This window comes from Camelina sativa, chromosome 14, assembly GCF_030686135.1.
Source record: "Camelina sativa cultivar CO46 ecotype springtype chromosome 14, ASM3068613v1".
In the NCBI taxonomy this organism is placed as follows: domain Eukaryota; kingdom Viridiplantae; phylum Streptophyta; class Magnoliopsida; order Brassicales; family Brassicaceae; genus Camelina; species Camelina sativa.
The window spans coordinates 18,920,763-19,042,658 of NC_141893.1; the positions used below are offsets into that span (position 1 = coordinate 18,920,763).

General features: G+C 37.3%; 9 protein-coding genes, 4 non-coding genes and 1 pseudogene across 15 annotated transcripts; 4 read left to right on the forward strand and 10 right to left on the reverse strand.

Moving 5' to 3' along the window:
- Positions 1-7,103: 7,103 nt before the first annotated feature.
- Positions 7,104-7,618, reverse strand: LOC104743824 (uncharacterized). The gene is made up of 2 exons (XM_010464865.2): positions 7,475-7,618; positions 7,104-7,382 (listed from the first exon to the last, which is right to left on the reverse strand). The coding sequence occupies exons 1-2, from the start codon at positions 7,616-7,618 to the stop codon at positions 7,104-7,106; spliced, it is 423 nt and encodes a 140-aa protein (XP_010463167.2).
- Positions 7,619-13,946: 6,328 nt separating this feature from the next.
- On the reverse strand, positions 13,947-15,403 carry LOC147928409 (uncharacterized). Its single transcript, XM_087486129.1, has 5 exons — positions 15,257-15,403; positions 14,922-15,186; positions 14,741-14,834; positions 14,528-14,652; positions 13,947-14,044 (listed from the first exon to the last, which is right to left on the reverse strand). The coding sequence occupies exons 1-5, from the start codon at positions 15,401-15,403 to the stop codon at positions 13,947-13,949; spliced, it is 729 nt and encodes a 242-aa protein (XP_087342255.1).
- A 9,585-nt stretch (positions 15,404-24,988) lies between these two features.
- Positions 24,989-27,069, reverse strand: LOC104742077 (putative trehalose-phosphate phosphatase D). Its single transcript, XM_010463039.2, has 7 exons — positions 26,519-27,069; positions 26,372-26,443; positions 26,141-26,233; positions 25,995-26,051; positions 25,556-25,876; positions 25,372-25,464; positions 24,989-25,266 (listed from the first exon to the last, which is right to left on the reverse strand). The coding sequence occupies exons 1-7, from the start codon at positions 26,927-26,929 to the stop codon at positions 25,204-25,206; spliced, it is 1,110 nt and encodes a 369-aa protein (XP_010461341.2). The 5' UTR covers positions 26,930-27,069; the 3' UTR covers positions 24,989-25,203.
- Positions 27,070-36,421: 9,352 nt separating this feature from the next.
- On the reverse strand, positions 36,422-36,528 carry LOC147928410 (small nucleolar RNA R71). Its single transcript, XR_015581110.1, has one exon. It is a non-coding gene; the product is annotated as a small nucleolar RNA R71 (small nucleolar RNA).
- Positions 36,529-47,489: 10,961 nt separating this feature from the next.
- On the reverse strand, positions 47,490-48,810 carry LOC147928411 (molybdenum cofactor sulfurase-like). Its single transcript, XM_087483045.1, has 4 exons — positions 48,583-48,810; positions 48,153-48,317; positions 48,009-48,052; positions 47,490-47,718 (listed from the first exon to the last, which is right to left on the reverse strand). The coding sequence occupies exons 1-4, from the start codon at positions 48,660-48,662 to the stop codon at positions 47,681-47,683; spliced, it is 327 nt and encodes a 108-aa protein (XP_087339171.1). The 5' UTR covers positions 48,663-48,810; the 3' UTR covers positions 47,490-47,680.
- Positions 48,811-69,408: 20,598 nt separating this feature from the next.
- On the reverse strand, positions 69,409-69,515 carry LOC147928412 (small nucleolar RNA R71). The gene has a single exon (XR_015581048.1). It is a non-coding gene; the product is annotated as a small nucleolar RNA R71 (small nucleolar RNA).
- A 10,300-nt stretch (positions 69,516-79,815) lies between these two features.
- Positions 79,816-83,718, reverse strand: LOC147928413 (uncharacterized). The gene is made up of 5 exons (XM_087486130.1): positions 83,642-83,718; positions 82,406-83,050; positions 81,549-82,009; positions 81,082-81,506; positions 79,816-80,322 (listed from the first exon to the last, which is right to left on the reverse strand). Exons 1-5 carry the CDS (start codon positions 83,716-83,718, stop codon positions 79,816-79,818), a joined length of 2,115 nt encoding a protein of 704 aa, XP_087342256.1.
- Positions 83,719-84,856: 1,138 nt separating this feature from the next.
- LOC147928414 (small nucleolar RNA R71) lies at positions 84,857-84,963 on the forward strand. Its single transcript, XR_015581079.1, has one exon. It is a non-coding gene; the product is annotated as a small nucleolar RNA R71 (small nucleolar RNA).
- A 7,934-nt stretch (positions 84,964-92,897) lies between these two features.
- LOC104742078 (uncharacterized) lies at positions 92,898-95,952 on the forward strand. Of its 3 annotated transcripts, none has more exons than XM_010463040.3 (13): positions 92,898-93,239; positions 93,339-93,412; positions 93,497-93,580; positions 93,675-93,755; positions 93,976-94,056; positions 94,294-94,386; positions 94,661-94,840; positions 94,926-94,993; positions 95,069-95,120; positions 95,210-95,263; positions 95,348-95,440; positions 95,531-95,597; positions 95,668-95,952. In XM_010463040.3, the coding sequence occupies exons 1-13, from the start codon at positions 93,098-93,100 to the stop codon at positions 95,757-95,759; spliced, it is 1,161 nt and encodes a 386-aa protein (XP_010461342.2). In that variant the 5' UTR covers positions 92,898-93,097; the 3' UTR covers positions 95,760-95,952. The 3 variants fall into 3 exon arrangements, with proteins under 3 accessions (XP_010461342.2, XP_010461343.2, XP_010461344.2); XM_010463041.3 differs by having other exon boundaries at positions 92,983-93,239; positions 95,348-95,405; XM_010463042.3 differs by lacking the exon at positions 95,531-95,597 and having other exon boundaries at positions 92,983-93,239.
- A 992-nt stretch (positions 95,953-96,944) lies between these two features.
- Positions 96,945-98,778, reverse strand: LOC104742079 (ethylene-responsive transcription factor ERF055). The gene has a single exon (XM_010463043.3). It carries the CDS (start codon positions 98,059-98,061, stop codon positions 97,111-97,113), a length of 951 nt encoding a protein of 316 aa, XP_010461345.1. The 5' UTR covers positions 98,062-98,778; the 3' UTR covers positions 96,945-97,110.
- A 1,232-nt stretch (positions 98,779-100,010) lies between these two features.
- Positions 100,011-101,601, reverse strand: LOC147928415 (uncharacterized; annotated as a pseudogene).
- A 5,446-nt stretch (positions 101,602-107,047) lies between these two features.
- On the forward strand, positions 107,048-108,352 carry LOC147928416 (uncharacterized). The gene is made up of 2 exons (XM_087486131.1): positions 107,048-107,860; positions 107,966-108,352. Exons 1-2 carry the CDS (start codon positions 107,063-107,065, stop codon positions 108,350-108,352), a joined length of 1,185 nt encoding a protein of 394 aa, XP_087342257.1. The 5' UTR covers positions 107,048-107,062.
- A 4,144-nt stretch (positions 108,353-112,496) lies between these two features.
- On the reverse strand, positions 112,497-112,603 carry LOC147928417 (small nucleolar RNA R71). The gene has a single exon (XR_015581023.1). It is a non-coding gene; the product is annotated as a small nucleolar RNA R71 (small nucleolar RNA).
- Positions 112,604-113,071: 468 nt separating this feature from the next.
- Positions 113,072-117,918, forward strand: LOC147928418 (uncharacterized). Its single transcript, XM_087486132.1, has 9 exons — positions 113,072-113,444; positions 113,541-114,840; positions 114,903-115,028; positions 115,134-116,176; positions 116,251-116,500; positions 116,589-116,876; positions 116,991-117,080; positions 117,167-117,496; positions 117,699-117,918. Exons 1-9 carry the CDS (start codon positions 113,072-113,074, stop codon positions 117,916-117,918), a joined length of 4,020 nt encoding a protein of 1,339 aa, XP_087342258.1.
- The last annotated feature ends 3,978 nt before the right edge of the window (positions 117,919-121,896 follow it).

The following is a 121,896-nucleotide window of genomic DNA, read 5'->3' on the forward strand; positions in this document are numbered from 1 at the left end:
GCGTAAGACAAAACGATGCCCTACCAACCACATATCCCCTCACTGGGATACCTCATGACCACACAAGTATCATCTCACTGCCCAACGGGCCGCCACAAAGGCCAAACAAATGTCCTAACCAGGACCGCCACCAAGGCCAAACAAATGTCCTAAACAGGACCGCCACCAAGGCCAAACAAATGTCCTAAAAAGGACCGCCACCAAGGCCACTCGTCCCGAAGGACCGTCACAAAGACCATCTGTCCCGAAGGACTGCCTCAACAGGTACTCTGGCTAAATAGCCTGCCACAAAGGCCACACTCTGGCTAAACAGCCTGCCACAAAGGCCACACAATGGCTAAACAGTCCGCCACCAAGGCCACACAATGTCTCGAAAGACTGCCACTAAGGCCACACAATGACTAAAAAGTCCGCCACTAAGGCCATACAAGCCCCTCCACGGCTCCACCCACTAAAATAGACAAATTTTAACTCACATAAAACTTTCCACTTTTACCACTTTCAACTTTTGGAAACTTTCCATTTCAGGAAATTTTCCTCCAAAAACCCCGCCTCACGGAAACTTTGTACCTTGAGGACCACCTCATCTTGTTACTTAGTCGCACAACCAAGCGACCAAGTAAACAAGAGAGATGGGCTGGAATACTCCATTCCCGCTCCAGCCACGGATTACAGATGGGACCAGGCTAGACAAGGTCAAGTCGTGGCTTGATTCTCATACCACTTCTTAAACCTTGCCTTCATCCTCGCCTCAGGCTCCCAAGTCTGCTCCTCAACACCATCACAGTCCCAAAGGACTCTCATCAAAGGAATCTTCTTCTTCCGAAGTTCCTTAATCCTCCTCTCGAGAACCCTTACTGGTCTCGCCTCCAAAGTCATGTTAGGTTGAAGATCCTCAGGAATCTTAGCCAACAACTGGTCATCCTCGTAGAGACACTTCTGCAACATAGACACATGGAAAACCTTATGGAATGCACGCATAACCTCGGGTAGCTCCAATCTATATGCCACTGGTCCAACTCGCTCAATCACTCTGACCGGACCCATACACCTCGGACTCAACTTAGTCTCAATCAATGACCTGTTCAGACCCCGCAACATGGCCATCTTGAGGTACACTCTATCTCTAACCTGAAACTCAAGATCTCTCCTCCTCCTATCAGCATAACTCCTCTGACGATCCTGAGCTTCCTTCATGTTCAGCTTGAGAACCCAAATCTTCTCCAAGGTCTCCTGAACAAAATCTGCCCCGTACATGCTCCACTCCCCCACTTGAGTCCAGCATAACGGTGTACGACACGACCTCCCATACAAAGCCTCATAAGGAGCCATGCCAATACTCGCCTGGTAACTGTTTTTATAAGCAAACTCTACCAAGCTCAAATGATCTGCCCAATGGCCACCCCAATCCAGCACACACATCCTCAGCAAATCCTCTAACGTCTGGATCGTCCTCTCTGACTGTCCATCGGTCTGGGGATGATAAGCTGTACTTGTATGCACCTTAGTGCCCATCTCTGACTAAAACGCTCTCCAGAACACCGAAGTGAACATGGAATGCCTATCAGACACAATGCTCGCTGGTACCCCATGCAACCTGACTATCTCCTTCACATACTTCTTAGCCAAGACCGCTGCTCCATCAGTCTTCTTAATGGCCAGAAAATGTGCCGACTAAGTCAACCGGTCCACAATGACCCAAATAGCATCAAACGTCCTGGACACTGGCAAACCTACCACGAAGTCCAGAGTAATCATATCGCACTTCCACTCTGGAATGGGAAGACTCTTCAGCAAACCACCTGGTACCTGATGCTCAGCCTTCACTAGTTGACACACATCGCACCTCGCAACCCAACTAGCCACGTCCTTCTTCATCCCGACCTAGTGATAGTACCTCTTGAGATCTTGGTACATCTTAGTCGCTCCGGGATGAATAGAGAACATGCTAGCATGAGCCTCCCTCAGAATCTCGTGCCTCAACTCTTCATCCTTGGGCACACAGATCCGCCCATGCACCCGAATAGTACGATTAGCCGAAACCTGATACTCTGAATCAACATCCTTTGAGGCATTCACCAGCCTCAAATCCTTCTCTTGTGCCAACCGCATTCTGCTCAACAAATCTGCTCTATCAGCTGCAACCAAGCCCAACGGCTCCTGAGAAACCGCACACAAGCTCAACGCACTGATCTCTCCTACCAGAGACTCCATATCCTGCTCCTGAGCCGAAGTCGCCCGATTCCGACTCAAGGCATCTGCAACCAAGTTAGCCTTACCAGGATGATAGGCTATCTCCAGATCATAATCCGCCACCAGCTCCATCCACCGCATCTGCCTCAAGTTCAGCTTGGGCTGAGTGAATATGTACTTCAGGCTCTTATGATCTGTAAACACTTGTACCTTTGCACCATAAAGATAAGATCTCTAAATCTTCTGGGCAAAAACTACAGCACCCATCTCTAAGTAATGAGTAGGATAGTTGTCCTCATGCTTCCGCAACTGCCGCGAAGCATAGGCAATCACCTTCCCATGCTGCATCAACACACAACCCAACCCAACTCTGGATGCATATGTATACACCACATAGGGTTCTCCCTGCTCAGGCAAAGCCAACACCAGAGCAGTAGTCAACATCTCCTTCAGCCTTGCAAAGCCCTCCTCCCACTCCTGTGACCAGACAAATGGAACATCCTTCCCCGTCAACTTAGTCATAGGACGTGCTCTGCTCGCAAACCCCTGCACGAATCTCCTGTAATACCCTGCCAACCCGAGAAAACTCCTGATCTCCGTGGCATTCTGCGGTCTAGGCCAATCCCTGATAGCCTGAATCTTCTCTGAATCTACAGAAACCCCATCTGCAGACACAATATGACCCATAAAACCCATCTCACGCTGCCAGAAACTACACTTGCTCAACTTAGCAAACAACTTCTGCTCCCGCAGCTTCTCCAGAACTGCTCTCAAATGCACTGCATGCTCCTCAGGACTCTTAGAATAAACCAGGATGTCGTCGATGAAAATGATGACTGACACGTCCAGAAACTCCTGAAACACGCTGTTCATCAATCTCATAATCGCAGCTGGTGCGTTAGTCAACCCAAATGGCATCACCACAAATTCATAATGCCCATACCTTGTCCTGAAAGCAGCCTTCCTCACATCCGCCTCATCTATCGGGATCTGATGATAACCCGACGCCAGATCTATCTTGGAGAACCAAGTAGCACCCCTCAACTGATCCAACAACTCATCGATCCTCGGCAAAGGGTACTTGTTCTTCACAGTGACCCGATTGAGACCCCTGTAATCAATACACAAGCAAAAACTCCCATCCTTCTTCTTAACGAATAACACCGGCGCTCCCCACGGTGATACACTAGGACGGATGAATCCCTTGCTCAACAAATCGTCTAGCTGCTTCTTCAGCTCTGCCATCTCTACTGGAGCCATCCTGTAAGGAGTTTTGGATAACGGAGTCGTCCCTGGTTCCAGTTCAATCGTAAAAGGATCAGACCGAGAAGGTGGTAATCCCTACAATGACTGGAACACGTCTTCAAACTCCTCTACAACCTGAATACCGCTAACCGTAGAGTTCCCCACTGACTCAGGCATAGATATAGTAACCAAATAAGCCTCACAGCCCTTCTCGATCATCTTCCCAGCCTGAAAGGCCGAGATCACGAGACTCCCTGAAGTTGGTCTAATCCCCTGATAAACCAACTTCCCTCCTGAGCGCTCAAACTCCACTCTACCCCGATGACAATCCAGATGAACCATATGCCGATGCAACCAGTCCATCCCCAAGATAACGTTATACAGCTCCACTGGGCTGATAAGCAAATCCGCAGGCCACGACTCCCCTGTAATCTGAATATCAATTCATATGGCTCGTCCAATAACCCTCAGGAACTTGCCTCCCGCAACTTTGACAACTCCTGTACGCTCCCCGGAATCCCCTCTGATTCCCGCGCTCTCTGCACACTCCGGAGTAATGAAGCTATGCGAAGATCCAGAATCGAACATAACATGGGACTTAAAACCTCCCACCAACAGGATCCCTACACAAACCTCATGTGTTGAGAACCTAACACTTTATCACAGGACAACATAAAATCTGAACTTACTAAGAATTCACAAAGATTAGGTACCAGAAATTATACATGTGATCACCCCAGCACTGGTTGCACCAGTCTCTACAGTCGTGTAAACCCGTGGCGCCTGCTCAATCCGTGCTACCTGCTGCCCTCCCGGCTGCACCTGCTGCAACGCTGCCACTGCTACCGGCTTCAACTTGGGACAATAGGGCCTGATGTGCCTTGGCTCCCTGCAATGATAGCACACACGATCTGCTGCCGTCAGAGCACTCCTCTTGGGACAGCTAGCAACCTTGTGATACTTGCCTCCACAACCGAAGCAAGTCGGACCACCCGACCTCTGCGTAGCCTCCCATCTCCTCTTGGTTCGCTTTGAAGGCTTGCCGCCCCTGCTAGAACCTCCCTGATGCTGAGCCTTGCTAGGCTGGACTGCTGGGCTAGCCACCACTGACTGTGCTCGGATGTCCTCCTCAATCCCTGCTGCAGCCTCAACCAGCTCTGTACGCGTAGCATAACTCCACCCTCTACAGTGAACCCTCAAATCGTCAGGTAGGGCCCTCAAAAACCTCCTGATCTTAGCCTCCTCAGACTCCATATCCCGACCCCCATACCTCAGAAGTCGACTGAACTCCAAGTCAAGCTCCCGCACTGACCGAGTTCCGTGAGCTAGCTGAAGGAACTGCACCTCCAACCCTGAAGTCAGCCAAGACATCTCCCTCTGTACCCTCCTGGCTGCCACAGAACTCCACCACAACTGAGCATCACCAGTCAAATGGTGGACCCCAATGTCCACCCAAAACTCCTCAGGACATCTCAGAGTATGGAAGTTACGTTCCACACTTGTCCTCCATGCCTCCGCAGCGGTAGGATCAGTACCTCTCGAAAACCGCTCGGTACGAATACGACCCATCTCTGTCAGCATATTGATATAACGAGAATGTACCCCCACATCCGCAGCGACTGGCTACCGCTCCTCCGCCACCACTGGTGGCACTACCTGAGCCTGAGCCGGTGCCACTGGCGGCAACCGCTCTAACAACTGTGCCAGCATACCCGCAAGGTCGACACCCGGGACTCCAACCACTGGGACACCCACACCTGGGGCCCTATCATCACCGGCTACTGGAGCATCAACAGCGCCCCCTCCAGCCACACTCACGGAATCTCCCTGGACACCCTTCGACTCGCCCACACCCTCTACTGTCACACTCTGGTCCTCGGTCTCACTAACCATTGGGGCTCTCCCCCTACCACGACAACGTCCGCGTCCATGACCACGTCCGCATCCACGACCACGACCACAACCAGCAACAGCATCCTCTCTAACCATCTGCATTACCATGAACAGAAGGCTAAGCACGCAATTAACATAACACAAAAACATATACTCACCGTGGAATCACACTATAGGCTCGAAGAGGATGTTCTAGGACTCCATGCCACACACAATTGACTAACTCACATAATCAATCAAGACATGCAATCCCAAACATCACAACAGAAACCTAGTGAACCCAAACCTAGAACCGTAAGGGTTCTGATACCAAACTGAAACGACCTGACCCGTTTTTTTACAACTAGTCGTCCCATACCAACTACCCACCTAACCACAAGCACAACCAACAGTGAAAATAACATATACCAATATCCAAACAATAATCCAATAACTAATAACCAATAATCAAATATAACAATACTCCAATATCAAACAACAGGAAACAAGGAACCAGCAACCTAGCAAGTTCTAAAGACCCAAATCTAGCAACCTAGAAATGCCAGACAACATCCAATCGAGTCACTAGAACATCCTCCTCTTCATCGCCTTGATTCCACGATCACACTTTGCCTTTACCTGCACCACAAACACATATTGAAATGCATGAGTATTTGATAAACACTCATTGAGGCCATCCTCCCATCTACCGGTTTATACACACAAGCATCAATGATATCAATGTTCCAAACAATCAACAAACAAGACATACAAGGCGATGAAGAGGAGGATGTTCTAGTGGGAGTGAAGATCCAGGGCTATGAACGTGTTAGAAGGTTGCTGGGAGTGTAGGATTTGTTGATGTTGGTCCTAATCTTCCTGCAAAGAAGTGAGTTCATGACCATGGCTAATCTAAGCCTTTGATGTCCTTGTTCTTGCTTGTTTATTGTTGTTTTGTGTGATTTTCTTGTTGGGATTGGTTGCTACAGGTTCCTAAGGACGTATTTGGCCTGAGTTTTGAGTATTCGACGATTTAGAAGAGGTTGGGGAGCGAGATTCGACTCTCGGCTTCGAGCGGATCGTGAGTGCAGAGGGAGTGTCGATCGACACCACTTGGTGTCGGTCGACACCAGAAAATTGGGCATCGATCGACACTGTGGGGTAGTATGTCTTGTTTGTTGATTGTTTGGAACATTGATATCATTGATGCTTGTGTGTATAGCCCAGTAGATGGAAGGATTGCCTTACTGAGTGTTTATAAAATACTCATGCATTGCAATTTGTGTTTGTGATGCAGATAAAGGCAAAGTGTGATCGTGGAATCAAGGCAATGAAGAGGTGGATGTTCTAGGGACTCGATTGGATGTTGTCTGGCATTGCTAGGTTGCTAGAGCTGGGTCTTTAGAACTTGCTAGGTTGTTGGTTCCTTGTTCCCTGTTGTTTGATATTGGAGTATTGTTATATTTGATTATTGGTTATTAGTTATTGGATTATTGTTTGGATATTGGTATATGTTATTTCCGCTGTTGGTTGTGCTCGTGGTTAGGTGGCTAGTGGGTATGGGACCACTAGATGTAGTTTATTATTATTATTATTATTTTATTATTTAATTTTTATAAAAAAAACGGGTCAGGTCGTTTCAAATCTTGTAAGTCAAAACTTATCTTCACATTGTCCTTTCCCTTAGTTTTTACATTATCAAGAGAACCAGCACCAGCAATTTGACCAACCACATCTAAAACCATAACAATATTAGTTACTAATCAACAACCGAGTATATATATACATGAGTTTCACAACTTACCAAACAATACTTGTTTATCTATTTTTCCAGCCAAGATAGTTGAAAATTCTTGAAAGTATTTTTCAGGAACTCGTGCCGGAAAATCATCACATGGTTTAACTGTGGTGGTTCTATAGAACACTAACTTAAATCCCAAAGCACTTGTCATGTAATCACCGTCATAATCCACCAAACTGAAAGTATCGATTATTTTCGAATCACCAACTTGGATCTGGTTTTGAAATTTCTTCACCAATGCATCCTCAATAGACGCGTGAATTCTTGTTCCCTTAAATTTAAAGCAGTCGTCAATACGTTTGAATCAAAATCGATATTAAGGTGTAGAAAAGCTTTAATAAACTTGAATTAATCGTAACAAACCTCCTCATCGACTAAAACCATCTGCAGTGATTTGAATGCTTTCCAAAGTCTTATCACACGAACCCTGATCTTGTAGTGATCCAGAGCAGGATTGATCTCGTTAATGTTAACATAGGGAGAGATATTGACTTGTTTGGAGGCCATAATGAATATTTTGATTATTAAAAAGAATCGCTGAATTGTACACAATGTTTCAATATGTATCACTATATATAGAGTATCCAATTGTTAATTTTTACATATATAATTAATATGATAATATTGAAATTTGAGTTTATCTTCCTTTTTAGAATCATTATAGTAATTATCATATTAAAATTATGTCAATATAACATTTTCAGACGATAAGCATATAAGTTTCAAGGATATTTTACTTTTAAGATAATTGTAATATTTCATTAACATTTTTGTAAGTATATTATGATGATAATGAATCATTTTCTTCCAAATTATCTTTCCATTTTTCTATAATAATCGTGTAAATATAATATAACTAAATTCGATCAAGAAATATATAAAATATTTTATTAATTTAATAAGTATATATTCTATATTTATATTATGGAATTTAGTTAGACGTGAATTGAAATAAATTTTTGATCATCCTTTCATTATGAATAATATCTTTGAATATCTATTTATAACTATATAATATCTATTTATGAATAATATAATTAAATGTCTATAGTACAATTTGTAAATTTGGAATTTTATATGTATGAATAAATATATGATATTTTAAATGTCTAAAAAATATTTGTAAACCCTAGTCCAAACCGAACACCATAAAGCTTACAATTATTGAATAATTGTACATCAAATATAAAAGGTAAAAAAACTTCAAAATTATAAAAAAATCAAGATTTCATGTCAATTAAAAGCCAATAAACTTCAAAACTATAAAAAATCAGGATTCCAAATCATCAAAGGCATCCCTCAACTGTGTGACCTGCGGACATGGTGGATTTATCATCACTCTCGTACAATTATGCACCGTGGTCACCATGATTGAATCTATAAAAAGCAAACTGTAAATTTTTATATTAAACCATTTATCGAAACATATAGATATAAAATTACGCTAAACCTTGATTACAATGTATCCACTCATTAAAGAAATCGTTCGCATAAGGTTTTGGTAATCGGCATGACAATCGATCACCCCTACATTAAAAATTTTAGGATTTAGTCAAAGTGTCACAACATAATCTTAGTTTAATGAATTTTAAAAACATACTCGATATTTTCCAAATCAACGAACAACTCATTCCATTCTTTGTCGGGAGGACCTTCCTCAAAGCGATTTCCAACCCGCAATACTCTTCCGATGATATCTACATCATTTATAAATTTACAATCAATTATTTTTTTCCAAATTTAAAATCTATATAATATTATCGCTTCCCTCACCAACACAATAAGCATAGTCTAAATAACCACTTTTGATATCATTAAATGATACAAAAGAGAAGAATTGATTTGTAGACAAAGCAGCAATCTTTCTAAACCATGTTATGGTTCTCCAATGTATCATAAAACGATGATCAGTTGGTCTAAAATTCCCCGTAACTCTGCATAGTGAGAAACTTGCCAACATGATCCACTCTCCTTCTTTTAAATTGTTTACAAAAACGTCGCGAAATCTAGGACCCATCAAAGCGTGTATTTTTTTACCTTGCGAGAAAGTTTTATTACTATATGTAAAGAACAGCTTAACTTATGAAAAATCTATCGTATAAAAATACCTTTTTATCAACCAAAATCAAATCAGACGAATTGTAGAGAGGATGAACACACTCAAATTTTCTTAGAATCTTTACTCTAATTTTCCACTCATGAATGAAAGGATTCAAGTCGTTCAAATCAACAAAATAGTCTTTTTCCCCGTTTCTATTCTTGATAGCATTGGAAAGTAGGTTAGCCATGATAGCATAAACTGGATTGAAACGAAAAGTAAAAATCTAAGTTTTTAAAGCAATTATTTTTATGTATAGAGTTTTGCATGTATTTAAAGGTTTATAAATACATAGGTTTATCTTTCCTTTTTCTTTGAATTTTTTTATCAATAGATAATGTCAATAAGTATAACAATTATATCAGCGAGAATACTTTAATGGTATTTTTGCAATTATTTTTAATTCGATTATTATAGTTTTCCGTTTATATGTGTATTAACATTTTTTTGATATTCAATAATCACAGTTTACTCTTTATACATTTTTTTCTTTTGATATTGAGTTATTTTCAGTATCTTTTTGATTTTATCGGTTTGATTCTACAATTCTACTATGATCAAATATATTTTAAATCAAAGCTAAAATTTCATATTTTTCAACTTTACTAAATAGCGGAATACTGCATATTCTTTTTCATAATACATATTGGTAGTAGTGTAATATATGTCAAAACCAATGACATACATAAACTATTACAAATACTTTGATTAAAGTTTAAGTTTTAAATTAAGTTCAAATTCATGATATAATAAAATACAAATAGACATGTCCAAATTAACAACATCATAATATTGAAAATTTAAAATCAACCATAGACGACAGAAAACAATAGAAAACATCGGGATCTTCTCACTTTCGGTTGCTTGAACAGCATGCTTCCTCTGAACAGTCTTCATCAGATGATTCATCGTCAGGCCAGTGACTGAAATATATAATAGAATAAGGTTTTAGAATTCATTTATCGATTACACTAAATTACTATAATATAATAGGTTAATAACATTACAGTAGATCGCATGTCTTCATTCCAGCAATTTTATCTTCAAGTATAACCTTCGAACATCGTATTTGAGACATCAGACATTCAATTCCTAGCAAAGAATAAGTTAAGTTATTAATAAAATGATAATTTTGTGAGATTAAAAGTGTAATTATTAGTAAGTTAGTATACAATACCTTCGAAAACAGAGATCCTCTAGAACAAAAGCGTACACATTACTGGTTCATTACGATAGGTTGGAGAGAAAGTAATTTTCTCCCATTCCTAATAAATTCAACAGAAGTCCCGCCAACTGCAACACGTTCGATCTCTTCCCCACTTTAAGTTTTTTTTAAGAAAAAAAGAAAAAAAAAACAATAATGTAGTTGTTAGACAACACTTAAATAAAATAAGAAAGAATACTATAAGTACTCTTGATAGTTTAACATATTATCTTACATTATGTCAAGAACGGTAAATGTCACAACTTGATTACTGGACGTGTAGCCATTTTGACGATCGAGGAAATCGATCGTCCGAGGCTCATTTACATGCAACGCCATTCCACATAAATCTAACATAAAAAGGGATAATTTTAAAAAATAGAATGTTAATCCCTAAATTATCTAAAATTTAGAATCTAATTATATACTGAAGACTTATAAAAGATTTCTTGCATATAAGAACTTACCAACACAACAGTTCTTCTCATCAGGTGAAAAATTCTGGATCATTGATGAACCAATAAGATGGTAAAAATTGTCAGTTCTTCTCGGAGGTATTGGAATCATATCTGTTTGGTCTATGAACTTGATTTAAAACGGATTGTTAGAGTTTCTAAGTGATCGTCGGCCTTTAATTACTCTAAATCCTGAAAGCACGTACCAGCCTCCTTCTTTAATCTTATCACAAAACTTTTCTAGATATAGAGCAACTTCTATTTTGGCATCAATCCTTTCTCCCTAAAATAAAAATCAACATTATTTCATGTTATCGTTTAATTATTGTTATATGAAAAGAGTTAGAAAACATACCTTCTCGTCTACCAGAATTAAACATTCATGAAAACGTTGCCCATCATTTAAATGCGGTGGCCATTGTCTAAGAATTTTGACAGCAACTCTCGAATTACGTACTGTAGGATTCAAATCTCTTACGTACACGACCATTGTTTCTTGTTCTTATTAAGTAGATAGAATAAATAAAGTTACAACAGAGAAAAAAATGGAAATGGTAAGGAAATTTTCATATTTCATATATTTATTCAAAAACAAAGATACGCTGACAGAATTAAATTTTAAAATTTGTGTGGCTTGTATTAAATCTCGTGTATTACACAGGGAAAGCTGCATGTGTTACTGATTGATAAGAATGAACAATAATTTGTTTGTTTTCAAGATTTCTGTAATTGGTTTGTTGAAAATCTGATGTTTGAATCGAAACACTATGTTTGCAAGTTTCTACTTGGATGCTGAACTTTATTAGTGTCATGCATTGGCTATATAGTATTGTTTTTTTTTAAAACTGTTTCTCCTTATTTGAAGACTACATAAACTTTTATAATCAAAATTTCTTAAAATTCTATATGTCGACATTTGCAATCAACATTAAAATAATAACAAAATGCTGAAATTATATTTATAAAACAAATATTTAAGCTCATGTTTATTGACCATAAAAAAAATCATGTCTTTGTGGAAAAGCAAATAACAATAGTTTTTCTAAAAGTTAAAACCAGCACATATTAATCAAACGAGATTCGATGCTTGTCAAAAGAATCTTCAACAGCAGGATGAATATAGGATCCAAATGTATCACTGTAGACAATAAAGAGTTCCGATCAGTTCTATTCAACAACTAACTACTAAAATTAATAAGTAAGATTTGTTATTTACCTCAAGTCCATAACGAAACGACAGTCGGTATCATCCAAATCCTGAATTTTTGACTCTCCATGATCAATGAAATTGTACCTAAACGTTATTAAAATTTTAAATATAACTTTATATATGTCCACATACTATTTTTTTTTTATTGAAAATGATTCGATGCTAGAATTTAACTTACATGTACATGTACTCTAGATATTCTCCACCCTTTGGATCCTCAATTATGTCCGAACATCCATCACCGTTGGTTCGGAGAACATTATCATCTAACGTTATCAATTATAGTAAAACTAATAGAAATCGTTAATAATTTCTTAATCACAATTAACAGCTTTAAGTTTAAACGAACAATAAATTCAAATATGTCATTACCTCCACATTTGATTCCTTTCCACATTTTGAACAGACAAAGTCTCTTCCTGTTACCCACCTTGAACCGTTTGAATATATGATTGGCATAACATCCTGTTGTGAAGCAGTCAAGTACATATCCCTTTGAAAAAAATAAAAAGTCATTCATCGTATTGTGCCAAGTACATATTTCTATATTTCTTCTATATTAAAGATACATGTGCATGCAATGATATTTGAACTTACTCAATTGACATGATTTTGAACCTAATGTAGCGTTCCATCAGACTCCAACGATCAGCAATGTCTTCTTGTTTAAAACTCTTGATTTCCCCCATATTAGTGATGTATCCAATCAAATCAACTGCATAAAAACTCTTAATATGTATTATAAGAAACAAATTAAAGTTTACTTTAACAATCCATTATAAACTAAAACTTACAGTAAGGCCAACGTCCATGAAACTCATTATCATAAATACGTTTAAAACTAACGTTATTGAAAGGTTTGCAAATCATATGATCGCTTGCAAGACTTATTATAGTCTTGTCAGTGAAAAATATCCGATAACCAAGATTAGTTTTCTGGATCTGCTCTTTATCTTCTTTGACTTTGAACCCCTCAATAACATAACTTTGATTCTCTGACATTACAAAATACGGAAGACCATAGAGTGACGCCGAAATCATAGCATGTCCAAATGACCCCTAATTCACAGTATAAGTGTAATTAAAATTTTGGAGACGTCAGGATCTTATGCCAATCCGTATATAGGTAGAAACAAAAATTAAAATATATTTTTTTTAAACGCATAACAATACCTCTTCGTCAACCAAGATTAGTTCTCTCGAAACATCATCCAAACAATTTTTCACTTGCCACGAACGAAACACCTTGACACAAATCGTCCATTGCATGGTTGAAGGATTCAACTTCGTAAGAAACACAAATCTCGCCATTTTTTATAAAAATAGAAGACAGATGGCAAAGAGATAATTTTGTAAAAGGGAAGGATGAAGAAGTTGTAAAGGTAATTTTTTAGTTTTAAGTTATATATTTCGTCTTTTTAAATATTTGGGTGTGTTTAAAGGGTGCATTTAAAGATTCAACTCGAATCGTTGTTACCATTCACATCTATTAAGTAAAGGATTGAAAATACATAAAAATAGATACATTGAATGTAGAATTAAAGTTTTTTTTAAAATATTAGTTAGGTGATTTCGCAATTATAAAGAAAAAAATAAGACATAAAACCATAAACCTAAAACCATAAACTAATCTTCCAAGCTTTGGAAGTGATTTTGCATATTATAAATTTCAAGACATGGATAGTTGAATATAAACCGTTTAATAGTTACATGCGTTAATGATCATTGTATGATCCTAGAATAATAATATAAGTGGAGGTAATGACAACGCATATAACAATGTCATCTTCGATTTCACTTGAACACGAAGACGAATTACATTTTTCAAAATAAGGGAACAATAAATATTATAGTATTGTATACAAAATTCATTCTTCGTTTTCAATCTCAAAATAAAGTTGATGTTGGTCATTGCTGTCTGAAACGTAAGCAGAGCTTTCAACATGCACAAGACAGCCAATAAAATCTAAAAATCAAAATAAATATCTTTTGATCAAAAACAAAAATTTGATACAATGACACATATTCAGATCTAAAGAGTACGAAAGGACATCTATGAAAAATACTAAAGAAATCAATCTTTTTCATTGAAAGAAGGTATCAGTTGTGCCAAAGTCATGATGTTTGATAGAATTATGAATTTATGTGTAGTAAGCCTTATAATTCAAAGAGGTGGTCTTATCTCAAAATTAACTATTATCATCCAAGAAAACAAAAATGCGTAAATAAAAGAAGAAACCAAAAACACAAAACCATAAAGCAAAACCATAAACTAATCTTACGATTCTTCAAAGTGATTTTGCATATTCGAAACTTCAAGACATGGTTAGTTGAATAGAATCTGTGTACAACTGCATGCGGTAGTAATCATTGTACGACCTAAAAACATAACATAACATTAGTATTTATTCTCATAAAGTTATCATAATAGTTTATATTAAACACTCACCTTCAACATTATCAATTTGACCGAATCTGATTATGCATATAATGATGCCTTCATCAATTTTACGGAAGCTGTCGTAAAAATACTCCAAATATCCTCTTCTCAGATGACATCTCAAACATATACCACTTTAACAGGAATACGAAATTAGTAAAAAATAAAAAAGAAAACCAAAGAATTAAGTATTGTTTGTATAAAATAAATAAGAAATCTTACTCTTCGTTTTCGATTTCAAAAAAAAGTCTGGTGTGCACGTTGTTAGCCAAAAGGTATTCAGATCTTTCCACATGCACGAGACGTCCAATTAAATCTAAAACAGGATAAATATTGTTTAATCAGTTTCAAATATTTAATATAAAATATATAAGACAGATAAAATAATCGATACACTACTTACCAATACACATATTCGGATTTAGAGAGCCAGAAAGGACATCTATGAAAGATACGAATGAAAAATAATCTTTTTCATTCAAAGAAGGTATCAGCTGCGCTGAAGTCATGTTGCTTGAGAGTAGTTTGAATTGATGGGTAGTAGGCCTAAAAGTTCCAACAACTAGTGTTATAGCAAAATTAGATAAGATCAACCAATTCCCTTCGTTAAAAAATGGTTTGAAGCGTTGGACCAAACTACTTTCAAAAGTTCCAAATATCTTTGAACCCTAGAGTGAAAAATATATCAAATATTATTCAAAGTCGCTTATCATTCGGAGTAGATGTTTGTATTATTACCTTATCATCCGCTAGCACAAACTCGATCACGTCCTTCAACGCAGCACTGCAAACAAATCTTCTGATAATTTTAACTTTGATCCTTCTTTGAATGAGTAAAGGATGCAAGTCGGCAACATAAACACAAGAATTAGAATCAGTGGTCATGTTTCTGATTTTCTAAATAAATTATAATACACTCAATGCATCTAATGAATATAGATATATATACAAAATCAACACACATAAATAATATCGGGAGATTATCATTATTAACAAATTTAAGAATTTTAACATTATCGTGTGAGAACGTTATAGAATATATTATGAAGTGTGTAAAATATATTTTTTGGTTTGCTGTTTAGAAATCACATCTTATTGTATATTTGTTATACATATCTTTGTTAATTTTTTATTCATTTACCTAATTTCGTTTTGATTTCTATTTCTAAACATGTTCTCTTTATTTCAAACTTTTCCATTTCCCATAAAGCTCAATATCTTTTTATATAATGAATTTTAGTAAAATATATTAGGTTTGTAAGATTTGTATTAAAAATTTATGGTAATTTTTTTTTGAAAAGGATAATTATTTTATTCAAATTATTAAAATGTTAAAACTGAAATTACAAATATTGTTAACCAATAAATGAAATACGAAGTTTATCCCAATCAATATCAGGCACAACACAATCTTTTACATCTTTCTCAATAACAACCCTAACGTCTTCCAGCCTCTTACACTCTTCAATCAAATCGATGCGTCTTTCCAAGATATCATTCATTAGTGTGAGTTGAGCATCGATTATTTCAAGTTGACACATGAGTTCGGTTGATTCTTCTTTCTTCTTCATATGCTCTTTCACCATATCGATAATCGCGGTGAATCATTCTGACGTTTCCTTTTGAGACACATCTCTAGATTTCTGAAACGCCTTCTTAACTTTGTCGACTGCTTCGTCCTCCCATCCAAAATCGGACATGGGTTCTTTGCGTTTTCTAGAACTTTCACCATCCATCACGAAATTTGAGACTATAAAGTTTAAAAATAGAGTTTTTTTTACGTAAGTAGAACTTTGAATAAACGAAAGACTTTAAAAAAAAATTTGATAACTTACCTGAAAGATACGGATGATAATAGGTAGTTCTCACAATACAGGAGAGACGAATAGTGCTTAAATATCTGTCCAAAGAGTCGCAAAGTCTTTCCATGTTGGCGTCTCATGATCTCAGGCCCATTTAAGTTTATTAAGACACAATGTGTGATGACCTTATGAAGTATCAAATAAAGAAAATTTAATCTTTATGAAGTCATATACATAAATAATAGTCGAATTTAATTTATTTAATACTATATAATATAATAGATTATATTGGAAATTATACTAGTATCAAACATAAAAAGATGAATATACTTGTCCAAAGTAACAATAACCCAGTATTAAAATTTTAAGATTCGATAGTAAATGTAAATAATTTAAAACATAGAGATGTAGCCGTATAAAAAACACATGTTCATGATTTTTTTTTTTGATGCGAGGTCACTTCCATGTGTTCCTACAACACTTCAATCATTTTTTTGTGTGTGCTCTCTTTCTGGTGTTCCTACAACACAAATTATAAATTATAAATATATCTTTGAAACATTAGTATAAGAAACTAATTAACAATAGAGGGTACGATCGTCTAAATGTTTTAACTTCTGGAATCTCCGGGTTAAGCCTAATTTGGGTACATATAGTGTTGGATACAGACCTCCTTCCTACAATACATTTGATATAGAATTCAGAATAGTTAGGTATTATCAAAACTAATTTTAAAACATTTTAAACGAAGGAATAGAGTATGTACCTTGGAAGACATCAATTACACCCCATAGAACAACACAGATGAGGCTTTCACCTATGGAATCTTTGTAAGTGTTGTAGAAATCGTCAGCCGCTTTTCCGGTTAACTAACACGGCAAAAGCATGCCACTAAATTAAAAAAAATTAAAAAAAAATGTTTATATATTTAAGCAGTATCAATTAGATAATATGTTTAAAACCAAATACTTGGAGTCACGAAGGTCAAAGGAAATTCTATGGTACATGGAGTACTCTTGTGTTGCGTTCCCTTCCGGAGAAGAAACTTGCTTCTCATTATCTTCTTCTTCAGACTTAGAATCATATTCGTCGTTTTCAGTATCATCAGTGTCATCCCCATCATCGCCTTCACTATCTTCTTCGTCTACATACACTATTTCATAAAAGCCTTCATCTTCTTTATCTTCTTCTTCTTCACAATAATCCTCATCAGAACTGTTTCCATCATCGTCTTCATTTTCGAACACATCAGAGTCGATATCATCCAAGTCAGTGTCATTAGAATCATCCACCTTCGTCGCCAAAGAATTCCGGCAGCACATCTTTAGCAACTTATGAATATTATCACTTTGTGATCTAAGCTCATACTTGTTGCCGTTATTCGGACCCATCGAGTCTTTTTTATCATTCCAAGTATTCATTTTTCCAACATTGGTTACTTCTCCAATGACATCTTAAAATATAAGATGCAAACTCACATCAAAATAATGTATAATATATTAGAATTCAATTATGGGAGATTCAAAAATAGACGAATAAGGTAACTTACCGACCAAGTAATCATCACAGTAAGAACCGTTTTATATTCGATTATAATTGATGAATTCAAAATATTCTTCACCTCCAACGATCGAAATCTTACTAATTTTGGTCTTATACAAAATAATAATCTTGTATCGATGAGTGGTAGCTCTGCATGACCCATATTGATCGACAACTTTAAAATGTTCAAGCTCAATCCAATCGCCAACATGAAATTCGGACACAAATTTGTCATAAACATCACCATGGAAATTACACTGAATCTTCTTACCCTATTAAATAAAACAAATATAATTAGATTTCTATGGTTATGGAAAATTCAGAAGACTAAGTAATTAATTAACAATTTAAACATTTAGCAAACCTGATTATCAGTTAGAACCATCTCTAGGGTTGAACCAAGAAGAAGAGTTTTTTCTTCCCATAAATACAAAATCCTAACACGGATTTTCCATTCGTATTTTGAAGGATTCAAACGTGAAACACGATTAGTCAGAGAATTCATGACCATAATCTAACCTTCACTAAACGAATTCAGTAATTATAAGCAAATTAAGATTCCCAAATGTAATAAAAGAATTGTGTGTCGAATGTTTTAAAGAACCTTGGAATATTCTCGAGATTTGGATATTGAACTTAAGATATATGAGACGTCTCTATATATATAACCTTAGAGATTAGTATATTTTCCTAAATATAAATAATAAAATATTATAATATTATTGTATTTATAATTAATAATAGATATGTGCAAATATATAACATATATATCTCTTATATATATTTATTTACTTATTTAAACAATATTTTCTTGCATCATAATCTATAAATTATGTAAAATCTAATAAACATCTTTTATTCCAAAATAAATTTATTACTATCTTTATCACTTTAAGTTTACAATAAATATTTTCATTCAGAAAATCATCCGTTCAAATAATTATATATAATATGTTATATATATATATATATATTTGTATATTTTATTATTCAAACAATGGTAATTGCCATCTTTATCATTTCAATTTTGTAAATTTTATAAAAATCATAATTTTATCCTTTTGTGAGTATTATAACTTTTAGGAATAATCTTTATCATATCAAATTTGTAAATTTCATAAAAATCGTAAATTTAATTATTTTGTGAGTATTATAAATTTTAGGAATAAAGATATATAACAATATTTTATTACTTAAATTTATGAAATTACACCATTTTGAAGATGTATGCTAGTTTTGTATAATTAATAATTGAATACTTCTCAGAAATGTTTATAATCAAATATCCCGTAAAGGTATAATTTCTAAAAACTAAACACTACGTTTGAAATATCAGTATATTAATTAATAGGTTATTACTATATTAAATAAATTTTATATTGTGTTAAAGAAACAAATATTATAAGAACATTGTATGGTTATGGAAATTGTCTTCTGTTTAATTTTGTCTTCCATTTCATCTCTTTATGACACCAGACTGTTGATTTTGGAATTTCAGCATTAATAATTTCTTTGTCTTGAGCAGACTATATATTATACAAAACTCATTAGAGTGAAATAATTTTTAAAAATGTAACAATAATATTTCAAATTAAATATACATCTAAAAAATAGATTATTATTACATTTAAATAAATTTCAAATTAATTTAACGAAACAAATATTATAGGAATATTGTATGGCGATTGAAATTGTCTTCTTTTTGACTTTCTCTTCCATATCATCTCTTCACGACACCAACGTAATGGATATGGAATTTCAGAATAAGTGATTTATTTGGCTTGAGCAGCTTGTGTACTGAATATAATCCAATCCGAGAATTTAGTTGTCGTAGTCGTCGAACGAATCATAACATCATTCTCAGGACCATCTTCATTGTAGCATTCTTTAGGGGTAATCTGTTCAATATTTTATTTAAAAAATAATTATTATCAAACATGTAATTATTATCAATTTCGGAATAATTATATAACATGATTATTTAAAACAGTTTCGTGATGAAATACCCGTAAATCGAATCCATGGGTAACTACGATCATAGTATTTCTGCAAATATGGCAATCCAAGTTTAGACAAAACTATCATCTATTATAAATTATAAATCAATTTAAAAAGGAACTACAATCGTTATAAGCATTCTAATTATAAGAAATAATACCTGATATTATTTAGAATCAAATTCTTGTATCTTTAATCTGCTCCATAATACCTACATCAAATAATAATGATTATTTTATTATTATTATATTGTTATATATGAAACCACAATACATACAGGTAAATACAATTAATCTGTCGATCAACCAAAAAAGTAAAATATTATACCTTTTTAAAAAAGTGAACCAACAATATCCAAAGCTAGATGAGTTTCGAATCTTCCTTCCCAAGAAACAACTACACAAACAGGAAAACATATAGCATTAGTCGATCAGGAAAGATCAGAAAATTTGCTTTCCATGTAACAACTACACGATCAAGAAAATAAAAAGGTTCAGTCGGTGAATCATAAGAAACAGTAAAATCAGAATACAAATTGAAAATTGAGAATATGAACCTTAAAAAGCATGATATTATACCTTTATTAGAAGATGAACCAACAACAACCAAAGCTTTATGATTTGTGGATCTTGCTTTCCAAGAAACCACTATACGAACAGGAAAATAAGAAGGATCAGTCAATGAATCATTAAAAACAGCAAGATCGGAATATAAATATAAATTTGAGAACATGATAAAAGAATTATAAAAATTCAAGAGAAGAGTTTTTTTTTTTTTTTGTGTTATGGTGAAAGCATACGATATCATTGTATTTATAGATGTAAAGGACCTATCTTTTTAGGGTTTCTAGGTTTTTCGGCTTTCCAGTTAGAAGATGTTTTGACATCGGGCTTTCTTCATGCATAAACCCATAAATTTAAATTTACGTCGATCTTAAAACAATCTAATCTAAGCCCATTAATTACCCAATCTTCGTTTTATGTGTGTTATATTATGGTCATGTATTCTCAAATTAAATGTCAAAGAGTATTTTTTCATAAAAATTCAGGATTAATTTAGCAAATTCTAGTTTTGCAAATAACTTTTTTTGCAATTAGATTATTTCTGTCGATTTTTTTGAATTATTTTTAATGCAAAAAATAGGTAAAATTACGTTCAAGGGCAAGATATTTCAACGTCAGGGTCAATTTCATTAATGGTAAAAGGTAAAATTTTGCTGAGATTGAATGTGGGACGTTTTCAATTCGCGTTTAATATAATAGATACCAGTATATATATTTCATATAAAAAATGTTGAGTTTTAAAATAGAAAATAGAAACAGTTATTTTCTTTATTCAAAAGTTTGTGTTCGTATAAAAAAAATATTAGGTAATTATTTGGAACCTCTGATTAGTTCCACTAATCTCAATAAATTACTAGTGATTATTTTATAACAAAGGATTAAGAATCCCAACCACACTTGAGTTTGTTGGAATCAACTCCAAACCATTTTAAAAGAAAGATATTATACACATATGACACATGAATATTTCGTATAAGTCTCAATTTTATTGGCTGGTGATTCAACTATCACTAGTTAATTATGCAACTTATAGCTTCGAGGTCGTGGAGCTTACTAGATATTGATATGTCCAATTTATACTTTCTAGATTAAATGTAAACTATTCGGCTTGTTAGCACCAATATCATGAACTATATTCAAAATATATATTATAGACGAGTGTTAAACACAGTATAACCATATAATAAAATGATATTTTGGAAACAAACAACATCTAAATACGTAGTTTAATTTGGATGTTGCATGTCGATGTCGCATTTGAATGCTGAATCTTGATGCATCATCTAAATACATAATCGACGAGAGTTAAGCGTCACAAAACATATATATAAATTTGTAACATGAATTTTCATAAATCTTTCAATAAAATCTTAAGTATTATAACTTTACTTACGTTAACTCGTGGCGTTATGCAAATGATAAGTGCACCAGCAAGTTAATTATTAAGGATTAAAATCAGAACAAAATATGCAGTCATATGTATAATGATTCCTGAGAACCTAGCTAATGTTTAATGTATAGGCATCCTCTTAGCATTTAGAATGTGAGGCCAAGAAACAACACGAAATAATCTCGAAATGGCTAATAGATTTGGGAAAGATCATGAAAATGTGAATAAATCTACTTTACTTTTCCAATATAATTATTGTTAGATTACGATCCTTTGATTAGTGTAGGTACTTTAATAAGATGCTGGTAACTTGGATACATGTTTCTCGAATGAATGATTTGTGAAATTAGTGCATAGCCTTAGGAATTAGAATCAACTTTTTCGTACATGTGATTAATTGATGGACCACCAATATAATATAAGAAAGCAGACTTAGGACCATCATCCAATCAAGATCAACTAAACGGTAAGTACATATCAACAACAATATCTGTATTTATGTGTGTATTTGCAACTACTTAATAACATGTGCATTCCTAGAGAACCTATATATGTTATATATATATATACATAGTGTAAAGGCAGATTTTGGTAGGGTTTAGTGAGGGAATGGAACAAAGTGAACACATGAAATGACTTGGAAAGGTAAAAGTGAGTAGTTTCCCTTTGAGAAAATTAAGTGGGGTTCTCACATTAGCTAGAGAGTGAAACAGATTGAGAGGGAAAAGTGACAAGGAGAGAATTTTACTCAACTAAAGTGGTCAATCATATTGAACTGTATAGGAAATATTATTGGAAATATACAGATGAGCTCACTGTTGGGATACAAACAATGTCCCACATCTGAAGATTAGAAAATAAGTTTCTAATATATAAGCCAAGACCAACTCCAATTAGTATGAGATCTTTTCGGAAGGAGCCCAATAAGAAATCTGTGTGGGCTTTGCCACCTGGACCCAAAGCGGACAATATCATACTAATAGAGGAGTTGGCTTGGGCTTGGAAAGCCCAATAATTGGTATCAGAGCCTAGGTCGAAAAGTGGACCTAGGGGAGTGGGTGTGGGCTCTGTGTTCGGTGTGGGAGGATCTCTCAAAAAGATGACATGATTAAGGGTGCCTCAAGAATACTTCAGGATAAAGGGGTACCGGAGCCTAGGTATCTAGGTTTCGCTGAAGGGGAGGTTTGTTGATACAAACAATGTCTCACATCTGAAGATTCGAAAATAAATTTCTAATAGATAAGCCAATACCAACTCCAATTAGTATGCGGCCTTTTGGGAAGGAGTCAAATAAAAAATCCGTGGGACCTTTGCTACATGAACCCAAAACGGACAATATCACACTAATAGAGAGGAGTTAGGCTTGGGCTAACACTCACATGGTCTCTACTCTACTTGTAATTTTCTTACATTCAAATGGGAGCATCCCCAAATCCCAACTGTTCAAATTTCGATAGCCTTGTACTTTCATGGCTTTACATAGGGATTTTCATCACACATTGGCTACGTAATTCAATAGTTTAGATAATTAGAGATCGAGTTATATATGGCTTATAACTCTTTATTTGTTTTCTCTATTAAATTCCACTTGTTGATGCATGCCACCTGAAGCAAAGCATACCATTTGATCTCACTATAATAATTCCAGTTATATATATATATATATATATATATATATATATATATATATATATATATATTTATATATATATTTAAAGAAAGGTAATTCAAGTTTAAAAAGTTGGTGACATGGATGCTTGCAAGCTAAGGCTTGAGCAAGAGTCCAAACTTTTTTGACAAAGACCCTATTTTTCACGGCCTGCAAAATTTATTTTTAAAAAGTATGTGTCAGTTTTATATCAAAAAGCAATTTAGATACAATGCAATTTGTTTTATCTTATTCACTTGCTATGTTGGTTGAAATAAAAAATTTCTTAAGAAAGCTGCGTTCCTTTAGGTTCGAAAGTGTACCTCGACATGATAATGTGTATTTGGTAGGGTACAATTTCATCAATTTTCAGTAGGACTATTTTAGTGTTGTCAAGTCCAAATTCGAATAAAATGTTAGTTCAAGTATAGATGATTTACTTTATGAGGAATTACCATTGAATTGTTGACAAAGAAGGAAGAATCGCCATTGAATTAGTGGATCACCAATTCTTTTTTTGTTACATGATAATAACTTTTCTAACGTACATCCACGATACTAAAACTAGAAAGTAACAATAGGAGAAATCATTAGAATACATTTATTTTGGTCATTCGTTATCTATTTAAAGTAATTTATAAGCTATATATACGTCATTTAAAACTAGATATAGTTAAGAAAAATATATCACGACTATTTTGCTTTTCGAATAGATAATAATGTATATGTATAGTTTGAATCCCTGTTTTAAAAATCTCCGCCTAGCATTGATTATATCCCGCAAAATCGCTAGACTCACCCTCTACGCCTCGATTAATGATTAATCTCTACTTAACATCGATTATACAATTATATCTGACTAATTTGATTATAATCCGTCTAATCCAATTACTTCCCTCTTAATTTTGTATATAATGCTTATTTTTAGAACCAAATATAAATCAATATGTACTTTTTTTGGTTATTTAGATATTTAAATTAAGAGTTTATGATGTTTACAATAATTAATGTACAAACTTTTAATGAATCATAAAAAAAAATTAAAAATTATGTTTTATTGTGTTTATCATAATTTTAAAGACAATACTATAGTTTTATATTTTATTTGATCTTATTATTTTAACATAAACATAATTATATATATATATATATATATATATATATTTAATACTGCATATTTTTATTTTATTATTAATATAATAAAATAACCCTAAAACTAGTTCCCGGCTAAACCCGTTTAATTTCTGATTTTTTTGCTAAGTGCTAAGCCCATTCCGAGTGCCTAACGATTTCTAAATCAGCGGTTCCAATATATACATCATAGAATAGAACAATTATGGAAAACATTTTTTTTTACATAGGGGATTCGTGTCAATGTGATGGAGAGAAGCATCGTGTAGTTTTACATCATTTTTTTTTGTTTTCTCGTTTATTTCAAATATATTATTGATGATGGTTTTTTTGTATTGTGATTGCTTTGTGTATTTGCTACGTACTCTTGGTTTTAAAATTAATAAAGATAGACGGTTAAAAAGAGAATGATGGAAATAATATAGCAAACTTACACTTTTTTTTTTTGGGTTAAGAAAGTTCCTATAAACTTACAGTTCTTCATAAAGCGTAAAATCATGAAAACATACATAAAATGAAAAAACAAAAAAAAAGGAACAAAAAAACATCGATCCTACAACAATTTTTGTTGCAGGTGAAAGCTAATTAATTTATTATCGTCAGGAAACTGGCTATCTTCTTCCTCTTAGTGACATTTGTTTCCATTCCACGAGTCGTCTCAAAAATTCTCCTACCTATTCAGAAAACATTATTTAAAAGAATAAAAGTTGTTATTCCTCAGGAAAAAATAAGAGAATAATGTAAATTAAAACTCATAGAACAAATAACTAATATTATACCTCGGAAGGTTCTTGTAGAGAATACGTAGCACTCGTTTCCTTGGGAACTTTGGAAACAAGTATACCAAAGCCTTCTCCTCTCTTTCTCAGTACCTGAACCCAACAAATATTTTAATTAATTTATCTGTAAAATTAATCAAGAAAATATTTTAAATAGTGTCGAAGATTGGTAAATATATATTACCTGAAAAGCATCCTCGTCCGTATGATCATCGCCGATGTAGATGGGCAAAACATTCTTAGAATTGGCAAATCCTAAAGATTCGAGCAACAAATCGAGAGCTTTGCCTTTATCCCATTTGATGGTTGGTCGAATCTCTAAAACTTTTCTTCCTTGGGTTAACCTCAGCTTTGGATACTCACTCAATATCGACGTCACGTGTTCCGCTACTAATCCCCAATCATTTTGATCGACACAACGGTAATGTACGGATACGCAGAACTTATTGTTTTCGACGCTTGCTCCTTCTACGTCTCTGATTTTCTCAACTAGACACTTTGAGACCTGTTCAAACAGAGTTTTTTTTTTTTTTCTTTAGTTAGAGACCAAATATGTCGTTATGTTAAGTAGCTTGAATTTGACGCATATATAAAATAGAAAAACTAGGAAAATGTTAGTAGACCTGGTCAATCATAGGCAAGAACTCATTCGCCGCTTGGAAAAGAACACCTTTGTTGTTCTGTATTGTTCCAAAAAAACATCAAGCCCTTGTTAGTCTCTTTATACATATATGTTACATATAATATACGAGTGTTTATGATAAAGTACCTTGTTATGTTTGGTTTTTTTGGAAGGTCCTTTGATGTCCATTCCATGGCTACCGGCATAGTAAAGTCCAGGAAGTTTCACAAATCTACGAACCTACCAAATATAGAAACGAAGAAACACGTGAGTTAATTTTTTTTTATATAACCAAAGGATCCTAAACCAAAACTACACTAATCAAAACATGTTAACTTTTTTCCTATGCTAGTTTGAGAAATAAATTTTAAAACGTACCTTATCACGGCATCTTCCAGTGACGATTGCGGTCGGAAAATATTTAGCCACGCCTTTTACCGCATCTCTCATCTGAGAATCAAAAGTTGTTAAGAAATGGTAAAAACTTTAAAAGCAGAGGAATAACAAGTAAAAAGAGAGGCAAACCTCGTCAGACATGTAAGCTCGTTCCGGGTCTTCTACAATGGGAGATAATGTACCGTCATAATCAAGAAACATGACAATTTGTTTCCCTTTCGAAGCTTCAGCGATTTCTTCAAACATGCTTAAAGCTGACGGGTGTTGAGCCATCCAAGAAGAGTGGTCATCCTCCTTGGACTCCGGTAGGGAAGATATGTTCCCTGGTCGGGTCCTGGTAGGGGAAGAAGCCCTCATGGCTTCGATCCAAGTATTGATCCTGGTTTGACTTGGGTCGGCCTCAAGTTTTTGCACAAGTTTCTTACGGGGAATGCTGATGTAAAGGCCACCGCCGGGAGAAAAGAGAGATTGGTTTGGAACTCTAACCGCTACACCGATGCTGGCTTTTGCATCGGAGATTAAGGCATTATGGTTAGTCATTAGGGGCTTAGGGAGAAAAAAAAGACAGAGAAGAAGTTAAAAAACAGAGGAGAGGGGGTTTGGTGTGAGAAAGACAAGTTGTCAATGTCTTAATACAACATGTAATGAGAATAGACTTAATGTGTGGTCAATTTATAAACTTCCTCTCAAAGAGTGAAAGAGCTTCCTTCTTGTACTTCTCCTGCCACATCATTTCTATATGCTAGTTATTATTATTATTATTTTATTCCTTAGGAAAAAAAAAACTATATCCCTATTTTTTTTCTTTGTCGCATATTCCTAGTTTTTACGTTGATGTTGATACAAATTTGATAAAGTAGGAGCTAATACCTAATTATTTTTGATATTTATTTCATGACTAGAAAATTAGAGGATTTTGGTCCACAAGTGTGGATCATTTTGCTAACAACATATCGTATTTAAATTAAAATTCGACAGCACTTAATACATCTTTTTAGCATATAATATCTCAAAATGTTACATATAATATCAATATTATTCATCACGTGTTTATAGTTAAATACAGAAATTTTATGAAAATAGATTTCATGGTAATGAAAAATATCATTTTAGTCTAACAAATTATGGGTGTCCCTAAACCGGTAGTTTTTGTGTTATTTAGTTTTTGTGATATATTAATAGCTCTGATTGGTTACACTAATTAAGCTTGTTTGCAAACGAACTAATTAAGCTTGTTTGCAAACGAACCGCTCTCATGTTCACCAATCAACAAAGTGTTTGGAGAGAGTGGTTCATAAGAGTGGTTAGATTTGGTGGTTATAATGAGCGTTCAAAATAGATTTTAGGTGGGTTGAAGAGTGATTGCAAACTCTCTTTTTTACATGGTACGTTTGTTTTAGGTGGTTGTACAGTAACCTCTTTTGTGTTATTTTATTATTTGTTCTTTTAATTATTATATCATTAGATATTTAATCTGTTTATAAAAATTAATTTTACATGTGCATTACAATAGATTTAACCTGGTAATTTTTTAACATATATATAAATATTTCATTTTCCATATTTTTATTTTTTAATTAGATTTATTTTCATTTTTTGATAATTTAATATAATTTATACTATTCAACCGCTATGCTATAATGTTACCAATCAATCTAAATATTCAATCGCTCTCTTTTATCACACCATCTTTTCTATCTGTTATCTTTAACCGATTTTTTTTAACCGCCTCTTTTATAACTGCTGATAATTTTTTAACCGTCTCGTTTAGACGTGGTCACCAATGAGATCCAATGTGTTGTTTTGAGGTGTTATATAGTATAATAAATGAGTGTTACTAAAGTGGTAGCTTTTGGTGCAAGTTGCGTTCTCTTTGTATTCTCTTCTTTTCTTCGCTCAAGTATTTTTTTAATCGTTATGGTTAGAAGAACTTAAAGAGAATAATACTTTTAAAACCCCGAGCTTGGTCCGATATAGTGCATAAAAAATTACTAAACCAAATACAATACACATGAAAGTGGAGGTTTTCTAGATCTCTGTATTTATCGTTAAATAAAGAAATCTCATTATACGTATGCCACAACGTTGGTAGTTATAAGTCGAATCTTAAGCTTGGATAGTAAGTCGAAAATTAGATTTAGAATCCCAAAGATACATATGCCACAACATTTCTCCTGTACCTATGTATGGCAGTCTACGTCTTCTCCAGTTAGCCATATATCCATTATCCATACATTGTTGCGTTCATTAATTTATAACAATTAGGTCGGTTGATCTGGTTATTCAGAAATAAGATATTTGATCAACCGTTTATACCATGTTTAAAATATCAAAGAAGCGAAGAAGAACATTCAAGACTGTGAGTAATATTAATGCTATATTCTTCACAAACTTTATACAATGTTATATATAATCAAAGAGATACAACAACCTTTTTATAAAATAGGAGATCACAAAGAGATATTGAGAAAGTACGGAGGAAATATCAATGTTGAAAGATTGGTTTGTTGTTAGAACAGTGAGATATGAATTGTAACATACCAACAAGAACAAAAATATACGACTAATTGTCAAAAATGAGTTGGTCTATCGTAACGTATTAAGTGTAACTAAAAGCTGCAAAGAAGTATACTCTCTAGCGTTGAAGTAAAAAAGTACTCTAGCTAAAGCGTTCAGTTCCAACGAAACGAAACTGTTTGAATCATCTACGCGGCTACGCCTATGATTGCATAGATTATAACGTCTCTTGGAACTGTATTAGTGCTGTCATATCGTTATACAACTGTTTTTATACAGTATTGTTCTGCGGCGATCTATATGCACTAAATCAAATTTTCTCTTTTCGTATCCACGAAGGGCACTACAAGTTATAAACAGCTTATACTTTATTTAACTTTCTTTAGTTTGTGGACCATCTAGTTATTGGTTTATAACTCTCTTTTTTGTCATTATTTATAACTTTTTGTATGAGAAATTAAAGAGGAAACTAAGTGTAAATGAGTCAGCACGTTTTGGCTTACTATGAAATATCACGAAAACTATTCGTTTATAAATCACATTTTAAAACTATATAATAAATTTTTATTTATTTCTCTTTCGGCCAAACATTAATTTTTCTTTTTGATAGAAAGCACACGGTTACAGTTTGTCGTTAACGAAATATTTAAGGATATCAATTTATACAGCGGTAAATGAAACGAAGCTTCCTCACATTTATATTTTTAAATGCAATACATTTCTTGTTTACTTATTTTTAATAATGCTTTTTGTTAAAGTGCTTAGTTTTAATAATGTTTTCGTGGAAACTTCGACTTGCTTTTTAATTATCATTGAAATAGTAAAATCTAGGTTGAATGTAAAAACATTGACATATAAGGTAAAAGAAGAAGAACAAAAAGGTTATGAGGCTTGCGTGTACATATACTTGTGTATGTAAACTTTGGTATATGGTGAGAGATAGATCAAGTCTTTAGTCTATACGCATATGATATCGAAATCCGGGTTCTATGTACATTTTTGTCAAAAGTGTGAAAAAGGCGTTAGGCAAAGATTTTATATAAAGTAACTATTTCGATATTAAGAGGCATTGTTGCCGTATGTATTTGTACTAGGTTTGACGGGCAATTTTTTTTTAAAAATTTTTAAATATATTATAAATAGATCAAGTTTTTTTGAGTTTTAATATAAACGTTACATTGTTATATGTATGTGTGTGTTCTCACAGTAATTAATAAAAATGTTAAGATAGATATTCATTATATATTAAAATAACTCAAATGTGAAATAATCTATATCCGAATATACTTGTTTAGTTACAAAAATTCTAAAACAATTTTTAAAATATATATTCGGTTATAAAAATTCAAATCACATCATATACTAAAAAATATAAAATTTTATTAACTTAATATATTAAATAGTAATTTAAATAATTAAATATAAAATTAAATAAAAGTGAAAGGAGAATTATATTTTAATCTAATATATTGCTTTAAATTTGGTAGATAGATTTTAAAAAATTAATATTATCAAATAAAGAAATCATTTGGTTGTAAAGATTATAGAAAATTTAGTTAGGACTTGTTTGGATACAGAGATATAAGAGAGGATGACACAAAAATGTACTAAAAAAATGTTAAGATAGATATAATATGTACATGTGCACAAGTGTAGTTTCCTAGTGACTTCATAAAAGAAGACTTTTGAGTTTTGACGTCGGCCGGTCACGGTACACGAATTTTAGTTTCTCTTATTGGTCGCAATAGTTTCGTAAACGGTCATAATATTCTTAGTTCTTTCGGTCTAAGATTCTTTTCTTAGACAAAGGAATAATGTTAGTACAATAATCATGGGAAAAGCTGTCGTCTACATACAAAGAATGGGAAGAAATGCCTCCGTGAAAGTATATATATTTGTTACGTCATATCGTATAGCATGCATGGAGCCACGTTAGCATCGCCTTGATTTGAATTTGTATGACAAATGAACTGATTCTAATTATGTACATATACCTAAACTATTTGGAAAACTAAATAGGAATCAACCTTAAAGAGAGAATTTATTAGAGAAAAAGATGCCAAATGAGACGGTATATAATTGGCCTTCTTCGGCTACTTGTCGTAAAGCAATTCTAAACTGTAGAATCCACGTGCGTTTAATTTACTATATTTATAGTACTGTAATATAAGGTTATTTTTTGTATTTATTGTGTCTTGAGTAAGACCAATAAGATGACCATTGACCATTAATAGTTTCTTTTTACGTATAGATTCATTAATTGACTTCTCTATAGGAAGTGTATGCTCGACGGTCTTGAGTTTGCTATTTGTAGTAGGTAACGAAGGAGCACAAGTGTCGTTTTGTGAGACGTGCTCGTCTCGGGTTACATACCTAAACCTCTCTAGTCTCTTTCGCGACTTTCTTTCTCCAAACACTTTTGCTCACACATCCCTAACTTAAACGAATTGAAAAAGTATTATAGTTAAAGACCGTTTAAGGTCGTTTCATATGTAAGAGAAAATGATTCATTGCAAATTTCATTATGAGTTTTTTTTCCTTCTTTTGAGAGAGTTAAAACAAATAGTAAAATTATTGTGATGCTTCTTAATGAAGTATAAAAAGATTTATAAAATCTTAAGTGTTTTATTGTTAAGTTTGAAATAGTCAAATTGTACGAATGTGTCTTCCGTTGTTATCGGAGTACTTAAATAAGTTACAGATTTTTTAGTAAGTAGTGCTAAGTTGTTATTCTACTATATAATTATTTTCCTGTAATTCTTTATCAATTGACACAAATCTTTCAATTTTTGATTCTGAGCAAACTTTCTTATTCACAAAGATAACAAAGTGGTATCAGCGCCATAGATACTAACTTGAGAGAAAATGAGTGACAAGGACACGATGGTGTTACCAAAGTTTGATGGGGATTAAGAGCATTAGGCAATGCTCATGAAGAACCTGATCAGATCCAAGGAGTGGTGGGATCTGGTTAAAACCGGAATACCTAGTCAATAAAGAGGAATGATTCTGTCAGGAGCACAGAGAACTGAGCTATAGGAGAGAATAGCAGAGAAGACAGTCACTAACCACAAGGTGAAGAACTACCTCTTCTCCTCAATTGACAAGACGATTCTGAAATCAATTCTCAAGAAGGACACGTTGAAGGAGTTGTGGGACTCAATGAAGAAAGAATACCAAGGAAACAATAGGGTGCAGAGTGCACAAATACAGAGGCGAAGGAGAATCTTTGAAGTTCTTGAGATGAGTTGTGGAGAAACAATACTTCTCAAGAGTAATGGAGGTAACAAATGACATGCGTAATCTTGGAGAAGATATGCCTGACTCCAAGATTGTTGAGAAGATTTTCAAAACGTTAGCTGAAAAATTCACATACATAGTATATGCGATTGAGGAGTCCAAACATGATGGAGAACATGGTCTGCACAGTATGACCGTCGATGTTCTGCATAGCTCCACAGTATGACCGTCGATGGTCTGCATAGCTCTCTGAGGGTTCATGAGCAGAACATGGTCAGACATGATGGAGAGGAGAAAGCTCTGAAGGTTGAAGGGCAATAGAGACTAAGCAATGCCAGAGGCCGGGGAGGATATCCATCTAGAGGAAGAGGAAGAAGTGGATATCAACAAAGAGGTCGTGGCAATGCCAATAAGGATCATGTGGAGTGCTTCAAATGTCACATGATGGGGCACTACAAGTCAGAATGTCCAGAGTGGGACAAAGAAGCGAATTATGTAGAGCTGGAGGAAGATCTACTGTTGATGGCGCATATTGAAGAATTCAAGAATGAGGAGGAGCAGGCCTGGTTCCTCGACTCGGGTTGCAGTAATCACATGTGTGGTTGGGAGTGTTTCATTGAGTTGGATGACACCTTTAAGATAACATTGAAGCTGGGAGATGGTAGGAAGATGTTTGTAGACGGAAGAGGAAAGTTGCGACTTGAAATCAATGGGAGGACTCAAGTAATCTCTGACGTCTACTTTTTACCTGGGCTGAAGAATAATCTTCTCAGTGTGGGGCAGTTGCAGGAGAAAGGGTTAAGAGTCATAATTAAAGATGGAGAATGTGAAGTGTGGCACAAAGAAGAGAAAACGATGATAATGCACTCAACAATGTCAAAAAACAGGATGTTCATATATTCACCATTGTTAGAGAAGCTAAGGGAGAAGAAGAGAGTCAATGTCTACAAGAGATGGAGAAGAGAAATGACCTGTGGCACAGAAGATATGGTCATCTCAACAATGGAATCTTGGGAACACTAGCAGAGAGGGATATGGTGATTGGGATACCAAAGCTGAGCAAAGAAGTTGAAGGAGCTGTTTGTGATGTCTACATGAGAGGAAAGCAAAACTGAGAAAGCATTCCAAAGAAGAGTGTGTGGAGATCAACTCGGGGGCTTCAATTGTTTCACACCGATATATGTGGACCAATTACTCCATCATTTGCAAGTGGAAAAAGGTACATCATCAATTTCATAGATGATTACAATAGAAAGTGCTGGACTTACTTCTTGACAGAGAAATCAAAAGCGTTTAGAGAGGAGTTTATAGTTGGAGTAGAAAGAGAATTGGGGCAACTGTTGGTGTGTCTACGCTCTGACAGGAGAGGAGAGTTTAACTCTAAGGAGTTTAACGAGTATTGCAGAGAGTTTGGTATCAAACGTCAACTCACAGCTGCATATACACTTCAACAGAACGAAATCGCAGAGAGGATGAACAAAACTATCATGAACATGACAAGATGCATGATGCTGGAAACGGGTGTTCCAAGACGTTTTTGGCCATAAGCAATTCAATATGTTGTATACAAATTGAACATGAGTCCATCAAAGACTTTAAACGATGTCACACTAGAGGAGAAGTGGAGCAACCTGAAACCGTCAGTAACACATCTCATAGTGTTTGGGAGCATTGTGTATTGATGTTCATATATTTTACCTTGTTTTCCCTTAGGTTATTCACAAGTTTTGCGTCTTTTGCTATCCATTTAGGCCATTATTGTGTAGCTTTAGGACTAATCATGCATTAGAGTATAGTTGCATTGCATTTGCATCTTTTCATGCATAAACAGGTGATTTTGGAGCTTAAGGAGCATGGAAGCAATGCTAAGGAGAAGTGAAGCAATCCTGAGGAGAAAACAAGAAAGTTAAGGCTGAAGAATCAAGGTCCGGAGTCCCACTCGACCGCACACTCAACCAGACACTTGACCGTGTGCTGAGAAGGACTCGACCGAGTGGAGAATGCACGAGAGAAGCCAGCTCGACCAGCCACTCGACCGAGCACTGGTCGAGTTGACCGAGCCGTTGACTGCTTTGACTTTTTGTATTTTTAGGGCTTCCACCTCACCTTCTATATAAAGCCCTTGTACCTGCAGCCACCAAAGAGTCCAGCTTTTTAGAGAGTCTAAAACCTAGTTTTTACCTTTTTTAGATTTTATTCATTTTGCACTTTCTTTTATTTTTTTAGATTTTGTACTTGTTTAAGAAAGAAAGACTAGATTCTTGTATTTTGTTGGTTTCATAACTTTCAAGATATTAAGATTTCGAGTTTTATTTCTTTATCAATATTGTAGATCTCTGTTTCATCTTTCTAATGATGCAAGTTTCAATATTTTCTGGGTTTTTGACTTATTTCACCATGTGTTCTTGTGAGTAGTTTGCTTAGGACCTTGAGGATGGGTTAGGCTGGGTTGATCTTGTGGTTTATTTGATTTGGTCAAGCTTGATTGTTGTAAATCTCTTCTAGGCTAGATGTTCTTAATGCTGATCCTATATCTGAGAAGGTAGGGTTTGATTTCAAGCATCTTAGCATCACACCAATGTTTAAGGAGCATAGATAAAGCTAGATCTAGAGCTTACCATTAGGCTTGCTAAGAGATTAGAAGTCTTGTTTGGTTTGAAATGTATTGCTTAATGCCTGCTTGTGTAGATTCTTTACTTTGTGAGAACAAGTCTAGAAATGCATAGGTTTGATTGTTTCTTGCCATAAGAGTGGATTAAACATGTCTTAGAATAGTATGTCTAGAGATCAGCTCAAAGTTGGCTTGAGATTTGTTGACCAAGTTAGATAACCACAATGATTAGCTCAGCCCATGAATCCCTCCTCAAGGCCTTATTTGTTTATTAATATCTTAGTCTAAATATCATTGCCTGCTTGTTGTTTGATTAGTTTTTGCATTGCTCTGTTTTTCTTGTGTTGCTCTGTTTTCACGTTTAGTCTAGCTCGACCCTGTACTCGACCTACACTTGGTCGAGTGCTGCTCGAGTTCATCCCCAGAACTTGTGTTTATGATTTGTGATTGTCTTGTTTCATTCATGTTTCATTTCTAATGCATTCACTTAGTTTTCTATTCATTACTTGTCTTGCATTAGTTCATTAGCATAGTATCTATTTCTGTTCTAGTTTCATTATAGCTTTAATTTGTCTGTTCTTTTTGCATTTAGTATCTTGTTCTAGTTGTTTTTACTTTCTGCATTTCATATCTCATTATAGGGTTGTTAGTGACAAACAACCTTTACATCTGGCTTGACTTAGATTCATATGCACATCTTGATTGTTCACAAACACTCAGATTGGATTGACACCTCTTATACTACAATTGCATAAGGGGAATTGAAACACCCTGACATCCATTCATTCATAACTCATCATTCCATACATCATTCATTCACCACACCACACAAATAGTCAGTTTCAATTTGGCGTCGTTGCCCATTTGAGTTTGTTTTGTGACATTTAGGATCATTATTAGTCTAAGATTAAGTTCGTTTAAACACTTGTGAAGTTACTGAACTCGAATCTTCCTTTGCTTGGCTGTTTTGAGTTTCAGGTACCCACTCGACCACCTACTCGACCACCACTCGACCGAGCTGGGATCGAGCACTTGATCGAGCCAGAAGTCGGATCCAAATAGCCATTACTTCCCAGTCGACTCGACCACCCACTCGAGCCTGCGCTCGACCGTGTACCTGTTCGAGTCTGTAGTAGAGTTTGTTGATGCACACAAGGTCAAAAGGCAAAGACAGTCTTCAACAGCCTATTGACAACATCCACAGGCTACAAAAGGGTTTGAGACATAAGCAATGGAGAGTAGTTCAACAACAACAAGGTCAAGACATCATGGAGCAACCAGCTATCCATGAGCAGAGACCAAGGCACATTGGTGCAGGAGATGCACCCAATACCCACAACCAAAGGGCTGGAATTGTGCCACCTTCAGTAGCAAACAATAACTTTGAGATCAAGAGTGGATTGATCTCAATGATACAAGCCAACAAGTTTCATGGGTTGCGAATGGAGGATCCACTAGATCACCTTGATGAGTTTGACAGAATATGTGGACTCACAAAGATCAATGGAGTGAGTGAAGATGGATTCAAATTAAGGCTCTTCCCATTTTCTCTTGGAGACAAAGCTCACCTTTGGGAAAAAACTCTTCCTACTGGAGCTATCACCACATGGGATGCATGCAAGAAAGCTTTTCTGGCCAAGTTCTTCTCCAATGCAAGGACTGCTAGGTTGAGGAATGAAGTTTCAGGGTTTGCTCAAAGGAATAATGAGAGCTTTTGTGAAGTTTGGGAGAGGTTTAAAGGATTCCAGACTCAGTGTCCTCACCATGGCTTCAACAATGAGTCACTTCTAAGCACTTTGTATAGAGGAGTACTTCCCAAGATCAGGATGCTTCTTGATACAGCCTCTAATGGAAACTTCCTCAACAAGAATGTGGAAGAAAGATGGGAATTAGTTGAGAATCTTGCTCAATCTGATGGCAATTATAATGAGGATTATGATAGGACCATAAAGGGCTCCTCCACTGATCAAGAGGATAAGTATAAGAAGGATTTGAAGATGGTCAATGAGAAGCTTGACAAGATACTCCTAAGCCAGTCCAAGTCCATTCACTTCATTGGTGAAGAAGAAGCTCCAGTTCAAGAGGGGGAGCCTGAATTTGTTGTGCTATGCTACATGCAAAACCAGGGAGGATACAAAGGCTACAACCAAGGAGGTTTCAAACAGAACAACCTCTCTTATAGGAGCACCAATGTGGCCAACCCTCAAGACCAAGTCTATCCACCTCCCCAGCCTCAACAACAGCAACAAAACTACATCCCAAAGCAACAACATCAGGTGTTCCAGCCCCAATTGTGTCCCCCACCAGGGTTTCAGACTAACCAAGGCCAGGAACAAGACTTAAGAGCAATGATGCAACAGTTGTTGATTGGGCAAACACAAGGCAAGATTGAGGAAGCCAAACAGTTTGCTGAATTGAATCAAAGGCTCACATCACAGTACAATGATCTGAACATGAAGTTTGAAGGTCTCAACTCCAGAGTAAAGTATATGGAGAGTAACATTGCCTCTACTTCAGCTCCTAAACCCAACCAACTCCCTGGAAAAGCTGTTCAAAATCCAAGGGAGTTCACTGCAAAAGCCATTCATATCTCTGATGAGGAAGTCACTGAGGACAGTGAAGTCCAAGTTTGGGGGAATTCATTAGTTACTGAAGCCCCAAGTGACGTTTGTGCAAAGCAACTGGAGTCCGCCATTGCACTCGACCAGGTACTCGAACAGCCACTCGACCGAGTGCATGCTCGAGTGGTCGATCGAGTTGTAGACTCAGAAGCTGCCAAGCCTGCTAAGTACATTCCTCCTGCTTACAAGCCACCTCTTCCATTCCCAGGACGTTTCAAAGCACAAAAGATTAGGAGCTTAGGGAAATCATTGAGAGAAAGGAGATGATGGCTAAGCAACAAGAGGAAGAGAAGGCTTTGAAGGAAGTGGTTATGATTGAGAAAGAAGAAGAAGTGATGGCCATACAAGAGATCACCATTGCTTACCAAGAAGAAGAGAGAGGACCTGCCTTGGAACAGTATGATCCATATCCTCTCTACAAAGATTTTTTGCTTGATTTGTCAAAGAAGAAGGCTGAAGCTCAAGATGAGGAGGAGCTTGAGGACCTTGGAGGAGTTATCATTCCAATCAAGCTTAAGGATCCAGGTCCATTCTATCTGCCTTGCACACTTAGCTATCTTCACTACAAACAATGCCTTTGTGATTTGGGAGCTTCAACAAGTGTGATGCCATACTCCATAACACAAAAGCTTGGGAGAACTGATTTCAAATCCACCAACCTTCATATATGTCTAGCTGATGGGTCAAATAAAGAGATAGTTGGAAGGTTAGAGAATGTCCCAGTCAAGATAGGGAAGGCAAGGGTTCACACTGATTTTGTGGTGTTGGAGATGGAAAAGGAACCTGAAGATCCAATCATTCTTGGAAGGCCATTCTTAGCCACTGTTGGAGCAGTTATTGATGTCAAAGAGGGTCTTGTGACCTTGAACATTGCTGAAGATATAGCCATGAAGTTTAACATCTATAACCCAACCAACCTTCCTACCATTGATGATCAACCTTTTACTATCAAGGACAAAGGAGGTCAAGAAGGCTTAAGTGGTGAAGCAATTCCAAAGGCTAAGCTCTCCTTTCAAGATGATTCTGTGGAAAAGCTTAAGAGGTCAGTTCAAGAGTTGACTAGTATGGTTGAGGATTTCCAAGTTAAGCTGAACAAGAGGTCTTTAAGGAAAGCAAGACCAAGGCTCAAAATCAAGAAGAAATATGGTTTGTGTGTTAAGGGTGAGGAGATCAAGGATCAACTTCACAGTGATCAAGAGGTTCCAGGGAGGATTTCATCACCTCCTTGGTATCTAAACAAAGCCTAAGAAGGCAGCCAAAGTCAAGCTTAGTGACTTTAAACAAGCTCATTAGGGAGGAAGTCCCTAAGGTATCCTTTGTAAATATGGTTTATTTTCCTTGTAGTTTTGATGTGTTTTCTTTTATGTTTGTGTTGGACAGGCCTTTAGGTGAAAATGTAGTTGGGTAAGGAGAGATTTAAACTTGGAGAAGGAGACTCGCAGGCCCACTCGACCTGCCCACGAGAGGTACTCGACCGAGCTAGAAAGGAATTAAGGCCCATTTGATCTTCAAATCGCTAGAACGATCAAGTGGAGGGAAGAACAAGAAGAAAAATTTTGAAATTTCAAAATTTGGTCAAGGTGCTCGACCGTGTACAGTCGAGTGTGGGGTCGAGTGGCAGCAAAAAGCAGGTCAAAGATTCCCATTTCAAATTTGAATGGTATGGACGCTCCACCCTTGTCTCTTTGTCCCCTTAGCTTCTTTATATAGACCTAGCATGAGATTATACCTCTCACATTCTCTCATTTGCTCAAAACAATTAAATTCAAGTTTTAAAGTCTCTCTCATAGCTTATCTTTTGCTCAAGCTTAGTTCTTTCAAGTTTTTGGGTCACTAACCTATTAACTTTGAGCTTTGAGTCTATTCCCTTCAGTTCTTTTTGAAAAATGTCTTCAAGAATCACTAGGAAGTCTCAACAAACCGCTGCAACCACCATGGAACGTCATGATGCTAGCCTTGAATCAAGAGGAGAAGCTGGAAGAGCCACTCGATGCCCCACTCGATCATGCACTCGACCGAGTGACCGTTCGAGCAGCCGGTCGAGCCAGATGTCGTGTCCAAGGAGAGAGTTAGTTGAGGAAGATCCTGAGAGGACTGAAAGTGAAGAAGAAAGGGAGCCAACTCTTAGTGATTTCATGAGGATAAACAAGACCAAAGGGAAGAGGCCAGCAGTTGAGATTGAACAAGAGAAGGTTGAGAGTGAGAGTGAAGAAGAAAGTGAAGAAGAAGAGGGAGAGGATGATGGAGAAGCAGAATCTTGTGGATTGACAAAGAGGCAACTTTATGAAGCCTTCATGAGAATGGAGTTCCTGGGAACCAGGTATCCACAAAAGGAGACCATGGAGAAGCTAGCCATTGACAAAGATGTGGAGTACCTTTTTGAGAAGAGCAGCCTAACCAAGTTCATGGGGCTTTGCATGGAGGGCTACAAAGAAGAGAGTTGTGAGTTTCTAGCCACAGTCAAGCTGCACACATATGCAAGAAAGGATGCTGGGTTAGGAGCTGGTCACATTGCTTTCACAATCAAGGGGAAGAAGTATGATCTTTCAATGAAGAAGATAGCCAATGTGTTTGGTTTTGAGGTTGGGAGCAATAGGAGTCTGATGATTCCAAGAGAAGAGCTCTATGCTGTGTGGGAAACCATTGGGGACAACAAATTCTATTCATCCTCCAATTCCAAGAGCTCAAGGGTAAGGAGCCCAGTCCTAAGGTACTTCCACAAAGCTCTTGCCAACACCTTCTTTGCTAGGAAGGAAACTGGGAACATTAATGAGGGGAGCTAAAGATGATTGATTTGGCTCTCAATGGAATCATCTTTCAAGCAAGAAATGGTACCATCATTCTTGGGAGCACTGTGGAGACTGACCTAGCAATGGTGCTCATTGATCACATGATTCAATTGAGAAGTTGGGTAGGCAAGTTGGAAAACAAAGGATCAAGAGGAGCACTAACCATTGGAGGCATCATTACTCCAATCCTACAAGCTGCTAAGGTTCCACTTAGAGGAGAAAGGGTTTCACCAAGATGGATTGACTCTAGCTACCTCACCTCTACTCTCATCCTAGCCAAGGAGATGCATCAAGGGAATCACATTTTCAACTTTGAGCTTCCAACACTTGGGAAAAAGCAACTGATTTTGCCTAACCAAGAGCTCACCACCATTCAAGAAGGAGCCAACATTGACTTTTGGCCAGCTGAGGAGCATTTGTTTGATGGTATAGTTCAACCTAGAGTTGATGAAGCTGGAGATGTGCAAATGGCTGATGAAGAGGAGCAATTTTACTTTGAGGATTATGAGCTCAACCCAAGAGATAGTAGAGGAGTGAGGGAGGCTATCAAGAGGTTAACTCTTTTGCAAAATTGGAACAAATGGCATGGGAAGAGGTTTGATAAGCTGAAGAAGAAGGTGACCAACATGGCTAAGTCTATCAAGGGCTTAAAGAAGGAGATTGCTGAGTTAAAGAGTGGAAATTCTTCACCTACACCATCAAGCCCTTTGAGGAGGAGTAGCTCAACTAGAGCACTTTCTAGAGTTGCGAACCCTGTAGAACCAGATAGAGCTTCAATGTATGAGCCAAATCAGAGGAAGAGGAGCTCAAGTACCCGAGAACAACCATTTTCAAGGTACTCGACCGGGTCACTCGAGCACCCACTCGACCGAGCACCTCCAATGCACTCGGCCGAGTTCCAGCCCAGATCACCCTATGGCTTCTCACCTCCAGCTGCTTATCCAGGATATCCAGGTTACCCTCCCATCCCACCCCAGTACTTCATGGATCCAGTACTCTACCAGCAGTTCTACCAGCAACAAGGTCAGAATTTTGACACTCGTGGTCCAGCTCGACCCCCCCACTCGAGCACGTACTCGACCGAGTCCCGGTCGATTCCCATCGTCGAGCTGCCCCAATCTCCACCTCCAAGTCATCAACAAGACACCAACTACTCCTATGACAGCATGCAGATGGATGTGGACAACTACTTCCACAATCCCTAAGGTACCACTATCACCTTCACTTGTACATATCATTGCATTTCATGTTGTGTTTTGTTTTTTGTTTTTCATCTTGAATCCTTACTCAAAAATTTCTTTCACACAGGGACTGTGTGATTTAAGTTTGGGGGAGGGTTTGAGATAGCATTTGACATTGTGTTTTGTGATTCTTATTTCAAATTTTTAGCATCATCATGTTAATACTTGCATAGCATCTAAGGCATAGAAAAACCCTAAAAATTTAAAATTTTTTTGCAAAATTCTTTATAAGAAAAAGAGTGTTCATGTAGTTTGCATTGCATATTAGGATCTTGTTTAGCATGTTTCATGTAGGATTGTATAGTATTTGCATTAGGGATCTATGATGAGTATTCCCTTGTTAGCTTGTTTATTCACTAGACTAGGATCAATGCCCAAGTTAATAGTACTTTGATGCTAGTTGAGTGGTTAGAAGCATGAGATTGAACCAAGCCTTGAATTCCTACATTGCATTTGGTCCAAATTGAAGCATGTTGAGATTTGAAACCATTTCCTATTTATAAGAACCTAATATTGACTTTCAATTATCAATGTGTACATTGCTTTAAACTCATGGATACCATATACATATTTGGATCATCTTCTTCCTTTTTACCACTCTTGTTGATCCAAGTAGCTGATTTCCTCATTAAGAATCAGTTCCCCTACCCCTAAACCAAACCTTCTTTCAAGCCATGTTTATTCTTGTGAGAGTGAGGCCTATTTTTCGGATTGAGCTTGGTAGAAAGTGTTAGGTTTGAACTGACAAGAGTAAAGCCTTGTGTAGTTCTAGTTTGCATTTTTCAAACTAGATAGGACTAGGTGGTTCACTTATTGGGTTTGAGACTTGGCTGTTAAGAAAAGAAAAGAGGAAAAAGAGAAAGAAAAGAGGGAAAGGTAAAAAAAAGTTAAGAATGGTTCTAATTAAAGAAAAGAAAAGAAAGAAAAGGAAAGTCTAGCAAAGTGCTTATATGTCTTAAGAATAAGAAGAAAAGAGAACCATAGCAAATAAGTAAAGATCCCCCATCCCACTAGAAAGATCAAATAAGAAACATCTCCTAAGACTTGAAAACCAAAAGAGAAAAGGGTGAAAAAGAAAAGAAGAAGTTAAAGGGTAGAACTAGGATCATTTGGGTTTAGATTGCTAGGATAAAACACTTTGGGAGCCTTTGGATAGACAAGGTTTTATTCTTGTATGTGTCTAGGTGCTCTTACCTTTAGCATTCTTCTAAAGCTCAATCCATTTTCATGAGAGAACCTTGATTTTGATAAGCCCTACTCTAAAAAGAGACCATCATTGTCTCTAAACCTTTTACTGCCAAGCCAAATGAGTTTAAGCATTGCATAGAATTGATTCATGTTCTTGATTAATGAATGTTAAAGGAAATGGTTGATTTGAATGCATGTGGATGTCTAAGGCTCAAATCAATAAAGGTTGTGATATGCTTGTCTAAAGTCTTTAAGTATAGCTCATTCAACTTGCATCATAGTACTAGTAACTTGGACATTGATTCTAGATAGTCTATTTGCAAGCTTTAGGAGCTGAGATCCCACTTTCAAACCTCACCTACCTTTTTTGTCTTGATTATTTGCTTGAGGGCAAGCAAAGACTAAGTTTGGGGGTGTTGATGTTCATATATTTTACCTTGTTTTCCCTTAGGTTATTCACAAGTTTTGCATCTTTTGCTATCCATTTAGGCCATTATTGTGTAGCTTTAGGACTAATCATGCATTAGAGTATAGTTGCATTGCATTTGCATCTTTTCATGCATAAACAGGTGATTTTGGAGCTTAAGGAGCATGGAAGCAATGCTAAGGAGAAGTGAAGCAATCCTGAGGAGAAAACAAGAAAGTTAAGGCTGAAGAATCAAGGTCCGGAGTCCAACTCGACCGCACACTCGACCAGACACTCGACCGTGTGCTGAGAAGGACTCGACCGAGTGGAGAATGCACGAGAGAAGCCAGCTCGACCAGCCACTCGACCGAGCACTGGTCGAGTTGACCGAGCCGTCGACTGCTTTGACTTTTTGTATTTTTAGGGCTTCCACCTCACCTCCTATATAAAGCCCTTGTACCTGCAGCCACCAAAGAGTCCAGCTTTTTAGAGAGTCTAAAACCTAGTTTTTACCTTTTTTAGATTTTATTCCTTTTGCACTTTCTTTTATTTTTTTAGATTTTGTACTTGTTTAAGAAAGAAAGACTAGATTCTTGTATTTTGTTGGTTTCATAACTTTCAAGATATTAAGATTTCGAGTTTTATTTCTTCTTCAATATTGTAGATCTCTGTTTCATCTTTCTAATGATGCAAGTTTCAATATTTTCTGGGTTTTTGACTTATTTCACCATGTGTTCTTGTGAGTAGTTTGGTTAGGACCTTGAGGATGGGTTAGGCTGGGTTGATCTTGTGGTTTATTTGATTTGGTCAAGATTGATTGTTGTAGATCTCTTCTAGGCTAGATGTTCTTAATGCTGATCCTATATCTGAGAAGGTAGGGTTTGATTTCAAGCATCTTAGCATCACACCAATGTTTAAGGAGCATAGATAAGGCTAGATCTAGAGCTTACCATTAGGCTTGCTAAGAGGTTAGAAGTCTTGTTTGGTTTGAGATGTATTGCTTAATGCCTGCTTGTGTAGATTCTTTACTTTGTGAGAACAAGTCTAGAAATGCATAGGTTTGATTGTTTCTTGCCATGAGAGTGGATTAAACATGTCTTAGAATAGTATGTCTAGAGATCAGCTCAAAGTTTGCTTGAGATTTGTTGACCAAGTTAGATAACCACAATGATTAGCTCAGCCCATGAATCCCTCCTCAAGGCCTTCTTTGTTTATTAATATCTTAGTCTAAATATCATTGCTTGCTTGTTGTTTGATTAGTTTTTGCATTGCTCTGTTTTTCTTGTATTGCTCTGTTTTCACGTTTAGTCTAGCTCGACCCTGTACTCGACCTACACTCGGTCGAGTGCTGCTCGAGTTCATCCCCAGAACTTGTGTTTATGATTTGTGATTGTCTTGTTTCATTCCTGTTTCATTTCTAATGCATTCACTTAGTTTTCTATTCATTACTTGTCTTGCATTAGTTCATTAGCATAGTGTCTATTTCTGTTCTAGTTTCATTATAGATTTAATTTGTCTGTTCTGTTTGCATTTAGTATCTTGTTCTAGTTGTTTTTACTTTCTGCATTTCATATCTCATTATAGGATTGTTAGTGACAAACAACCTTTACATCTGGCTTGACTTAGATTCATATGCACATCTTGATTGTTCACAAACACTCAGATTGGATTGACACCTCTTATACTACAATTTCATAAGGGGAATTGAAACACCCTGACATCCATTCATTCATAACTCATCATTCCATACATCATTCATTCACCACACCACACAAATAGTCAGTTTCACGTATGCACTTGTACCGTATGAAAAAAGAATTAAACTTGACGAGAAGAGCGTCAAGTGTGTGTTTTTTGGAGTGAGCAAGGAGTTAAAGGCATATCGTTTATACAATCCAACAACAAAGAAGATAGTAACAAGTAGAGATGTCTAGTTTTATGAAAATAAAGGCTGGAACTGGGAAGAAAAATAGAAGGAGAAAGGCTTCAATGGGATGATTCAGACGTTGAGCCTACAGAAAAACATACGGTTGTAGAAGAAGAAAATCAAGTAGTAAAGGAAGAAACTGTTGTAGTAGAGGAAGCTCAAACCGGTTCAGAAACTCAAACTCCTATTGGAGTAGCTCAGACTCCTGTAAGAGAAGGATCCAAGAGGACGATAAAGAGAGCAGTATGGTTCAAAGACTTTGACACGAGAGATGCATGATTTCTAGTAGAAGAAGAAGAAAGAGAGATCTGTGCAATGTTAATAGCAACAGAAGATCCTACTTCGTTTGATGATGCAAAACAAAAAGAAGTGTGGAGAGAAGCAATGTAAAAGGAGATTGCTTCCATTGAAGAGAATAACACTTGGGAGCTTGTTGTTCTTCCTGAATGAGCAAAAAAGTTTTGAGTGAAGTGGGTGTTCAAAACAAAGCTCAACGAGAATGGTGAAATTGACAAGTTTAAAGCAAGATTAGTGGCAAAGGGATATCATCAGAAAGAAGGAACAAATTTTCATGAAGTCCTTGCACCAGTTGCTAGGTGGGATACCTTAAGGGTGATATTAATAGTGGCTACAGAAAAGAGGTTGTTTGTCTACCAATTAGATGTCAAAAGTGCATTCCTACACGGAGAATTGTAGGAGGAAGTCTTTGTGGAGCAACCACGAGAGTTTAAGGTCATTAATGAAGTTGATAAAAATGTACAGATTGAGAAAAGCGTTGTATGGTTTGAAACAAACCCCACGAGCGTTGTATATTCGTATTGGAGTATATTTTCTGCGAGAAGACTTTGAGAAATGCTACTATAAGCATACATTGTTCGTAAAGAACGAAGAGGGACGCTGCCTGGTCATGAGTCTTTAGGTTGATGATCTCATCTACACAGGACACTCAATAGAGATGCTAGAAGAGTTTAAAGCCTCCATGATGAGTGAGTTCTCTATGACTGATTTAGGCAAGATGAAATACTTTCTGGGAGTGGAGGTTGTTCAGGATGAGAAAGAAATCTTCATAACTCAGAAAAATATGCAGAAGAAACTCTGAAGAAGTATGGTATGGAGGAGTGTAATGCTGTTAAAACTCCAATGGTACCGGGTAACAAACTCACAAGAGAAGGAGCTGGAGAAGAAGTGAATCCAACAATGTTTAAGAAACTTGTTGGTAGTTTGAGGTACCTAACTGCTACTAGACCTGATTTTGTCTATTCGGTGAACCTAGTCAGCAGATATATTGAGAGACCAAATGAACAACATATGGCGGCAGCAAAGAGGATCTTGATATATATTCAGGAAACTCGAGATTTTGGAATTCAGCACTAGTATGGTGGTGAGAAAAATCTAGTCGAATATGTGGAGAGTGGCTATGCAGGGGATGCTGATGATTTCAAAAGCACCTCTGGATTTGTTTTTATGTTGGGTGGAGGTGCAGTGTCATGGGTCTCAAAGAAGCAGCCGATTGTCACTTTGTCTACGACTGAAGCATAGTTTTTTTCTGCAGTTTATGGATCTTGTCAAGCATTGTGGCTCAGGAACATTATGGCTGAGATCGATATTGAGCACAAGGAAGGTACTATCATGTTCTGCAATACAAGTTTTGCAATCAAGTTGTCTAAGAATTCGGTGTTACATGGGAGGAGCAAGCATATTCATGTCAGGTTTCATTACTTGAGAGAATTGGTGAATGATAGAGTAATTCAGCTCGACTACTGAAGTACACATGATCAGATATCTGACATAATGAAAAAGGTGGTGAGCCTGAAGTGTTTGAGAAGCTCACGAGTAGGATGGGTGTTGGCTTAAAGGAAGTATAAACTGAAAAGAGAGTTTCAGTTTAGGGGAGAAAATGAAGTATAAAAAGATTTATCAAATCTTATTGTTAAGTTTGAAGTAGTCAAGTCGTAGGAATGTGTATTTCGTTGTTATCGGAGTAGTTGAATAAGTTGCAGGTTTTTTAGAAAGTAGTGTTGAGTTGTTGTTCTACTATATAATTCTTTTCCTGTAACTCTTTATCAATTAACACAAATCTTTCAGTTTTTGGTTCTGAGCAAACTTTCTTATTCACAAAGATAACACTTAACGATGGACCAACTTGATATGGACAACCCAAAAGGACCAAAACTCCGGCCGTAGAACATTATCTGCCTATGCATGATGAATCACAGCTTATATGTTAACTATGTGAGGTTGTTCACGGGCTCAAGATAATTTCCATCATCTTAATTAGTGTCACAACGATAATAAAGACAATAGACTTGGTTATCTCGGTTATGTTGGGTTTAATTGGTAACCATGTACTGTTTTGGTATGTGATGTACCGCTTTGACAATTTCTAAACACAAAAGCGATATCAAAAACGTTACCAAATACATTATTCAGTTTTTTTATACAGCTTTCATGTATTATTATTAGTTTTGAGTGCGTTAGGGCATCTCCATCAAAGAATGTAAACAAAGTTGCTTAAAACATATTTTATTATTAATTTTGAAAAAAAACTGAAATTTAGAACTTCTTCAGAAACTTTAAAATTTCATTGGTCCATTGATGGATGTTAAATTTGGGGTTCTTCAACAAATATTTGAGACTTTATACAACTATAACAAGGGATCCACAGTACAAGCCTCACTTTATCAGTATTTAACCGGCTAACATATTCAGTTAACCCTCCAACATAGAAGTATTCACTATACAAGTCCCTTTCTAGATCATCATCCTCTTTTTTAAAGAGAAATTGTAACCTGTATTCAATATAGACCTTTAGATTATGACAAAGGAACAATAGAACATTAGCTTCTGCTAAATAAGAACTGATAAACGCGCAGGTTAAAATACTTCATGAACATGAGGCACACAAATCAGATATATACGTTTTAATTAGATTATCATGGCTGCCTATACCTTTGGATATAGAAAAGCAAGCTCCCTAATTCAACCAGAAACAGTGTATGGTCGAATTGAATTGCAGTTGTGAATACTGATTATAATGTGATTTAAAAAATTTGGTGATGCAAGTATTCATTCACTTTACCTTCAGAATCAGGAGCTTGCGAATCTGCAGGAGAATTGGTCGGACTGAAAGACGTAGGATCTTTGTTAATAACATATTAAAGTGTATACAATTGTAAAGAGCTAGTAAATAAACTTAATATAATTGTCCAAAACAAATGTATACCTGGAGCAGAGAGAGAAGCTGCTGTAGTTGCAAAGGTTCACAAATAATCCAGGAGCTACCTTGTAGAATGACACAGCAACAAAATCTGCAGGATGCTCCGATAAATCAGGTGGTAGTGTAGCACAACCTTTTGCAGCATCAATCAAGATTAACCACCGCTTGCTCCTTATAAAAAGTATATAAAAGCCATGATGAGAGAAAAATAATAGAAACCAATACGAACAACCCTCGTAAGTCCTATACACAGTTAGAATCAACAAAGAAAGAAGAATCAATTGTTATAGTTCATCAAAATGTACACAGATCATTTCTCTATTTTTTAACATTAACAGCAAAAAAATATATGGCCGATTCCTATAATAATTCTCCTGTTCAAAGGCTGTATCCAAGCAGATGAAGATATGAATAGAGAATGTAAAGTGACAATTACTTGCTAAAGGGAGAACCTTGTAGCGTGGTTTCAGTACTTGTAAGCCCAAATAAGAGCAATGATAAACTAGAGCAACACATAGAGGAAAGACTGTTCGATTAAGATTAAACCTCAAGCAGTATATATATATATATATATGTAGCTACACCGCAACATACAACTGAGAGAGCCACACATAATCCTGACTATAACTTGGAAAATTTGATAGATAATCTTCCAATTCAACACACAAGCACAAGGAAAACAAGAAGTGACCACTGATGACATTTAAGTTCTTTAACTTGAGAAACCCCATATAATTTCAAAAAAAAAAATCAAGTCTTTAAAAAACAATCGAGAAATAATCAAACAACTTCTCTATCGATGATACCGATAGGAGGATATAAGTTAGACTCAAAAGTTAAATTAAAAATTATAATATAATTGAAAACTAATAGAAAAGTGACAGCTAAGACTGAAGAATCTAAAATAGTGTCTGTAAATGATTTGCAGAAGACATTTTCTTCTTCTCTCCCCGAACATGTTTTACATTTATATTAAAAAAAAAAAACAAATACACCGGTAATATATGCAATGGGAGTGCTTTTAGTAATCCTTAAATCTCTAGCACAAAGATCTAGCACAAAGATCGATCAATAAGTAAATTTTTTTTTAATTAATGTTATTTATTTTTAAACATAAACAACTTTTAAGATATTGCCAATATCGTTATGGAGATTTGATGGAGATGACCTTATCAGTTGAACTCGTTATCGATTATTCTTCCACGTTTTGTCATCTAATGTAGTTATTCTTTTTTTAAAAAATTTGCCATTAGCAATGTCTTTTTAGTTTATCTTTCCTCCTTTATATACTTTATACTAGTTATATTAGTGAATTGTGAGATTTTGTTGGCGTGTGATGATGTGATGTTACGTATCGTGCTAGTTTATGATTGGGCCCACAAATTTACTTTTCTTGAACATCCAAATTCGCACCTTTGATGTTATACTTCGCATATCCACCAATTTGTTTTTCTCATTTCATCCTCTTGTTTCGTACAATATATTAATATCAATGATTGCAACTGGAGTTATAACATGTTTCCTACGTTAACCTTAAACTAGTTAAAGAGTTCGATGTTTAGAAAAAAAAAAAAAGCGAAATTATTAGTACAAGAGTTTGCTGAATATCTTTCGCACAACGACCACAATTTTTTTTTGTTTTTCTTGTTAATATATATGACTGTAAAAACGTACTCGATCTCGTTAATAAAACTGTTTAGAATGTTGTGTCCAAAGGACTTATATAATGCTAAGTTTCTAAATGATATACACAAAACTTGAATACAAAAAAATATAATATACACAAACTACGGTAAAATCTTGATATATAATCTAATATAATGATTGTGATAGCATGATATAAAAAAAAATTGAAAAAAGTTATTGTGTATATGAGAATAGATAATTAAAATGTTCATTGTTCTATGTCATTTTTCAAAAATACCTTTCCATGTTGTCTATTTTTTTAAATACAATTTTTTATATATAAAATAACAAAATTATAAGTTCTAAATTCTAAATATTAAATTATATCTCTTGAAAACAATATCCTAAATGTAAAATAGAGAACGCAAATCTAAACAAAAAATTCTAAAAATTAATTTAACATCTTGTAATTATGTAAAAAAGGCAACAATGAAAATGTTCGAAAAAGAGATATTTTTGAGAAGGAATATCTCAAAATTCTAACAAATTCTCTAATTACAAACATTCAATAAGCTCAAACCAATGCCATTGTAGGTAAAAAGCTCATTTCTGTGAAGAATTAAATTAGAGAACAAAATAGCATATTGCCACAAGGGATGATATATATACTATTATTATGCAAAATATGGTTCTTCTAATTTTAACATCCGCGAACCAAATTGTTGGTTTTAGAAGTGGGTGTTGGTCGACAATAACAATTTCCGGTTCGATCGGTTTGTTTAAACCGAGGTATTTAAAGAAGAAGTCGACCTTGAGGGTTTCAGTGGCCGCTCATTTGTCGTTCTAGAGAGTTTAGAAGAGAGAAAAAGTGTTCTTGAGAGTTTTTGGGAGGATTATCTCATTAAGTGTTTATGACAATACTCATGCATCTCAACTGTTGTTTGTGGTAAAGGTAAAGATAAAGTGTGATCGTGGAATCAAGACGATGAAGAAGAAGATATTCTAGTGGCTCGATTGGTTATTATATGGTTACTGTTAGGTTGCTAGAGTTGAGTTTTTAGAATGTTGTCTAGGATTGTTGGTTCCTTATTTTATGTTGGAATGATTATTGAACTAGTTGTTATGGATTTATTTCTAATTATTAGTTATTGGATAGTTGCTGGTTCGATGTTATTGGTTTATTATTGATTTATTTCTTCTATTATGTTTTTTTTTAAATTAAGACGTGAGTGTAAGTACGAGATCATTAGTTATTTATTATATTAAAAAAATGGGTTGGTCGTTTTACTAATATCGACCATTGCCTTAGACCATAAGTAATTCATCATCTTTTCGTGAAGGAGGCAGATGAGCATAGAATTTTGGTAAAGTCGACAAAATATAACATTATTTCAAACTTCAAATAAATCGTGACCAAACAACGCTGTTGAATGGATGTAGTAGAAATGACTCTGCGTTTTAGCAAATGCGACGGTAATTTAGGTATCCGAAGTAGATGGATTTGATATGTAATTTATACTTAGTCAATAGTGTAAAGCATTTTTTAAGTTATACCGCATTCTTGATTTATCCATATTGACACGAAAGTGAAGGTTCCAATTAACACAAAATTTTGCGAAATATCCATATGTGAAGCTTTAGATCTTATTTACGTAATGCAAAATTTGCATGCTTTATTTGATCGATAGAAATTTTGTCGGTTATAAAGTGGAGGTTGAGATCTTAGGCCAGATAGGGACATTATTTGTTATGCTCTAAGATCTTTTCATTATTTTTAATTTCTTTTCGAAGCAGATTTTTGTGGCTCTTGAAATTAGAAAACCTTTGATGATCACCAAATTCCATTGTTTTTGTTTTGTGTGTGGCATAAATGTATTTAATTAAGAAGAAAAGCCTTTTAGTTTGTCTTTGTCGCTTGGTAAGGGTTTCATAATGTTAATATATATGTTACTGGAAAACTCTCTTATATACTTTACAAAATAAGAGAAATATTTTTTGTAGAGGAATTTCAAAAATTTGGTGTGGACGGTTGATTATAACGTTGAATGGATATATATATATATATATATACATGATTTTTTTTTTTTAGTGTTATATGAAATCTAAATTAAACTTGATTATATATCGTATTTATTAAAATAAACCTATAAAACAGAGCTCGTGTTCATGAATAATCGAATTGAGCTAAGCAAAAGACGTATATTTTACTGAATATTGCACTGAGTACTCTAGCTTATCTCCTGGTGGCCAGACCTATCCTATATTACTGGATTATTTCCAAGCACACGATCTTCATGACTAACAAAGTTAACCGTCCAAAATATCTTGATAATCTTGGCTGAAGAGTTTTATGTTCAAAATATGAAATTAAATTATTATTAATAATTAATGATACATATTGTAAGCTAGATATAGAATTTTATGTAAGCTAGAGTATGATTTACAAATATGTAATAGTTTTCTAAAGTATACACCATATGACCATAATGCATACAAAGAGACTGATTAGTTTAGCTTAGCATGTGACTGCAGATTGTTAATTTAAAATGTTGGATGAAGATACAATTTTTTTACACATTTTTTTTAAATAAAATTTTGTCATCAAAAATAAACTTCAAATTATTATTGACTTTAACAAATGTAAGGTTAGCAAGGTGTCAAGATAAAAAAAAGAAAATCTATGACAAACTGTAATAAAGTTTTTATAAATTTTAAAGTAGTAAAGTGTGGCTTTAGAGACTTTACCAAAACAAAAAAGAGAGAATATTTTCATTGTTCTCAATTTAGACCAAAAACGTTGTTCTCAGTTTATAACTAAGTGTAAGTTTGTGACCAATGTTTTCATTTATTGTTTTCTTAATGAAATAGAATATATTCAAATCTTACGTATTGTTCTTGTGCATGATATATATGCAAAAAGCAAACAAGAGTGGACAGGAATCTTTTGTTCATATTGTAACCATATATTTTATTCTTAAGCCTATAAATTAACATGGGTACATTTATTCTAGAGAAAAATTAACTAGGAATAATTCTATTTTGATTTAGCAAAATGCGTATATATATTAATGTTATGACAAATTAAATTAACCTGAATATCAGGTTTATGAAAATTGACCCAACAAAAATTATTTAAATTGAAAACAAATTAAACTTTGCTGCCAATAAATGAAATAATATCAAATAAACCGATCAAAACCCTAATTTAGCAATTAAACTAGAATGAAAGAAATAAAAAGGAATTTACTAAAACTAAAATTATACATATATATATATACATATTTTTCTCAGGTTTTGTTTACATGTCGTTTAAGGTTTTTTTTTTTTTTTTTTTTTTTTTTTTTTTTTTTTTGTTTTGTTTTGTTTTGTTTTAAATTGCTTGTCATTCTCACTTTTTAAGGTAACTTTTACAATGAAATTTCCAAACTAGCCTTATTCCAAACTAACACAATTTGTAAATATATTAGAGAGTCACGTAGCTTAGTCACGTTGGAAAATACTACGAGGAGTCATTTTTTTTTTCAAATTGTAAACATAATACGATGAGTTATTTTATTCTACTTATAAACATACTCACTTTTCTTTACTGTCAATCATCTAGAGAAAAATGGCAAATTAAAGTAATTTAATTAATTCAACAATTTTTTGAAGGTGGAGGAAAATCATGATGTTGGTGTAATGGTGCATAGTTTTGATCTCAACAAAATCCCTTTTGAGGAAGAACTTCACTTGAACGAAGAGAATGCTGATGTCGATCCCATCGTGGTGCATGATTTTGATCTCAACAAAATCTCTTTGGAGGAAGAAGAAGAGCTTCAATTAGGTGTAGAGGTTGCTCATGTCAATCCCAACGTAGTGCATGATTTTGATCTCAACAAACACTATTACGACGACGGAGAACTTCATCCTCAAAAAGAGATTCAAGATTTGATACTGCAGATTCGAAGATCAATTGCCCAATAGCTTTCTAGATTTGAGATCCATTATAAGATGATTTCATTGATGTTCAATTTCTTCTATATCCTCCAATTATTCATGGCGTAATACAAATTGTCTATTATGTCTTCCAGTTATTCATCACGATGTATCTAACAAAAATATAAATCTAAAGATGAATAGAAATCTGAAATACCTAAGATACTACGTAGATATACCTCAGTCACTAGTTCGCTAATATCCAGCAGGACAAAGTTCGTTACGGTCAAGACAAGCCCCAACTGTTTTTCCATCACTCTGTGACGTTTTCAAGTAGTTGATAACAGGATTTTCACCCAGGGTATCAATTCCTTATGCAGTTGTAGTACAAAGGGTTATCAATCCAAATGGTTGTTATGCTAGCAGATAAGATGTGATCAGAACAATGCAAGTCAAGCCAAGCAATAATGGGAGTTTTATCTAACAACCTAAAGAAACAAAAAGTAAATAAAACAAGAACAACTCAACCTAAACACACAATGCAAGCATTCAGGTACCAGATCAGGTGAGTAATCGGATAACAGAAGAAATCAATAACACAAAGATCAACAACTCGAGGGTATACACGAGGCTGGTGATCGAGTACCAGTTCGGGTAATGGGTCGAGTTATAGGTAAAAGGCTAAACAATCAAGTATGAAAGCTCCTAAGGATGGGGTAATCGACTCATAAGTGCTCCTAATCAATTTGGGATATCTCACATGCCTCAAGCAAATATTCCCTAGACAATGAATCTTTAAACCTTGCAAAAAGACTCTCGTGATAGAAACAATCAACCTTAGTCACTCCCCTACCCAACTCTCGTAGGATAAATATGACTAAGCAGGCATTAAAATCTGATTCATTATTGTCAATAAACTTCTTACACATCTAATCTCTTAGGCTAAGTGAGTACGTCTCTAGCATTGGTTTGTTCAAGCATTTCAACAACATCTGTCGATGGCAAAACACCCTAGATCTTGTAACATCCGCGAACAAGAAATTTGATTTCTGGTAGGGGTGTCGATCGACACTCCTAGTGGTGTTGGTCGACACCATTCGTGGTTGGTCAAATCGGTTCAATTTTAATCGTCCGGTTTGCGTGGTTGGTTTTGGGAAGCCCTAAACTTGACTATTAAAAGGAAAAGTCGACTTCGTCTTTCTTCTTTACCGTTTCGTTGCAAGGAGAAGAAGAAAGGGAGAGAGAAGCTTTCCAGTGAGTTTTGTGAGTTTCCTTGCTTGTTTTTGAGAGATTTGTGCTTGGGGAGTGAGATCTAAGGCTAAGAACGTGGAAGGAGCTTGCTGTGGAGGTTTCTGGTTATGGGTTGGTCGTTTTCCTCATTGATTGGCAAAGATGAGTGCATGACCATGGCTTATCTAAGTCTGAGAATCCTTTGTTTTGCTTGATTGTTGTGTTTTGTGGTGTATTCTTGTATGTGTGTGGTTGGTTGTTAGTTTCCTTGAGTTTCCAGGAGTTTTGGTGAGTTTTAGACAATTTGGGAGATTCGGGGAGCGGATCTTTGACTTTCGGCTTCATGCAGAACGAGTTGCAGAGTCGGTGTCGATTGAAACTAAGAAAGTAGTGTCGATCGACACTGAGGTAGTGTCGGTCGACACCCATTTCGGTCAGCAGCGGCCGATGTTTGTTTTTCCTGGTTTGTTTGTGTTTGGTTGTTATTGGTTAAACATTGGTTTCTCAGTTGCTTGTGTGTATAGCCCAATAGATGGGAGGATTGCCTCACTAAGTATTTGTGATAATACTTACGCATCTCAATTGTTGTTTGTGGTGTGCAGGTATGTGACATGGAATCATGGCGATGAAAAGGAGGATGATCTAGGGTCTCGTTTGTGTGTTGGTGGTTTGTTATATGGTATATGTTGGAACCTTGGTTAGTGTGGTGTTAGGTTGTTGGATAGAATAGTTAGGAATGTCATGGTATTGATGATATGTTGGTTATGTAATGTTGGTATGTTTCCACTGTGCATATTGGTTGTGGTTGGTTTATTGTTGAATTGTGGTTTGGTTGGTTTAATTAAGTAAAATGGGATACTTAATTATATATTATTATTATAATAAAAAAACGGGTCGGGTTGTTTTAGTTTGGTATTAGAGCCCTTACGGTTCTAGGATGGTTAAGTGGATGTTTAGAGTGATTTAGGGATTTAATTGGTTGAATTGATCTCTATGTTGGTTGATGCATGATGTTGTGTGATAGAATTGATCATGAGTAGTTTAGTCAATTTGCATGTGGTATGGAATCCTAGTATCATCCTCTTCGAGCCTACTTTGTGATTCCACAGTGAGTTGTGTTCTTTGTGTAGTTAGGGTCGTTTTGTTTGCTTAGCTTTTGTTCTTGGTGATAAAGATGGTTAGAGGTGTGGGACCTGCTGGTCGTGGACGTGGTCGTAGTCGTGGCCGTGGCCGTAGCTGTGAGCGGGGACGGGTTCCCGAGGTTAGTGAGAGTGTGACCCAGAGCATGGCTACTGAGGAAGGCAGAGTCGCAGTTTGATCCTAGTGTGTCTGGAGACGTAGCTGGTGGTGGTATTGGTAGGGCGGATGGGCCCGGTGTCGACCACGGTGTTGCCCCGGGAGTGGGGGTTACAGCAGAGGGTGTTCCAGGTAGAGAGGAAGTCTTGGCAGGCTTGCTAGCTCAGGTTTTGGCGCGACTTCCAGCAGTTGAGCCGCCAGTGGATGGTGGGCAGGTTCCAGTTGTGCCGCCAGTGGATGGTGGGCAGGTTCCAGTTGTGCCGCCAGTGGTTGGTGGAAGAGGTCCAGTGGTGCAACCTGTAGCTGGAGTGCATGCGGGTGTGCAGCCAGGGGCCAAGGTAGTGGATGCTCAGTATGTTCAGATGCTGGTGCAGTTACGGCTTGTGGGTGCAGGATTTTACCCAGGAGGCACAGATCGAGTGCAACGGATGAATGGAGAGAGCGGACGGAGGATATTTTCCAGTCGCTCCGGTGTCCCGACCACTATCGGGTGGACTTGGCAGCGCACTACCTTTTGGAGGATGCGAGGGTTTGGTGGAGGTCGGTGACGGCACAGAGGGTACATGAGATGACTTGGATGGACTTTGTGAGAGAGTTCAATGCTAAGTACTTTCCACAGAAAGCACTTGATCGCATAAAGGCGCGGTTCTTGGGGTTGTCTCAGGGTAACTGTACTGCGCGGGAGCTAGACGCGGAGTTTAGTCGGCTTGTGGTGTATGCAGGTCGGGCTTTGGAACCAGAAGCGGCTCAGGTGCGGAGGTTTTTGTTGGCTCTGCGTGAAGATCTGAGGACTCGGTGCAGGGTGAGGAGTTACTACTAGAGTGGAGCTGGTAGTGTTTGCAGGTGGGATAGAGGATGACCTGAGGTCACAGGTAGAGATGGTTAGCCCTACTGTGCAGACATAAGAGATATTGGGGCAAAGCATTTCAAGCAAGGGTAGCAAGTCGGAGCAAGGGCATAAGAGGAAGCGGGAGGACATGTCAGTAACAAACCAAGGTGGGCAGGGATGCTATGGGTGCGAGAGCATGGATCACAGGTTGGCAGGCTGTCCTAAGAGGAGCGGGACGCAAGATGACATTCAAGTGTGCTTTTACTGCAAGGAGGTGGGACATATCAGACCACAGTGTCCAAGGTTGCAGCAGTTGACAGTGGGAGAGGTGCAGCCGAAGGAAGGGTCGGGCACCAATCCCAGAGTTTAATTTCATTCTGTTTTGTTTGGTTTTGTTAAGTTTTTCTTTCGTTTCGGAGTTGTTAGCGTTTATTGCACTTGAGGATTTAATAAGATGAGTATTTCTTTATTTTGGCTGGTGTTGTCATGGAAAAGAGAAATAGCTCGAGTTTCTATAATTGGAAGTTTCCATAAAAAAAGGTTTTCATAATTAGAAAGTTTTTAAAAATTGGAAAGTTTTATGGAAAGTGTGGCGATCTTTGTGATGATCCTGCGGGATGTGTGCCTAGGTGGCATTCTTTGTGACGTTTAGTATCATGGTATAGAGTGGTCTTGGTGACCCTTGTGCCTTGATAGGGTCTTAGTGACGGTTTATACCCTGACAGTGGTCTCGGTGTCAGAGTTCTTGGTGACACTTGTCAGCTGTAGCATTCTTGATGATGTGGTGGTACCATGGTAGTGGTCTTGCTGGCAGAGATCTTGGTGACGCTTGCTAGTGGTAGTGTTTCTTTGGGACGTTTCCTGCCCTGACAGTGGTCTTGGTGACAGAGATCTTGGTGACGCTTGTCAGTGGTAGGGCTTTCCTTGCGATGTTGTGGTACCCTGCCAGTGGTCTTGGTGACAAAGATCTTGATGACGCTTGCCAGTAGTGGTAGTGTTCTTTGTGACGTTTTGTGCCCTGATAGTGGTCTTGGTGACATAGATCTTGGTGACGCTTGTCAGTGGTAGGGCGTTCTTTGTGATGTTTGGTGCCCTAACGGTGGTCTTGGTGACAGAGTTCTTGGTGATGCCGGTCAGTGTTAGTGGTTTTGGTGACGCCAGATAGCTTGGTGGTTGTCTTAGTGATGCCGGACACCATGGTGGCGGTCCCGGTGACGTTTGTGGTCTTTGTGGCGGTCCTTTTGGATATTTTTGTGGCCTTAATGGCGGTCTTGTGGGACGTTTGTGTGGTCTTCGTGACGTGTTTGGATTCTTTGTGACGTGTTAAGGGTCTTTGTGACGTTTTAGTAGCCTTAGTGGTGAGTGTTGGCTGTGGGACATTGTGATGTTCCTGTGAGAGCCATAGAGGTAGTTCTGGTCAGCGTTATTGCTCTAGAGATATGAGATCTCGAACAACTCATGAGGGGACGGTTAAGTTCCTGAGTACCGTTATATCGAAGGACTTTGTGGCCTGAGGGTATAACTGGTATATCAACTTTGGGTGATGATCCGAAGGCGTGCTGTAGGGTGATAGCCCGTGAGCTAGATTCGACTTCCTGATACCGTAGCTAGAGGGCTGAGGCCCGATGGCATGCCGGTAAGAATCGAAGGTTGAGACCTGAGAGCGAGGGAGATGCATGAGTTGAGAGCGTATAATGTCAGTGACGCGGTTATTGGCCAGATTGATTCCTCATAGTTAGTCGGACAATGTGCGGGCCATAGTGTTGGTTGCACGGGAGATCCTTGACTGTTGGCTTGGTGCTAGATTCTAGGACGAATCTATGCTGGTGGGGGAGAATTGTAACATCCGCGAACCAGAAGAAATTCGATTTCTGGTAGGGGTGTCGATTGACACTCCTAGTGGTGTCGGTCGACACCATTCGTGCTTGGTCAAATCGGTTCAATTTTAATCGTCTGGTTTGCGTGGTTGGTTTGGGGAAGCCATAAACTCGACTATTAAAAGGAAAAGTTGACTTCTTCTTTCTTCTTTTGTCGTTTCGTTGCAAAGAGAAGAAGAAAGAGATAGAGAAGCTTTCCAGTGAGTTTTGTGAGTTTCCTTGCTTGTTTTTGAGAGATCTGTGCTTGGGGAGTGAGATCGAAGGCTAAGAACGTGGGTTGGTCGTTTTCCTCATTGATTGGCAAAGATGAGTGCATAACCATGGCTTATCTAAGTCTGAGAATCCTTTGTTTTGCTTGATTGTTGTGTTTTGGGGCATATTCTTGTATGTGTGTGGTTGATTGTTAGTTTCCTTGAGTTTCCAGGAGTTTTGGTGAGTTTCAGACGATTTGGGAGATTCGGGAAGCGGATCTTTGGATTTCAGCTTCATGCAGAAAGAGTTGCAGAGTCGGTGTCGATCGACACCAAGTAGGTGTCGGTCGACACCAAGGAAGTAGTGTCGATCGACACTGAGGTAGTGTCGGTCGACACCCATTTCGGTCAACAGCGATGTATGTTTTTCTTGGTTTGTTTGTGTTTGGTTGTTATTGGTTAAACATTGGTTTCTCAGTTGCTTGTGTGTATATCCCAGTAGATGGGAGGATTGACTCACTAAGTATTTGTGATAATACTTACGCATATCAATTATTGTTTGTGGTGTGCAGGTATGTGACGTGGAATCATGGTGATGAAGAGGAGGATGATCTAGGGTCTCGTTTGTGTGTTGGTGGTTTGTTATATGGTCTATGTTGGAACTTTGGTTAGTGTGGTGTTAGGTTGTTGGATAGAATAGTTAGGAATGTTATCGTATTGATGATATGTTGGCTTTGTAATGTTGGTATGTTTCCGATGTGCATATTGGTTGTGGTTGGTTTATTGATGAATTGTAGTTTGGTTGGTTTAATTAAGTAATATGAGATGCTTAATTATATATTATTATTATAAATAAAAAAACGGGTCGGGTTGTTTTAGATCTAATCTCAACCTCTCGGTGTGAAAATAACATTAAGTATACCAATCTAGAAAGGAGTTTTTATAAAAAAAAACAATCAAGCTAAGATATCCTAATCGATCCAGAACACATACTCGCCTATCTTATCCTTAGAAACTTTGATTCACTACTCTGATATCATGGTGAATAGCATAAAAACACAAACAAATGAAAGTTGCATTGAATTGAAAATAAGATAAAAGTAATAGAATACAGAATAAAAACTGAAAAAGTAGCAAAAGAAGTAAAGATCGAATCCTAACAAAGTAAGAAAATGTGTAAATCTCTCTCTCTCTCTCTCTCTCTCTCTCAGAAGCTCTCTCTCTCTGGTACGTGAGTGTCTGCTGCCCTTTTGGCGAGAAAATAAGGAGGTGGTTTATATATGGAAACCCCTTTGACCTAGCTTCCCAGCTCCGCCCGAAGGTCTGCATGAGGTTTTGCATGAGGTTTTGCACGAGGTTTTGCACGAGGTTCGAGTCGTGTGGATGCTCGGGTATGTCTTCGGGTTGTTCGTCCTGCTCTGAGATCCTCTTTGGTTGGGTTAAGGTTGGGACTGTTCTTCTCGCACGAACACTCCATCAGGTACATGTTCGGGTTTTACCTCATTCTTCCCGTTTTTGGGTTCCCAAGCACCTGTTTTATCCAAAATGCACAAATGCAACAATGCAATACCCTAAACAACCTAAATGCAAATTCCTAAGGTTACGGACCTAAAAATGCTAAGATCAAGGTATTTATAATGCAAAAAATGGATGAAAAATGTGTCTAAAACATGTAAATTAGAGTTATCAGTAGCAAACCTCAGATAAAACTGAGGAGAAGCCAAAAAGAAAATGGAGAAGGGAACAGAGAAGCCTGAGCTTCAGACACAATAGTCAAACAACAAGAATGCAGCTGGACAAGAATTTCCCTTCACTCATTCCATGGAACAATAACGTGATTACATGACCTTGTTTTAAAATGTGATCTAGTAAGATGGTGCAATACGCAGTCAGTACTCAAAGAGATTTACCTAAATAAAAGTAACACTGGACCATCTCCATTTGTCCTTTCTAGTAGTCATAGAAATCTACAACCTGCAATTAAATAAGAAGCAGAGAGAGATATAATGATTGCTAGTTTCATCAGCATACATTTTGATGTTTGGCTTCTTGCATAAAGGCATCCTCTTGAGGAAGAAACCCATACCCGAATCATTGTCAGCTCCATGACCTCGACATTGTTATCAACGTTTGCTATAAAACCCAACTCTACAAGCTCCTCTCTGGACAATATATATTCCAAATTAGCAACCTGATTTTAAATAGATCAATCAAAAAAAAAACCAAAAAAAAAAAGATGAAGGAAACAAACCTGAGATTTTAAATCAGAAGGAGAAGAGAGATCTTTGTCAGAGACACGTTCAAGGTCGAGAACAGCACAAAGAAAAAGCTAAACAACAAGTAAAACATGAAACTTAACCTAAAACTAATAACTGAAGATAAATCATGTAAATAAAAAGTTAAGTAGAACCGTAAACTAAAACCGTACCAAAATTATTCATAAACTCTTTTTATTAAGGAAATTTGAAGAATGAGATAGACTAAACAAACCTCACACTCCTAGCTGGCTTATTACATTTTCTATTATAGTAGAATTACATATTATTTGTGAATGAAGAAGACCCTCTCGCTCCAACGCTTCTTTCTTCATATGTGGGATTTTATAGTTATTAGATCCTCTAATTCTCATTGTTTCTTTCATGCACAGTTACAGAGTTAAAAAATGTGGTTTATCTTTCTTGGCAGATATGCTTCGAAAGACGTATACACCGCGTGAATAAGCTCTTCAATGTTCTTCGGACATACCTTATGTTGTAATGCTTGGATAGCACTAAAAAATCTAAAATACAGAACATTTAGATATGGAGAATTTGGCGGTTGACACATCAATCGAATGTTAAAACAATTTTGTGAAGCTGCAGCTTGAAATTCTACATCGCGTGGAGCCACATGCATTCTTGCGTTATCTTGTTGAATAAAGATAACTTTTCTGACATCCTCACTAGGCAATTTCTCACGAATCTGGGAAAGAACTTCTTCAAGCAAACATCTTCTTATGTCGTCTCTTTTAACTGATGTGATGGGTTTTGTTTCCATAGTTCCAGCTTCTTTGTTTCTACTTCGTCTTTGTGCAGCCTGAATAGTGGCAAAAGGAAAAAACCCCAATCTTTCCAGAATTTTTTTTTGATTCCTTCATCATCGAATCTCGGACGAGCCATTGCGACTAACATCATAACTTTTCCAATGAAGTTCTTTACTTTGACATGTCCGTATGGGGTCTTCTTCTTCTGGAAGCAAATAGTAGTTCTCTTTTCTTTTGGTCATATAGACCACTTTTCATCAATATGCACAATGTTGTACATATCAATAAATTTTGGTTCATGATTCAAACTGTTACGATCCAACATTGATAGAAAATATCGTAACCTAGCTACCTTGTTTTCATCTTTTAGATGTGGTTTCAGAGCATTAGAATGACGTCGTATAAGACCTTCTTTCACACATTTATATAGTGTTGAGTGACTTTTCCCAAGGGCTTCAGCCAACGTACTCAAAGTTGTCCGTCGATGTAGAGGTGTATCAATGATTCATTGTATGTCAATAGGAATTTTCTTGCGCCCACATCCATTTTTCCTTCTTTAAGACACATCAACAAATACACCAGCGTGAGTGCCTTTAGCTTGTTTCAATATTCTTTGAACCGTTCGAGTATGCATCCTCAGTAAACTTGATGCCTCTCTTTTGGTACTTTTACCCAGTTTTCCATTCACACTCCTTTCAAGTAAAGCGTTATAGACTGCCCACCTACGAGCATTATTGTAATCCCTTTTCTTTATAGTTGTGATGTCACCATTTGCGTTAAGACCTGCTCCAAACCATCAATTTTTTATAAATCAGCACACATACCATCAAATATCAATGCATACTTACATTATACTTGAAATATAAATACAAGTTATATATCAAGTTAACAAGTAAACTTACCTTGGTCTCCAACTAAGTGATCTTGATTCTCTTCATTTTCGTTTGGTCCTAGTCCAAATGGAGAAAAAATGAATCCACATCAATAATACTATATGTTTCCCAAAAAAAAAAAAAAATAGACATATAATGATTCAATTTACCTTGGTCTCTAACCATGTGATCTTCAGTTTCATCGTATAGTTGCTCGACATCTAACTCTATTATTTCAGAATCCTCTTCCGTCAGACTCACGTTGAGGTCGATTATAATGATACTTTTAGAAGATACTATAATCCTTACAGTAGGATCGCCACTTTCAATATATGTTTCCTCAACCACAGGAACAGTGTCACCTTCCTCTCTAAAATCTCCATTTTCAGAATCATGATCTTCACTATTCGCTGGAATGGTATTCAAATCAAAGGAATGATTTTTATTTTTTTAAGGTGAAAAGTTTAGATCAAATTTAGCCATAGAGAATGATTAGTAACATGGCATGTTACAAGTACTATATAGACGCATCAAAAAATTTGAATTTGTAGTGGTGGGAGTGTCACGCCCCCGAACCGTCCCTACCGGCCAGACAAACCGCAGACCGGCCCGCGGTCCGACCGAGGTTCAACCAATGAATTAGGTTCCCCAGCCAATGCACCGGCAGCCGCCTGCCTGCTACGTACGCCCCTTAGGCTTTTCAACCCTTGGAACGCATGTGAAACATATGTTTTTGTATGGTGATGATGGAGATGGATGAAGATAGGGATGGATGCATAAAGGATGTCAAACCATAATGAGTGTGATGCAAGCAATCATGATGTGAACACTTATCTAAGTTAAGCCAAATATGAAGGATGTTTGTCACTAACAACCTAATGATGATTATGAAATACAGAATGTAAAGCTACTAAAACAGGATACTAAATGCAAAGTAAACAGAATGATCAAAGCAGTAATGAAATGAAACAGGAACATGAACTATAGTAAAGCAAAACAAGTAGTGACACAGGATTAACAGGAACTAAATGTAATGCAACAGGACATGCAACTAGAATGAAACAGGGAATGAAACAGAAATATGCAGAACATGAAACAGGAACACTAGAATGAGCTCGAGCAAGCACTCGATCGGATGCTCGAGTTGATGAATGAATGTCAGAAACAGAGCAAATATTGAAACAGAGCAAACAACAATCAATTAACAGGATTTAAAACAGGGAAATCAATAATCAAAGAAAAGTCTTAAGGATGGATTCATGGGATGGACTCAAGCTATGATTATCTAAATTGGTCAACAAACCTCAATCAACAATGAGCTATCTCTAGACAATGATCTTCTAATACATGTTAATCCATTCTCATGACAATAACAATCAAGCCAAGATACTTCTTAGACCTAGCTCTCACTAGCTATTACATATCAAAGCAGGCATTAAACAACCAGATCATCAATGTCAAAAATCATAGTAAACATCTAATCTCTTAGCATGCTTCATGATAATCTCTAGTATTAGCCTTATCTAACAACTTAGACATTGGTATGATGCTAAGAAGCTTAAGATCTACCCTTACCCTCTCAGTATAAGAATAGCATAGAGCATATCTAACCCAGAAGAGATATTAAGCAATCAATCTTGACCAATCCAAACAACCATAACCTTTATCCACCCTAATCCATCCTCAAGATCCTAAGCCACTACTCACAATCACAAAACATGATGAACAAAGTCATAAACCCAGAAATCAATGAAATTTGCATTATTAGATAGATGAGATGAAGATCTACAATATTGAAGAAGAAATCAAATTCAAATTCTCAATACTTAGAAAGTTATGAAACCAACAAGTATCAAAGATTTCTTTGTTTTTCTACAAAGAAGTGCAAAAAAGTAAACAATTCCCAAAAGGGTAAATACTAGGTCTAGAATTGTAATTTAAAAAGTCTCTCCCTTGGTGGCTGCAGGGTACAAGGCCTTTTATAAGAAAAGGAAGGGAAGCCCTAAAAATGCTAAAAGACAATATAGGTGGGCGGCTCGGTCAACTCGACCAGGTGCTCGGTGATGTTCATATATTTTACCTTGTTTTCCCTTAGTTTATTCACAACTTTTGCATCTTTTGCTATCCATTTAGGCCATTATTGTGTAGCTTTAGGACTAATCATGCATTAGAGTATAGTTGCATTGCATTTGCATCTTTTCATGCATAAACAGAGGATTTTGGAGCTTAAGGAGCATGGAAGCAATGCTGAGGAGAAGTGAAGCAATCATGAGGAGAAAACAAGAGAGCTAAGGCTGAAGAATCAAGGTCCAGAGTCCAACTCGACCAGACACTCGACCAGACACTCGACCAGACACTCGACCGTGTGCTGAGAAGGACTCGACCGAGTGGAGAATGCACGAGAGAAGCCAGCACGACCAGCCACTCGACCGAGCACTGGTCGAGTTGACCGAGCCGTTGACTGCTTTGACTTTTTGTATTTTTAGGATTTCCATCTCATCTCCTATATAAGGCCCTTGTACCTGCAGCCACCAGGGGAGCAGCTTTTTAGAGAGTCTAAAACCTAGTTTTTACCTTTTTTAGATTTATTCCTTTTGCACTTTCTTTTATTTTTAGATTTTGTACTTGTTTAAGAAAGAAAGACTAGATTCTTGTATTTTGTTGGTTACATAACTTTCAAGATATTAAGATTTCGAGTTTCATTTCTTCATCAATATTGTAGATCTCTGTTTCATCTTTCTAATAATGCAAGTTTCAATATTTTCTGGGTTTTTGACTTATTTCACCATGTGTTCTTGTGAGTAGTTTGCTTAGGACCTTGAGGATGGGTTAGGCTGGGTTGATCTTGTGGTTTATTTGATTTGGTCAAGCTTGATTGTTGTAGATCTCTTCTAGGCTAGATGTTCTTAATGCTGATCCTATATCTGAGAAGGTAGGGTTTGATTTCAAACATCTTAGCATCACACCAATGTTTAAGGAGCATAGATAAGGCTAGATCTAGAGCTTACCATTAGGCTTGCTAAGAGATTAGAGGTCTTGTTTGGTTTGAGATGTATTGCTTAATGCCTGCTTGTGTAGATTCTTTACTTTGTGAGAACAAGTCTAGAAATGCATAGGTTTGATTGTTTCTTGTCATGAGAGTGGATTAAACATGTCTTAGAATAGTATGTCTAGAGATTAGCTCAAAGTTTGCTTGAGATTTGTTGACCAAGTTAGATAACCACAATGATTAGTTCAGCCCATGAATCCCTCCTCAAGGCCTTCTTTGTTTATTAATACCTTAGTCTAAATATCATTGCTTGCTTGTTGTTTGATTCGTTTTTGCATTGCTCTGTTTTTATTGTGTTGCTCTGTTTTCACGTTTAGTCTAGCTCGACCCTGTACTCGACCTACACTCGGTCGAGTGCTTGCTCGAGTTCGTCCCCAGAACTTGTGTTTATGATTTGTGATTGTCCTGTTTAATTCCTGTTTTATTTCTCTTGCATTCATTTAGCTTTCCGTTCATTACTTATCTTGCATTAGTTCTTCATCAACATAGTTTCTGTTTCTGTTCTTGCTATTATAATCACTCTGTTCCATTTGCATTTATCCCCTAGTTCTTGTAGTTTTACTTTCTGCACTTTCCATTTCATAATAGGATTGTTAGTGACAAACAACCTTTACATCTGGCTTGACTTAGACTCATATGCACATCTTAATTGTTCACAAACACTTAGATTGGATTGACACCTCTTATACTACAATTGCATAAGGGGAATTGAAACACCCTGACATCCATTCATTCATAAGTCATGATGTTCATATATTTTACCTTGTTTTCCCTTAGTTTATTCACAACTTTTGCATCTTTTGCTATCCATTTAGGCCATTATTGTGTAGCTTTAGGACTAATCATGCATTAGAGTAAAGTTGCATTGCATTTGCATCTTTTCATGCATAAACAGGTGATTTTGGAGCTTAAGGAGCATGGAAGCAATGCTGAGGAGAAGTGAAGCAATCCTGAGGAGAAAACAAGAAAGTTAAGGCTGTAGAATCAAGGTCCGGAGTCCAACTCGACCGCACACTCGACCACCACTCGACCGTGTGCTGAGAAGGACTCGACCGAGTGGAGAATGCACGAGAGAAGCCAGCTCGACCAGCCACTCGACCGAGCATTGGTCGAGTTGACCGAGCCGTCGACTGCTTTGAATTTTTGTATTTTTAGGGCTTCCACCTCACCTCCTATATAAGGCCCTTGTACCTGCAGCCACCAAGGAGTCCAGCTTTTTAGAGAGTCAAAAACCTAGTTTTTACCTTTTTTAGATTTTATTCCTTTTGCACTTTCTTTTATTTTAGATTTTGTACTTGTTTAAGAAAGAAAGACTAGATTCTTGTATTTTGTTTGTTTTATAACTTTCAAAATATTAAGATTTCGAGTTTTATTTCTTCATCAATATTGTAGATCTCTGTCTCATCTTTCTAATGATGCAAGTTTCAATATTTTCTGGGTTTTTGACATATTTCACCATGTGTTCTTGTGAGTAGTTTGCTTAGGACCTTGAGGATGGGTTAGGCTGGGTTGATCTTGTGGTTTATTTGATTTGGTCAAGCTTGATTGTTGTAGATCTCTTCTAGGCTAGATGTTCTTAATGCTGATCCTATATCTGAGAAGGTAGGGTTTGATTTCAAGCATCTTAGCATCACACCAATGTCTAAGGAGCATAGATAAGGCTAGATCTAGAGCTTACCATTAGGCTTGCTAAGAGATTAGAAGTCTTGTTTGGTTTGAGATGTATTGCTTAATGCCTGCTTGTGTAGATTCTTTACTTTGTGAGAACAAGTCTAGAAATGCATAGGTTTGATTGTTTCTTGCCATGAGAGTGGATTAAACATGTCTTAGAATAGTATGTCTAGAGATCAGCTCAAAGTTTGCTTGAGATTTGTTGACCAAGTTAGATAACCACAATGATTAGCTCAGCCCATGAATCCCTCCTCAAGGCCTTCTTTGTTTATTAATATCTTAGTCTAAATATCATTGCTTGCTTGTTGTTTGATTAGTTTTTGCATTGCTCTGTTTTTCTTGTGTTGCTCTGTTTTCACGTTTAGTCTAGCTCGACCCTGTACTCGACCTACACTCGGTCGAGTGCTGCTCGAGTTCATCCCCAGAACTTGTGTTTATGATTTGTGATTGTCTTGTTTCATTCCTGTTTCATTTCCATTGCATTCACTTAGTTTTCTGTTCATTACTTGTCTTGCATTAGTTCATCAGCATAGTGTCTACTTCTGTTCTAGTTTCATTATAGCTTTAATTTGTCTGTTCTGTTTGCATTTAGTATCTTGTTCTAGTTGTTTTTACTTTCTGCATTTCATGTCTCATTATAGGATTGTTAGTGACAAACAATCTTTACAATTGGTTTGACTTAGACTCATATGCACATCTTGATTGTTCACAAACACTCAGATTGGATGGACACCTCTTATACTACAATTGCATAAGGGGAATTGAAACACCCTGACTTCTATTCATTCCATACATCATCATTCCATACATCATTCATTCACCACACCATAAAGAAAGTCAGTTTCAAGTCATCATTCTATTCATCATTCACTACACCACAAGAATAGTCAGTTTCAATTTGGCGTTGTTGCCCATTTGAGTTTGTTTTGTGACATTTAGGATCATTATTAGTCTAAGATTAAGTTCGTTTAAACTCGAATCTTCCTTTGCTTGGCTGTCTTGAGTTTCAGGTACCCACTCGACCACCACTCGACCGAGCCGTGATCGAGCAACTGATCGAGTCAGAAGCCGGATCCAAATAGCCATTACTTCCCAGTTGACTCGACCACCCACTCGAGCATGCGCTCGACCGTGTACCTGTTCGAGTCTGTAGTCGAGTTTGTTGATGCACACAAGGTCAAAAGGCAAAGACAGTCTTCCAAGGCCTATTGACAACATCCACATGCTACAAAAGGGTTTGAGACATAAGCAAAGAAGAGTAGTTCAACAACAAGAAGAACAAGTAGTTATGGAGCAGCAAGATCACCATGATCATAGACCTAGACACATTGGTGCTGGGGATGCACCTAACACACACAACCAAAGAGCTGGTATTGTGCCTCCTGCTGTAGCCAATAATAATTATGAAATCAAGAGTGGATTAATCTCCATGATACAAGCCAACAAATTTCATGGGTTGCCAATGGAGGATCCTCTAGATCACCTTGATGAGTTTGACAGAATATGTGGACTCACAAAAATCAATGGAGTAAGTGAAGATGGCTTCAAGTTAAGGCTATTCCCATTTTCTCTTGGAGACAAAGCTCATTTATGGGAGAAGACTCTTCCTACTGGAGCTATAACCACATGGGATGTATGCAAGAAAGCTTTTCTAGCCAAGTTCTTCTCCAATGCAAGGACTGTTAGGTTGAGGAATGAAATTTCTGGGTTTGCTCAAAGGAATAATGAGAGCTTTTGTGAAGCTTGGGAGAGGTTTAAAGGATTCCAGACTCAGTGTCCTCACCATGGCTTCAGCAATGAGTCACTCCTTAGGACCTTGTATAGAGGAGTAATTCCCAAGATCAGGATGCTTCTTGATACAGCCTCTAATAGAAACTTCCTCAACAAGAATGTGGAAGAAGGATGGGAATTAGTTGAGAATCTTGCTCAATCTGATGGCAATTATAATGAGGATTATGATAGGACCATAAGGGGCTCCTCCACTGATCAGGAGGACAAATACAAGCAGGATTTAAAGATGGTCAATGAGAAGCTTGACAAGATTCTCCTAAGCCAGTCAAAGACCATTCACTTCATTCGTGAAGAAGAAGCTCCAGTCCATGAAGGAGATAGGGAGTTTGCTGAGTTGTGTTATATGCAAAACCAAGGAGGAGGATACAAAGGCTACAACCAAGGTGGAGGTTTCAAGCAGAACAACCTCTCTTACAGGAGCACCAATGTAGCCAACCCTCAAGACCAAGTCTATCCACCTCCTAAGCCTCAACAACAGCACAACTATGCACCCAAGCAGCAGCAACAAGTGTTCCAGCCCCAATTGTGCCCCCACCAGGGTTTCAGACTAACCAAGGCCAGGAACAAGACCTAAGAGCAATGATACAACAGTTGTTGATTGGGCAAACAAATGGGAAAATTGAGGAAGCCAAACAGTTTGCTGAGCTGAATCAACGGTTAACATCACAATATAATGATCTGAATATGAAGTTTGAGGGACTTAACTCAAGAGTGAAGTATATGGAGAGCAATGTAGCATCCACTTCAGCTCCAAAACCCACCCAACTCCCTGGAAAAGCAGTTCAAAACCCAAGGGAGTTTACTGCCAAAGCCATTTATCTCTTTGAAGAGGAAGTCAGTGAGGACAGTGAAGTCCAAGTTTGGGGGAATTCATTAGTTACTGAAGCCCCAAGTGACGTTAGTCCAAAGCAACTGGAGTCCGCTATTGCACTCGACCAGGTACTCAAACAGCCACTCGACCGAGTGCATGCTCGAGTGGTCGATCGAGTTGCAGACTCAGAAGCTGTCAAGTCTGCTAAGTACATTCCTCCTGCTTACAAGCCACCTCTTCTATTCCCAGGACGTTTCAAAGCACAAAAGATTAAGGAGCTTAGGGAAATCATTGAGAGAAAGGAGATGATGGCTAAGCAACAAGAAGAAGAGAGGGTTTAAAAGGAAGAAGCTGTGGTTGAGGAAGTGTTGGCCATACAAGAGATCACCATTGCTTACCAAGAAGAAGAGAGAGGACCTGCCTTGGAACAGTATGATCCATATCCTCTCTACAAAGATTTTTTGCTTGATTTGTCAAAGAAGAGGGCTGAAGCTCAAGATGAGAAGGATCTTGAGGACCTTGGAGGAGTTATCATTCCAATCAAGCTTGAGGATCCAGGACCATTCTATCTACCTTGCACAATCAGTTACCTTCACTACAACCAATGCCTTTGTTTTGGGAGCCTCAACCAGTGTGATGCAATACTCCATAGCACAAAAGCTTGGGAGAACTGATTTCAAATCCACCAACCTTCATATATGCCTAGATGATGGGTCAAACAAGGAGGTAGTTGGAAGGTTGGAGAATGTCCCAGTCAAGATAGGGAAGGCAAGGGTTCACACTGATTTTGTGGTGTTGGAGATGGATAAGGAACCTGAAGATCCAATCATTCTTGGAAGGCCATTCTTAGCCATTGTTGGAGCAATTATTGATGTCAAAGAGGGTCTTGTGACCTTGAACATTGCTGAAGATATAACCATAAAATTTGACATCTATAACCCAACCAATCTGCCCTCCATCAATGATCAACCTTTTACTATCAAGGACAAAGGAGATCAAGAAGGCTTAAGTGGTGAAGCAACTCCAAAGGCTAAGCTCTCCTTTCAAGATGATTCTGTGGAAAAGCTTAAGAGGTCAATTCAAGAGTTGACTAGTATGGTTGAGGATCTCCAAGTTAAGCTGAACAAGAGGTCTTTAACGAAAGCAAGACCAATGCTCAAAATCAAGAAGAAATATGGTTTGTGTGTTAAGGGTGAGGAGATCAAGGATCAACTTCACAGTGATCAAGAGGTTCCAGGGAGGATTTCATCACCTCCTTGGTATCTAAACCAAGTCTAAAAAGGACACCAAAGTCAAGATTAGTGACTTTAAACAAGCTCACTAGGGAGGAAGTCCCTAAGGTATCCTTTGTAAATAAAGTTTATTTTCCTTGTAGTTTTGATGTGTTTTTTTTTATGTTTGTTTTGGACAGGCCTTTTAGTGAAAATGTAGTTGGGTAAAGAGAGATTAGGACTTGGAGAAGGAGGTTCGCAAGCCCACTCGACCAGCCCACGAGAGGTACTCGACCGAGTTGAAAGTTAACTAAAGCCCATTTGATCATCAATTCTCTAGAACGATCGAGTGGAAGGAAGAACAAGAAGAAAATTTTGAATTTTCAAACTTTAGTCAAGGGAGCTCGAGCACGTGCTGGTCGAGTATGGGGTCGAGTGGCAGCAAAAAGCAAGTCAAAGATTCCCAATTCGAATTTGAATGGTATGGACACTCCACCCTTGTCTCCTTGTCCCCTTAGCTTCTTTATATAGAGCTTGCACGAGATTATACCTCTCACACTCTCTCATTTGCTCAAAACAACTAAATTCAAGTTTTAAAATCTCTCTCAAAGTTCATCCTTTGCTCAAGCTTAGTTTTTTGAAGTTTTTGGGTCACTAACCTATTAACTTTGAGCTTTGAGTCTATTCCTTTCAGTTCTTTTTTTTTTGAAAATGTCTTCAAGGATTACCAGGAAGTCTCAACAAACCGCTGCGAGCTCCATGGAACGTCGTGATGATGCCCTTGAATCAAGACGAGAGGCTGCAAAGACCGCTCGACGTACCACTCGATCAAGCGCTCGACCGAGTGGTCGATCGAGCCAGCTGCCGCGTTCAAGAAATCAGTCAGTTGAGGAAGATCCTGAGAGAACTGAAAGTGAAGAAGAAAGGGAGCCAACTCTTAGTGATTTCATGAGGAGAAATAAGGCCAAAGGGAAGAGGCCAGCAGTTGAGATTGAACAAGAGGAGGTTGAGAGTGAGAGTGAAGAAGAAGGTGAAGAAGAAGAGGGAGAGGATGATGGAGAAGCAGAATCTTGTGGATTGACAAAGAGGCAACTTTATGAGACCTTCATGAGAATAGAGTTCCTGGGGACTAGGTATCCACACAAGGAGACCATGGAGAAGCTAGCCATTGATAAAGATGTGGAGTACCTTTTTGAGAAGAGCAGCCTAACCAAGTTCATGGGGCTTTGCATGGAGGGGTATAAAGAAGAAAGTTGTGAGTTTCTAGCCACAGTCAAGCTGCACACATATGCAAGGAAGGATGATGAGTTTGGAGCTGGTCATATTGCTTTCACAATCAAGGGGAAGAGGTATGATCTTTCAATGAAGAAGATAGCAAATGTGTTTGGATTTGAGGTTGGGAGCAATAGGAGTTTGACGATTCCAAGAGAAGAGCTCTATGCTGTGTGGGAAACCATTGGGGACAACAAATTCTACTCATCCTTCAATTCCAAGAGTTCAAGGATAAGGAGCCCAGTCCTAAGGTACTTCCACAAAGCTCTTGCCAACACCTTCTTTGCTAGGAAGGAAACTGGGAATATCAATGAGGGGGAGCTAAAGATGATTGACTTGGCACTCAATGGAATCATTTTTCAAGCAAGAAATGGTACCATCATTCTTGGGAGCACTGTGGAGACTGACCTAGCAATGGTGCTCATTGACCACATGATTTACTTGAGAAGTTGGGTAGGCAAGTTGGAGAACAAAGGATCAAGAGGAGCACTAACCATTGGAGGCATCATCACTCCAATCCTACAAGCTGCTAAGGTTCCACTTAGAGGAGAAAGGGTTTCACCAAGATGGATTGACTCTAGCTATCTCACCTCTACTCTCATCCTAGCCAAGGAGATGCATCAAGGGAATCACATTTTCAACTTTGAGCTTCCAACACTTAGGAAAAAGCAACTGATTTTGCCTAACCAAGAGCTCACCACCATTCAAGAAGGAGCCAACATTGACTTTTGGCCAGCTGAGGAGCACTGGTTTGATGGAGTAGTTCAACCTAGAGTTGAGGAAGCTGGGAATGCACAAATGGCTGATGGGGAGGAGCAATTTTACTTTGAGGATTATGAGCTCAACCCAAGAGATAGTAGAGGAGTGAGGGAGACTACCAAGAGATTAACTCTTTTGCAAAAATGGAACAAATGGCATGGGAAAAGGTTTGATAAGCTGAAGAAGAAGGTGACCAACATGGCTAAGTCTATCAAGGGCTTAAAGAAGGAGATAGCTGAGTTGAAGAGTGGGAATTCTTCACCTACACCACCAAGCCCTTTGAGGAGGAGTAGCTCAACTAGAGCACTTTCTAGAGTTGCGAACCCTGTGGAATCAGCTAGGGCTTCAATGTATGAGCCAAATCAGAGGAAGAGGAGCTAAAGTACCCGAGAACAACAATTTTCAAGGTACTCGACCGGGTCACTCGAGCACCCACTCGACCGAGCACACCAGATGCACTCGGCCGAGTTCCAGCCCAGATCACCATATGGCTTCCCACCTCCAGCTGCTTATCCAGGATATCCAGGTTACCCTCCCATCCCACCCCAGTACTTCACGGATCCAGCACTCTACCAGCAGTTCTACCAGCAGCAAGGTCAGAATTTTGACATTCGTGGTCCAGCTCAACCCCCCCCCCCACTCGAGCACGTACTCGACCGAGTCCCGGTCGATTCCCATCGTCGAGCTGCCCCAATCTCCACCTCCAAGTCACCAGCAAGACCCCAACTACTCCTATGACAGCATGCAAGGGGATTTGGACAACTACTTCCACAATCCCTAAGGTACCACTATCACCTTCACTTGTAAATATCATTGCATTTGATGTTGTGTTTTGTTTTTTGTTTTTGATCTTGAAACCTCTTACAAATTTCTTTCACACAGAGGACTGTGTGATTTAAGTTTGGGGGAGGGTTTGAGATAGCAATTGATGTTGTGTTTTGTTTTCTTATTTCAAATTTTTAGCATCATCATATTAATACTTGCATAGCATCTAAGGCATAGAAAAACCCTAAAAATTTGAAATTTTTTGCAAAATTCTTTATAAAAAAAGAGTGTCCATGTAGTTTGCATTGCATATTAGAATCTTGTTTAGCATGTTTCATGTAGGATTGTATAGTATTTGCATTAGGGATCTATGATGAGTATTCCCTTGTTAGCTTGTTTAATTCACTAGACTAGGATCAATGCCCAAGTTAATAGTACTTTGATGCTAGTTGAGTGGTTAGAAGCATAAGATTGAACCAAGCCTTGAATTCCTACATTGCATTTGGTCTAAATTGAAGCATGTTGAGATTTGAAACCATTTCCTATTTATAAGAACCTAATATTGACTTTCAATTATCAATGTGTGCATTGCTTTAAACTCATGGATACCATATACATATTTGGATTATCTTCTTCCTTTTTACAACTCTTGTTGATCCAAGTAGCTGATATCCTCATTAAGAATCAGTTCCCCTACCCCTAAACCAAACCTTCTTTCAAGCCATGTTTATTCTTGTGTGTGTGAGGCCTTTTTGGGATTGAGCTTGGTAGAAAGTGTTAGGTTTGAACTGACAAGAGTAAAGCCTTGTGTAGTTCTAGTTTGCATTTTTCAAACTAGATAGGACTAGGTGGTTCACTTGTTGGGTTTGGGACTTGACTGTTATGAAAAGAAAAGAGGAAAAAGAGAAAGAAAAGAGGGTAGAGTCTTTAAGAGGAGAATGTGTTTAAGTAAAAGTCTAGTGAAAGGATGGGAAGTAAAAAATGTTGAGAATGGTTCTAATTAAAGAAAAGAAAAGAAAGAAAAGGAAAGTCTAGCAAAGTGCTTATATGTCTTAAGAATAAGAAGATAAAAGAACCATATCAAATAAGTAAGAATCCCCCATCCCACTAGAAAGATCAAATAAGAAACATCTCCTAAGACTTGAAAACCAAAAGAGAAAAGGGTGAAAAAGAAAATAAGAAGTTAAAGGGTAGAACTAGGATCATTTGGGTTTAGATTGCTAGGATAAAACACTTTGGGAGCCTTTGGGTAGACAAGGTTTTATTCTTGTATGTGTCTAGGTGTTCTTACCTTTAGCATTCTTCTAAAGCTCAATCCATTTTCATGAGAGAACCTTGGTATTGATAAGCCCTACTCTAAAAAGAGACCATCATTGTCTCAAAGCCTTTATTTCCAAGCCAAATGAGTTTAAGCATTGCATAGAATTGATTCATGTTCTTGATTAATGAATGTTAAAGGAAATGGTTAATTTGAATGCATGTGGATGTCTAAGGCTCAAATCAATAAAGGTTGTGATATGCTTGTCTAAAGTCTTTAAGTATAGCTCATTCAACTTGAATCATAGAACTAGTAACTTGGACATTGATTCTAGATAGTCTATTTGCAAGCTTTAGGAGCTGAGATCCCACTTTCAACCTCACCTACCTTCTTTTGTCTTGATTATTTGCTTGAGGGCAAGCAAAGACTAAGTTTGGGGGAGTTGATGTTCATATATTTTACCTTGTTTTCCCTTAGTTTATTCACAACTTTTGCATCTTTTGCTATCCATTTAGGCCATTATTGTGTAGCTTTAGGACTAATCATGCATTAGAGTATAGTTGCATTGCATTTGCATCTTTTCATGCATAAACAGGTGATTTTGGAGCTTAAGGAGCATGGAAGCAATGCTGAGGAGAAGTGAAGCAATCATGAGGAGAAAACAAGAGAGTTAAGGCTGAAGAATCAAGGTCCAGAGTCCAACTTGACCGCACACTCGACCAGACACTCGACCAGACACTCGACCGTGTGCTGAGAAGGACTCGACCGAGTGGAAAATGCACGAGAGAAGCCAGCTCGACCAACCACTCGACCGAGCACTGGTCGAGTTGACCGAGCCGTTGACTGCTTTGACTTTTTGTATTTTTAGGGCTTCCACCTCATCTCCTATATAAGGCCCTTGTACCTGCAGCCACCAGGGGAGCAACTTTTTAGAGAGTCTAAAACCTAGTTTTTACTTTTTTTAGATTTATTCCTTTTGCACTTTCTTTTATTTTTAGTTTTTGTACTTGTTTAAGAAAGAAAAACTAGATTCTTGTATTTTGTTGGTTACATAACTTTCAAGATATTAAGATTTCGAGTTTCATTTCTTCATCAATATTGTAGATCTCTGTTTCATCTGTCTAATAATGCAAGTTTCAATATTTTCTGGGTTTTTGACTTATTTCACCATGTGTTCTTGTGAGTAGTTTGCTTAGGACCTTGAGGATGGGTTAGGCTGGGTTGATCTTGTGGTTTATTTGATTTGGTCAAGCTTGATTGTTGTAGATCTCTTCTAGGCTAGATGTTCTTAATGCTGATCCTATATCTGAGAAGGTAGGGTTTGATTTCAAGCATCTTAGCATCACACCAATGTTTAAGGAGCATAGATAAGGCTAGATCTAGAGGTTACCATTAGGCTTGCTAAGAGATTAGAGGTCTTGTTTGGTTTGAGATGTATTGCTTAATGCCTGCTTGTGTAGATTCTTTACTTTGTGAGAACAAGTCTAGAAATGCATAGGTTTGATTGTTTCTTGCCATGAGAGTGGATTAAACATGTCTTAGAATAGTATGTCTAGAGATTAGCTCAAAGTTTGCTTGAGATTTGTTGACCAAGTTAGATAACCACAATGATTAGTTCAGCCCATGAATCCCTCCTCAAGGCCTTCTTTGTTTATTAATATCTTAGTCTAAATATCATTGCTTGCTTGTTGTTTGATTCGTTTTTGCATTGCTCTGTTTTTATTGTGTTGCTCTGTTTTCACGTTTAGTCTAGCTCGACCCTGTACTCGACCTACACTCGGTCGAGTGCTTGCTCGAGTTCGTCCCCAGAACTTGTGTTTATGATTTGTGATTGTCCTGTTTAATTCCTGTTTTATTTCTGTTGCATTCATTTAGCTTTCTGTTCATTACTTATCTTGCATTAGTTCTTCATCAACATAGTTTCTATTTCTGCTCTTGCTATTATAATCACTCTGTTCCATTTGCATTTAGCTCCTAGTTCTTGTAGTTTTACTTTCTGCACTTTCCATTTCATAATAGGATTGTTAGTGACAAACAACCTTTACATCTGGCTTGACTTAGACTCATATGCACATCTTAATTGTTCACAAACACTCAGATTGGATTGACACCTCTTATACTACAATTGCATAAGGGGAATTGAAACACTCTGACATCCATTCATTCATAAGTCATCATTCTATTCATCATTCACCACACCACAAGAATTGTCAGTTTCAATTTGGCGCTGTTGCCCATTTGAGTTTATTTTGTGACAGACACAAGAAGGTAGGTGAGGTTTGAAAGTGGGATCTCAGCTCCTAAAGCTTGCTAACAAACTAGCTAGAATCAATGTCCAAGCTACTAGTACTATGATGCAAGTTGAATGAGCTGTACTTAAAAATTTTAGACAAGCATATCACAACCTTTACTGATTTGAGCCTTAGATATCCACATGCATTCAAATCAACCATTTCCTTTAACATTTATTAAGCAAGAACATGAATCAACTTATGCAATGCTTAAACTCATTTGGCTTGGTAATAAAGGTTTAGAGACAATGATGATCTCTCTTTAGAGTGGGGCTTATCAATATAGTGGTTCTCTCATAATAAAAAATGGATTGAGCTTTAGAAGAATGCTAAAGGTAAGAACACTTAGACACATACAAGAACAAAACCTTGTCTACCCAAAAGTAACCAAAGTGTTTGATCCTACCATTCTAAACCCAAATGATCCTAGTTCTACCCTTTGTCTTCTTTTCTTCTCAAATACCCTTTTCTCTTTTGTTTTTAAGCCTTAGGAGAGGTTTCTTATTTGAATCAACTATTGGAGTGAGGATTTCTTTCTTATTGCTATGGTTCCCTTTTTCTTTTCATTTCTTAAGACATAAAAGCTTTTTGCTAGACTCTTCCTTTCTTTCTTTCTTCTCTTTGATTAGAACTATCTTTAACAATCTCATACTTCCCATTATTTCACTAGAGTTTACATTTTCTTAAACACATTCCCCTCCTAAAGACTATAACCTTTTATTTCTTTCTTTCTCTTTTCTTTTTCTTTTTCAAAACAACCAAGTCCCAAACCCAACAATTAAACCACCTAGTCCTATCTAGTTTGAAAATTGCAAACTAGAACTACAGAAGGCAATATTCTTGTCAGCTTAAACCTAACACTTTCTACCAAGCTCAATCCCAAAAAGGCCTTACACACACAAGAATAAACGTGGCTTGAAAGAAGGGTTAGTTAAGGGTACTGGAAACTGATCTTAATGATTAAATCAGCTACTTGGATCAACAAGAGTGGTAAAAAGGAGAAAGATGATCAAAATATCTATATGGTATCCATGAGTTTAAAGCAATTCACAAATTGATAATTAAAAGTGAATATTATGTTCTTATAAATAGGAAATGGTATCAAATCAAAACATGCTTCAATTTAGACCAAATGCAATGCAGGAATTCAAGATTTGGTTCAACCTTATGCTTCTAACCACTCAACTAGCATCAAAGTACTATTAACTTGTGCATTGATCCTAGTTTAGTGAATTTAAACAAGATAACAAGGCCAAACTCATCATAGATCCCTAATGCAGATGTGAAACAGTCCTAAATGAAACATGCTAAACAAGTTGCTAATATGCAATGCAAGCTACATGAACACTCTGTTTTTGTAAAGATTTTTGCAAAAAAAATTCAAATTTTTAGGTTTTTTCTATGCCTTAGATGAAATGCAAGTACTAACATGATTATGCTAAAAATTTGAAATAAGAAAACATAACACACATCAAATACTATCTCAAACCCTCCCCCAAACTTAAATTACACAGTCTCTTGTGTAAGATAAATTTGTAAGTGGATTCAAGACTTAAAACAAAACAAAACTAGAGATGCAATGGTATTTATAATGAAAAAGTGATGTTATTACCTCATGGATTGTGGAAGAAGCTGTCCACATCCTCATTCATGCTTTCATAGGTGTAATGGGAGTCTTGTGGTTGACTTGGAGGTGGGGAAGGAGGCAACTCGACTATGGCCATCGATTGGTACTCGGTCGAGTGGGGTGGTCGAGTTGGTTGCCGAATCTTCTTTTCTTCTTTTGTTTAGACTCCCTTGCTTCCCTGATCATGAAAACACCAAAAAAAAGATCAAAATACCAAAACCCTAAACAATATGTACATAGATACCTTAGGGGCTTCCTCCCTAGTGAGCTTGTTTAAAGTCACTAAGCTTGACTTCTTCTAGTTCTTCAAGCTTGAGGAGCATCCTTGAGAAACATTGTGTTCTTTGCATGTTTCTCCTTTCCTCCCCAGTACTTCTTCACTCTTTGACCATTGACTGTGAACTCACTACCATCTTTGTTGAGAAGTGTGACAGCTCCAAATGGTAGAACCTCTTTTATTTCAAAAGTACCTCCCCACCTACTTTTCAACTTCCCAGGAAATAACTTGAGCTTTGAGTTGAACAGCAAGGCTTGGTCTCCAGCTTGTTGATCCTTAATGAGGATTTTCTTATCATGGAAGGCTTTTGTTCTTTCTTTGTAGATTTTGGAGCTCTCATAGGCTTCTAATCTGATCTCTTCAAGTTCATGCAGATCAAGGCTTCTTTTAGCTTGAGCTGTCTCTAAATCCAAGTTCAGAAGCTTGATTGCCCATAAAGCATTGTACTCTACTTCCACTGGGAGATGGCAAGACTTCCCATAGACAAGTTGGAATGTAGTTCTTCCTATTGGTGTCTTGAAAGCTGTTCTATAAGCCTAAAGTGTTTCATCAAGTTTGTTAGACCAATCTTTTCTTGTTGCTCACACTATCCTTGATAGAATGACTTTGATTTGCTTATTTGAGACTTCAACTTGCCCACTTGTTTGAGGATGATAAGTTGTTGACAACTTGTGTTTAACTCCATATTTCCTTAGCATTCCTTCAAAGATCTTGTTGATGAAGTGTGTCCCTCCATCACTAATCACAACTCTTGGAATTCCATATATTGGGAAGATTATGGTCTTGAAAAGCTTTATAACCACTTTGTGATCATTAGTAGGGCTGGCAATAGCTTCTACCCACTTGGAGACATAGTCCATTGCTAATAATATGTAGACATTCCCATTTGAAGGAGGATTAAAAGGTCCCATGAAATCAATTCCCCACACATCAAATATCTCAACCTCAAGTATTGGATTTTGGGGCATCTCATTCCTTCTTGTGATATTTCCCATTCTTTTGCAAGCATCACACTTTGTGATGAACTTGTGAGTATCCTTGAATAATGTAGGCCACCATAAACAACCTTGTAAGATTTTTTGGACTGTCTTGAAAGTTGCAAAATGGCCTCCATAAGCAGAACCATAACAATGTTCCAACACTCCTTTAACTTCATTCTCTGCTATACACCTCCTAAACAGTCCATCTGTTCCCTTTTTGTATAAGTAAGGTTCATCCCAATAGTAACCATTGATGTCCTTGAGCAATTTCTTCTTCTTGTAAGGTTCCATGTCTGTTGGGATCTCTCCACACACCTTGTAATTAACTATATCAGCATACCATGGCAATTCTTCACTGTCAAGTGCCATCCATTCCTCCATTTGGTTCTGCTCGACCGAGTGGCCAAACACACTCGATCGAGTGTCTGCTCGAGTAGTCGATCGAGTGGCTTCGAGTTGCATCAGCTTCTCCTCAGGCATTGAATCATCAATTGATATTTCCTCCTCTATCCTCATCCTGGATAAATGATCAGCAACTCCATTCTCTATACCTTTCTTATCAACAATTTTCATGTCTAACTCTTGGAGAAATAGAATCCATCTTAACAACCTTGGTTTGGTGTCTTTCTTTGAGTAGATGTGCCTTAAAGCAGCATGATCAGTGTACACAATAACTTTAGAACCCACTAGGTAGCTTCTGAATTTTTCAAAGGCAAACACAACTGCAAGAAGCTCTTTCTCTGTTGTTGAATATCTTCCTTGAGTTTCATCCAAAGTTCTACTTGCATAGTGAATAACATGCAGCCTCTTATCCCTTCTCTGTCCTAGAACTGCTCCTACTGCAAAGTCAGATGCATCACACATTATCTCAAATGGGAGATCCCAATTTGGAGCTTGGACTATTGGGGCTGATATCAAGGCAGCCTTGATCTCTTTGAAAGCCTTTAAACAGTCTTCATCAAAGTTGAATTCAGTCTCCTTACAAAGCAACCTTGTCAAAGACCTAGCAATCTTTGAGAAGTCTTTGATAAATCTTCTGTAGAACCCAGCATGACCAAGAAATCTTCTTATATCCTTGACTGTCTTTGGTGGTTGAAGCTGAACCATGACTTCAATCTTTGCTTTATCAACCTCAATTCCCTTTTCTGAAATCTTGTGACCAAGAACTATCCCTTCTTCTACCATGAAATGACATTTCTCCCAATTTGGAACTAGATTTGTCTCTTCACATCTTTTTAAAACCCTGCATAAATTAGCGAGACAAGAAGAGAAAGAGTCTCCATAAACAGAGAAGTTATCCATAAAAACCTCAACCACATCCTCAACAAGATCAGAAAAAAATGACATCATGCACCTTTGAAAGGTAGCTGGAGCATTACATAGTCCAAATAACATTCTTCTATATGCAAAAGTGCCATATGGACATGTGAAAGTTGTCTTTTCTTGATCATTAGGATGAATTGGTATTTGGAAAAATCTAAAATACCCATCCAAGAAACAGTAATGGGTGTGATTGGCTAATCTTTCTAACATTTGATCAATAAATGGAAGGGGAAAATGATCTTTTCTAGAAGCAGAATTAAGCTTTCTATAATCAATACACATTCTATGTCCTGTTATGGTTCTAGTGGGAATTAACTCATCATGATCATTCTTTATTAAAGTAATTCCTCCTTTTTCAGGGACACAATGCACTGGTGAAACCCAAGTACTATCAGAGATAGGATAGATTACACCAGCCCCAAGCAACTTAAGAATCTCCTTTTTTACTACTTCCTTAAGGTTTGGGTTAAGCCTTCTTTGAGGTTCAATGCTAGAATAAGATTCATTTTCAACGTGAATTATATGCATGCAGAGACTAGGTGAAATTCCTTTAATATCATCCAAAGAATAACCAATAGTCTTTCTAAATTTCCTTAGCTCAACAACAAGTAAATCAAGTTCTTCACTTCTCAAGTTTGCATTCACTATCACTGGATAAGTAGAGTTCTTACCTAGAAAAACGTACCTTAGCCCAGCTGGAAGAGGTTTAAGTTCTACATTTGGTGCTTTTAGCTCAGACCAGTCATCTGTGGGAGATTCGACAGGGCACTCGGTCGAGTGAGTGCTCGAGTTGGTGGTCGAGTGGGTAGTCGAACTCTTTGTATCTGTTACTTGAACTGACCAGACTTCATCTCTTAATGCTGGTAGCCTCTCAAAAACCTCTAGATGGTCCGATTTCCTACTGGAGTCCAATATCTCTTCATAAGCCTTGGTTTCCTTGTGGATGAACCCTTCTTCTCCACTTTTAGTCAAAACAGTTCTAAGATGATCTTGTTCTGCTAGCTCTTCCATCAATTCTCCTGCTAATTTGTCTAATTCTTCAACCCAAAAGACTTGTCCTCCAATTGTTGGTTTCTTCATAGCCTCTACAATGTCAAATATTATTTTGAGGTCCTCTCCCAAGTTGAGATCAATCTTCCTTTTTCTCACATCAATTATTGCTTCTGCTGTGTCTAGGAAAGGTCTTCCCAAAATCAAAGGATCCTTTGGTTCTTCATCCATTTCCAAGACTACAAAGTCTATTGGGACTTCCACTGCTCCAACTCTAACCGGTAGATCCTCCAAAACACCATGTGGTAATCTTACTGATCTATCAGCTAAGATCAGAGATATGTTGCATGGCTTATACCTTGTAAACTCTAGGTGCTTAGCAACTGATAGAGGCATTAGGCTTACTGAGGCTCCCAAATCACAAAGACATCTGTTGAAGGTTAAAGGGCCTATAAAGCAAGGTAGAGTGAAGGAACCATGATCTCTTAACTTTTGAGGGTTCACTTGTTTTTGGATTATGGCACTACACTCATGACTAAGGATAACCATCCCTTGAACTTACTTAATCCTTTCCATCACATCATCTTTCAAGAATTTCTGGTAAGGAGGGATCATAGCAAAAACATCTATTAGAGGCATCCTTAGCTCATTTTCTCTAACTTGTTTATCAAACAATGCTTTGTATTTTTCAACCATTTGCTTCTTGAATCTTCCTGGGAAGGGTAGTGGAGGTTTGTAAGGAGGAGGAATGAACCGAACTTATTTTTCCTTGGTAACAACTAGCTTACTCTTCTCCTGAGTAACAGCTCGATCAGCTGCTCGATCACCCACACGATCGTGTGTGTGCTCGAGTGGTAGGTCGAGTTCAATCATTTCTTCATTCTGAATCTCCTCTTGATGAAAACCCTCCCCATCTTTGCTTTCACGGTACTCAGTGTCTGGTTGTGCACCTAGTCGTGTTGGTAAGACTCGTCCACTTTGGAGGTTGATAGCATTAACAAACTCTATAGATTCTAGTCTGCCCTTGTTTTGGTCATACTTTGGAGAAGAATCTAGTCTGCTCTCCATGGTCATTAACTTGGAATCCAATATATCAAACTTGGCATTGAGTTCATTGTAAATATTTTCCATTCTCTTAGTCATCTCAACAAATCTGCTAGCGGCCTCAATTTTCCCATTTGCTTGTCCAATCAACAATTGTTGCATCATAGGTCTTAAGTCTTGTTCTTGGTCTTCGTTAGTCTGAAACCCTGGTTGGGGACACAATTGAGGCTGAAACCCTTGATGTTGTTGTTTGGGTGCATAGTTTTTTTGCTGTTGGGGTTGTTGAGGTGGGTAGACTTGATCTTGAGGATTTGCTACATTGGTGCTTCTATAGGAAATGTTGTTGTTCTTGAACTGATTGCATCCTTTGAACCCTCCTTGATTCTGCATGTAACAAATCTCAGCAAATTCATTCTCCCCATCTTGAACTGGAGCCTGTTCTTCAGCAAGGAAATGAATGTTCTTTTGTTGTCTTAGTAGAATCTTGTTTAACTTCTCATGAACAACCTTCAAGTCCTTCTTGTACTTCCCATCTTGATCATTGGAGACAAACCTTACTGTTCTGTCATAGTCTTCATTGTAGTTCCCATCAGATTGTGCTAGGTTCTCTACTAGCTCCCATCCTTCTTCCACATTCTTTCTGAGGAAATTTCCATTGGAGGTTGTGTCCAAAAGCATTCTTATCTTGGGAAGGACTCCTCTATATAAGGTGTTGAGCAGAGACTCATTGCTGAATCGATGGTGTGGACACTGAGTTTGGAAGCTCTTGAATCTCTCCCATGCCTCACAAAAGCTTTCATTGTTTCTTTGTGCAAAGCGAGAGATTTCATTCCTCAATCTAGCAGTCCTTGCATTGGAGAAAAACTTAGCTAAGAAGGCCTTTTTGCAGCCATCCCAGGTTTTGATAGCTCATGTTGGTAAGGTCTTCTCCCACAAGTGTGCTTTATCTCCAAGGGAAAAAGGGAACAGTCTTAGCTTGAAGCCATCCTCACTTACACCATTGATTCTGGTGAGGCTACCAATTCTGTCAAACTCATCAAGATGATCTAGGGGGTCTTCCATTGGCAAACCATGGAACTTATTTGCTTGAAACATAGAGATCAATCCACTTTTGATCTCATAATTATTATTAGCAACTGTTGGAGGCACAATACCAGCTCCTTGGTTATGTGTGTTTGGTGCATCTCCAGCACCAATGTTTCTTGGTCAAGAAGCTTAAGATCTACCCTTACCCTCTCAGTATAAGAATAGCATAGAGCATATCTAACCCAGAAGACATATTAAGCAATCAATCTTGACCAATCCAAACAACCATAACCTTTATCCACCCTAATCCTTCCTCAAAATCCTAAGCCACTACTCACAATCACAAAACATGATGAACAAAGTCATAAACCCAGAAATCAATGAAACTTGCATTATTAGATAGATGAGATGAAGATCTACAATATTGAAGAAGAAATCAAATTCAAATTTTCAATACTTAGAAAGTTATGAAACCAACAAGTATCAAATATTTCTTTGTTTTTCTACAAAAGTGGCTGGAGAATCTAAGCAAAAAAGTAAACAATTCCCAAAAGGGTAAATACTAGGTCTAGAATTGTACTCTAAAAAGTCTCTCCCTTGGTGGTTGCAGGGTACAAGGCCTTTTATAGGAAAAGGAAGGAAAGCCCTAAAAATGCTAAAAGACAAAATAGGTGGGCGGCTTAGTCAACTCGACGAGGTGCTCGGTCGAGCGTTGGTCGAGTGGCCTCTTCTTCTGCTTCTCCCATCCGGTCGAGTCCATCTCCGCACACGGTCGAGTGTCTGGTCGAGTGGGTGGTCGAGTGGACTTCCGGACCTTGATTCTTCAGCTCCAAATCCCTTGTTTTCTTCTCTTGACAGCTCCAAATCCCTTGTTTTCTTCTCTTGACAGCTCCAATCTTCTTCAGCATCACTTTCATGCTCATTAGAATCCAAAATCACCTGTTTATGCAAGAAACTATGCAAATGCAATGCAAATCTACTCTAATGCATAAACAGTTCTAAAACTACACATTAATGGACAAATGAGATAGAAAAGCATGCAAAAGATGTGAATATGCTAAGGGAAAACATGGTAAAATATATGAACATCAGCATGCGGCGTTGTGCTGGTCCGGACTAGACCGTACCATTTCCACTTGTCCGATTACATATAAGAAAATATCTTGATTTATTACTTAAGTAAAATGTTTACAAATCAACAATACTCAAGCAAAACAGTTGGAGTCATTCGAATAAAACAGCATGTAAAAGAAACATCAGATTTGCAACACAACACGAAAACATCCTATCCGGTTTCTTAAGTCCAACTCTACCCACTTAATTCCCCTGCAAGAAAAACAATTGTGGAGAAGAGTGAGTAGTAATCTTAGTTGGGCAACCCTCTAACATGCTACCATCCCGCTAACATGCTATCTTATCCCATCAAACTATCCCAAACAACCAAACAATCAAAGCACGCAATGCGGAAGCATAAACAAGCAGGCAATCAATCAAACAACCACAATCAAGTCTAGGAACAATCAAGACACAACTCGTCTAGACCTTGACACTAACTTGGCATCCACGCCACCTCACCCGCAACACATCCAGGATAGTTAATGATAGCGGTGCATCAAGTTAAACTTGACTACCCTAGACTTCTCACAGTCATGCATCCACGCCATGACTTATTCAACCAAACTACGTCCTAGGGATGTACCATCAACCTAGGGTACCACCAAGAACCTAGGGAAACAACACTCCTAGGAAACCTCCGCAACAACCTAGGGCCCTTTGATCCTCTATTCTGTCCCAAACACCCATTCCGCATTGATACCACAAAGGCAATCAACCAGACTCACCCATTTCCTCTGTGTTGTAGCTCCATGTAAACAACCGGGTATTAAAGCTGCATCGTTATGCAGCGGTTCGGGCTAGTAGCTAGCTAGACACCGAATTGTCCTGCCATGAGATTCCTCTCGATTAGCTCAGCGGACTTCCACACACTTGTTGGGGACAAAGATCGACATCTAGCTAAGAACCGAGATGTTTAACTCGCGGACTAGCTAGGACAAGTACTTAACTCTAAGGCTAGCACACAAAGAATTAATCACAAAACTCAACATACAACCAAGCAAGAAAACCAGCTATACAAGCAAGCAATCAAGCAAGAATGTCACAACACCACACACAACAACTTAAGCAGCAAGAAACATCATGCAACTTAAGAAAAATATAAACATGCATGCAACCCTAATCATGCACCCATCCCCAAATACTTATCCCCCATGGATAGTATTCTTACTAAATAATTTTTGTTTTAAAAACCTTAACTTAAGTTATGCATGCAAGCATTTTCTCCACATTTATACCCATGCATGCGGCTCTTTCCTCCCTGGAAATTTTTGCATGTCTTATAAAAATATTTCTCCAATGAACTGATATCTCATGAAGTCCATGAGAATAATTTATCAATTTTTGGGCACACATGCGGCTCTTTCCACCTTTGGAGATTCTCGCATGGTCTCACCAAAAATAACCCAATATGTAGACTAATTTTTATATCAAGTTCATGAGGTAATTCTCAAAATTTTGGGGCACACATGCGGCTCTTTCCACCCTTGGAGATTCTTGCATGGCCTCTCTAAAAAATCACCCTTCTCATGAACTGATCTTCCCATCAAGTCTACATGGTTCTAACCTCTTCAAAAATTCATGCAAAATTAAATAAATAATTTTTAATATGCATGACACCTCCAAAAACGCCAAACTTAAGCAAGAAAAATTCTTACTAATTTTCTATCGATCCCCATGATCGAGAAAACCCCCAAATCGAACATGCAAGGCATTTCACACTTGCAGTTGATTTTAAAAAATAATGCACTTCTTCCCCAAGAAGGCTAAAACCCGTTAAATCCCCTTTTGACTACATGTAATCTTCTAGATCTACATGCAACAAGGAACAAATGCAACACACAAGGGCCGATGCAAGAGCTAGAGAGCTAATGCACCTCCCATAAGCAAGATCCACAACTCACCTTAGCTTGAAAACCTTTGGCCGATTGGGCTTCACCACAACACGCCGATCTGTCAGGACTTCCCCTTGATCTAGCTTCTACCTCTAGCGAGAACTCCTCTTCTCCCTCTTCTTTGCTCACAATCTCTTGATCTTCTTCTTCAAGAGTTTGAGAGGCAATTTTGGTAGAGTTTGGGAGTAATGAGAGGTTTTGGTCGAAAATGAGAGCAAATGAGGGCTATTTATAAGCTCATTCACGCGACTTCATGGGATAGCAGGTGGCAAAAATCAAGTGACAAAAGTCTTATTTTCTGCATGCAGGCGACATGTGTAGGCGAAGGAAGAGTTCCCACGCGCGTGTGCATCTCAGTCGCTGGCGAGACTCCACCAGATTGCGACACGTGGCCTCCTGAGTGAAGACAGACTCTTCCGCTTCCTCCTTGTCCTGACCACGTCCTTCTTGCGTCCCAAATACCCCGCACTTGTCCGCAGCACATGGTTCCTTGTCTCTGTCCGGCCCACTCGTACCTCACGTACGGTGCCCTTGTTCATGTCTGGTCCGCTTCTCTCTTTTCGACTTGTACGTCCCACACGTACTTGACATGTACCGTGTCCGTCCCATTCACGGTCCCACGGTACATTGGCCGATTAGCTCGTACATGGCCATTATATTTTTATGGACCGCTTTACGTCTTTTTCACCATTTTCTCCACGGCCATTACTTTCTATACCCTTCCTTTGATCTTTTCACCAACGTTCTCGATCATCCCTCGTCCAGTTTTCCGGATGTCATGACGGCTCTTGTCCGTATTCGGTCTTGGACCGTTCCGCGACTTGGTAACTTCTTTCTCAAGTTTCTTGGGTCGTTCATTGAGATTTGCTTTCCTCCATATTTTCGAGGTATCTCCATGTCCTTCGGACACGTTTCCATCATCCGGTCCGTACTTATAGTTATGGGTCACTACAGGGAGTATATTTTTGCCTCCATTAATTTCCTTCTTCTAAGTGAAAATTCTTGTTTCCATCTATTTATATTCTCATACTCTTAGTCATAACGTGTTTACGTATCCCATAAATTGGAAAGAATACTAAAAGGTCAGGATTCCAATCATTAAACCCATAAAAATCAACAAACAAATGCTAGTACTAGTATTACCGGTAGACTTCGGATAAAATTAACAAACAGATGCTAAAAAATTAGCTACTTGATCCCATAAGAGAGCACTTGATCTGAATTACTGAGATTTGAACCTTTGCTAGAAGAGCCTAGTCCAACACTTAATAGGACTGCTGCCACGATCAATTTGATTGCTTATGCCTACAATATGTCAATGGAGATGATGAATTAAACACATTTGACTTTTAAAATACAAACCGCACAATGTCTGAATATGATCGAGCTATTATGAATTCATCACTACCTCCTTAAAACACTAAAGCTATCAGAACAAAACAAGTAGCCATCTTGAAAAGCCTTTTCTCATCTTTTGAAAATAAGGAAACAAGAAAAGACAAATCCATCACTACTATTGAGGAGATTTACAGAAGCTTTGGGAAGCAACCAAGCGAAAATGTTATTCAGGTAATCACATAACATGTCTCTAACATAAAAGTGTATACAAAGCTCCACATTGGGTCACAAAAGCATGACCACAAGAACAGAGAAAAAGAAGGTTATTTGTGAGACAAATGCCATTTAAGAAAAAAAAACCCAAATCAAATCTGAGAAACCAATTAACTAATTTTACAAACCTAGTGACTTAGATAGAGCTATGTCAGGTTGAAGCATCGCTTTTAGGATTGTGTGGTTTATCATTAGAAGGAGAAAAATTCTTAGCCATCTTGGCTCGTTACTCCATATATTAAATAGAAGAGGAAGTAGTAGTAGAAGAAGAAAAAGAGGAAGATGGAGAAAAAGAAGAAGAATTGGAAGTGGTTGAATAAAACAAAGAACTGAGATCAACAGAGGATTGGAGTCCGCTATCGGTGGAGTACACAGCAGCCGCTCCGATCGAATCCTTCACCGTCGTAATCAGGCCGACGTAGTTGACGGTACTTTTCCATCTTGTTTTTTCATACTCATTGTTTTTAGATTTAGATTGTAAAAAAGAAAAATAATTATGTAATAAAAATAAAATGGTAAATTTATGTTCTTTGAGAGGTTAAACTTGTCAACTTACAACGTTTCTTAATCTACTTAAAAATCTCCAAGACGTCCAGAGGGAGTATATCTTAAGAGTAAAGTAACCCTTATTTTCATTATAGTTATATTAATATTAATTGGGCCAATCCTTAATGGGCTGGGCTTTAGAAAAATTACAAAGGTCCAACAGTTACAAAAGAAGCAAATCGGCAATCAACTCCATCGCCGAAAAAGGAGATCGGACCCTGCTGACAGACCTATGGTCCATACCTAGGACAGAAGCTCGACCAGTATCACCAGTGGTTGCAAGACCAACGGCTTTGCGGCAGATCCACCAAATAGAAACCAGTGACAAAAGCAACCAAGAACCGCCACAGTTTCTTCACCAGTGAACCGCTTGACCTGCTACGGATCTTCCGACAAGGTCAAGCTTCCGATCCTAGGTTCTATGAAGTGAGGTCCCGTTCTTAGGAACCTCTTTACTTAGATGTAACACCCCTCTTCTTGCTCTAGTGACCACCGCTTGCTTCAGGGAAAGAAACTCTTCATATCTGGTCCGGTGGAAGCAAGAATCATGGCGGTTTATAAAGGATGATCGCTCAAACCATCCTCCATAACCCGGAATCCACGAGAGTCCAAGAATATGCCAACCTTCCCGGTTAACCACCGCGACTAAGCAACAACACCCTCTAGTCTTCCACCGACTTTCGCCGAAAACCGCAGCTACGATTTGATGGATGAGCCTCGAGAACGCTCCACCGCGTCCAAACGAGACTTGATCAAAAGCTTCTCGACCAACAAACCTGTCGCCACAGTCGCATCAAATGGGAGACTTACCACACCTCTGTTTCCGGAGAAGAGAACTCCCCATTGCTGCCTTCCCTTTGCAGATCCAAAGCCCGTATTTAAGAACTGCAAATCCTCACCTGACAAGCAACACCACAACCTTACCGCAAAGCACAGTCACAGCTGGAGTGAGAGATGAATAGATCTGGTGAAGAAACACCAAACCCAACCACTGATGCTCAAACGAAGATAAGCCCCATGCCCTTCACTGCTCACTGGAGCCACCGAAACCTCTGGAGAAAAATCAACCCACGAAGTCGCCATCCCAGATCTGCCAGATCTAAACATGGATTCGACGCCGTCCTCCAACATCTCCACCAGAACCTTCACTAGCAGCCACCACTCGACGAACCTTCGTTTCACGCGCCGACAAATACCACCAGAACCACCACCATCGAGAGAAACCAGACCTACGACGAAGGACAGCTTCGCAGGGAGAGCGAGCGCTGACAAGAGGAAAAAAAACTAAAAACCTAAAAAAGAGACATGCGCTCTCTCCGGAGCCGAAGAGGCAACCCGAGAGGCAAAGGAAGAAGATCTGCAAAAACTTTTGGTTTTAGAGAGAAGGAGGAGAGAAAGAGGAGAGGCAAAAATTCTGTTGCTAGAGAAAAAATCTTTTTATCTAATATTGTTTTTCCCCTTCTTAAATATTTGTTTAAATATAATATAAATTTATAAAAATTTAAGTTAATTGTATAGAGAAACAGTGATTATGATTTTATATAAAAATTATATGGACACTATATATATTATGACAAGAAAAAGAAAAAGAAGAAAAATAAATCCTACATTTATAAACTTATAATAGCTTAAAGAGTTAAAATTATCTTCAAAGAAGAATTAATCTCAAGCTACCAAATAGATTTTACACCTGATTGAAGAAGAAAGTTCGAGACCGGTCACTAGGCGTGTGACTGGTGTGAAGTTGTCCTTAGGAGCGGTCACAGCTCACGTGGTCGGATTAAAGTATTCAGTATTCACCATAAATTAGTCATGGCCTCCTAAAGCCTTTGTCCTCCACTTAACATAAAATAAAAAATACAAATTTAGCCCTAAAAATTGTAATTGATCCCGAAACCTACAAATACAAGTGTAAACCTAGGTTTTTGATATGTTTTCTTGCGCTCCAAAAAAAGAGACCTGTACACCTAAAGGAGAACTCTAAAGAGATGACCAGAAAAGCAGCCACAACAAAGTCCTCTTTCACTCACCCTCGAAGCTCTTGAAGATCACCCACGACAAAATATATGTAATAATACTTTGAATAAAAATATATCACATAGAATTAAATGATGAGGTATTTGTTTAGACTAGAACTCCCTCCGGGTTTCTAGTTCTCGTCAAATGCCAGGAATGTTGATTTTGGGTCCCCTTCTAAGAGGCATGTCACTAGCGGTCCGGGGGGAAGGGTCAATGAGCTCGGCGTCGAGGCGGCTCAGTTTAGGACCTTTTAGCTCAAAAAGTGAATGGAGAGCTTTAGGCCGAAGTGAGCAAGGGAGAGAAGTCTGGGACTATGCGGAGAGATTCTCGGACAAGGAGAGGATTCGATCAACTCGAATATGCATCGATCGAAATGGAAAATTTTATGGAGAGCACACTAAATATGGAGTTCTCTCCGGACGTTTGACCGAAAAGATAAATGCATTTTGGTGACATAAGTGGTTAAATCAATTCTTTTAAACCTTTCCACAAACCAAGATATCACAAGTCATGAGAGAATTTCTTAGTTAAGCGTGTTTATGCTGGAGTAATTAGAGGATGTGTGATATTCCAGAAAGTGATTGTCAGAACTGTGTGAGTGAGTACAAAACACAGAAAAATATCATGTGGAGATTTATAAGATCAGTAAACAAGTATTTAAAGCCTCTCCTCTGACTTCGCTCCGGCCTTCATAATTCGGTGCTGAATTTTGGATCCGGGGAACTGAATCTGAGAGATTCTCGTCCCTCCCGGACGTGTTTAATATGGCCGGGATCTTGAATAAATTGCGGAATCTAGATGCATATCCTAAGATCAATGAGGATTTTTACAGCCGTACGTTATCCGGCGGCGTAATCACTCTCCTCTCCTCCGTCGTTATGTTCCTTCTCTTCTTCTCCGAGCTCCGTACGTCTGAGACCTCTTAAGATTTCGCTTTCCGATTTCTGTATATATGATTTGCTATTTGCATGATGTATGTATTGAATATTGATTTTGGTTGTTTAGGTTTATATCTTCATACCGTCACTGAGACGAAGCTTATAGTGGATACTTCAAGGGGAGAGACGTTACTAATTAACGTAATGTGATTTTTGACTTGTCCTGTGTTTTTTGTTCTTCTAGTGTCTAGGAGATCTCTCTCATAAGTTTCATTGATGATGCAGTTTGATATTACTTTTCCTGCTCTAGCATGTTCGATTCTTAGTGTTGATGCTATGGATATTAGTGGAGAGCTTCATCTTGACGTGGTATGTTTGAAATTCTTATTTGTATTAGTTCAATGACTCTTAGTTTTTATGCTTTGAAACATGTTGTAAGGTTGTCAATTGTGTGAATTGGCAGAAACATGACATTATAAAGAGAAGGTTAGATTCTAATGGCAACACTATTGAGGCAAGACAGGACGGAATAGGCGCTACTAAGGTTTGTTCTCTGTCTTTCTGGACTGGATAATGTGTGATTTCGTAAATGGAAGACTGAAACTGTTTTGGTATACTTTTCATTATATTCTCTGGGATTTTTATAGTCATCACACTAGGATAGAGTTGCAGGAAAATGGCAATTTGACTATATAAAGGCAAGAACTGAAAGTGGTTTGTTTTTTGGCCCTTGTAAAGTCTCATACTTTCTTGTGCTTGTGCAGATTGAAAAACCACTGCAGAAACATGGTGGCAGGCTGGAACATAACGAGACTTACTGTGGTTCTTGCTATGGGGCTGAAGCGGTAATTGTGTTATCTTTCTCTATCTTTTTGCTTAGTGCATTTGGATCATGGTTTCTCCAGTCCATATTAGGATTACCCTTGATTGTTTAGTGCTAGAATGGGTTAAACAGAAAAGAGATGTCATTGTGTATCTTGTTTTTTACTTTATCATGTCAGCAGGATAGGTGATGGTGCTTTTTCAGTCTGGCTTTCTTCAATCTGTTTGGTTTATTTGACCTATGTTGTTTATCCTAACAGGAAGAGCATGACTGCTGCAATACATGTGAAGATGTTCGTGAAGCATACAGAAAGAAAGGTTGGGGAGTTACAAATCCAGATTTGATTGACCAGGTTAGTTTCTGAGAAATATGTTCCTCACCTTTCGAATTCTTGGCATCTGTGTTTCATTGTGATAGTAGCAAGAGCTTAGTTTCATTTTTTCTTTCTTTGTTTTGTGATTTCGTCTTTTTCCTCTTTTCTGTTAGAGTCTTAAAGCCTTGTGGGCGGTTTGTTTATTTGATAATCGATATGCACTTGTCAGGCTCTAAACTGATATATGCATCCAACTGTTTTTATCTCCCGACTGTAAGCTGAAACACGTTTCACGTGTCTGTTTGTGTTTCAGTGTAAACGAGAAGGTTTTCTACAAAGAGTAAAGGATGAAGAAGGGGAAGGGTGCAATATCTATGGGTTCTTGGAGGTAAATAAGGTGGCTGGGAACTTCCACTTTGCTCCTGGGAAAAGCTTTCATCAGTCGGGCGTGCACGTTCATGATCTTCTTGCTTTTCAAAAAGACAGTTTCAACGTAAGAAAGGACTTATCCTATCAGTGTCATTTCATTCGCTATGCTTATAATCCTATGTAATTCAATATGTTACGTCTCCCTGCAGATAAGTCACAAGATCAATAGACTGACTTATGGGGACTACTTTCCTGGCGTCGTTAACCCTCTTGACAAGTAAGAACCATTCTGGTCCATTCCATTCACGCTCTACTTATTTTGTCATGCTCTCTAACGTACATAAAATTGCAGAGTCCAGTGGAGTCAAGACACACCTAATGCTATGTACCAATACTTTATCAAGGTTTGTTCCCAAGATAAGCATGATATGCTAGTTACATTTATCATTAAATTTCCGTGTTTACTCCATTCTGTTTCGTCTGCTTTTATTAGGTTGTACCAACAGTATACACAAATATCAGAGGACACACAATTCGATCAAATCAGGTGAAGCGAGGCTTTTAATTGTTTGACCTTATGCTCTATTTATTTTGATTATCGTATGATCTGAACTTGAGGTAAAATGTGCAGTTCTCGGTGACTGAACATGTAAAGAGCTCAGAAGCAGGTCAACTGCAATCTTTGCCAGGTGTTTTCTTCTTCTATGATCTATCACCAATCAAGGTGGGTGTGTTGTGTTCCAACTCCAATTCTGTAAAGCGAAAAAGTATGTATATTCATAATCCTCCTAATAGAAATGTGGTGTTTCGGCAGGTAACATTTACAGAGGAACATATATCGTTCTTGCACTTCTTGACGAATGTTTGTGCCATAGTCGGAGGTATGATTAGTCCATAACATAAGTTGTTGGTTGAATCAAAATCTGAAACGAAACATGTAAAAATGCACAGGTGTTTTCACGGTATCTGGGATAATAGACGCGTTTATATACCATGGTCAAAAAGCTATCAAGAAGAAGATGGAAATCGGTAAATTTAGCTGATCTTTTTACATTTTAGTTGAGAGCTTTTGTTTTTGGGGTTTGGTCTCTCTCTTTTTTCGTTTTGCGGACGATACGATTCCATACATACCCCTCAACCGCGTCAAATGTAATATGATATCATTTATTTAATTCTTTTTGTCAAACTGATGACTATGCCCATAAATATATATTGGTATACGTTACGCTCTTTAAATGAAAACTGAAGGGATAAGTCTCTAGGCCTGGGTTGTATCAATCCAGCTGTTTGACAGCCCCATGCGTGCGTTACAATTATCGTCTTTTGACTTTTTGTCTTTTGAAGGTATTATGGGTTTCAATCTAAAGTTAAGTCCTCGAGTCAGTCTTTGTATTTAGTGTATGGATTCAATGAATGGAGAAAAAAAAGAAAGCAAAACAGTCTCCACATAATAAACGCTGCTAGTATCAGATATCATTTTTCTAGTATTGATGCGAATGCTTTCATTGCAATTCATGATTTATTTCAATTGGTAGAAGTGTACATTGTTTCTTCCTTTGGTCTTGGCTTGGGGTTTCTCAATTTGGATACTATCTTACCATCTGAGTCTTTCCTCTCCATTGAAAATTTGAAAGTATATTTGCTCGTTAAAAAATAAAAACTAACTTTTTTTCAATTCAACCATTTTTGGAAAAATAATATTACTAGTCTATATACAAGTGGATAAATCATGAAGTTTTCTTTTAAAAGTCTATTCTAAAGGAAAAAGCATGGGAATGTAATGGATGTAGGCTTGACTTTATATTTTGGTACATCATTTTGATACCACCTAAAGTTTCACTAAGAAGGGTCCTTTTCTTCCACTCTTGTGTTCCTCTTTTGACTTCTTCGAAATTTGACTAAAATTAACAATATTAAGCTAGAAATGTAGCAATTTAAATTTCAAAATTTCACTCTATATGGTTCTCCATTAGTCTAGTTTACTTTTTAATCATTTTTAAGCTGAGCACAATGGTCCTACTGCAGAACGGAACTTAAGGATCATGATATGTTACCAACTTGCAATATGTATTCGTAAAACCTTTCTCACTTTTCTAAGTACTCCCTAAACGGTATATGTGTATATCTTTATGTGAAGCGATGTTTAATGAGACAATAGTTCAATAAAAAAAATGGGACCTAACCAAATTCATTTCAAATGAGGTGTCCATAATCTACATGTTACGGCATGAACAAAAAAAAAAGCTTGAGCAGTATTATAATTTACACACTTGCATTACATTCATACAAAATGCCAAATTACAAATTTTAATCACAGCTACGAACCCCTAATATTAAACAGAAAATACAACGCATGTAGTTATAATGAATAAAAATGAATAGAATCCTAATATTTTACGATAAAATTGAAGCCCAATCGATCTCGTAAGAGGGACACTTTCCAAGCATGAAATTTTCATTCCACGGCATCTCTGCCTCTTCGCACATCTCCGTCACCATAACATCTGACGTCGGCGAACCTGAACCGTCACTTTCACCCGACCCGGAATGTTGCTGTGGTGCAGCCGGCTGCTCAGCCGAAGAAGCTGTGGCTTTAGCTCTTTTCCTTGATGACCTCTCCGTTTTGCCCGGTTGATTTTTGGGCTCAGCTAATATGGCTTCAAGCTTAGCGTCTACGGCGGCTTGAATAGGACCGTATTCGCCCGAGTCAGACGGAGACGAGCCGGTTTGGTATCGAAGAGCTGGAAAGTTAAGCCGAGCCGAGTCGCCACGGAGCTTGAACGCGGCGCGATCATAAGCCAACGCGGCTTCTTCAGCCGTGTCGAATGTTCCGAGCCAGAGTCGGGTTCGGTTCCTGGGTAAACGGATCTCTGCGACCCATTTTCCCCAGTGCCTTTGCCTCACTCCACGATAGAGCTTGGCAGGCTTTGAAACCAAACCCGAACCTGAAACCGGACCCGGTTGGGTCATAAAACCCGGTTGGTTCGGGTCGATGAAGTTGAGCATGCAAGTGTTGTCTTCGTGAGGGTAAGTGATATTGTTTTGGTAATGGAACTGAGATTGGTAGTTTTGTTCTAGAGAATCGGGTTGTTGGAGATCTGACCCGAATGAAGATGGATAGGTCATGGAACCGGCATAAAGATCCGGGTAAGTGGTTGTGAAAGATGAATGAGGATTATAGTACGAGGAAGAAGAATATGGGTCGTTTGGTGCAGACACAAACGCAGCGTTTGAAGATCCAAACGAAGAATCTGAGGCAGACGTGGAAGCACTTTTGTAAAAAGGTTGAAGTGCTTCCATGAGCTCGCCGCCATGGCCGCCGCTGCCGCCGAAGAAATCCGCCATCGGTGTTTCCTGAAATATAGAAAAAAAAATATACTACAAAGAAAAGTGATTATATAAAAAATTAGATTAAAAAACCTTGTCTTTTTAGGAAAAAAAAATTCAAAGACCGGTTTTTTTTCTTTTTCTACAGAAATAAAATTTGATCAACGAGGTTTGAAATAAGCAACCTCCATAGATCAAAACTAAAAGAAATATATGAACAAAAAATAAGTAATAAGAGGATCAAATCTTGAGGGGAACTAAAAAATGCCCATGAAGTTTGATCAACTCTATAAAGAATGAAAAAAAATAAAAAGAATATTAAGAGAAATTCATAATATTTTTTTGGCAAACAAAGATGGATCTCGTTTTCTTATATAAAAACACCTGAACTGTTTTTTTCTTTTACAAAAGTTTGTCGTTTAGATGAGTTTTGGGAAAAGATAAACTCATAAAGCAACACTTCATAAGAAAATCGTGATTTCTGATTTATGAAAGACGAAAACAAGACCGGGGAAGAGTTTGTTTTTGAAGATGAAACGAAGCAAAAAAAAAAACAAGAAGAGGAGAAATAAACCCTAAATTTCACTCAAAAGTTAACCTCTCAATCTTTTTTTTTTCTTTCACTCTCTCTCTCTCTCTCTTTTGGAAGATGCTCTCAAGCTCACCTTGGTGATACCCAACCAACTCTCAGCGTTTATATAGAGCCTCCTCCAGTGAAGAATATATTAAAATATATCATATATCAATCCTAAAATAATGTATTTGACTCACGCTATATTAGAAACATATAATCAATATATATTTAAATGAGAAAAAATTCAAGAAAAATGTAGCTTTAGATGGTAAACAACAAAATTTTCAATTGACGCATTAAATTTAAAATAAATATATATATATATATTAAATAAGTATTTTGATTCTTAATTTTTATTAACTGAACCAAATTAGTATCGTCCGTAGGAGTTAAAGTTTAATGCATCCATAGAAATTTTGGCATATTTTTTTTAACCTTTCTAAAACATTTTTACTTATTAAAAATTGAAATATTTAAATAATTTGAAATAAATAAAACTGAATAATCAAAAAATTCTTAAATAGTGATATGTTTAAAAGGACAGTTATGATAAAGTGTTTGAGTTCCACAATTAAATTGTGACTAGCTATATTGAAGAATCCGTGATACTAACGTGAGTAAGGTTTGTAATCTTTTGATGATAATTAATATAGTGTGCTAAAAGTTCGGTGAGAATATTAATCGCATCTCAAGAGTTGATCAAACTTGGACTCTTGAGATTGAAGATTCCATGCAGAACAGCAGCGGAAGCACATAGCCAATAAAACGAGGTCACATCTCTTTAGTGCCGCCACTTGGCCTCATAATTCTCGTCTATTTCGCATCTATTCTCATTTCTCTGCCACTTTTGCGGTAAAGTACTACCTTGTGGGATAGATTAGTACTTTTTCTATAAGTAGTTACTAGTGATTAAATAGTTATATCAATAGAATTATAAGACTGTTTTTGTGCAAGAATTTTCGGATTAGTAAAATACAACTCTTTTCACATACTTAATTCGTGGAGGTTCTTAATTTAGTATACTCTCTCTTTTAGATTTACTTATATTTGGTTTGTGAGTGAGATGCGATTGATATAGTATTGTTTCTAGTGGTTCATAGAAAAGGTTGGGAATGATACAGTATATACACCTAACTAAACATTTTGCATTTTGTATGAATGTAATGAGCTAGATGCAGAGCCGTGCGGACATAATCGGTGGCCGGAGGCGGTCACAAAAAATTGTTGCGATTCATAAAAAAATTTAATGTCAAGAACGGTAAATACCAGTCATATAACAAAAGAAACAACAAACTTTAAAAACAAAAAAAGTCTAAACTGAAATTTTTCTTCCCTTCTTCCCTACAAAATCATTAACCAAACTTTCAAAATCAACTTTTTTAAGAAATTCTCTTTAGATAGACAAAACCGCCAAATCACTCAACCTTTCTTGTGACATACTTGAACGAAGATAAGACTTAATCTACTTCAGCTTTGAAAAACTTCTTTTAGCAGATGCAACCGAAACTGGAATCGTCAACAACACTCGATAAGCAATCCATGAGTTCGGATAATAATCTTCAACACTTTTCAAAAAATCCAACACTTCAATAGGCTTCTTAACTTCTTTGGGTAAAGCTTCTCTTAGAACTTTTAGTTCAAAAAAAAGATCATTACCAACAACATCTGAGTGCTTTCCATGAGATAAAGAAGCTTCCAGATTGGTACAAGAAGCCATCAAACTATCATCACTTGCCGATTGTAGCTTTTTCAAATCAAACAAAAAGCCAAATATTTGTTCATACCTCTGTAACTGTTCAAATCTTGTCTCAAGTGAGTAGAGAGCTTGATCCATGATTTGGATGAAGTAATCGATTCTAAAGCTCTCCTCTGGTGATAATATAACACTTTCTTCAACGTTTTGTGATTCTTCACCATAGTGTCTTTTTCTTTTAATAACACGCTTTGCTTTTCTCGGAAATACTGCCTCAATATCCATAGATTCTGCAATAACTTTAGCTTCTTATTTTGCTTTCTCAAAACCTGAATCTTTGTACTTTTGAAAAAAGGAAACAAGTCCCTTTAGTTGAGAAATAGCTACATCAATGTCCATGTCTTCTGACTGCAAACTCTTACTAACAATGTTAACAGTAGATAGAAGATTATACCAAATAACCAAGGCAACCAAGAATGCAAAACTTTCCATTCCATGTGTTTCACTTGTTGTAAGACACTCAGTTTCGCTCTGCTCTTTAGGATCATCACTATTTTCAGCAATGAAAACTAAAGCATCCATAATTTTAGGAGCATGTAATTTTACTGCCTTAACACTTTCGATATGACTCTCCCAGCGAGTGTTTGATAAAGCCTTAAGTGTTAGTCCACCCACATGATCTTCAAATATTTTCCACCGTTTATTTGATGATGAAAAGAAGCAATAAGTGTGCTGAATAATCCCAAAAAATGAGATTGCCTTGGTAGAAGAAGTGGTTGTCATATCACAAAGTGCAAGATTGAGACTATGACAACTACATGGTGTATAAAACGCCTTTGGATTCACTTCAAGAAATCTTTTTTTGTACTCCTTTATGCTTCCCCTTCATATTAGACCCATTGTCATATCCTTGACCCCTTACATCATCAATTTTCAAGTCAAAAGCAGCCAACACTTCTTGAAGCTCACGTAAAAGTCCTTCTCCAGATGTATCATCAAATTTCAAGAATGTCAAGAAAAATTCTTCAACCTTAGCCGAAGTTGTTGTAACATCTACACATCGAATTACAATAGTCATTTGCTCATGATGGCTAATATCTGGAGTGCAGTCAAGGATGACAGAAAAATACTTTGCACCTTGAATTTTCTTGATAATCATCCCTTTAATCCCATTAGCTAACAAAGCTATCAACTCATTTTGAACTCTGTTGCTCAGAAAATGACATTGAGATTCACCTTCTTTATATCTTCTCAGATGTTCTATCATCACCGGATCAAAATCAGCAATCATCTCAATAAAACTTAAGAAATTTCCACCACCTTCTTCTCCGATCTTGTCGTTGCTTCCTCGAAAAGCTAGAATTTGTTTGGCAAGAGTCTTTACCACAGCTAAAATCCTAAGCAACACATGCCTCCAATGAATCATCTCTTTATTAATTACATCTTGAGCATGTTTATCAATTGTCTGATTTTTTTGAAGCCTCAGTTCTAGTTCAACCCACTGTTTTATGCACACAATGTGATCACGGCTAGACTCATGCTCTCTTAGCCTTTTCAAAATATTTTTCCAATCACTGAATCCCGTAGAAGCCAGTTGACTTTTGTCATTCCGATTGAACAATTTACAGCAAAAGCAAAAGATCTTGTTCACTGATTTTGAATAAACCAACCAACGACGATCTTGCTTTTGACCTTCACTCATTTGTCTTGAATAGTACACATGAGAGAAATGTCTCTTAACACTATCTTTGGGGAATATGTAATCACTTGCCAATCTTTTTGTTGGACCTTATATGACCATAAAATCTCTCCATTCAATCCATTCCTTTTCAATTCTTTCCCAATTTGCAGGATCATACATATCCGAAAACCCACAGTGCTCTGTGTTCATTCCAACTCTTGCAGTCTCATTCTCATCATCTTTTTCATTCAAGTCTTCCTCATTCACATTTTCTGCTTCTTCTCGTTCAGCCATATTTTCATCCACTCTATCATCTTCCACAATATCAGGCTGCTCAGCCTCAGCATTAGCTTTTGCAGATTCATCGATTGTTTTCAAAAATATGAAGCCGTAGGCCAAAGTTTATTTTGTTTCTACTTAGACACGGCTCTAGCTAGATGAAAGAGTAGTTATTAACTTATTGTTGTATTTTTATTTGGCTTCATCGTTTACTATACAGTATTACTAATACTACTTTGTTTTTCGATATTTTAATATACCACTAAACTTTTTTTATTTTAACTCTTTTAATCTCAAGATGCGTATTCTAAACTTTTTAGGTGTTTTTTTTCTTCCAATTCCATAATTTTTTTTTTTGGTAGACTCCAACCGTCAACAAATACCGTTGGAACAACAACGGTGATAATTAAGTGATCATTTTAAGTTAATAATGGAATAATACTATGAAAATACTAGTAATGATTTAAGTGATAATTAAGTTGAGGAGTCACGTGGGAATGAAAGCATCACGTGATCTCAGGCGCAATTTGCTGCAAGTGGGAAAACTGTACTTTTTACGTTGGCGTCGTCTCTCGAAATGTATAAGACTCACGCGTCCGCCCCGGCGCGTGTTTGTTTTCATTTTTCCCAATCTCTCTCATTTTTTTTTCCTGTCATCTGAATTTTTCCTGTCATCAGTACAAGTTAAAATTAAATAAGTTGGCTAAATAACTAATATTTCCATAAATATAGCCTAAAAGAGGAAAGCAAAGCCTTTCCCAGTGACATAGCCTAAAAGAGGAAAACAAAACTCTTAATTAAGTACATAGAAACTAACTTTTTTAAAACATAAAGACAAAAATCTAAAAAAAAAAACAAACGTTATACAAACTAAAACACTAGAGCTATAAGTCTATAGACTATAATTAAACAAACGCACGAGAAACTCCCACAAATTTTATTTCTATAGAACCTGTAAATGTCAGACACACTAATAAGTCCAATCTTGTTAAAGTGCATGTTGAGAAGAAAACGTGAAACTGGATTTTGTTAAAGTATTTGCTCGAATTATATAACAATATTTACATAATATTATGTATATGAAGGTATTGAAATTCTTTCTCTTTATATAAAGCATCTAATGCATGCATACCACAAGCTTATTAACATGTCCATCATTATCTTTAACTAGTGGGTTTATTTGATATATTTTGATGAAATTATATATACTCATTCTGTTTCAAAATATAAGAAATGATCAATCACAAATAAAAAAGTTCAACCAATTATAAATAAAAAAATTCAACCAATCATAAATAAAGCTGTATAATAAAAAATATCAAACTAATCTAAAAGTAGCATACAAACTTGAAAACATCTTATATTATGAAACAAAAAATCTTCTCTAAAACATCTTATATTATCAAAAGGAGGGAGTATGTGATTGATGATAGTAATGACATATTATCTTATAAATTTTTTTAATTAGTATTAAGTAAACATTTTAATTTCAGATGCACAATTTTTAAAAATATAAAAATGAGTTGTGTTATAAAATCAAATCAGATCAAAAAATCATGAATTTAACTCGACGTCCAGGCGAGACAAATTAAACTGGTGACCTCACATATCTTAAACTATTTCTTTGACCTCGAGAAAAACGAAATAATTTTATAATCTCGAATTTATCTCGTTTTCCATACATAAATGATCGCTACTACCTATGTTCTCGTGTTTTTATTCAATGTTTTTTTTATTTTTCACATTCTTTCTTGTCATTTTCATTGTCAAATTTTATGGTAATTGTCATCGTTACTTTTATCCGGTTCTTCATTATACTCTTCTTCTTCTTTCTCGTCAAAATTTTCACAATCTTCCACTGAAAAACCTTTTTTTACACTACCATACAACTTGTTAACCTATCAAACTCCAAGACCAAAATCTTTTCTTTTTTCATAAAATTTGTGCAATTCATAAAAACCAGCATAGTCAACACATGCATCCAATTATTGATAATTTCATCTATATGCTTATTCGGTTTTAGATCCACACGTATTGAAACTTCTCAAACCAAAATCTTTACTCACGGAGAAAGTAATATGAGCACATGTATAGTTAAACAATATTTGTGCTTTTCGTCGATCCTTCTTCTTTAAACTCAAATAACATCAACTCAAGGTCTTGCGACGTCAATCCTTCTTTCTTAGACTTAAAAATAAAAATTTTACTACAAGACTATCAAATCCTATTTCTTTTATTTCTATAAATTTTACTTTTTTTTTTCTAAAAATTCTTAATAATATATATTACTTCTAAATTTCCAAAAATGTTAATTAGTGAAATATCTAATTCTTATTGGTTGTTTTAAATCCTATATGGACACCTTTAGGAGCTTATAGCTTCAACTTTTTATTAGTATAGATATAATATTTTAATATTTCTATGGAGGTTAAGTAATTGTAATATTTTAAAACATTCTATGAAGTTTAAATACTTTTAATATTTGAACCTTTTAAAAATTTCAGTATTTATAATATTTTAAACTTTTAAAATAAGTTTAAATTTTATAAATTATAATTTTTTAGAAACCTTTTATACGCTAAGAAATTTTTAAAATTTAAAGATTATAAGATTTTGAAACCTTTAAACTTTTCAAATTTTTAAATATTATAATATTTTTTTGAAACTTTTTAAAGTTTTAGTTTGATCAAATAAAAAATTGGATCAAACCGAATAAAACTTTTTAACTTGGACGCCTGATAAATCAAGATTTCCTGCTCATTCGCTGTTGGAAGCATATTAATCTTTATTTATACTGGTTCTGAACCATTGTCTAAAAGATTTCTAGCCGATGTGGGACGTTGTACATAGTTCTTTTATTTCCATAAATTTAAAATTTTTCTTTTTCTTAAAAATTCTTAATATAGAAATTCTGAAAATTTAAAAAATGTGAATGAATGACATGTCAAATCCTTATAGGTTGTTTAAAATAATTCTTAATATAAAAATTCTGAAAATTTTTAAAAAATGTTAATGAGTGACATGTCTAATCCCGATAGGTTGTTTAAAATCCTATGTAGACGCCTTAAGGAGCTTATAGCTCCTACTTTTATTTAGTATAGATTAGTATAGATTAGTTTGATATTGAAAATATTATATAAAAACTAAAACCTTTTTCGAGTAAGGATAACCTTAACTCAAATTAAACTGTACAAAAATAAAATAAAAAACTCTTTTGTTCTTGAAAATAATCGCTGCCCTAAATTTTTGAGTAGAAAGTCTTTTGTAGTTTAATTTGCTACACATAATCTAGGAACCCTTTCTAGTATAAATTTGTTTTTATACATATAATGAACTTTGTTGAATGAGAGGGGCAAAAATAAGTTAATTAAAGCGGAAAAACAAGCAATGATAAGATAAAGACGACCAAATGGCAATAAATGAAATTAACTGGTTAATATAAAAACGTAGAGATAGCTGGTCCGAATGGTAGGTACTTGAAAAAAAATCATGTAAAAATGCTTTGGCGTCTGATTCGGAAAAATGTATAGACCTAGAAATTGTTAGTTATTATAGAAGAAAAAAAAAGTAGTAGTAGAAGAAGAAATAAATATGATTGTTGGACCGTGTTGGACGGGAGGCCCCAACACAAATTTCTATTAGAAAGAATGACTATACTAGTACATAAATCGTGGTTTATTATTAGAGTAGGTTGATTATATTTTTACTTACAAAACTAGTACTAATTAGTTGGTAAAAGACGTTTAACCATTTGGTTATGCGTTTAATTGCGGGGATGCCATTTAGATTTTTTTAAATGGATTTGTTCATAAAAGAAATAAGAAATTGAAATCGTGAAACCCTATGTAATCGTCAAACCCTAAGGAGTGTTGAATTGTGTTGGTTTGTTATCTCTAATTGCGAAGCGATTGCGGAGGCGATATCGCCGAGGATTTGTACGATGATCTCGGTGGGTTGGATCTCGGGCGGAGATTTCAGTGGGTGGGGATTCCGATGGAGATTTCTCGGTGGGTTGAAATTGGGGCGGAGATTTCAGTAGGTGGTGATTCTGATGGAAAATTCCGAGGCTGGATTTTCAGGCAGAGACATCAGTACAAATTTTGTTTGTGAAAAATGACTACACTATATGACTTATTCATTTTTTCCCTTCAAAACAGTTAATCATTTTAATGGTGTGTTATTTTTGCGTTGTAGAATTGGCGTGTAGAAACCGGTGAGGCGTTAATTACAAAGGTGAAGTGGAAAGTAGCTGGGTAGATAGCGATGACAATATCGAAAGGTAAGTTTGTGATTTGGTAGAGATTTATAATTTTGAAATTCGGTGTTTGGGATTTGGTTTGATGAAAGAGTTAATACAATATAAGGGAGTGATTTGGGAGGGTAGAGGAGGAAAAGCGGAACAAAAGTGTTGATTTGGCGTTTTGGTAGAGTCTTGTGATAGAGTGATGTGGTAGAGTGTTGTGATAGAGTGATGTTGTAATGTGTTGTGATAGAATGTTGTGATTAAGTGTTGTGATAGACTGTTGTGATAGAGTGTTTAGAGGTTGTGCTATTGTGATAGAGTTTGTGATAGAGTTAGTGATTGAGTTTTTGATAGAGTTATTATGAGTTTATAGTTTGAGAGAGTTTCGTGATTGAAATTAGAAGAAAAGAATTGTAGTTTGTACAAATGAGGGAATAGAATCTAAAATAGTATTATTGTGTGCCAATTGCAGTTAAGGGATCAAGTGCAGAGAAGAGGTACCCTCCAAGGCTGTATCCTGAAGGAAAATCACCCTTAGAGAGACGGAGCATGCATCATAAATGCACATTGAGCAGTTTTGGATTTATGAAGGAGTGCATTGGGGATGATGTGTATACGGATATCAGGGATAATTCGCAAGTTGGTGTTATCTTAAAACTTGCGGATAGTGACTATGTATGGTGGGCAAAGTTGGTGCACTATCTATTAACGCGACAGTTGGCAATAGAGAGGAGCTATGAGATGTTGGCATTGATTGAAGGGAGTCCTATCAGGTTTTCTCTTTATGAGTATGAAGACATTTCCGGCCTGAAGTGTGAAATGATAGATAAAGAGGATAAAGTGGAAGTTGATCACACTGATTTCTGGGCTGAGTTAAAGGTGGATGTAGGGGTTGGTCCAAACTGGTTTGAGTTGGATGAAGCGATGAAGAACCACCGGACTTCGCTTCCTGAAATGAGAAAGAACATTGGACTGTTGTTTGTCCTTCATGTTGGTATATTGGGGCTATCTCGGTCCAGCAGGATTCCACTGGAGTATGCGAAACGAGTTCTGTATATTGAGGCTTTTGAGAGATTTCCTTGGGGTTGTGTTGGATTTAAGGAGTTGATTGAGTCAGCTAAAGTTGTGTCATTTGATAACGATACTTATGCTATACATGGATGTGTACATGTCCTAATGGTTTGGGGTTTGGAAAGTTTGGTTAAATTTGGGAAAAAGTACGGTAGGAAAAGAAAAATTGATGATGATGATGTCGAAGACGTTGTTCCGCTTCTTTCATGGGGTGGAGGCCGCGCAAGGATTACAGTTGAGGCCACATTAGTTGCAGAGAAGAAGTTATGTAAAAAGGTAATGTTAAATATGTAGGATTAACTGATATTTTGATATGAAATTTAATATGTTATCCAAACCCTATTAATGCACATATTTTTATGTGGTTGTTTGAACGTGTAGGTGGACGTTAAGCATTTGGTTTTCAGACGTGAAGAGGATATATATCCAATGTGGCCAGGGGAAAATGCACTTTTCGGAGGAGTTGGTAGAAATAAGCTGTTGGATAATCTGCTACATGATCTTTTCCTCGGATGTGTAGATGAAAAAGAGTGGTCTGGTGATGCAGAAGAGGGTGTCTTTGATAAGAAAGTGTCCAAGAGGCAGGTTTCATCTGCTAGTGGAGATGATTATGTGGACCCACGTCTTATGAAAAAGTGTAAGACGACAACCAGCTCCTATACGCACAGGAGGTCAAAAGGTCCGGTGAAGCTGAAAGAATTGACTGATGAAAGCGGCGATGATGGTGATGTGAATGGTGGGGAGAAAGGGGCACTAGAAGGCGTTTAAAAGCTGTTGGGTAAGCTTGATTGGAAAATTGATGAAATGAAAGAAGATTTGGGAGGGAAGTTGAAAAATATTGGTGACCAAGTAAAAGAGATAGAAAAAAAGGTGTCAGTCCTTGAGAATGATGTGGTTGAGTTGAAGAGAGGTAATGACATCTTACCCGATAAGCCTGCTTTGGAACAAAATTTAGTTGACAAACAAGGCCATGTTGCCAACGATGAAGAATCAGAAACAGGAGACGCTGGTAATTCTGTCGAGAAAGATGAGGTACGCTTTCTTTGATCTAACTTTTAAAAAAAAATTACGTTGTCAAATTATTTACAAAGAGAATTGGTTTGTCTCTGCAGAATATTGCATAGTTGGTGGGCATTGAGTTTATTTGGAGCTTTATTTTCTTTCTTAGCCCTGTATCTTCTTTCCCAATTTTCGTTTCTGTCTATTAAGTGAATAAGCTATGTTCCCAAAATGTTGACATCAAGACATTTCAGTATTTAAAAACATGTTTCAGTTTTTTAAATCATGTTTCCATGTCGTGTGTTGCTATTATTGTCTATCATTTTAGTCATGGCTATTACAGATGAAGCAAACCTCCCAGGAAGATTTTCCCATTTCATGTGCCTTCCAAAATCCTGGAAAGAAGTCCAGGTTGGCTTTGAAGAATGTTAGCAATATCAGAAGGGCATCACTTGGTGAGCAAAAACTCTCCACACCTATTACAAAACAACCAGATGTTGCTTGCCGTGAGGACAAGAGGAAGGAATATACATTACCTAAATACCAAGGAAGGACACCGTTGATTAAAGGTGTTACTAAATGTGACAGAAAAAGGTGATGACATCGCTTTGACACAGCAAAAGGCTCCCCTATCTTCCGACTCAGGTTTTTCAGACCCTATTGAGAATGCGGCTAGGAAAAACTTTGAGTTGGCTATAGATAAGTTGTATTTGTTGTGTAAGGATGATGATATGAGTTGTCCAACTAAAAGGGATAGAAAGTCCTCAACACAACTTGACCCTTACATTGGGTGTTCAGTGGTTAAGCGCATTCTTAAGGGGAAGGTTCTTTCACCAGCGCATTATGATCCTTTTGAGAAAGTGTCAGCAGGGAAGGTTGACAAGTTAATGGGGTTCATAGACGATCAGTTGTAAGTCTTCTTGTTGATCCAATGTTCCATATATCAGTCCATATGTAATTATTGAAGGCTAATGATTGTTTATGTTAATTTTGTTTTTCGCAGAGAAAATGAGACGTACATACACGACTCATCAGCTAATTTTTACTTAAGGATAATGACCCCAAAGGAGTTGTGGCCTACGAAAGATCCGACATACGGATGGTTGAAGGATGCAGTACGTTGACAATTACTCTCCTTTTAATGACATCAACTATTATGGAAATAACCGAATATAACAGCCTTTGATACACTTGTCAGCACTTATGCCCAGTGATGCATATGCTTAGGAAAAAATCAATGCAGGTCGTCTCCCCTTTCTTAACCGATAGAATTGCCTTCTTAGATCCATGGTTTGTCAATCAATGGGCGCAAGACTACAAGAAGTTTGACACTGAAAAGAATTGGTTGTTCACTGATCTCTACATTAGAGTATACAATGGTGTCCACCCTAACTATGGTATGACGAATAAGAAGTGGGTTGATGTGTTGATGTTCTTTACTTTGCACACAACATCAATAATGACCATTGGGTAGCTGTTGAAGTGGACTTAGTGGGTCAAAGAGTTAAAGTGTTTGATAGCATCTGCAGTTTGTACTCTAATGATGAGGTTATGAAGTCTTGCAGGCCATATATGATGTATCTGCATTTTACTTGTTTTAGATCCTCATTTGCATTCACTTTAGCATCATTTCATCCTGTGTTTGTAGCATTTGCATCTCATTCTTGCATAAATTCACTCACTTAGTAGTTTTCCATTAGCATTGCATACATTGTTGCATATGGAGTTGTTATCAGGTTTTGGAGAGCTTTTGGGAACACGAAGCTGAGCAGAGTGCAAGGCGAAAGAGAGCTCGATCGAGCTGGGAAGACGAAGTGAAGCAGAGGAAGTCGAACCAAGGCAGAATGACCAACTGAAGCGGAATCTAGCCTAACGCATGCAGAGCAGAAGACAAGGCGGAGCGACTGACACAAGAGGCAGAGCTCGATCGAGCTGTCTGAGACAAAGAAGAGCTCGATCGAGCTGAAGTGGAACGCGAAACCAAAGCTGGACAAGAGGAGAAAGCATAGCTCGATCGAGCTGTTGGAAGCAGAGGAGAGTGAGATCGTGCTAAGCATCAACCGACTTAAAAATCGTTGACTTTGACTAGGGTTTTCACAAGTTTAGTATAAATATGTCTCATTTGTTTAGACTGGAGCTCTCTGTCTCTCCCTCTTTTTTAGCATTTTCTAGAACTTCTCTCAAGAAACAAAACGTGTTTAAGGCTTTGTAATTCGAATTCTCTTTTAATCTTTCAAGTTTTTATAGTTTTACATCTCTTTTTTATGCTTTAGTTTATATAATCTTGTTAATCTCTCTTTAATCTCTTTTCATAATGTTGCTTATTGAATTTTCTGGGTTTGGGTTCTTGAGCTTCATGATTTCTGAGTAGTGTTCTTAGAGTTCTTGAGGTTGGGTGAGATCCATGAGGTTTTCTTAGTCTTTTCTAGGGTTTTGATGTTTAAATTTTTTAGATCCCTTCTGGATTAGTGTTCTTCATGCTAGCTTCTTTCTGATCATCTGAAGCTTGACCCGAGGCATTTCCACCCGAGAGGGCTTGGTGAAATGTCTGATCTAGCTAATACCGGAGATTTACGTGCCTAGCCTAAGAGATTAGTTGTCTAGGGTGTTTATTGACATTGATTGATTGGTTGTTAATGCCTGCCTTGTTATGCTTCGCTAAAGAGATTTAGGTCTGGAGGTAACTTGGCTTGAGGGTCTCTGTCACGAGAGTGGATTGACCTGTTGTTGAATCTTTCGTCTAGGGATAGCTTTGTTTAAAGTTTTATCGAATCCTTGTATTAAGACTAAGTTACTTCATGGATCATTGATACCCAGCCTCACGAGCTCTCTTTTATCATCTGTTTGCATCAGTTTACGTTTTGCTTGTTTCGCTTAGCTTTGCTTACTTTTGTTAGTCATTGCTTAGCTTTGTTAGTCACTGCTTAGCTTTGTTAGTCACTCTTACTTTTGTTAGTCACTGCTTAGCTTTGTTAGTCACTGCTTAGTTTTGCTATTAGTTCTCCTTTTCTTTTGTTGCTTGCTCACTTAGGTTGTTAGAAAATCAAAACTAAGGTTCGCTTGACTTAGCTAGATTTGATTGCATCTTTTGTGGTTAATAGCTCACCCATTTGGTTTGACACCCTTTGTACTACAATGACAATTTAAGTGCTTAGGGAATTGAACTTCAGTAGAGAAGTAAAATCTTACTATCAATTTGGCGCCGTTGCCAATTGGGTGTTTGTCTGTTACATTTAAGATTTCAGATCTCTTAAGATCAAGCTGTTTTTCTTTTATTTTCGTTTACTGACTTGTTGGCTGTCTATCTGTTTGCTTCAGGAACACTCCTTCGACACAGCTCGAGCAGTGCTGTTGAGTTCTCTCTTGCATGCAAACACACTCCCAAGGCAGTCATAATCTCCTTTTCTGTGATGACGTCGATCGTTTACCCCGCGCGTTGAGATAGCAAAGGAATCAAGTCGGATTAGATCAACAAGCTCACGTTGGTATGGATAACCAACAGCACGACCCTCATGCACCTGGTGCACAAAACAATCTGCCACGCCAACCACGACACATTGGCGCTGGTGATGCTCCTAACACCCACACGCAGCGTCAGGGAATTGTGCCTCCTTCCATCCCAAACAATAATTTTGAAATCAAGAGTAGTCTCATCTCTATGATTCAAGGCAACAAATTTCATGGCTTGCCGATGGAAGACCCTCTTGATCACCTGGACGAGTTTGACAGGCTCTGCAGCCTCACAAAGATCAATGGTGTCAGCGAAGATGCATTCAAGCTGCGCTTGTTCCCATTCTCTCTTGGTGACAAAGCACATCAGTGGGAAAAAGCTTTACCTCAGGGATCCATCACCTCTTGGGATGATTGTAAGAAGGCTTTTCTTGCGAAGTTCTTCTCTAACTCGCGGACTGCTAAGCTCCGCAATGCAATCTCCAGCTTTGCTCAGAAAAATGGTGAAACCTTCTGTGAAGCTTGGGAAAGATTCAAGAGCTCCACTACTAAATGTCCTCACCATGGTTTCAGTCAGGAATCCCTCCTTAGTACTCTCTACCGGGGCGTTCTGCCTAAGTTCAGGATGATGCTTGACACTGCAAGCAATGGCAACTTCCTGAACAAGGATGTTGAAGATGGTTGGGAACTTGTTGAGAACTTAGCTCAATCTGACGGAAACTACAATGAGGATTATGATAGGACTGTTAGGAGCAACAACGATACTGATGACAACACCAGGAAGGAAATCAAGGCTCTTCATGAGAAATTTGACAGGATTTTGTTGGGTCAACAGAAGCAGGTTATTTCTGTCTGTGAAGCTGAGCAGATACAGGTCCTAGATGGGGAGGTTGATCCAACTGAGGAGTTATGCTACATGCAGAACCAAGGTGGCTACAATAGAGGTTTCAACAACTACAGAGCTAACCCGAATCTCTCCTACAGAAAGAAAATTTTGCTCCGAAGCAGCAGTACTTTCAACCGCAGCAGCAGGGCAACATGAGTGCACCTCCAGGTTTTCCACCTCAGGCACCACCTCCCGATATGACAACTATGCTTCAGCAACTTCTTCAAGGACAAGCAGCTGGTGCTCAGGATGTTGCCAAGAAGTTCTCTGAAGTGCAACATAATTTTCACGATTTGAACACCAAAGTTGAGGCACTGAACTCTAAAGTGAAGTACCTAGAGAGCAACCACGCTACAACTTCTTCTGCAAAGCCTCAAGGCCAACTTCCAGGAAAAGCTATCCAAAACCCGAAAGAGTACCACCAAGCTCAAAGTATTCCCCTTCGCAGTGGCAGAAAACTCCCATCTCAAACAGGACCTAATGCAATCACTGTGGACAGTGATGAACAAGATGGGGAGGACTTCTGTGAACCATAGATTCAAGCTGAGCAGAAGGAAGAGGAAGACAAGATCCAAGTTCAACCAGAGTTACAAGCTAAACTCTCGACTTAAAAAGCAACAGTTCCTGAAGCAAGGAAGCCAGTGTTCATCCCACCTCCTTACAAGCCTAAACTTCCATTCTCAGGAAGGTTCAAGAAAGAGTTGGTGGCAAAGTACAAAGCGCTTTTTGATAAACAAATGAAGGATATCGAAGTGAAAATGCCTTTACTCGATGCTATTGCTCTCATACCTCAGTCCCACAAGTTTTTGAAAGATCTGGTAAATGAAAGAATCAAGGAGACTCAGGGGATGGTGGTACTAACTCATGAGTGCAGTGCTCTCATACAAAGGAAGGCTGTCATGGAAAAGCTCGGTGATCCAGGATGCTTCACTCTACCATGCTCCCTTGGTCCATTCGCTTTCAATAATTCTCTCTGCGATCTTGGAGCATCTATCAGCTTGATGCCACTCTCCTTGGCTAAAAGATTAGGATTCACGAAGTTTGAACAATGCAATATCGCTATGATTTTGGATGATAGGTCTGTGAGGTATGCTAATGGTATCTTAGAGGATTTACCTGTCAGAGTTGGAGATGTGGAGATTCCTACTGACTTCGTAGTATTGGAGATGGATGAAGGACCAAAGGATCCTCTGCTTTTGGGAAGGCCATTCTTGGCAACAGCTAGAGCAATCATTGATTGCAAGAAAGGTCTGATAGAGCTGAACCTTGGTAAGGACTTCAAGATGAACTTTGACATTAAAAATGTCATGAAGAAGCCTACCATAGAAGGGCAACTGTTCTACATAGAAAGGATGGATCAGTTGGCAGATGAGCTACTTGAAGAGCTCAATGAACAGGATCATCTTCAGAGTGCTTTGACAAAGAATGGTGAAGATGGGTACCTACACTTGGAAACTGAAGCTTATCAGAAGATTTTGGACTCTAACAAAGAGGAAGAAGGATCTGCAGTCTTTAAGGACTTGAAAGCTCTACAAGTAGTGAATGTCAAGTGTGCAGACCAAGCAGAAAATCAAGGTTTGATGCTTTCACTCGACCTGGAAAGCTCTACAAGCAGTCCTGCGCCTGATGACTGGACTGAACTCAAAGCACCAAAGGTAGAACTCAAACCTCTACCAAAAGGGCTAAGGTATGCTTTCTTAGGCCCTAATTATACTTACCCTGTCATAGTAAATGCTGAGCTTAGCCATGATGAATTGGAATTGTTGTTAACTGAACTGAAAAGGTTTAGAAGGGCAATAGGGTATTCACTAGATGATATTAAAGGGATTTCTCCTAGTTTATGCACACATAGGATTCATCTTGAAAATGAAGCATACTCTAGTGTAGAACCCCAGCGTAGATTAAACCCAAACCTGAAGGGGTAGTCAAGAAAGAAATCCTTAAGTTGCTAGATGTTGGTATTATCTATCCTATCTCTGACAGTACATGGGTTTCACCTGTACATTGTGTTCCTAAGAAGGGTGGGATAACTGTAGTGAAAAACGAAAAAAATGAGTTCATCCCCACTAGCACCATTACAGGGCATATAATGTGCATAGACTATAGGAAGTTGAATGCTGCATCTAGGAAAGATCACTTCCCATTACCTTTCATTGATCAAATGTTAGAAAGATTGGCTAATCATCCTTACTACTGTTTCCTTGATGGGTATAGGGGATTCTTTCAAATTCCTATACATCCAAATGATCAGGAAAAGACCACTTTTACTTGTCCTTATGGCACATTCGCCTACAGGATAATGCCTTTTGGTCTTTGTAATGCACCTGCTACTTTTCAGAGGTGCATGACCTCTATTTTCTCGGATTTGATAGAGGAGATGGTGGAGGTGTTCATGGATGACTTTTCTGTATATGGCTCCTCCTTCTCCTCCTGTTTGTTGAATTTGTGCAGGGTACTTACCAGGTGCGAGGAAACAAACTTGGTGCTGAACTGGGAGAAATGCCACTTCATGGTCAGAGAAGGAATAGTCCTTGGGCACAAGATTTCCGAGAAAGGGATAGAGGTTGATAAGGCCAAAGTTGAGGTTATGATGCAGTTGCAACCCCCAACCAATGTGAAAGATATCAGAAGTTTCCTTGGGCATGCAGGGTTTTACAGAAGGTTTATCAAGGATTTCTCCAAGATAGCCAGACCTCTTACCAGATTGCTGTGCAAGGAGATAGAGTTCATCTTTGATGATGAATGTTTGGAAGCCTTCAAGCTTATCAAGGAAGCTCTGATATCTGCTCCAATAGTCCAAGCACCTAACTGGGACTATCCTTTCGAGATCATGTGCGATGCTTCTGATTACGCAGTTGGAGCTGTTTTGGGACAGCGAATTGATAAGAAGTTGCATGTCATCTACTATGCAAGCAGGACCCTTGACGATGCACAAGGAAGATACGCCACCACTGAGATGGAGTTGCTGGCAGTAGTGTTTGCATTTGAGAAGTTCAGGAGCTACTTGGTTGGTTCAAAAGTGATTGTCTACACGGACCATGCTGCACTGAGGTACATCTACGCAAAGAAGGACACCAAGCCTAGACTTCTGAGATGGATACTTCTTTTGCAAGAGTTTGATATGGAGATCCTCGATAAAAAGGGGATTGAGAATGGAGTCGCTGATCACCTCTCAAGAATGCAGATTGAAGACATGGTCCCCATTAATGACTCAATGCCTGAAGAGCAACTAATGGTGTTTGAGACTCTGAATAAGAGTACATACGCCGGGTTAGAGTTGAGATGGTTGAAGCACTGTCACTGAAGGAAGACAAGTTTCCATGGTATGCAGACCTTGTCAACTACTTGATCTGTGGAGAGGTTCCCAAGAGTTTGGACAGCTACAACAGGAAGAAGTTCTTCAGAGATGTCAACCACTACTTCTGGGATGAGCCTTACTTGTTCAAGAGAGGGTCTGATGGTCTGTTCAGAAGGTGTATAGCAGAAGAGGAAGTACAGGGTGTGCTTGAGCACTGTCATGGGTCAACGTATGGAGGACACTTTGCTGCATTCAAGACGGCCCAGAAAGTTTTACAAGGCAGGTCTCTGGTGGCCTACTCTATTCAAGGATGCTCACACATTCATCACCAAGTGTGATGCTTGCCAAAGGATGGGTAATATCACAAGAAGGAATGAGATGTCTCAGAACCCAATCTTGGAAGTGGAAATATTCGATGTCTGGGGGATTGACTTCATGGGTCCCTTCAACCATAAATCAAATGGCAACAAATACATCTTAGTGGCAGTTGACTATGTTTCTAAGTGGGTTGAAGCTATTGCAAGTCCCACCAACGATCATAAGGTTGTCTTGAAGCTGTTCAAAAGCATCATCTTCCCAAGGTATGGAGTACCAAGAGCTGTAATCAGTGATGGAGGAAGTCACTTTGTCAACAAGGTCTTTGATGGTATGCTGAAGAAGTATGGGGTGAAACACAAAGTAGCGACTGCTTATCACCCCCAAACCAGTGGATAAGTAGAAGTCTCCAACAAGCAGATTAAGGGGATCCTGTCAAGAATTGTTGGGTTGTCTAGGAAGGATTGGTCTATGAAGCTGGATGAGACTCTCTGGGCTTACAGAACAGCTTACAAGACACCAATTGGAAGAACACCGTTTCAGTTGGTGTATGGTAAAGCATGTCACCTTCCTGTGGAGGTTGAATACAAGGCGCTTTGGGCTATTAAGATGTTAAATCTGAACATTGACAAAGCACAAGCAAGAGAGTTGTTGATCTACATGAGCTTGAGGAAATCAGACTTGATGCTTATGAAAGCTCCAAAATCTATAAGGAGAGAACCAAGGCTTTTCATGACAAGAAGATTGTTGTGAAGGAACTAAAGTCTGGAGATCAAGTCTTGCTTTTCAACTCCAGACTTAAGTTGTTTCCTGGCAAGCTCAACTCAAGATGGTCTGGACCATTTGAGATTAAAGAGGTTTTGCCATACGGATCAGTAACTCTGCTGAACAAGGATGGTAGTGAATTCACAGTAAATGGACAAAGGGTCAAGAAGTACCTTGCAGATCAAAAGATTCCGGAGGGGTCCTCTGTGCCTCTCTGTGATCCTCCAAAAGCCTAAAAGAAACAGGAAGTCAAGCTTAGAGACTTAAAACAAGCTCACTTGGGAGGAAGCCCCATGTTTATCCCTGTATATATTTCTTTTTATTGCTTTTTAGGTTGTTTTTGTTAGTTTTATGATTTTCTCAGGTTTTTAAAAGAAAAATCAAGTTCGTACACTATGTAGCTTGGCCCAACGCAGCGTGGTAATCGAGCTGGAGACGGAGTCAACACAAGTCAGCAGAGCAGCTAAACCACCATCAAGCTCGAAGAGAGGCTTCCCTGTTCCACTGGATCTCGAAGATGAACACGCCAGCTCGACCCAACACGATCCATCATCCTACCCTCCCACTGCTGGTTACACCCTGGAGAGCATGGAGCCCTACCTTGACTCCCAATTCTCCTAAACGACCAAGTAACACTCCTCACTCATCTGTTTATACCATTGCATTTCATTTAGTTTGTTTTCTTTGTCTTTTGAACTCTCCTTCAAATTTTTGTTACACAAGGGACTGTGTAATTTAAGTTTGGGGGAGGGTTTGAGATGTATATAACTTGTTTTCTTTGTCTCATATTTTCAAATTTTGCATCATTGAGTCTGCATACATAGAAAACCCAAAAAAATTTGAATTTTTTTTAAATTTTCTAAAAAAAAAAAAAAGAGTGTTCATATAGTTGTAGTTGCATTTTAGATTAAGTCTTGCTTTCTTTTTAGTAGTTTGTACATATGCAATAGTTTGTGCATATGTGTTAGGGGTCTGTGATGAGTTTGCCTCGTAGACATGCTGATTTACTAGATAAATTCAATGCCCAAGTTATTAGTTGTCTAACGCATGATCTAGCGAACCTGAAGTAAAACCACACCATATTTAGAATTCACAACTCTGCATTCTTGTCTAGATGGAAACATGTTGCGATCTGATGCCTTTCCTATTTACTTGAACTTAATCTTGACTCATAATTATCATGTTTTAAGCACTGAATCTGAACTCATGGATACCAATATACATACTTGGATTTTCTTTCACCTTTATACCATTCTTGGCTAATCCAAGTAGCTGATTCCCATTATTGGAACAGTTTCCCCCACCATTAGCCTACCCTTCTTTCAAGCCAAAATTATCTCTGTGTGTGAGGCCTTATTTTTCGGATTGAGCTTGGTAAAAAGTGTTAGGTCTGAGCCGACAGGAATGGGACCTTGTGTAGTTCTAGTTCGCGTTATCCGGACTAGATAGGACTAGGTGGGAACTTGTTACAGGGGTTTGGGATTCAATGTGTGCAGAAAGGAAAAGAAAAGAATGAAAAGAAAGGATAAAGTCTCTAGGAGGGGGTAATCTGTCTCTAAATATGAAAGTCTAGTAAAGGATTTGGGGAATGCAAAGTATAGAAAAAAAAAAGAAACATGGTTCTAAGAAAAGAAAAGAAAGTTGTCAAAGAATGTATAGCAAAAGCTTTTGAAGTCTTAAGAAATAAGAAGGAAAAGAGGACCATAGTGTTTTAGAAAAGAAACCCCAAATCCGCTAGGCAAAATCAAAAAGAAACCTCTCCTGAGACTTGGTACAAAAGGGTGAATGGGTATGATCAAAAGAGCTAAAAGCTGAAGGGTAGAGTTAGGACAATCTGGGTTTAGAGAATTAGGAGTCAAACGCTTGGGTACTCTCGGGTAGACAAGGTTTTATTCCTGTATGCATTTGTTGGTCCTTACCTTTAGCCTTCTCCCAAAAGCTCAATCCATTTTCTTGAGAGAACCCTGATCAAAAACGATGAACCTACTCTAAAGGAGATCACCTTTATCTCCATCCTTTTCTTACCAAACCAAATGATTTCATAGACAGTGTTTAGGCTTGATTCACGGTTCCAATTCAATGAATGTTAAAGGGATAGGTTGATTTGAATGCATGTCAAAGTTGAAACAGAGGCTAAGGCGTGTAAGGAAGAGCATGGCCAAAGTTTTTAAGTAGGACTCTCTCTCTCTTTGCGTTTTACGATTACTAACTTGGACATTGATTTTACCTATTTCATCAGCATGTTTTGGTTCTGAGCCCCCTCCTTCAAACCTCTTCTTCAAGCTTAATCTTGATTATTTGCTTGAGGGCAAGCAAGAAATAAGTTTGGGGGAGTTGATGTATCTGCATTTTACTTGTTTTAGATCCTCATTTGCATTCACTTTAGCATCATTTCATCCTGTGTTTGTAGCATTTGCGTCTCATTCTTGCATAAATTCACTCACTTAGTAGTTTTCCATTAGCATTGCATACATTGTTGCATATGGAGTTGTTATCAGGTTTTGGAGAGCTTTTGGGAACACGAAGCTGAGCAGAGTGCAAGGCAAAAGAGAGCTCGATCGAGCTGGGAAGACGAAGTGAAGCAGAGGAAGTCGAACCAAGGCAGAATGACCAACTGAAGCGGAATCTAGCCTAACGCATGCAGAGCAGAAGACAAGGCGGAGCGACTGACACAAGAGGCAGAGCTCGATCGAGCTGTCTGAGACAAAGAAGAGCTCGATCGAGCTGAAGTGGAACGCGAAACCAAAGCTGGACAAGAGGAGAAAGCATAGCTCGATCGAGCTGTTGGAAGCAGAGGAGAGCGAGATCGTGCTAAGCATCAACCGACTTAAAAATCGTTGACTTTGACTAGGGTTTTCACAAGTTTAGTATAAATATGTCTCATTTGTTTAGACTGGAGCTCTCTGCCTCTCCCTCTTTTTTAGCCTTTTCTAGAACTTCTCTCAAGAAACAAAACGTGTTTAAGGCTTTGTAATTCGAATTCTCTTTTAATCTTTCAAGTTTTTATAGTTTTACATCTCTTTTTTATGCTTTAGTTTATATAATCTTGTTAATCTCTCTTTAATCTCTTTTCATAATGTTGCTTATTGAATTTTCTGGGTTTGGGTTCTTGAGCTTCATGATTTATGAGTAGTGTTCTTAGAGTTCTTGAGGTTGGGTGAGATCCATGAGGTTTTCTTAGTCTTTTCTAGGGTTTTGATGTTTAAATCTTTTAGATCCCTTCTGGATTAGTGTTCTTCATGCTAGCTTCTTTCTGATCATCTGAAGCTTGACCCGAGGCATTTCCACCTGAGAGGGCTTGGTGAAATGTCTGATCTAGCTAATACCGAAGATTTACGTGCCTAGCCTAAGAGATTAGTTGTCTAGGGTGTTTATTGACATTGATTGATTGGTTGTTAATGCCTGCCTTGTTATGCTTCGCTAAAGAGATTAGGTCTGGAGGTAACTTGGCGTGAGGGTCTCTGTCACGAGAGTGGATTGACCTGTTTTTGAATCTTTCATCTAGGGATAGCTTTGTTTAAAGTTTTATCGAATCCTTGTATTAAGACTAAGTTACTTCATGGATCATTGATACCCAGCCTCACGAGCTCTCTTTTATCATCTGTTTGCATCAGTTTACGTTTTGCTTGTTTCGCTTAGCTTTGTTTACTTTTGTTAGTCACTGCTTAGCTTTGTTAGTCACTGCTTAGCTTTGTTAGTCACTGCTTACTTTTGTTAGTCACTGCTTAGCTTTGTTAGTCACTGCTTAGTTTTGCTATTAGTTCTCCTTTTCTTTTGTTGCTTGCTCACTTAGGTTGTTAGAAAATCAAAACTAAGGTTCGCTTGACTTAGCTAGATTTGATTGCATCTTTTGTGGTTAATAGCTCACCCATTTGGTTTGACACCCTTTGTACTATAATGACAATTTAAGTGCTTAGGGAATTGAACTTCAGTAGAGAAGTAAAATCTTACTACCAATATATCCGTATGACTCCAGCGTTGATGCATGCTGTCGCCCCTCCAGAGAAGAAAAAGAAAATGAGTACGCGAGCTTTCACGTTTTACAGGTGTAAAACGTGTCCTCAAAACTTTCAGCAAGGGAATTGTGGTATTTTTGCTGTTAAATACATGGAGTGTTTAACTATTGGCATTTCATATGAAGGTCTTTCTGATGCTGCAATGCCTGCCATCCGATTAAAACTTGCAGCTGATATATTTGATGAGGTTCCCGACACTGATTGCTTCATTCAAATGTCTGACCCTAATCCTCGTGGTTCCGAGACAGGTGGTGTTGAGTTTATATCACAGCAAGGTCATGTTGTATAAGCACAAACTCCTTCTACTGAAAGCTTAACCTAACCAATATTTTTTGAACTTATCCTATGATACCTATATTATTTTTTGTGAACAAAAGAAAGTTGCATGTTCTTCATGACAATGTATAGAACATGCAACTTCGTTCTTTACGGAGCTCATACACGAGCGTTTTATTTTTTCTACATTGGTATATGTAATATTGTTGTAAACATTAGCGGTTTATGCTTGATGGTTAGCTAATATCTCTAAGGTTTATGGTATTTTTGTGGACACTTTTAAAATCTTTCAACATTATTATTACAC

Bases quoted from the DNA above. Each gene is read 5' to 3' on its own strand.
- LOC104743824 (XM_010464865.2), bottom strand. From the start codon at position 7,618: ATGGCCTCCAAACAAGTCAATATCTCTCCCTATGTTAACATTAACGAG. The intron at 7,383-7,474 runs GTTTGTTACGAT...TTTAAATTTAAG, and splicing joins TGGTTTTAGTCGATGAGGAG to GGAACAAGAATTCACGCGTC.
- LOC147928409 (XM_087486129.1), bottom strand. From the start codon at position 15,403: ATGACCACTGATTCTAATTCTTGTGTTTATGTTGCCGACTTGCATCCT. The intron at 15,187-15,256 runs GTAATAATACAA...TTTTCACTCTAG, and splicing joins TTGTGCTAGCGGATGATAAG to GGTTCAAAGATATTTGGAAC. The intron at 14,045-14,527 runs GTGAGTGTTTAA...TTTGATTTTTAG, and splicing joins TCAAATTGATAATGTTGAAG to ATTTTATTGGCTGTCTTGTG.
- LOC104742077 (XM_010463039.2), bottom strand. From the start codon at position 26,929: ATGACTAACCATAATGCCTTAATCTCCGATGCAAAAGCCAGCATCGGT. The intron at 26,052-26,140 runs GTACTTTATCAT...GGAACAATACAG, and splicing joins AAAAAACCAAACATAACAAG to AACAACAAAGGTGTTCTTTT. The intron at 25,465-25,555 runs GTAATATATATT...TGTTGGGTTCAG, and splicing joins CGGACGAGGATGCTTTTCAG to GTACTGAGAAAGAGAGGAGA.
- LOC147928411 (XM_087483045.1), bottom strand. From the start codon at position 48,662: ATGTGTTGCTCTAGTTTATCATTGCTCTTATTTGGGCTTACAAGTACT. The intron at 48,318-48,582 runs GTAATTGTCACT...ACTTTTTATAAG, and splicing joins CAAGGTTCTCCCTTTAGCAA to GAGCAAGCGGTGGTTAATCT. The intron at 48,053-48,152 runs GTATACATTTGT...TACGTCTTTCAG, and splicing joins AGCTTCTCTCTCTGCTCCAG to TCCGACCAATTCTCCTGCAG.
- LOC147928413 (XM_087486130.1), bottom strand. From the start codon at position 83,718: ATGCCTCTAATAGATGTTTTTGCTATGATCCCTCCTTACCAGAAATTC. The intron at 83,051-83,641 runs GTAAGTTCAAGG...TTTGACTAAAAG, and splicing joins GATGTGATGGAAAGGATTAA to TGGAGAAGAAGGGTTCATCC. The intron at 81,507-81,548 runs GTAGAACTTTGG...ATTCAACAACAG, and splicing joins GCATGTTATTCACTATGCAA to AGAAAGAGCTTCTTGCAGTT.
- LOC104742078 (XM_010463040.3), top strand. From the start codon at position 93,098: ATGGCCGGGATCTTGAATAAATTGCGGAATCTAGATGCATATCCTAAG. The intron at 93,413-93,496 runs GTAATGTGATTT...TTGATGATGCAG, and splicing joins GAGAGACGTTACTAATTAAC to TTTGATATTACTTTTCCTGC. The intron at 95,598-95,667 runs GTATGATTAGTC...AAAAATGCACAG, and splicing joins TGTTTGTGCCATAGTCGGAG to GTGTTTTCACGGTATCTGGG.
- LOC104742079 (XM_010463043.3), bottom strand. From the start codon at position 98,061: ATGGCGGATTTCTTCGGCGGCAGCGGCGGCCATGGCGGCGAGCTCATG.
- LOC147928416 (XM_087486131.1), top strand. From the start codon at position 107,063: ATGCATCATAAATGCACATTGAGCAGTTTTGGATTTATGAAGGAGTGC. The intron at 107,861-107,965 runs GTAATGTTAAAT...TTGAACGTGTAG, and splicing joins AGAAGAAGTTATGTAAAAAG to GTGGACGTTAAGCATTTGGT.
- LOC147928418 (XM_087486132.1), top strand. From the start codon at position 113,072: ATGAGTGCACCTCCAGGTTTTCCACCTCAGGCACCACCTCCCGATATG. The intron at 117,081-117,166 runs GTATGGTAAAGC...ACATTGACAAAG, and splicing joins AGAACACCGTTTCAGTTGGT to CACAAGCAAGAGAGTTGTTG. The intron at 117,497-117,698 runs GTCCTCTGTGCC...TACACTATGTAG, and splicing joins GATCAAAAGATTCCGGAGGG to CTTGGCCCAACGCAGCGTGG.